This window comes from Trematomus bernacchii, unplaced genomic scaffold, assembly GCF_902827165.1.
Source record: "Trematomus bernacchii unplaced genomic scaffold, fTreBer1.1, whole genome shotgun sequence".
In the NCBI taxonomy this organism is placed as follows: Eukaryota; Metazoa; Chordata; class Actinopteri; order Perciformes; family Nototheniidae; genus Trematomus; species Trematomus bernacchii.
This window is the reverse complement of record NW_022987571.1, coordinates 2,305,316-2,422,615: the sequence shown is the minus strand read 5'-3', so window position 1 is coordinate 2,422,615 and position 117,300 is coordinate 2,305,316. Positions and strand designations below refer to the sequence as shown.

At 42.1% G+C, this 117,300-nt stretch overlaps 4 protein-coding genes across 5 annotated transcripts in view; 2 read left to right on the top strand and 2 right to left on the bottom strand.

The window, feature by feature from the left end:
- Positions 1-17,691: 17,691 nt before the first annotated feature.
- On the bottom strand, positions 17,692-20,088 carry LOC117479209 (sclerostin domain-containing protein 1-like). The gene is made up of 2 exons (XM_034126220.1): positions 19,889-20,088; positions 17,692-18,134 (listed from the first exon to the last, which is right to left on the bottom strand). The coding sequence occupies exons 1-2, from the start codon at positions 20,064-20,066 to the stop codon at positions 17,692-17,694; spliced, it is 621 nt and encodes a 206-aa protein (XP_033982111.1). The 5' UTR covers positions 20,067-20,088.
- Positions 20,089-57,793: 37,705 nt separating this feature from the next.
- Positions 57,794-65,213, top strand: ssr2 (signal sequence receptor, beta). Its single transcript, XM_034126211.1, has 6 exons — positions 57,794-57,873; positions 58,513-58,673; positions 60,970-61,068; positions 62,132-62,240; positions 62,850-62,927; positions 64,717-65,213. The coding sequence occupies exons 2-6, from the start codon at positions 58,513-58,515 to the stop codon at positions 64,825-64,827; spliced, it is 558 nt and encodes a 185-aa protein (XP_033982102.1). The 5' UTR covers positions 57,794-57,873; the 3' UTR covers positions 64,828-65,213.
- An 8,099-nt stretch (positions 65,214-73,312) lies between these two features.
- On the top strand, positions 73,313-104,129 carry si:dkey-240h12.4 (death-associated protein kinase 2). Of its 2 annotated transcripts, none has more exons than XM_034126209.1 (12): positions 73,313-73,558; positions 80,158-80,304; positions 81,031-81,252; positions 91,097-91,235; positions 91,329-91,458; positions 91,881-91,929; positions 93,311-93,337; positions 94,340-94,492; positions 95,354-95,399; positions 95,737-95,826; positions 99,046-99,132; positions 103,462-104,129. In XM_034126209.1, the coding sequence occupies exons 2-12, from the start codon at positions 80,243-80,245 to the stop codon at positions 103,540-103,542; spliced, it is 1,086 nt and encodes a 361-aa protein (XP_033982100.1). In that variant the 5' UTR covers positions 73,313-73,558; positions 80,158-80,242; the 3' UTR covers positions 103,543-104,129. The 2 variants fall into 2 exon arrangements, with proteins under 2 accessions (XP_033982100.1, XP_033982101.1); XM_034126210.1 differs by having other exon boundaries at positions 73,365-73,604.
- A 6,760-nt stretch (positions 104,130-110,889) lies between these two features.
- Positions 110,890-117,300, bottom strand: part of tpm3 (tropomyosin 3) — a 13,386-nt gene continuing 6,975 nt past the window's right edge. Inside the window, exons 3-10 of the mRNA XM_034126264.1 lie at positions 117,160-117,293; positions 114,900-115,017; positions 113,995-114,065; positions 112,872-112,947; positions 112,724-112,786; positions 112,446-112,515; positions 111,572-111,650; positions 110,890-111,123 (exon numbers count right to left, since the gene is read on the bottom strand). Of these exons, the coding sequence (XP_033982155.1) occupies positions 111,120-111,123; positions 111,572-111,650; positions 112,446-112,515; positions 112,724-112,786; positions 112,872-112,947; positions 113,995-114,065; positions 114,900-115,017; positions 117,160-117,293 (615 nt within the window). The 3' untranslated portion in view covers positions 110,890-111,119. The remainder of the gene's footprint in view (positions 111,124-111,571; positions 111,651-112,445; positions 112,516-112,723; positions 112,787-112,871; positions 112,948-113,994; positions 114,066-114,899; positions 115,018-117,159; positions 117,294-117,300) is intronic.

Sequence of the window (117,300 nt, the reverse complement as noted above, 5' to 3'; positions counted from 1 at the left end):
CAGGAGTCTAGCACCAGGAGTCTAGTACTAGGAGTCTAGCACCAGGAGTCTAGCACCAGGAGTCTAGCACCAGGAGTCTAGCACCAGGAGTCTAGTACTAGGAGTCTAGCACCAGGAGTCTAGCACCAGGAGTCTAGCACCAGGAGTCTAGTACTAGGAGTCTAGCACCAGGAGTCTAGCACCAGGAGTCTAGCACCAGGAGTCTAGTACTAGGAGTCTAGCACCAGGAGTCTAGCACCAGGAGTCTAGTACTAGGAGTCTAGCACCAGGAGTCTAGCACTAGGAGTCTAGCACCAGGAGTCTAGTACTAGGAGTCTAGCACCAGGAGTCTAGCACCAGGAGTCTAGCACCAGGAGTCTAGTACTAGGAGTCTAGCACCAGGAGTCTAGCACCAGGAGTCTAGCACCAGGAGTCTAGTACTAGGAGTCTAGCACCAGGAGTCTAGCACCAGGAGTCTAGCACCAGGAGTCTAGCACCAGGAGTCTAGCACTAGGAGTCTAGCACCAGGAGTCTAGCACCAGGAGTCTAGTACTAGGAGTCTAGCACCAGGAGTCTAGTACCAGGAGTCTAGTACCAGGAGTCTATTACTAGGAGTCTAGTACCAGGAGTCTAGCACCAGGAGTCTAGTACCAGGAGTCTAGTACCAGGAGTCTAGTACCAGGAGTCTAGCACCAGGAGTCTAGCACCAGGAGTCTAGTACCAGGAGTCTAGCACCAGGAGTCTAGCACCAGGAGTCTAGCACCAGGAGTCTAGTACCAGGAGTCTAGCACCAGGAGTCTAGTACCAGGAGTCTAGTACCAGGAGTCTAGCACCAGGAGTCTAGCACCAGGAGTCTAGCACCAGGAGTCTATTACTAGGAGTCTAGTACCAGGAGTCTAGCACCAGGAGTCTAGTACCAGGAGTCTAGTACCAGGAGTCTAGTACCAGGAGTCTAGCACCAGGAGTCTAGTACCAGGAGTCTAGTACCAGGAGTCTAGCACCAGGAGTCTAGCACCAGGAGTCTAGCACCAGGAGTCTAGTACCAGGAGTCTAGCACCAGGAGTCTAGTACCAGGAGTCTAGTACCAGGAGTCTAGCACCAGGAGTCTAGCACCAGGAGTCTAGCACCAGGAGTCTATTACTAGGAGTCTAGTACCAGGAGTCTAGCACCAGGAGTCTAGTACCAGGAGTCTAGTACCAGGAGTCTAGCACCAGGAGTCTAGTACCAGGAGTCTAGCACCAGGAGTCTAGTACCAGGAGTCTAGTACCAGGAGTCTAGCACCAGGAGTCTAGCACCAGGAGTCTATTACTAGGAGTCTAGTACCAGGAGCAGTGGGCAGCTATTGTACAGCGCCCTGGGAGCAATGGGTGAGTGAGGGGGAAGGGGGTTGTCCGGTGCCTTGCTCAAGGGCACCACGGCAGGGCCCAGGAGGTGAACTGGGACCTCTCCAAGTAGCAGTCCACACTCCATATTTAGGTCTGGTCGGGGACTTGAACCAGCGACCCTACTGTCCAAGCCCCTACTGACTGAGCCATACTACAGTTTAAAAAAGCAGAAATAAAACCTGAGCTGACAGAAAATGCTCCGTCTTAGTTTAATACACACAGTTAAGCTCACAGACACTATTTTATGAACATATAGGTTCACCTGCTGAATTAAAAACAGAAGAAATGAAGCAAAGAAAGTGAAAACCATAAAGCAGATTCAGGCAGTAGAAGTATTCCCACTTGAAGTATTATCCTACAGAACAGTACAGCTCTAAGAGCAGAGAGAACATCTGATCCTTTACAACAAACACTATGATCTTTTTAGGTTTTGCTAACACTGTAATCCTGATAGTTATCAACTATTTTTAGAAATGTAACTGTAATTTTAGTGCATCTTTTGTTATGTAACTGTGAGGGAATACAGTTACTTAAAAACAATCCTGATTACATAATCCCAATTAAGCCTGTTACTCCCCAAGCCTGTCTGTTGGATATGTAATTAGAAAACAGAAAAATATGAAATATCGCTGATATAAAACCGCTATGGTCCATGTCTCTTAGACAGTTTGTTTATTGGATTTAAAATAGCTTTTCTAAATAACTGGTAACTGTACATCCGGATTGTATTGGTCAGTAACAGTGGGGAAATGCTGCCCCCTATTTGAAGCAGGTGGCTTGGTAGTACACATTGCCCCTTTAAAGGGGAAAACACAGTGAACAATCAGAGTGTTAGGTTGTTTTGGAGTAACTCTGATTGTAATGGTCTGCAAAGGCTAAAATCCCTGTGTATCCTCCAGAGGGAGTTTCTCTCCCATTCACGCTATAAATGTCATGATTGTCATGTGAGTCATTCTACATATTAGTAGCATGTTAGTTACATTTAGCATAGGCTATTTCGGGCACATTTGGTGATTTTTGTATTACTTGTATATAACATTTTATCAAACGTATGACTATACATCTACTATTTCTGGATAAATAATTAAATGCATATTTCTGTTTATTCCAGCTTTACTCCTTCGCTGTATCATCACAATCGACAAGTCTACAGTAAAGCTGGAGCTTTAAATCAATTTCCTGTCTGTCGTTTGATTATTTGGGAGTTTGGCTGCCCGGGAAAACAAACATGGCCAATTTCTATAGGACTACTGGACTATTAGGAGGACAGTAAAAATGTCCCTTACTGGGATTTGGAGATGGCCCCTGATTAGAGATTTGTTTTAAACATTCATTAATTTCCCATAACCTTTAACTTTGATGTATTGACTAAACCGACAATCTAGATATTAATTTGATGACCGTTTGAAGACGTAATGACAAGATAAAAAAATGGCTCCTCGTCAGCTTTGTATTTTCACACGTGAAGAACATCCTTCGGCGATGCATTGGGTTTCTGTGGAGCCTTGCCTTCACTCTGACTGCATTGTTCCTCATTTCACACAGCTCTGCTCCCACGGGAGCACACTGACCTGTCACTATGTTCCTAGGCATTAGCATCAAGCATGGCTACTGTCACACTGATTGTTAATGGGGTCACAACTGTAGCCCCATCCTCCTGTTTTCACCCTATTATTCCCTCTTCCCTTATCTGGGTGTCACACTCACTCTGGACCGTAACCAAGCACAAAAGGTTGATCTCAAATTTCCGGTTCCTGAGATGTAAAAATTAGCAAATGCTCCGTCAGATCAAATAACGTCTTTGAAGCCCCCAAGGTTCTTTTTTTTCTCAGCTGCTACTCATCCATATCTCCACCTCGATGATGTGATGTGACAAACACAGCTTTTTTAGGGTAATGGGAGATCATTTTGAGAGCAAATGGGGGGAGAAGTGGCAACAAAGAGGAGACAAGGAAAGTTGGAGGAAAGTCATTGTCAGAGGGCCCTGGGAAAGGCTTGTAAGAGGACACCTTTGGTCCAGGGGCCAACTTTCGGCAGGATAAAGGTGGAGAGGAGGCTTTGTCTGGCTACTGTATGATTTGGATAATGGACATACGAATACATCATGATGATGAGCTCATGTACTCAGACTTGGCTGGATGAGGCTAAGTGAAGAACTCCAATATCAACAGAGAATTAAATGATCCAGAGAATTACATTGGAATTACTCACCCCTCAACTATGCTATCAGCAGAATCCACACTAAGGACATTGCATCCCATCAGAGTCAAAGTCTGTCTTTGTGAAACCATACAAGGTTGCTCTGAATCATGATACAGCCTGAAATGAGGATTTACTGTTTGTTATCAGTTTTGGAATACATGTCTTAATTCAGTACCTGATTCTGATTGGTCCATTTGGACATTGAACAGTCTGCTGTTTTTGATAGCAGACTGTTGCTGAGGACGCTCTGATCAATGTGGAGTCATATCAGTCCACAGAAAGAAGTCTGGTCAACTTAAGGTCAGCTGTGGCCAAAGAGAATCCATTTGTTTTCCTCTGTCTGAAAACATCAGGAATATTAGATTGTTACAAAACTATGGACTCAAGATCAGTGCTGCCGTCATTTTATGTTACGTTGCTGTCAGAGCATTGCCAGCTGTTATAACAGGAGAATGGACTCAACATGACTATATATGTTAAAACCAAAATGATCGATTCATTTGTAAGTAATAATGTGATTAGCAGGATGGAGTGCAGCGAGTTGGTCATTATAGTGAATTGAACCCTGACCAACCAACCAGTGGCCAATATTGCCATATAGTTAATAATGCTTTTTGGGGGTTTCCCTCTCCTGTAGTGTGTTCTATAGGTTTCTGTGCATGTAAATGGTCTGCAAAGACTGAAATCCCTGTGTTCCCTCCAGAGGGAGTTTCACTCCCACACACTCCCCCCCTGCCTGAAACGCCTCCATTGGCGACACATAGGTGATAGGCTAAGGGCGAGACGTCTCTAAGCGGTTGACCAATCACAACAGAGCTGGCCAGTTAACCAATCAGAGCAGACTGGGCTCTGGTTTCAGACAGAGGGTGAAAAGAGGTGCTGCAGCACAGGCAGTATGAACATTAAAGCATGGAGACATGTCCCAGTAGAGACACTACATACAATACGAGCATGAGCAGAATAGAGCCCCTTTAAGGATCCCTTCTGTCATAAACAAAAAAATGTGACTCAATTAAGAAATATGTATATGCATAATCAAAGATAAGGATTGTGATTTCATAGAATTCTGTGCTAACGCATGTAGGATGAGATCATCGAGAAAACAACAAGGCTATCAAATGCTCCTTGAGTATGCTTTGCTGTCACCTAATACCTGATGAGGAACAAACAGCACGGCTTTTTGTTCTCCTGTCAGCGGGGCTAGTGTGTGTTACAATAGGATAGCCTAGTGGGTAGGAAACTCTGTATCCTTAATGTCTACTTCAGTGGACCATCTTAGGAGCACCCGTTTGGAATTATTGTTAGGCCATTTAATAACCATTACCAATAGTTTCACTGTCACTCTAAAGCACATGGGTCAAACTCAAGGCCCGGGGGCCAAATCAGGCCCGTGGTGGATTTAATTTCGGCCCGCAGGATAATTTCTAATTACTATTAGATCTGACCCGCCGGTATATTGCACGCACACCTTCACTCAATCCTGAGGATTTCCTCAGCTCAGAGCCTGAGCCCAAACATTGATGAACTTGCACCCAAGATGAGATGCCAAGTATCTGAACTAGCATCACAGAGCAGCACACTGAGTTTACATGGATGTTTCCTTCTGCACTTTTTATCTCACGACAACAGGGCATGTTTGGTTTTCTCTTTGAGGGAAATCGTTTTTTTGAAGCTGTTGTTGGCCTGTGGGAAAATGTAATCATAAGAAATGACTCTGCAGATAGAGCCATAAGAAATGAATGCAACTGATTATTTAAAGCTCCCATGTCATGCTTTTCCGGTTATTACCCGTCCCCTTGTGTGTTATGAAGGTTTTTATGCATGTAAACGGTGTGCAGAGTCAAAACCCTCAAAGTACACCCTGTAGCGAGTAAAACTCTAACACAGAAAATACCTCCCCAAAACGCCTCGTTGGAGATACGTCACTGCCCATTTGAGTCTTCCATTTAGTTCCGGGTACCGCCTGATGTCATGCGGTACCCGGAACGAAATGGACCAATCCCGAAGAGCTATGGCCACACCAGCAGCGGCGTGTTCCTCCTCCAGAGGTTCGAAGAACCGGCATTTCACAGACGAAAGCTTCCAAAACATTGCCCAGTTTGAGGCCGGATATGCACAGCTTGTTTGGACCGTTTGGAGCAGGGGAAGATCTGGGTATACAACCTGTAAGTTTGCATTGTTATTTGTGTATTTATCAAACAAGACTGTTTAAATGTGTAAACTGTGTTGGACTGCTAAGCCATTGACACAGTGCTAACTGTGCTAACTAAGTTGCTAGAGTTTCCATATATCAACTCTAATATCAGCAGATGGCCTTGCATACATGTATCTCATAGCAGGAGAATGTCTGCATTCACACACAAAATACCTATTGACAGTATACTGCGGGTGATTTGCCGGTCAGTCGCGAAACGTAATTACATTATAGCTGGCGTAGCGATCTAACACACGGAGCTTGAGCTAGTTTTGGTCAGAAAAACATTTTTGTGATGCTACGTTGCTAGCGTTTAAATATATCAACTACAATGTCAGCAGATGGCCTTACATGTTTGTCATGGCAGGAGAATGTCTGCAGTCACACACACGGAATACTCATACAGTATACTCCGGTTTACCGTACATTGTGACCGTACATATACTGCATGTAGCTAACGAGGCTAGCTGTATGCTAGCGCAAAACAATGTATTCATGCAAGTTACATTGTATGGTAGCAGAATACCCGTATACGATTGCAATTATAAACACGTTATTGCTAGCCTAATATGAACCACTAGCTTTTGTTCATAGTAGTTTTATTACACTGCATTATAGTTGCCTTTCCTCCAAGCTAACGTTCATATCGTGTTAGCTACCAAGGTAAACAAAGCTAGGTTAGCATATTAGCAGGCAAGCTGTTCATTACACAACTACTACTAACGAATCTAAAACAACTAAGTTTCTCTAATATTTTGTGATTTGCATTTGATTTCGTCCAGCCAGATCCTGGCGGACAATCCATGACGGGGAAGGGATTCTACTGAGGGTGCTAAAAGGCACCGCACCGCACCGGCTGTGCGCAGGCAAGAGGAGGAGGAATGGATGATATACCGTGTATATATGTATATTTATGTTCATTTTGTACATTTCTAAAAATAAAGTTTAATGGAAATACTTAGTAGGCCTATCCTTTCTTCCCTGAATTCATATATAGCAAACCATGATTTGATTTCTCATCAAACAGTAGTAGTTTATAACGGGTAAAAATAACTTACTCTTTGTTATGAGAGTAGCTCGTAGGCCACAACGGAAAGACAAGGAGACATAGATAGATAGATAGATAGATCGTACTTTATTGATCCCAAATTGGGAAATTGTTTTTGTTACAGCAGCATAAAAGGCATAAAAGGCATAAAAGGCATATACATACATACATACATACACGAGTTTACAAAACCACGGCACATTTATTGTGGTAAATGCAAAGATAGGTGGTTGAGAGGATCGCAGAGTTAGTCTTCCTGCAGCCGCTTTGGAGAGAGACTGGGGCCGTAGTGTCCGGAGGTGTCCGTGATCGTGCTGATTACCCTCTTCAGCTCCACCCCATCGTAAGACAAAGGCCCTGGGGCCGTCACACTCTTCTATAACAACAGTTAAAAATATATATGTATATAAAATATACCGCTGTACCGACGCCATGATAAGACTGATGTTACGCTGAGAGCAGCCGGGAAAAGCACTGACATGGGCGCAGCCTCTCTGGTGGTTGACTAATCAGAACGAGTGGCCGAGCTGACCAATCGGAGCACACTAGGCTCACAGGGAGGGGGGGGCAAGAGCTCCAACGAGTCGTTTAGTGGAGAAAGTGAATACTGCTGAATACACATGCTTGACAGAGATGCTGTATGCGAAACCAATGTGAGTTTGGAAAATTGCACAGTATAAATCTATTTTAGTATACCTCAACAATGTAATTATGATCAGTGGAAATGGCCATGACATGGGCCCTTTAATGTTTAATGTTGTTTTTATAGGCAATCATTTAAGCTTTGTTAGTTCCAGGTTTAATATGTGCAATAAGTTCATTTCAATACGTTTTGCAATAAACATTGAACCAGTCCGGCCCTCGACTAGTACCCATTTTTCAATTTTGGCCCACTGTGCTCTAGAGGTTCAGAAGGAGCTGGGACGATTGGGAGGCAATAAGGTGACCGTGCTTTGTCATTAGAGCTGCATTCAACATCCCTCTTACACTAATTCATATTGGAAGAGATTGAATGCTCTGTGATCTCTCAACAAGAACCTGCATGCCTGTTAGGTGTCCTCAGTGTATGCCAATAACGTACAGGAGATCTAGTCAAGTATACTGGAGCACAGGGAACAAAGGCAAACTTAAAAGGGAAGTGAGGGAACAGGGTTAAATACAGCAGATTTGTGTTGAGGGCCGTTATCTTTGGAGTATCAGATGGTGTTAAAGGCGGCCAGATGAAGTTCCTAGGTTTCTTGTGGTGTTATACTATAGTCCCTAAGTGCTGCCGCTAACCCTCAGCTCCCTGGGTGGTGTGCTGACATGACAATTCACCTTTTGTGTGAATTGACATGTCAGCACCACAACAGGCTGAACCGCGGTGGTGACAAGAAGTCATGGGACGGTGTAGTCGTTTTTTATTTCTGGAGATTGTTTCAACTTTTATGAGATATATGTGGAGATTATCCTGCTGAACAAAACATGTCAGTATCATGAACGTGTTTTTGCTACAGATCTTTTTTCCCGCAACATACTGGAATCCATGGAAAATCCTATTGCTTTTAGTTAAGGGAGCCCTTGTGATGCTAACTTCTGGTTGGCCTACAAAAATACGTCATCGCTGCACCTCTCTATAGAGAGGCGAAGTCCCTCCCTTTCTGGGGGACCTCCATGGGACCTTATTTCGGAAAAAGTAGGTATTGAAGTCAATGGGGAGAGAAAGATTATCTTTCGATCCCGTTTGAATTGTGCCACGAATTACACATATGATGTTTGTCAATTTAAAAGATAATTTTAGAAGTCAAAAAAATAAAAATGTGTCGTAAAACTGTGAAGTAACACTTTTTTTTGTGTGAACCGCTCAATGACCTACATCTCCCGTCTCGCACCACACACCGTCACGTTGGCACATTTCACTTATTTCTTTCAGAATGAGGCGAAAAGTATTAAAAGAGGTGAAAATCACTACAAGTCTGGGCATGTTGAGAGCTGTACATACACACAAGGGGAGTTAGTCGGTTCGTAAGAGCCAGCATGCGGGACCGGGATTCTGGGATTTGTAGTCTTTCTAGTTGCGTATTTTTCATAGTCTTATATTTCAACAGTTTTAAGACAAACTGTGACTTTCTGGACGTGGAAATTATTTTTTAAGATTGACAAACATCATATGTGTAATTCGTGGCACAATTCAAACGGGATCGAGAGATAATCTTTCTCTCCTCATTGACTTCAATACATAATTTTTCCGGAATAAGGTCCCATGGGTCGGAAGTAGATGGGCGGGACTTCGCCTCTCTATTGCTTATCCAACACAGTCTCACTCCCAGTCCCTGCACGCAAAAACCGATGCTTGGCCCATGGCATCAATTTCTGACGCACAACGTCTTAATGCTTAATGCTTTCAACTGACTGCAATGTATTCCCATCGGCAGCGATATTTGACGCCCAGGGGCCAGGGCGAGCGCTCCAGTAGTCCATACATTTCAGTACTGAGCCGACAGCGGCACTTAAAGACACTGTGAGCTTATCACAATTCAAATGTATGGGTTCAAAAGCAGTGGCGAGCCGTGAGCTTTATACCTAGGCCCTCTGACCCCCACCCCTTCCCTCGAAAAAAAGAAAAAAAAAGAGTTATTACGTCACAGCGTATACTTCAGCGGAATATCAAAACAATGGCCCAGGGTGCAAAACGCATCAATGACAGCGACCCTCTAACACACAAAACAACACCTGTGAACCCAATTTGTGTTCTTAGACATTGAAAATGATATTGCATTGTGTTTATTACTTTCGTTGCAGTTGTATGTCTTAAGTGTAATTTGGCATGCTTTTATTTTGAAGGCGAGTTCACGCTGTTGACAGGAAGTTGTTGTTGCTATGGAAACAAGAAAAGTTTCACAGCGGGCGGAACTTGTCATCTAGTCCGCGATAATAAAACCCACCCATTTAGAGGGAAGATATGATTGGTCAATTGTACTATCATTTGACATTACTCTCTCGTTCAGTTACTATAGCGGGCCCTCTGTGAATCGCAGAGAGGGCCAGACGAGCTTCTTTCATGTAACCCTTCACATTCAAACAGAGACTGAACAGGCAGATTCGAAGGATTTATTTCTTTGGAAATGTTATTTTAAATACAATTAAATCAAGTTTTTTTTCCGGTAAAACTAATGAAAAATATAACAAAAATAATATTAAAAAAATATATATTTAAAAAAAATATATTTTTTTTTAATGTTTTTAAATATTATTTTTTGGAATATCTTAGGCCCTCACACACCCCATTCACACCAACGGTGTTTCGGGGCCGGTTCGGTGCTGGTGCTTGAAAAGCACCGGGTTTTCCTGTTCACACCGCAGCGGAGCAGCCTCTAAGCTCCGGAATCCGGTTCGTTTCGAGCACCAAAAAGTTGTCCGTGTAGAAGCAAGAACCGCATACGTCACGCTTACGTCGGAGGGGGGCGAGATTAACCTGAGATAACAGTTAAGGCGAGTACGGCAAATAAAAGTTGTAACCAGCAGTAGTGCTGAGCAAAGTGACTAGAACGCAACCACACACTTGTAAAAAAAAAACACGCTTTATAAAGTCAGGCAACACTAACCAGGCTTCGTGTGATTCTGTTTATTTGTACCTTACTTTGACCATCCGTTCGCCGTTATTGGTCATTGTGGAGAGCAGGCAGACGTTTTGTTTGTTATTATAGCAGCTATCGGATGGAATCAATACATGGGCTGCACAGGTTGTCATGTCCGACTATCACAAGTAGAATCATAATGAAAAATACGTCGGTAAAAAGTGCCTGTAGAACACGGCTTAGCAAGTAGTCAGTTTAGCTTCGGTTGCTATGCTAACATCACCCATGTTATACCAGAGAAACTTTCATAACAGCGTTGTGATGCCAAACAGCGTCAATTCAGACTGACACACATTCACTTAAGGGGAACTGGGGATATGTATCAGCTGCTTGTGTGACAGTCAGACAGTGAATACTTTAGAGCCGTGTGAGCTAACCCGGAGCTAACGGGAGAATACACTCGTGGAAGAGCAGCAGCACTGCAGCGGTCGGTAAATGCCACTGAAACACATTAATAAACAATGAACCACGGCACTCTGGAGAAAAGTATAAGGTTGGAGAAGTCGTTATTTAATTTAATCTGGCTTCGTATGATTAAAAGCAACGCAGTCCCCGGCCCGTTGTTGTTGTGAGGTGAGCTCCGTTGGGGAGAAAATCAGCGACGTAAACTGTGACGTCATGACGCAGCAGCGGCAGCACCAGTCGGTCTCTGAGCGGTGTGAAAAGAGCCGGAGCTAAACCGAAGTACCGGTTCCGAACCTGAAAAGCTCTAGAGGAGCTTGAACCGGAGTTGCGTTGGTGTGAAAGGGGTAACAGAGGGCCTAGAGGGCCCTGACGGCTCGCCACTGTTCAAAAGCACCCCCTAGTGGTCAGTTTACATAACCACAGTGATGAAAAGCTTTACAAGGCCAAACACCGTGAATATAACATAAAACATTTGCTTTACTCCATAATTATTAAGTGCGGTTGTAAATATTTCATAATGTCTACATGTATCAATGCATACAAACATAAAACACAAAAGAAAAGGATTTTAAGACAAACAATAACTCTGATATTTATACTAACAATCTTTGGTTGTCTTATATTAGCTAAGAGGTGGTTTGACGCACATATTGTGATGATCACCCATGCATGTACTGTCATTGATAGGCTCCGCCATGGAAAATAATAATTATAATAATAATAACTTTATGTATGCAGCACTTTTCAAAACAACATCACATAGTGCTTTACATGGATTCAGAACAGGCCGTTCAGGCAGCAACAAAGCATGCAGTCAAGGATCCCCAAACCCACCCAATACAACATAAAGCATTTCAACAATAGCAGCAGTAATACAATAAAAAGAAAGAAAGTAAAACAAATAGAACATGGATGTCGAGCAAAACAGTGTGGTGTCATCATTAGTTAAAAGCTTTATTAAAAAGGTGAGTTTTAAGAAGTGATTAAAAAGATGTCACTGATTCTGGCAGCCTCAGATTCCCGAGCTGTGGAGCTCTGACGGAGAACACCCGGTCACCGTTTGTTTGTAGCCTGGTTATGGGAACAGCGAGCTCATAAGGGCACAACCAGTCAGTGAGGTAATCAGGAGCCAGGCCCTTAAGAGCTTTAAAAGTCATCAGTACAATCTTAACATCTATACTAGAACAGACAGTGAAGTGAAATACACAGAATTACAACAGATCTTGCCACAAGGGAGTGTACAGTTGAAGACTATACCCTTGCCTCTATAACAACTGATTCACAATCAGGTAAAAAGGAATAAAGTAATTAAACTATATCCATATACACTGTTTTGTATTTGTGCAAAGTACAAAGAACACCAACGTGGTGGAGATTAATGAATTAATTTGACTTTCCTTTTCTTATGTCAGCCTTATTTCTGCTGCTTTAACAGCATTACAATTGAGAATAAGGCATGCGATTCTATATGTCTTTGTTCTTCCTCTGTTTTCTGAGCATTGTGGCTGTGAGGGAACCCTTCACTGGCTGAATGAGAAGCAGGTGTGTCGCAGCAGAGAGATTAAACTCCCTTTGATTGTTTGAGGCTATTGACTGCAGAACACACATGTAGACAAACATCCAGCAGCAGCACCTTTCACAGCCTCAGGCTACAGGACACTCAACAAAACGGACCTTTGTATGATTCTATGTTGGTCTTTATACTTAGTATGTTTGCAGAAGATGATTTCCTGCAGCTTTTGATGTGGCTCCCGCCCATACTTTGATCTATACAATACGAAAAAAGTATTCATACTGCAGGGAAAAATACTACATGTCTCCAAGACTCCCACTTGTGATGTTGCATCCATGACAAGAGTAGAATCACTGTGCTGTAATCCTCCATTCCGACACGTGTGAACTCTAGATCTTTGTTTGATGTATACAAAGAATGACAGTGCTCTTTTAATATACAGTTAGATGGGTTCTATCAGGGTTCACTATTGAAAGCTTATGTTTAGGGGGAAGTTTAAGGAGTGCATCAATAGACATGTAATTATAGCTTGAAGGGGGATATCACAAAGAGCGTGGTGAATGGGCTTTATACATCCATACAAGCCTACAGTACTGTTCTTTGCACGATATTTCTTAATTCTTTCAATGAGGAAATATCCACTTCTGATATAACTGATGGTATTGCAACATCTTAGATAACCCTAACACAGCTCTACCCCTAACCTTAACATCCACACCTAAACCACGACTATAGCTGCGAGCTGACATGCATGATGATGCAAAAAGTTCAGCTGGAGTTAAAGACATATTAAACAGAACACCACTGCTCATTCATCGTCTTTTTCATTGGTCTATCAAAGTCACAAGTGTAGCTGAATGATGGGCCTTCTCCTTGCAAAAGTCAAGGTCTTGTGATACAAATATATTTAGTGGCCAGGTTTGTGTGCTTCCCGATATGAGATAACGTTTACAAGCGATTACAAACTCAGAACAGCAAGAAACCTGCAGGTTAGTTTGCTCAAAAAACAAGCCATTCCATTCTAAGTACAAGTGCATTCTTTTCATTTCAGCTATATCTTTTACAGGGCGCGTATTCCATTCATTTTCAGGTTCGAACTTCATATTAGTATTTAGTGGGACATGTCTCCATGCTTTAATGTTCTCATACTGCCTGTGCTGCAGCACCTCTTTTCACCCTCTGTCTGAAACCAGAGCCCAGTCTGCTCTGATTGGTTAGCTGGCCGGCTCTGTTGTGATTGGTCAACTGCTAAGAGATGTCCCGCCCCTTAGCTTATCACGTACAATGTGTTGGAGCGCTAGCAAATAGAAGCGTTATTAAATAAAATACAAATACTATTATGAACCTGAACATTTGCATATTAGGCCCCTTTCTTTTCTATTCTCAATGCTCCCCCTAATAGAACAATAGTCATATTTGAGAGCTTTATGTTTTATCCATCACTTTGGTAAGAGCAGTAGTGAATTCCAATCATTTTGTTTAAGCATCTTTTAACAAAATACTGCAGATTGTGCAAAAGTTGCAGAATTCACCAAAAACAGACCCAGAAAGGCTTCTGATTAAAGTTGTGTTTCTGGACACGATGCATTGTTAGTAGCTCAGTCTGTAGGGACTTGTCTTTGGAATCGAAGGGTTGCTGGTTCAAGTCCCGATTGGGATGGTATAGCATGGTAGCCTCCTGTGAACTGCCTAGGTGTCATTGAGCAAGGCACCGAACCACCAGCTCTCCGGCGACGGAACACTGGCAGCCTTTTCGCTCTGACACCTCTTCACTGTCTATAGGTCCTGTTTGTGAGTGTTTGTCCCTATGTGTGTTATTCTAAAATAACACTGGAGTGAAGAACTGAATTTTCCCATCGGGATTAATAAAAGCTGATCTTAATCTTAAACATGACCTGTAAAATGACTGGTGATATTGTGGCGTTTTGGTGGTGTACAGTTTTTGGGGCCTGTGCTGCTGTGTTTATCTGCGAGAAGTACACACTATATAATGCATTTTAATCTCAATCAAATACTTTTACTAAAAAATGAAGCATTATAAAAATGTATTGATTAATATGACAGTGTTTGTGTCCCCAAGTTTGTAGTTGAACAGTGACAGTTCAACTGTTCTGATGTGCAATAACACTGTCGCACTATCAATATCAAACTTTGCGCAATATACTATATATACCTACTGCTGCTTCTTTTTACCATGGTGTACATATCTGCTATTTTATTTTTGTACTTTATGTGTAGGCAGTATAGATTCACACTTAAAGCATTAGCCTAAAGAACAGTACAGCTTACAGAGAAGAGACAACTTCTGATCCTTTACAACAAACACTGTATGCTCTGGTTAGGTTTTTACTAACATTCTAATTCTGTCAGTAATCCCCAATTTTCAGAAATGTAACACTAATCTGATTTTGTGTCACTGTAAGGGATTAGTTACTTTTTTTGTATCCTAGTTACGGAATCCCAGTAGCCTGAACAAAACAAAGTGTGATTATTAAGCTGCAAGAAACAATGTTTTTATGTTTCCATTTGATGAAAAGGAGAGTGAATACTTGACTTCATCAGGTGGATCATGTTGCTGTGTGTACATGTGTAACAACTGTTTGCTACAATAGCAATGACAAGTATCAGTGGGGTGAGTTTGAAAGTGTACACTAAAAATCTTAATTTTCTATGCGTCACAAATTAGTTCAAATGTCACTGTTTTAATCAGGATTTACGAAGTGCTTGAGCTGTATTTTAAACTAACTAATTACATCCCCCCCTGTTCCGGGATTTATATGCAATAATTATATTTGAAGTCAAGCAGAATGAAAGCTTTAAGGCAAGAGTATTTGGGTAAATGTATTTATTTTCACGTTAAGCAACACGTTTTTGCAACCAACTATACACATCCTGTTGTAAGAAGTGTCCCCCACCGTCTCGTCAACATTCCTCGACTCGGCATTGTTCTGTACCCACAGGATATTATGGACAAAGAGACATCACTTATTTTCCCGTGCAGGTAAGACAAGTCAAACATCCTGCTGTGGTCCAGTGCAGGTGATTCTATTCACTGCTGCCTCAGCCCACAGCTTTCAGAGGGGAAAAGATGAACGGATATATGAAACAATAAAGAGTGTTAACATGTCGCGGCAGCTGGAACAAGCCCCAGTAGCCTGGAGGGGAAGGTATCCCCTTCACAGTTACACAAAGTGTGGCGTCTGATGAAAAGAGCCTCATCACTCACTAATGCCTCTGTTGTTAGAGAGTTCCTGTTGGCTCTGAGCCTGTCTGGCATGCCGGCAGCAGTATGACACAAACACAGTGCTGTAAACAGTATTGTTGTTTTTATTATAAATGTAAAAAAAGAACTTTGACTGTTCTGGTACAAAAATAAATTGTATGCCACTCTGAAAAACCCATAAAATCTCCCCACATATTGTACATAACACTCACGCTAACTAAGCATCATTCTATTTAATACATCGAACTTCACATTTGAAACTTTTATAAACCATTGCAACATTATGTTTCACATGTCTTGCATCCTAAGTCTGTTGAGCTTTTATTATGTAATAGATAATAGTTTATATTATTTTTGACACAAAGGCTCTACAGGAAACACACATACCATAAGTGGCAGAATAAAGCGTTACACACCGGCACTCTGAGAGCAGTTCAAAATGCACATATCAAGCATAGATGAGAAGCTACTTACTGTTTAAAACTGACTATTAATAATACTCAGACCTGTTATGTTTATATAACTCATTTGGAACAGCATTTTGTTTCAAAGTAATCATAAAGCCACATGGATTACATTTTCTATAAAACATTATGAGGAAATGGTGTTGATTATTGTCAAACTGTTGATACTGAATGTAAAACTTCCATATAGACAATTTTATCTGAAGTACTCGAAATATGCATTTAAAGTGAGTATAAAAACCAACACCTGCCTGCCCCTCTGGTGAGGAACAGTTGTTTAGCTTTCCTTTCAAAAAACGTTTCCTGTTACAACAACCATTTTTTGTGTGCTACCATAACATCAAAGGGAAACCAATTGTAAAGTACAGGGTTTATATAATCCTAATATTAAATGTCAAATCTGGTTTCTGGCCATCTTAAATGTTCTTGAAATTCTAGTGGATTAATGGGATTTGAGATTGGCACAAAGTCAACTTTTCCTCCATTCTTCTCTGCAGTCAAATGAGCCCCGTTATGATTCCTGCCCCTGCCAGGGTCCCACTGGATGATTGTCAGTGTATTTGGGATCAGGTGAATCAGTGTTTTGCATTTTGCAGGTTTGTCTGGCTGCCTAACAGAGCACAGCTGCTCTGTGTCTGTAAGGCAAAGCTTCACTTGCACAGAGGCCTGCTCTAACCATTTAGTGAACAAATAATGTCTCAAGATGTGTTCGTGATTCACCACTGTCAGATTTAGACATGCAAATGATTCCAATATATGCCATTCATAGATAGCCTAGCTTAGCATAAAGAGGGGAAACATTAAGAAACAGGGAGCCTGGTTCTGTACTCATTGGGAGAAAAATTGTGTAAAACTCACTACTTTACACAATTTTTTACACAGTTTCATCTGTACACATACAGAAATGACATATATGTGCTGAGGCTATTGCTAATGAACAGTCAGCTGCAGGGACTGTGTGCAGCTTTCTGAGGTCTTTCATCACAGTGAAGCTGGACAGTTACATCATACAGAAGTGACGGCAGATGACAAAAGTGTTAACAGTTCCAGCTAAATAGTTCACCCTAAAGCCAAATACTGATTTTAACATTCATTTTTGTGTACAGAGTAAACCACAATACAAATCATTGAGCTTTCTAGGTGGTCGTACTTTGGACGGGGCCATGCCAGCGGTTTCCCCCTGCTTCCAGCATTTATGCTAAGCTAGGCTAACAGATCTCAAAATATTTGTCACAAAAATAGATTAAATATTTATTTAATGAAATACCCTATATTCTTGAAATTTCACTTTCCTGTAGACGCAGGATAGATACATATTTAATTGAAAGTGTTTTCAGACACTACTACTTCTGTTTTTCACAAATGACTACTTTATTTGTAGTAGAAGTGTGTAATAATGATTGAGAAAGTGTTGGATTGTTTCGTGTGTGGGTTAACGATGTGGCAGGATGGTCATTATTGTTTCACTTTCAGTCTTGTTTGTTAACTAAATGAGATGAGGTGTTGTGTTCAGGTGGCTAAAGTATGTTACTGTTTGTATGTGTGTGGACCTCAGGAAGAATATCTAATGCTCACGCTAATTGGGATCCTCATCATGAAGACATGGCTCATTCAGGATCAGCTCCGCACACCTTCTCTTCCTCCTCACACTTCCTGATGAACTAACTCTGTTCGTTTTCGGTCTGCCCCCCAGGTTCCTCCTCAGGCGGTCCAGCCTTCCTCTGAAGTTTCTTCTCCTTCCCTCTGTGGACGGACCTGTCCTTGTGTCCCGAGTCATTCTGCTCTCTGGAGTAGCGCTTGCACTTGCAGGAGGTTACCACGGTGATCTTGTAGGTCCGGGAGCTGCCGTCCTGGCACTGCAGCCGGATCCGCTGGGTTCTGGTCCGGTCGATGACGCAGCGCCACTCCTGGGCGTCGCGGCGGCTCCAGTGCCTCCCAGTGTAAACCCCAGCACCCCCGCCGATCCAGTTGGGCAGCAGGTGGGCTGGCAGACACTCCCCAGCACACACCAGCTCCTTGATGGGGTTGACGCTGGTACACTGGCCATCAGAGATGTACTTTGTGGACCTCAGCTCCCTGCAGCCCACCTGGCTCTGGTCCGGGCCTGACACATGAGAGCATAGGGAGATAAACGTGATTCACGGGCAGAGTACTCAGATCTTGTACTTGAGTAAAAGTAGAAGTACCAGAGTGTAGGAATACTCTTATTACGTTAAGTTCTGTTAAGTAAAAGTCCTGCATTCAAAATGTTACTCAAGTAAGTAAGTATTCTCATCAAAATATAGTTAAAGTAGCGACAGTAAAAGTAGTCATTATGCAGATTGGTCCATTTCAGAATAATATATATGATATGTTTTATAATGATTGATCATGAAAGTGTTCTCAAAGCTGGTAAAGGTGCAGCTAGTTTGAATGACTTTGTATACTGCAGGGTAGCTTGTGAATTTACTCCAGGTGGAACTAAAGTCTGATTTAACACTTGATTAGATTTCACATCATTCATCCACATCTGTAAAGTAACTAAAGGTATTAAATACATGTAGTGGAGGAAAAGTACACCATTTACCTCTGACTTGTAGTGGGGTTGAAGTAAATAGTAGCAAGAAATTGAAATACTCAAGTAAAGTACAAATGCCTCAAAATTGTACTTAAGTACAGTACTTGAGTAAATCTACTTAGTTACTTTACACCACTGTTCAGATGGAAGATAATGTCCCAGCCTGAGGGAAGTGGCTTTTGCTTTGATTGGTAACTGCTATTTTCCAACGGGAAAACCACCTTTTTGATTCTAAGTGAGTAGTGTGGACAGCAACTTGGACTGTTGGGATAACATGAAGTGAATAATGTTGTCCTACCTGAGGTATTACTGTTAAAAGTCCCATGAGAAGTTGCTACACCATTTTGTATGAACCATCCTAAAGTTTTTCTCTCTCCCGAATCAGGGATGCTGAACTTACTAGTCATGGCAATTTGAATATTTAGAAATTCAGGAAAGATTTATCTTTTGAAGGCTTAGATTTGACATTTCCAGTTATGCCTTTTAAAATTCCTCTAATGAAATGAGTGGAAATGGACGATTTTGAATGCTCTTTTTACAGACAAACATTGACACATTCTAGCAGAGCGAAATGTAGACTTTGCATGGAATCCATAATATTAATGTGAGCAGGGCAGCTCTTTAATATTCAGCGCCCGACCCATCTTCCACAACATTACAAAAAGATGACCAGTGGTGTAAAGTAACTACGTAGATTTACTCTAGTACTGTACTTTCATACTATTTTGAGGTACTTGTACTTTACTTGAGTATTGTCAGTTTTTTGCTACTTTTGACTTCTAACCCACTACAGTTCAGAGGTAAATGGTGTACTTTAACTCCACTACATGTATTTAATACCTTTAGTTACTTTACAGATGTGGATGAATGATGTGAAATATAATCAAGTGTTAAATCAGACTGTAGTTCCACCTGGAGTAAATTCACAAGCTACCCTGCAGTATACAAAGTCATTCAAACTAGCTGCACCTTTACCAGCTTTGAGAACACTTTCATGATCAATCATTATAAAACATATCATATATATTATTCTGAAATGGACCAATCTGCACAATCACTACTTTTACTGTCGCTACTTTAACTATATTTTGATGATAATTATTTTCTACTTTTACTTGAGGAACATTTTGAATGCAGGACTTTTACTGTAACAGAGTATTCCTACACTCTGGTACTTTTTTTTTTTTACTTAAGTACAGGAGCTTAGCACTTATTTCACCTCTGTAGATAACATAACATTATATATTAACATAATTAACAGTCTGTAAGCACACGCGCCATGCGTAACCGTTCGGACTCACCGTTACGCACAGAGTCAGCCAGCCCTCTCCCGCCGTTCCTCGCCTGGTTCAGGTCTCTCTCGGCCGGCTCGTCTTCGGGCTCGTGAGGTGGATGCGCGTGGACTGACTCTGTGGCGTCGTTGTGAAGAGCTGAGCCGCTCGTGCTCAGCAGCAGCAGGAGCGCGAGGAGTTGGAGCATGGCTAATCTGAGTGAGAGCTGCTGTCGGGGACAATATTCCACCTGATGACTGAGCCACCTGCTGCAGCCCAGCTTTATGTATCCTCCTGCAGCAGGGGGGGGGGGGGGGGGGGGGGGGGGCTTATCGTACCTTACCGACACAGTCACACCCATTACTGTACCTAACCTTACATTATATTGTATTTAGCCAGAGGTGGGAGAAGTACTTGTACATTGTACATTGTAGACATTGTACTTAAGTAAAAGTAGAAGTACCAGAGTGTAGGAATACTCTGTTACAGTAAAAGTCCTGCATTCAAAATGTTACTCAAGTAAAAGTAGAAAAGTATAATATCAAAATATAGTGAAAGTAGCGACAGTAAAAGTAGTCATTGTGCAGATTGGTCCATTTCAGAATAATATATATGATATGTTTTATAATGATTGATCATGAAAGTGTTCTCAAAGCTGGTAGCTTCTGAATTTACTCCAGGAAACAGTTTCTTCCCCTCTGTTACTTTTTAAATCTGCACAGGTCTCCACTTTGAATATAGTTTTTGCCATATTATATTTTATTTTACTTTACTGTACTCAGTTTCTTACATATTTATATTTTGGTGTAAATACTGTATTTACAGAGTATATTAGGTTAGTTGGAAGCAATAATATTAATTTAAATGAAAAATGTGAAATCTGTTGACTTTTTTTACTAATTTGTTTTTATTAATTCAAGTCAATGTTTCAGTTTTTTCAGTGTACTGAAGTCTGAGCCCATTCCTTCATTTTATTTGCCTTTTCACTGCCATGCAGGAAAATCCACACTGGACTTACAGGGGGAATTTGGGGACAAACTTGGTATAATTTGATCATTTTGTATCATTCTTGTTAATGTATTCAAGTTTGCGGATCAGTCGTGAGCTTTACCACATTAACGTTTACAGCCCTACTGAAAGTACATTAGCTTCAAAAAGGCCAAATCCTTTTCAGCAGGACAGCTGGTAGGCTAACACCAGCGTCTGGAAGCAGATTTGGGCATCCACTGGTAACCAAAACAGCCGCCTGTTCGTCTTCATCAGATGTTTTATCCTAGCTGTGTCAAGAATCCTAGAGGAAAGCACTAGATAAACACTGCAGTATAAATAGTTAACCCTAACACAGTTTGTAAAGGAAAACAGAAACAAAGTTTTAAACAAATCTTGCAGTCAAAAATGAGCCTCTTGACAGACTTTCAAAGTTTATTAAAAGTATTTGTTTTGGACATGCTAGTGATACATTACAGTCTTTATCATCGTATGATCTCTGAAGGATCTCTGTGTTCACATTTTCATTCAGTTAGTTGCTTTGTTGTGACAATATTTTGGACCATAATAGTTTGAGTACAAACCTAGTCAGAATTCTTTTTTTTTCTTTTTTTTTTATCAAATGTTTTTATTCACACACATTTAGAAAAATACAATGTACAATCACAACAAAAATTACAAAAAATACAGAAAAAACAAACAATAACAACAATCAGACAAGAGGACAAAACTAAGGGAAACAAATAAAAATAAACCCTCCCACCCCCAATCCCAGGACCTCTCAGGACCAATGACTGCAAACAACTATATCAGTTAAGATTGCTAGATCCGCTCCTTAAATGTTTCAGCTGTCGACACCCATAAACCGATATTGGACTCCTTAACTCCAATCACGCGTGCAGTGGACAGTTCCATGTAGACTACGTCAAGAAACGTTAGTAACCATCTTATAGCAACCAATTTCTTGGCAGCCGTAAGGCCAGCATCGAGAGGTCTTTTCTGGTACCCAGTAGCCGGCAGCTGAGATAAGTCATTCAAAAGAAAAACAGACACAAATACAGGTACAGTCAAAGAAAATATGTCGGACAACTTAGAGGAGACCCCGTTCCAAAAGCGAGCAACATGCGGGCATTCCCAGAGCATATGGAGAAATGTACCAGGAGCCCCAATGGAGCACAGGGTACACCGAGCATCTGCCAGAAGACCCATCATATGCAGCCGTCTGGGTGTCAGGTGAGTTCTATGCGCATAGTTCAGGTGGATTTGTTGGTGGTCGGGATTGCGAGACGCCTGACGAATGTTAGCCCAGACCGAATCCCAGTTCAAATCAGGTCTCAATTCTGGGACATCCTTCCTCCACAGTCTATGGGAAGGTTACCATAAGAGGACTCAAGTAGGTGAGTATAAAACATAGAGACAAAGCCCCTGGATGGTCTTCTATCAGTGATGAGTATGTGGAATGGATGCCGTGCTAATTGTTGATCCCACGGGACCCCATAAGCCTTAAGGGCTGTCCTAAGCTGTAAATAAAAAAAGAAAGAGGTGCCTGGAAGGTCATAACAGCCTTTAAGATCCTGAAAAGAGTAGAGACCACTGTCACTGTAAATATCTCCCAAGGTGTGAAGACCCTTCCTCCCCCATTGGGAATAATTAATAGGCCTCCGCCCTATGAGTAATTGGTTGTTATTAAATATTGGCGAATTGAGATGCCAGGGGCATTGAATAGCGCATACTTTCTGTGCATTTCGCCAAGTCTGAATTACATGAGTAATCAGAGGGCCGAACCTAAGCTGACATTGTTTGATAGATATGTTTGTGTAAATGATGTCCTGAAGTCTCCATGGGGAGACTAAATTCTCTTCTAAAGCACGCCATGAAACCACAGCTTTGGGGTCAAACCAATTAATCAAAGGTCTTAATGAAAAGGACCAGAAATACAATTTAAAATGTGGTACTGCCAGCCCCCTATCAAGCCTCCTCCGTTGAGTAGTGGACATTTTGAGTCTAGGCCGCTTGTTGTTCCAAATACATTTTGAAATTGCCGACTGTAGTTTCTGCCAATGACCATTGGGGGGCGATAAAGGAAGCATTGAACTGATAAAATGAACTCTCGGCAGTATATTCATTTTAATTATTGAAGCTCTGGGCTGGCTCGACCACCTATTGAGGTCCTGGAGAACCTTGTTGTACGTGTCTGTATAATTATTCTTTATAGTCTTGTTAAGGTTTGGGAATATTTCAACATCAAGATATTTGAAATGTTTTACCACAGGTATGTTTGCAGGGAGAATACCTGATTTGGCAGCGTCGTTGAGAGGCAAAAAGGCAGACTTGAGCCAATTAATCTTAAAACCTGATAGGTTGCCAAATTCCTCTATTACACTAAGCAGACGAGTTGCAGACGTTGAGGGGTTCCGCATACAAATCAGTACATCATCCATGTAAAGGGCAATGTGATGAAGCGAGCCTTGGATAGAAATGGGGATAATATCCTGTGATTGTCTAATAAATTGGGCCAGTGGCTCGAGCGAGAGGGCGAAGAGCCCTGGACTCAAGGGGCAGCCCTGTCTGGATGGCCTTGCTACAGAAAAAAGCGACAAGATAGTTTTGCCTGTTAAAATCATTGCTGAAGGGGCAGAATAAAGTACTTTGATCATATGGATGATCTTACCTAATCCCATAGACTCTAGAACAGCCCATACATTACATTACATTGCATTTAGCTGACGCTTTTATCCAAAGCGACTTACAATAAGTGCATTCGACCAAGAAGATACAAACTTGAAGAAAACAGAATCATATAAGTACATCAGGTTTCATAGAGCCAAAACATTTCAAGTGCTACCCAACTGGCTTTAGATAAGCCAGTCCTTTATTAGTATATAAGTGCTTTGTTAGTAAATGTTATTGCTCGAAGTGGAGTCGAAAGAGATGAGTTTTCAGTCTGCGTCGGAAGATGTGTAAGCTTTCTGCTGTCCTGATGTCAATGGGGAGCTCATTCCACCATTTTGGAGCCAGGATAGCAAACCCACGTGTTTTTGCTGATGGGAACTTGGGTCCCCCTTGCAGTGCAGGTGCAGCGAGCCGTTTGGCTGATGCAGAGCGGAGTGCACGTGCTGGGGTGTATGGTTTAACCATGTCCTGGATGTAGGAAGGGCCAGATCCATTCACAGCATGGTACGCAAGTACCAGTGTCTTGAAGTGGATTCTAGCAGTTACTGGAAGCCAGTGAAGGGAGCGGAGGAGCGGCGTGGTGTGGGAACATTTAGGAAGGTTGAAGACCAGACGAGCCGCTGCATTCTGGATGAGCTGCAGAGGTCGGATGGCACATGCAGGTAGACCAGCCAGGAGGGAGTTGCAGTAGTCTAGACGTGAGATGACGAGAGCCTGGACACTTGAAAGGATATGGCGTTCCACTAAACTTGAAGAATCTCGTTTAATTTGGCATATTACTCTCAATGAATATAAGAAAGCACTGCGTAAAGCGAGAGCAGCTTACTACTCTTCATTAATAGATGAGAATAAGAATAATGCAAGATTTCTTTTCAGCACTGTAGCCAGGCTGACAGAGAGCCACAGCTATATTGAGCCTTCTATTCCCATAGCACTCAGTAGTAATGATTTGATGTGCTTTTTTAATGATAAAATTGTTACTCTTAGAAACAAAATGAATGACCTCTTGCCTTTGACCAGTAGTGTTATCAACAGCTCCCGGAAACGTAAGTTCTAATATTACACTAGATAGGAAATTAGAATGCTTTTCAGCCATAAACCTTGAACAATTGAATTCAATGATTCTTTCTTCTAAACCATCAACGTGTATCTTAGACCCAATTCCAACTAAGCTGTTAAAGGAAGTTTTTCCATTAATTAACACTTCTTTATTAAATATTATGAATATGTCCTTATTATCAGGCTATGTTCCACAATCATTCAAAGTAGCAGTGATAAAACCGCTTCTTAAAAAGCACAACCTCGATCCAGAGGTTTCAGCCAACTATAGACCTATTTCTAATCTTCCGTTCTTCTCAAAAATCCTTGAGAAAGCAGTCGCAAAACAGTTATGTGATTACTTAAAAAACAATGATTTATTTGAAGATTTTCAGTCTGGCTTTAGAACACATCATAGCACAGAGACAGCTCTGGTTAAAGTCACAAATGACCATCTAATAGCCTCAGACAAAGGACTTGTATCTATTCTTGTCTTGCTCGATCTCAGTGCTGCATTTGATACTATCGACCATGACATCCTATTGCAAAGACTAGAGCACTTAGTTGGCATAAAGGGAACTGCTTTAGGCTGGTTTAGGTCCTATCTATCTGAACGCTCTCAATTTGTGTGTGTCAACAATGAATCTTCCATGCAAACCAAAGTGAGCCATGGAGTGCCACAGGGCTCAGTGCTTAGACCTATTTTGTTCACATTATATATGCTTCCGTTAGGCAATATTATAAGGAATCATTCTGTACATTTTCATTGTTATGCGGATGATACTCAACTATATTTATCAATCAAGCCTGATGAAATTAATCATCTAAATAAAATTCAAGATTGCCTCAAGGACTTAAAAACGTGGATGACTTTAAACTTTTTGATGTTAAACACGGCCAAAACTGAATTTATTGTACTCGGCCCAAAGACTCTACGAAACAAATTATCTAAAGATATACTAACTATGGATGGCATTAATTTGGCCTCCAGTGAGACTGTAAGGAATCTTGGTGTTATATTTGATCAGGATTTATCCTTTAACGCCCACATAAAATCAATTTCAAGGACCGCCTACTTCCATTTACGTAACATTGCAAAACTCAGGCATATCTTGCCTCAAAACGATGCAGAGAAACTAGTCCATGCAATTGTTACTTCAAGGCTGGATTATTGTAACTCTTTATTATCAGGGTGTACCAAGAAGTCAGTTAAGTCGCTTCAGCTGATTCAAAATGCTGCAGCACGTGTACTAACTAGAGTTCGGAAAAGGGACCACATTACTCCTGTTCTGGCTGCCTTACACTGGCTCCCTATAGAACACAGGATAGAATTTAAAATTCTTCTTCTCGCCTACAAAGCCCTTAATGGGCAGGCGCCATCTTACCTTAAAGAACTCATTATACCCTACTGTCCTACTAGGGCATTGCGTTCCAAGAATGCAGGGTTTTGGTTGTTCCTAGAGTCTCTAAAAGTACAATGGGAGCCAGAGCCTTTTCTTATCAAGCTCCACTTTTGTGGAATCAGCTTCCAGTTTGTGTTCGGGCGGCAGACACCCTATCTGTTTTTAAGAGTGCGCTTAAGACCTTCCTTTTTGATAAAGCTTATAGTTAGGGCTGATTAGATTCAGCCCCTAGTTTTGCTGCTATAGGCTTAGTTTGTCGGGGGACACCTTACTTCTTCCTTCTCTCTGTCTGTACCTGTGTACTCTCATGTTCCCAATAACCCAGCTTCCCCAAATTTCTTTTTGGTGTCTATCTACGCCGGGATCCTGAGTCGTGGCTGATCCTGTTGCTGTGGTCTTGAGTCCTGGATCGCGAGCCCTGGATCTTGAGTTGTGGCTGTGCCTGTTGCTGTGGTCCTGGATCATAAGTCCTGGATGGATATCCTCGTGAATTCATCTTCTTATTACAGACACATGCATTTCCAAACATTTGGACTACCTATGTTGTAAATGTATTATCTTTTCAATTTACACACGGCATCTATTGCACGTCTGTCCGTCCTGGGAGAGGGATCCCTCCTCTGTTGCTCTCCCTGAGGTTTCTCCCATTTTCCCCTTTAAACTGTGGGTTTTCTCTGGAAGTTTTTCCTTGTACGATGTGAGGGTCTAAGGACAGAGGGTGTCGTATTGTCATACTGATATTCTGTACAAACTGTGAAGTCCACTGAGACAAATGTAACACATGATATTGGGCTATATATATAAACATTGATTGATTGACCAGAAGCTGAGTCGCTTTCTGGGTCAGGAGGGGACGTATCCTCCTGATGTTGTAAAGCTTGTATCTGCAGCAGCGGGTTGTAGCAGCGATGTTTGCAGTGAAGGACAGTTTGTTATCTAGGGTCACACCCAGATTCCTTGCAGTCTGAGTCGGGAAAACAACAGAGGGGCCGATGTAGATTGTTAGGTCAAGAGTGGGACAATCTTTTCCAGGAAGAAAAAGCAGTTCAGTCTTGTCAAGGTTGAGCTTGAGGTGGTGAGCAGACATCCACTGAGAGATGTCTGCTAGACAAGCAGAGATGCCTGCGATGACCTGGGTTTCAGAACGGGGAAAAGACTAAATTAATTGGGTGTCGTCAGCGTAGCAGTGGTATGAAAAACCATGCGGGCTAATGACAGATCCGAGCGAGTTTGTGTACAGAGAGAAGAGGAGGGGACCAAGAACAGAGCCCTGAGGGACCCCTGTAGTTAATTGAAAAGGGTCGGACTCGGACCCTCTCCAAGTTACCCTGTAGGTACGGCCTTTGAGGTATGAGGTGAGGAGGGAAAGTGCAGAGCCTGAAACTCCAAGTTCTTGGAGAGTGCGAAGGAGGATCTGATGATTCACCGTGTCGAATGCAGCAGACAGGTCCAAAAGGATGATGACAGAGGAGAGGGAGGCTGCTTTAGCAGTGTGCAGTTCCTCAGAGACAGCAAGGAGGGCAGTTTCTGTGGAGTGACCTGCCTTGAAACCAGACTGGTGCGGATCAAGAAGGTTGTTCTGATGGAGATAACAGGAGAGTTGTTTAAAGACAGTGCGTTCAAGTGTTTTAGACAGGAACGGGAGGAGAGAGACAGGCCTGTAGTTAATAACATCAGACGGGTTGAGAGTGGGTTTCTTTAGGAGAGGGTTTACTCTTGCCTCCTTGAGACTGTTTGGAAAGTGACCAGAAGTTAGAGAAGTGTTGATGAGATGGGTGAGAAACTGTAGAATATCAGGAGCGATAGTCTGAAGGAGGTTTGAGGGGATAGGGTCCAGAGGACAAGTGGTAGGACGGGCAGAGGTAATGAGGGTAAGAACCTCACTTGGAGAGAGAGGGGAAAAAGAGGTTAGTGTGTGGGTGAAAGGTGGGTCTGGTGACCCAGTGGTGAGTAAAGATGGGTCTGGTGACCCAGTGGTGAGTAAAGGTGAGTCAGAAAAAGAAGAGCGAATATCATCAACCTTTTTTTCAAAGTAGTTAACAAAGTCGCTTGACAGAAGGGAGGAGGGGGAAGGGGCTTTGGGGGTTTCTAAGAGGGTGGAAAAGATAGAAAATAGTTTTTTGGGATTGGAATAGGAAGATTGGATCTTATCTTGAAAGAAAGTGCTTTTTGCCTGAGAGATTGAAGATGAGAAAGAGGAGAGGAGAGCCTGGTAGGTTAGGAGGTCGTCATGGTGTTTGGATTTCCACCATTTCCGCTCAGCTGCCCGAAGGATGGTTCTATTAGCACGCAGTGCGTCATTTAGCCAGGGAGCAGGAGGGGACTGACGAGGCTGCCGAGATGTGAGAGGACAGAGAGAGTCCAGAGAGGATGAAAGAGTCGAGAGGAGAGTTTCTGCAGCAGAGTTTGGAGGCAGGAGTTGGAACGAGTCAGAGGAAGGGAGGGCTGAGAGCACCGATGAGGTAAAGGTAGAGGGGGAGAGGGAACGAAGGTTACGGCGGACAGGTGCAGAATGAGAAGAGATTAGTTTGTTATGTTTGGAAAGGGGTAGAGAGAATGATATTAAAAGGGATCCGAGGTGTGAAGCGGGTTTACAGAGAGGTTAGAAGTAGTGCAGTCCCTTGAGAATATGAGATCAAGGACATTGCCAGCTTTATGAGTTGGTGGGGATGGAGACAGTGAGAAAGCAAAGGTGGATAAAAGAGATGTTAGTTCAGCTATCTTCCCTGTCTGGAGGTTGAAGTCTCCGAGAAGTACAGTGGGAGGGCCAGTTTCAGGGATGTGTGAGAGGAGATGATCTAATTCCTCCAAGAAGTCTCCCAAGGCGCCTGGTGGACGGTAGAGAACAACAATGGTTAATTGTATAGGATGGGTTACTGTGACGGCATGGAATTCAAAGGTGGAAGGAGTGAAGTTAGGTCGTTGGTAGAGGGAAAAGCTCCATTTGGGAGAGAGCAGGAGACCAGTGCCACCTCCTCTGCCAGTGGGTCTGGGTGTATGGGTGAAGGAATATGCTGTGGAGAGAGCTGCTGGGGTGGATGTGTTGGATGGAGTAATCCAGGTCTCAGTGAGAGCAAGGAAATCCAGAGACTGCAGGGAAGCGTAGCCAGAAATGAAGTCAGTCTTAGGAACAGCTGACTGGCAGTTCCACAGGCCACCTGTAACTAGATGTTGGATCTCAGTGGAGCATGTGGGATAGACGAGAGCAGGCCGGTTATAACGATTAGGAGATACACGGGGCCAGTAATAATTGCGAGGGGACACATGAACAGGAATGGAGTATACACATGTTTTAGCATGAGGGGCTAAAAAACACCAGCGATACTTAGCTCAGTCAAAGTAGGATTTTCCTCCTCTTTGCCTCCCTCGTGACTCCCGCAGGACTCTATTGTCTTTGTCAGTCTTCGTCTGTCTGACGCTGAAGCTGACGCTCAGGTATGACCATTCTAGCCTATCAAAAGCCTTCATAGCATCCAGAGATAATACAGCCGCTGGTGTTTTATCATCTTTGCTAGCGTCAATGATGTGCAGCAATCGCCTGAGATTGTCCGAGGCTAGGCGACCTTTTATGAAACCGGTTTGGTCACAATGAACTGTCATTCTCTCCGTTTCTCCTCTGGGAGTGAAGCATCCCAATCAGATGTATGACTGGTGAGGTCTCGTAGGAGAGCTCTTCCTTGTACAGAGACTGGAGCAGCCAGACCAAGGGGATCAAAGTCACTGTTCACTGTTGACAACACGCCACGCCGAGTGAATGGCTTGTCACCCGCTGACACGTTGAAGGTGAATGTGTCATTAGCTATCTCCCAGCATGATCCTAGACTCCGCTGTACAGCTGTGGTGTCACCGCTTAGGTCTAAATCCTTGATGTTTTGAGCATGATCCTCTGGTGGACAAGCCTTCATTACAACTGGGCTGTTGGAGACGATCTTGTGGAGGCGGAGGTTTGACTCCGCGAGAGATGCTTGGGTTCTCTGGAGAAGAATTATAGCCTTGCTTGCTAACAGCAACAATATCAAGCATGGTCGGGTAGTAAACAGAGCAATCCAAATGAACCGGAAGTGGAAAGTCGTCCAAACTGTAAACAATGCAAGAATTATTTGGGATCCGAAGGTAAAACCAAAGGGTATATTAGGTGGACACCTAAATATACGAAGCTTAAAATCTTGTCTAAAAATTGACCAGATAAGAATATGTTACTAAAGTCTAATTTAGATTACCTCGGTTTAACAGAAACTTGGTTTACGGACAACTCCCCATCTGCTGCCGTACAACTTCCGGGTTACAATAGCTACAGGAGGGACCGAATGCATACTAAAGGGGGCGGTGTTCTAATTTTCGTGAGAGACACCATCCGTTGCAATGAGATTTTATGGCAAGACCCAATGGAACTAGAATGTGTAGCCTAAATGTGATCCTGTCGCCTCAGATGTCCTTTACTTTAATAGTAATTTATCTACCACCTTCTTCAAATGTTAGCTTCTATGATCAATTCAAGAAGGTTTTATGTCAATATGATTTTAAGAAAGAGGTAATTGTAATGGGTGACTTAAATTTGAATTGGGAAGATAAGTCATCAAGGAAGAAGCTTAAGCAAATTACTGATAGTTTTAATTTGACTCAAATCGTTAAAGGCCCAACGCGAATAACAAACAGCACCAGTACTCAGATTGACCTAATTTTAACAAATAGACCTGAAAGGATTACAAAATCATACAATATGGTGTTATGACCGGCTCGAAGGCCACAACGGAAAGACAAGGAGACATACACGAGTTTACAAAACCACGGCACATTTATTGTGGTAAATGCAGAGATGGGTGGTCGAGGGGAGAGGATCGCCGAGTTCGTCCTTCTGCAGCCGCTTTGGAAAGAGACAGGGGCCATGTGACTCCGGGCAGCTGGGCTTAATAGCACCTTGGCTCCGGCCAGGTGTCCGCGATCGCGCTGATTAGCCTCTTCAGCTCCACCCCATCGTCAGACCTGCAACACACCTGCACACAGGCTCTGGGGCCGTCACAATGGTAACAGGGCTGTCAGACCACAATATGGTGCTGGTATCTAGAAAACTAACTGGCAAACAGTTCACTGCGTATGCAGGTAATAAAGAATCCTTTGGCATCCCAAAAAACAAGCAAGAAGACTTCAGATCAACTATACAAAACTTAGATTGGGAAGATCTAGTACTTGAAAATGATTTAGAAGTAACCAGTCAAAACTTTACAGGAAAACTGCAGGCCACAATCAATGAATTTTCAATCATGATAAAACATAAAAATAAGAAACAGACTCTCCCCTGGATGAACGGACATGTCAGAAATGTAATGAAGCAGCGGGACAGTGCCTTAAAAACTGCCATAAAATCAAAGATGTCCCATGATAGACATATATTTGCAGGGCTAAGAAACAAGGTAACAAGGGAACTGAGAAAAGCAAAAGCGGACTTCTTTATCACAATTATTGAAAATGCTCAGGGCAACTCAAAAGCTATATGGAGCCAAATAAAAAAATGAACTGGTCAAAACACTACGACAGCCAAGCCAATTGAATTGAGGGTTGAGGGCGCAACTCTGCAATGCCCAGCTGATGTGGCAACTACACTCAATTATTATTTTGTTGAGTCAGTGGCTACCATAGCCAGTAGCTTCATAGTTCAGGAAGTTAATGCACTCCCTACTGTCAACACTAGCGAGCCAGCAGCTGTTCTAAAGTCAGTGTCTGAGACAGAGGTTGCGGAAGTAATTGCCGATCTGAAATCCTCAAGGGCTAAGGATATCTACGGTATGGTCACATTCATGCTGAAAGACATTAACTCCTCAATTGTTAAGCCACTAACCCATATCATTAATATTGCAATCAATCAAGGGAGTTTTCCCAATCCATGGAAGCCTGCTGTTGTGGTCCCGTTATTCAAAGGTGGTGACCCTCCCATGACATCCAACTAGGCCCATCAGTATCTTGCCCATAGTATCCAAGGTATTTGAAAAATTGATTGCCAAACAAATCATCAATCATCTCAACAACAGCTCCTTCCCACTGCATCCAATGCAATTTGGATTCAGCGCTAATCACTCAACAGAAACAGCTACATGTTTCTTCGTGGAGAAAGTTAAGGCATCAATGGACAGGGGTGGGGGCCGTGTTCCTTGATTTACGGAAAGCTTTTGACACTGTTAATCACAACATCTTATTGCAAAAAATACTCAACTTACATTTTTCTATAGAATTCACCAACCTCTTTAATTCATATCTTTCATCCCGCTCCCAATGTGTTCAAATTGAGAACCATAAGTCTAGTGCGCTATGTCTGTCAACTGGAGTACCGCAGGGCTCTGTATTGGGCCCAATCCTGTTTAGCATGTACATCAATGATCTGCCTTCTGTGTGTGGACAATGTGATGTATTAATGTATGCTGATGATACAGTTGTTTTTACTCATGGCAAAACCGCAGAAGAGGCTCCTTCCAAGGTCACTGATGTGTTGGAGAATATTACATCCTGGCTTAACAACAATTGTTTGCAACCAAATATCTCAAAGACAGTGTGTATGTTCTTCTCCAAGGGCCACAGCATTATAACAGAACAAGATGTTTTCCTTTCTGGAAGGAGACTACAGGTTGTCTCGGAGTACAACTACTTAGGAGTACATATTGACACAAACCTCAATTTCAAAACCCATATCAAAAAGGTCTGCAATAAAGTAAAGTTCAATCTGTCAAATGACAGATACATTAGAAACTTCCTATCATCTGCAGCAGCTAAGCTATACCTTCACTCAATGGTCCTCTCCCACATCAACTACTGTCTGATAAGCTGGTCTAATGCACACTCTACAGCTCTAAAACCACTGGAATCACTGTATAAACAAGCACTCAAAACACTAGACAAAAACGCATTCCGGTATCATCATTGTCACATTGTTAAAAAGTATAATCTGTTCAGCTGGGAAAATCTCATAGTTTACAAAAACATCTGCTTAGTTTATAAGATCACTCGTGGGTTGGCTCCTCCTCCTCTGGCTGGCTTCATCAGCCTAAAGTCCACCTCAACCAGGGGGTTACTAGAGGTGCGGCTTGGGGAGACTGCACCATCCCATTTAGGAAAAGTGCATTCAGCCAGGCTGTCTTTTCATTCCACGCATCCCATCAATGGAATTCAATACCACAACCAATAAGAGAATCCTCATCCTACTACACATTCAAGCACAGTATTAAAAAGTGGCTCATTATTAATCAACAGTGTCAGCACTGATGTGTGGGTGTAGGTGTTAGTATGAGTGCGTATTGTGAATGTTTTATTTATTATCATGACTTGCTCTTATCTGTATTCAGTGATGTCATCTATTGTAAATATGTACAATGGTATAACAATGTCGTGGTATTTTCATTATTGCTTTTAGGATGCCTATCACCATCTGGCAAAGGGACTATCGGTGAAAACTAGCCTTTTGGCTAATTCGAGACTTTTACATGTTTTTAATATGTTGATTAATGTACACTGTCCCTTGTTTTAAATAAATCAAGTCAATTCAACTTTGTTTCAGTTGGCAGGGACACAAGCCCGTCGTCAACGTAGAAGTGTCTTTCTACAAACTGTTGTGTGTCAGTACCATGTTCGTGTTCGCCTTCTTTGGCGGCAAGCCTAAGCCCGTAGATGGCGATGGAAGGCGAGGCACTGTTGCCAAAAACATGAACTTTCATCCGGTACTCGATGATGTCCTTCGTTGGATCATTGTTCCTGAACCGTAAGAACTTCAAAAAGTTGCGGTGGTCTTGTCTGACGAGAAAGCGGTAGAACATTTTTTGGATATCAGCCATTATTGCCACTGGCTCCTTTCGAAATCGGATCAGGGCTCCCAATAGGCTATTATTGAGGTCAGGGCCGGTCAACAGGACATTGTTGATGGAGACACCATCTTCCTGTGCGCTGGAATCAAACACCACCCTTATTTGGTTGGGTTTTTGAGGGTGGTAGGTGACAAAGGTTGGCAAGTACCAACACTCCTCATTTTCCATGAGTGGGGGTGCTGGCTCTGCGTGGTCATCCTCAAAAACCTTTCCCATGAAGGCAATGAACTGTTCTTACATCACAGGTTTCTTGTTGAGGGTTTGAATTAGTGAGTTAAGACGATTGAGCGCTTGCCTGCGGTTGTTTGGGAGCCGTCTATGTGGCACCTTGAACGGTAGTGGAGCAACCCAGTTGTTATTCTCATCCCTGTACACCTCTGAGTCCATGATCTTTAGAAAGGCAGCATCCTGGATGGATAAGGCGAGCTTGTTGTCGTTTTCGGTTGTCTCGAACACTTCGTTGACCCATGTTATGCTCCGTTACTTTATCCATGTTGGCTTTGTGTGTGCTGATGAGGCTATCTCGTTGCTCCCCGCCGTAGCACACTCTCTCTTTCAGGTCTATGAAGCTGTCGCAGGGTGTCAAGTAGGAAGGTCCTCCATCCTCCAACATTTGAGTCTTGTAGGTGTTGATGCTTGGTTTCTGGGCATTACCGAGGCACACTTCCCCAACCACAACCCAGCCCAAATCCAGCCGCTGAGCGAAGGGAACACTGTGAGGTCTGTTAACCTGCTCTCTCACTTTATGCACTCTTATAATGTCTCTCCCTAACAAGAGGAGAATTTGGGCGTCCGGATCCAACTCCGGGATGTGACCTGCCACGGCTTTCAGATGGGGGTTGAAGAGAGCTGCTTTAGGGGTTGGTATCTCTGACTTATTGGTTGGAATTTGATTGCACTCAATCAGTGGTGGTAAGGTGAGGGTAAGTCCTCCGTACACTGGCTCAATCTGGAAACCTTCGGCTTTTCTGCCAGAGATTTGTCGATGACTCCAGCGCATGTTCTTAGTGAGTATGGAGTTGAGTGACTCTTGACATTAAATAGCTCAAAGAATTTTGACCTTGCTAAAGCGCGGTTGCTCTGGTCATCTAGCATGGCATAAGTGTTTATTGCTTTGTCTCGTTGCCCTTGGGGAAACACACGGACCAGACATATTTTAGAGCAGGACATAGCAGGCTGCCCTTCTCCACAAATATCTGTGCACTTTGAGGTGACAGTAGGTGCAGGGTCACGCATAAGCTCTTTTCCCTCCTCGCTTTGCTCTGGTGGAGCTATAGATGCCTGAGGTGCTGGACCTGGATGCATGGCCGCGATATGCCGATCACTTTCACACTCAGTGCATTTCCAAGCAACTTTACAATCTCTAGCCATGTGGGATGTCAATGCACAACACCTGTAGAAAATCCTGTTTTCACGGAGTAAACTTTTCCTTTCATCTAGTGTTTTTGCTCTGAATCCACAGTACTTCCTTAATGGATGGGGTTTGTGATGGATAGGACAGCTCTTTGCTGGATCCTCATCTTGTTTTGGAGTGTTGTTTTTGTCACGTTCAACGTCGATGGAGATGTCTGTCTTGTGTCTTGTCTGGTTGATAAACTGGTTTATCTTTTGCAGGAGGGCTGCTATTGCTGTAGAGCAGACGTGTCAAACTCAAGGCCCGCGGGCCAAATGTGGCCCGCCACGTCATTTGATGTGGCCCGCGAGAGCTCGCAAAGAATATAAACAGTTTATTATACGGTTACATGCCGTTTAAGCACGTTGCCCATAAACTGCATGTCCCAAAATGCATTTCGTTTTGTGACGTGCGCACTGAAGCGACTTCCTATCAGCAGCGGCACTCTGAGGCGGTGAGTGACCAGTGTGTGACTGTGAGTGACACAGAGTTGAAGGAACATCATTTACAGCGGCACAGAGACACCAAACACGGAGCAAAGTCTGCTTCAGCAACCGAGACAAGCAACTCCAGTCCCAGAACAAACAGACAGAATGACCCGCTCTTTAAGAATCAGTCGGTGTTGCTGCGGCTCAGAGACACACATGGATTTATTATGTTTTAGAAAAACTCGCGTTACGGTTATTTCCGGTTTCTGGTTGATTAAAATATATGAGGTCTTGGCTTGCAGAGTATGAACGTCTTTTTGCTATATTCAGACGATAAATACTTATAAATACTTGTGTAAAGTTTGTAAAGGAAGGAGGAAAACTTCCGCGATCCCTGTCCCCTCTCACTCTGTTCCTCCTCAACACGCCGCTGCCCCCCCCCCCCACTCACTGCTTACTGAAATAGTGAGTGACAGGTGATAGTAACACAGCAGGATCTGGGACAGGGGGTTCTCAAAGTCTTGGCTTTCAGACTATTAAAATATTATTGCTGAATTCAAATGAAATATAGCCTACTTAAATAATGCTTGATATACAAAAGAAAAATACTTTATTATTCACAAAAAATAGATTTCACAAACATTGTATCTCTTTTTGATAAGATATGATGAGGCTAACTAAATTTCATAAATTCATGGGATTTATGTAACAGTAAGAGAGTGAAATGTTAGTCTGAGCCCACATACAGTATTTTTGTGTCTACGTGCACAATACCTTAATGCACAACCATGTGCTTTCAGACGTAGTTATTGCCAAAACCAATAATACTCCAATGCAGAGGCAATATTGTTATACAGTATAAAACATTATTTTGATATTTATATATGTATATTTATATAGTGTTAAAATTACAACCGGCCCTTTGAGGGCAACCATAATGCTGATGTGGCCCGCGATGAAATTGAGTTTGACACCCCTGCTGTAGAGAGTGAAGCTTGGGTCGTTCCTGGTGCGTGCTTTGTGGCAGATAACGTCAACAAAGAAGGAATACGGGGGAAAGAGGCAGTGATGTTCCTCCTTGAACTTGGAGCCTTTGGAAATCCATTTCTCCTGTAGTGCATATGGAAGTTTCTCTACAATGGGACCAATCCCGCGAGCAGTGTCCAGGAAGGCCAACCCAGGCAGATATCCATCCTCCTTTGCTGACTGAAACTCCATGAGAAGGTCTCCAAGCTCTCTGAGTTTTATATAGTCTTTGCTGGAGATCTTAGGAAACATGTCCAATTTCTTGAAAAGAGCATTTAATTAATTACTTCTGGTGCAGCATAACACTCCATGAATCTATCCCATGCTTTCCTCAGTGCCGCCTCAGGATTGTTAACATGCACTTGACGGATTCTCTTGACGTGGTGGGACGATTCTTTCCCTAGCCATTTTGTCAGAAGATCTAATTCCACACTGGCTGAAAGGTCGAGGCCTCTGATAGCGTTGAGGAAGGAACACTGCCATGCCCTAAAGCTCACAGGTTGGTCATCGAACTGGTTGAGCCCTGTGGTCACCAGCTCCCGACGTGCTAAGTACTTTACAAAGTCTGTTACATCAGGGGTTTACACTGGGGCAGCTGACTTAGTGTAATATTGAGGAAAATAGGGTTGAGCTGAAGGCTTCATATTTTGCATATGTGGCTTTGTATATGGAGGGTCTTCATTCTGATGGCAGAATTCTGAAAATGGTTTGGAGGGTGTAGGGTCGAAAGGCATGGAATGCTCAGATTTGACGGCCTGCTGGGCAGAAGGTTTGGTTTGAAACCCCTCATATACGGTCCCCCATGTAACTAGGCTGTCATCACATTGTACGGGGAAATATTCAGGGACTTCGTGAGATGAGGTCATATGTAGCTCATTCTGTTGTTGTACGTATGCACCTGTGCGGTCTTCCATCTCTCTTTTGAAGGAGATTTGACTGCTTTTGCTGCGAGGTGGTTTATGCTGCTCTTCCGCTGCTTCCAATACGTCTGCACTGGCAGCAGCTGCCTCTTTCTGAAGAGCCAAAGATTCCAATTGAACCTCCCATGCCTTCACGGTTGATGATTGGCTCAATGAAAACAGCTCTCTTAGTTCTTTCTGAAATTTTTGTCAGTGAGTTATGTCTTTCCAGTCCTGACCCCTTAGGGTCTGCTGGCAATTGCTCCCGGGCAATGCTGGAATTTGACATACCCCAAATAAGTGCTAGCATCCATACTAGCATGGTCATCATGGCGAACCTATGGTCAGCCATCCCTTTCTCAAGGTATCGGGGCTTTCTTGCAATGGGACGTGTGTACCCAAGTGGTTCTCTCCTTCACTTTTACCGCAGTCGGTGTAGCAAGCAAAACCTGAAATGGGCCTCTCCAGCGTGGAGAATGCCAGTGACGTCTCCTCAAGTCCTTCACCAGAATCCAGTCAGCTGGATGGTAAGGGTGATTTATCTTTCCGTCTTCCAAGGGTGTAGGAAGAGCTGCTTTGACCTGAATGGAGATAGAACTCAACATCTGGGTTAGCTTCCTACAGTAGACCACTATGGCCTCATCCACAAGTATCTGATCAGTACTCCTACCTCTGTACAGATCTTGACCCATAGGCATAGTTCTACCTGTCAAAACCTCATGTGGAGATAAACCTATGGTAGAGTGGTACCTTCCCTTCATATACATTAACACCAGGGGAAGACAGGAAACCCAATCCATTTGTGTCTCAGCAATCATCTTTGTCAGTTTATTCTTTAACACCCCATTAGCTCGTTCAACAGCAAATTCTCTGGATGATAAGCACAATGGCGTTTTAAATCAATGCCTGTCTTTTCTGCCAAAAATGATATTGTGTTGTTTACAAAATGAGGGCCATTGTCTGATGACAATTTTGTAGGGATTCCCCACCTGGGAATGAAATCCTGTAGTAAATGTTTAGCAGTTGATATTGCATCTGCATGTTTACAAGGAAAAGCTTCCACCCACTTAGAGATTATCTACTACAACTAGACAATACCTATATCCTCTAGCTGGAGATAACTCAATGAAATCCATCATTAGATGTTGAAAAGGGACATTTAGCACTGGAAATGCAGCTTGTGTTATGTGTTGTGACTTACCCACATTGTTTTGAGCACACACCAGACATCTCCTGCAAAGGTTTTCAACTGTAGTGCTGAAACCAATTGAGTCCCAACTCTGTGCAATGAATGTAGTCTTGGAGACATGATCTAAACCAGGGGTATTCAACTAAAATTCAACGAGGTCCAGTTAGAGAAAATGTCCCCATGCAAAGGTCCGGAACATCAAAATGTCTAACTTGCTTTATGAATTAGTGTGATATATATTGAAGTAGCCTGTAGCTTTATCAACGTCTGCATGTAATCAACAACTGACTGCCAATCAAATAAAGAAAGTACAATTCAAAAACAACAATATTTATTGTCAATTAACATTGAACTATACAGATATACAGTAAATACTGTGGATATGTATGTGTAATGTTCCTCTCGGGCTGGGGGGGTGACGTTGACATAAACCGAGCAAAACCACACACACAGTGCATAACAACGGACTTCAGTGCACGCTATTACGGGCACTATATAGAGCACGCACAAAAGCGCGATCACACACACACACACACACTACTAAGATGTCAAATATTATTTTACCAACAATGTGGAATTTACATTCATTGAAGTAGGCTATCAAGGCATTGCTAATTCCTGGCTACATATTACACAGATTCTGCGTAATAATGCCCTGCCCCTGCATCCTTTATTTCAATCTTTTTAGCAGATTTAGCGTTTTTAGTGAGAAAGAATTCCGAGATACGCGTTTGCGCCATATCAGTTACTTGTCACTTGTGTTGTGTGTCACGTTAAAAGTGGCCGACTAAAAACTAACAAAAAACATCCACATCTTTTTAATTTTTCTTCCCTGAAGCTAAATAATTGATTATTTAGTTTAAAACTATAATTTGAATAATAATATATAATATAAAATATATTTCAGGCAGGGACGGACTGGCCATTGGGAATACCGGGAGTTTTCCCGGTGGGCCGTTACCGAAGTGGGCCGGTCGGACAATTCACCGCTCTCTCCTCTCCGCTTCTCTCCCTGTACCGCTCTTCTCTTCACTCACTTTCCTCTACGCTTCTCTCTGCCGCTCTCTCGTCTCTCTCTTCTTCTGTGTTTCTCTCCCTGTATCGCTCACTCGTCTCTTTCTCGGCGGCGGTTAAAATAGAATCGCCTCGTCAAAATGTAAATCCCCTATTAATGTATTGATTATAGGTCCGGGTCCGTATAGGTCGGCGTCTGGGTCCGGATCCGGACCGCGGTCCGCCTGTTACTGAACTATGATCTAAACCATGAGAGAGCTTGGCCATGAGACCCAGGGTCTGCATAACAGTTAAAGCCGTCACTGTTGCCCCCTGTCGCAGTCTGCAAACTGCCTGTAGCAAGGATGCCTGTCTGCTCTCTGACAGGGTGGCGCGTAGCCTGCCTGCATCGAGCACCACTCCCAGATAACAACATGCCTGTTGTTGAGGCATGGGGGTGCTCTTCTTCCAATTGATCGCAAATCCTAACTCGGTTAGATGTAGGATAAATTGAGCCGTATAACACATTGCCCGTTCCCTGGAGCTGGCCATAACTATGAGGTCGTCCAGGTAAAAGAATACTCTCATGCCCCGGCTGCGCAGCGGCTGGAGTGCTACCTCCACGCACTTGCTGAACGTGCGCGGGGACAGGGAGTAGCCGAACGGCAGACTGTTGTACTCGTAGGCCACCCCTGGAAGGCAAAACGTAAATACTTTCTGTGTTTCGGAGCAATTCCGACATGAAAGTAGGCGTCCTTCAGGTCGATGGTTGTAAACCAATCGCCTGTCTGCACCAGTTCCAATAACCGTTTGACAGTCAACATCTGGAACGCTTTGCGTACAATGTGGAGATTCAGACCACGGAGATCCAGAATGGGCCTGAATTCGCCTGTTTTCTTGGGCACCAGGAAATACAGAGAATAATGCCCCTTCTCCTCTGTCTTGTGTGCGCACAACAGATACCACCTGTTTTCGCACCAAGGTCTGAACCTCTGCTGAGAGAAAGCCTATCTCCCTTCGGGATGATAGCTTCGCCCCTCTTATGCCTGTAAACGGGGGAGGGGTGCTGGAAAACTGGAGTGAGTAACCCTGTTTCAGCATCCTGTCCATCCACTCCGTTAACATGCATCTGCGTTTCCACTCCCCGTAACACTGTGTCAGGGGATGTGCCATCAATTGTGGGGCCCCAGCAATAAAGCTGTGATGTTCCCTGGTGACCCGTCCCGCCGCAAAATCTCCCGTGAAGGTAGATTGAGTAGAGATGGGTGAGTCCTGATTCATCCGGATCATTAACCCGGATCCTAGTAATGAGCTGGTCGTGACGAGTCTCCCCTCTCGATTAACCCGAGTCCTTTGAGTCCTACACCTGGTGACGTACAAATTAAAACTATAAATTGCGTCACTCGCTCGTGAAATGCAACAACTTTTCGGTTTCACCGGTAGGATTTCTCTCTCTTGGTGATGCTGACTCATATGACTCAAAGGACTTGTATGATCCGGATTTCTTCAATGACTGACTCAGAAGACTCAGAGTCCGTAAAAGGATCCGGATTTGCCATCTCTACTACTGAGGTCTTTGAACGCATCATGGCGCACTCCCACCCGGTACCCCTCCGCTGCGGTGGCACCGGAGTGCGGACCGGAGGAGGAGCCCGACGGATTCTGTCGGCCTGTCCCTGCGGGGGTCGGCACCGACCCAGCACCCCGGGACGGACCGCGGAGGCAGAGGGCGCATTCGGGACTCTCACCCGACGCTTCTCTCTCCGTCTTACCACCGCCGGACGCACTCCCCCTTGCGGAGGGGCCTGAGGGTGAGCCAGCGGCAACATGCGGCTGAGCTGAGCCTTCGATCTCCACTTCCAGGCGGTTGAAGCGCTGAGTGACCGAGGCTATCGATCCAAAAAGCCCTCCCGTGGCAGCGGGGGCCCCAAGGAGATCATCCCGGTCTTTCTTAGCCATGGCGGTCAAACCTAACCACACGTGACACCACGGTGGTCGGGGCCATCACCCGACCGGCTGTGGTAGCCATACCGTGGATCAGATTATTCATCTGGCCCACGCAGCGGTCCGAATAATCACTCCCGTCCTCAGACGGGGGGGCGGAAGCGTCCTGCTGATGGGGAATCAGCGACACTCCTAACACACCCAGATTATTGGCCGCCGCCGCCATCTGCGCCCCGAGCTTGAATATCTTATCGAGATACTCAAGCATCTCTCGGTCACGCGGCAGCGGGGGCAGGGGCCTTCTCCCCTCTGCCCACCCAGCTGCCTGCGGAAGCAGATGCGCCACAAGGCTATCCTCCAGCGGGGGCACACTCCGTGTCTGAGTGGCCCTCCACCTTGAGGATTCCTGCCCAAGTAGCCACCGTAGCCTTCGTTTTCAGTGGCTGCCGCCACGTGGCTTCCACACACCACCAGAAGCTCAGCACTAACTTTTATATATTCTGCCTTGGTTTCCAAAAACTTTAATTGGAGAAAGTTCTGACACATACAATCATTGATTTGTTCAATGCACTTAATCAGTGTTTGAATTGGAGCATAGTCTCCTGGTGATATGGTTATGTAAATGTCGCTGTCATCAGCATAGCTAGGGTAATTTATTTTGTTGTTTTTCATTATCTGAGCCAGTGGTAGCATGTAGATGTTAAAGAGAGAAGAGAAGAGGCCCCAAGATGGAGCCTTGAGGTACCCCACATGTCATATTTGTCCACTCAGATGTGTATTTACCTATAGAAACAATGTTTTTTCTGTCCTTTAAATAGGATTCAAACCAATTTAGAACTGTTGCCGAAAGTCCCACCCAGTTTTCCAGTCGGTCTAGTAATATGTTGTGGTCAACAGTATCAAACGCAGCACTGAGATCTAATAATACTAACACTGAAGTTCTGCCACTGTCTGTGTTTAAGTGGATGTCATTGAAGACCTTAACAAGAGCAGTCTCAGTGCTGTGGTTTGGACGAAAGCCTGACTGGAACACATCAAAACAGTTATTTAAATGCAAGAAATTACTCAACTGTTGAAAAACAACTTTTTCAATGATTTTACCTAGAAATGGGAGGTTTGATATGGGCCTGTAATTGTTCATGACTGAAGCATCTAGATTATTCTTTTTTAAGAGCGGTTTAATGACTGCAGTTTTCAGGGCCTGTGGAAGAACACCAGAGTGAAGAGACTTGTTAAGTCAACTCTCTTAAGTCTGCGTACAAATGACACGACTTTACACATTGGAAATGTGTGCAATAGACACGCTGAAGTCCGATTTTGCGTGCATATGATACGCTAACCATTCCCATTGAGTTCTGAGGCCGAGTTTTGCGTGCATATGATACGCCACGTTTTGTCCGGTCGGGTCTTGGTAGACCAGAAGTTGTGTGGTTCATAAAAACATGTTCTTACTCAATACCAAGCCACGATTAGTGTTTTTATTTTAAATCGTATAATGTCAGATTTTTATTGCCATCTGTGAGGAAAATAAATGGGGCTCAGAGCCTCAGAATACTGAAATCTGTATTTTTTATTATCTTTTTTTCCTTCTAATTTGTTATTCTTTTCTAAATAACACACTGTTATTTACTCAACAATAACACACAATTATCCTTGTTTTTATTTATTAATTTAATTCTATAATCTTGGGCTTTTTAGCCGTTCCTCAGGAACTGAATTTCAAAATAAAGTCACCGGAAACAGACGTAAGCCTATAAGGGACATTTCTAGCATCATTGCGATACACACAACACACCCACTGAACTGATTACCCAAGATCCTCAGCTTGAAGCTCGGTGATTGGAAGTTTTAGCCGCAATGCACGGCTAAAACCATAATGTTGTTATGCCATACCATAACAACATTATGGTGTTAATGCGATATGAAATCCGAAAAACATTTCAGAGTTTAGGATGACCGAAGACACTACACTACCCATAATCCTCAGCTATCGTTTGGGACTACAGTCCCGTTGCTTGACAAACCCGTGATTAATCTTCAAGCTCTGGGATTGGATGTTGGAGTAGAAGTGCGCCAAGGTTACGCCGAGCGTCAAACAGCTCTTTGAAATCGAACGAAACCACGGCAGACTATCCAAAACTGGACTCGAATAAAATATATAATTAATAAATGGGTGAAAATTGCTTGTGTCCATAATGGGCAGCATTAATATATACCCACATGACAGCCCATTGTTACTTTGTAATTCTACTCCACTACAATTCAGAGGTTAACCTGGTATTTTTACTCCACTACATTTATTTTAGTTACTTTGCAGATTCTGATTAATGATGTGAAATATAAACAACCCTTAAAGCAGACTTTAGTTACACCTGAGTAAAATTCAGGGAAGGTGATTGTCAAGTGCCAACAATCAGGCGAGATATTTGATAGTTGGTGCTTGAGAAGACTAAACATTTATCTGCAGATCCCTATAAAGTATATTCATTACTCGTTATTCTCTACTAATAGTTCATCAAAGACTGTATATAATGGCTATTTTGCATATCCCTTTCAAGATTTCAAGATTTTCAAAGGTTTATTGACATATCATATACACAACTACGTTGTAGTTATGCAATGATGACAAACTTGGGTCGCAGGTTCCTCAACAGTGCATTACAAGACATCTATCAATATGTGTGTATACCTCCACCATTAAACTGTCATATTCTGCACATTTCTTATACTATCTACATGCATAAGAGTATAATTAATATGTATAATATCAGTTCAAATAAGTGCTTCAACATAGTTACTGTAACATTGCAGGAAAGCAATATATTAGACGTTAAGTACTTTGTCAGGCTTAATATTTATCTGTAGATACCCCCAAAGCTTTTTTCTTATTTAAAAGAAGACCTTAACCTAAAGTATTATTTAATGTTTAAATAAAGGTTAATTCGTTTGTCTGTTTTGCACATCCTCCTATTAATATCTTTGTACATCCGGCACTAAACTGTTTTATTGTAGAGATCACTTACAGTATCTTCTTGATTTTTTATATTCTATATTTCTATCATTGACCTTCTACTTTCCCCCTATTTTGCATGTATATTTTTTTCATCAAATATAACATTATTCAACAAAAATAATTCAATAACGTGCTTTAACCACTAGGCGGTGCACACAAGGTACACACAGCATACTAATAATAACTTTGTATTATTAGTGTAGGACACTTATGTATGTCAACCCGGTATCACGGCAAGACGTGAACATGTGACGATCTACCATGCTGGGAGACGTGAATATGTCACGGTTTCGTCCCTTCAAACGTGACAGTTACACGGTATTGTTAACATGGCTTAACCAGTGGAGAAATACCCGGAAGTGCCAAGCAAATGGTCTACCGCGCCTATTGGTCGGTTTTTATTGTCAAAATGAGATGTTTTTAATTTATTTTTTAATCGTCACACTTGATTTCGCCGATTTTCTTGTTGCCCCAGCTGGTCGACACCTCTTTTAGCAGAAACAAAGGCTACATTAATCTATTAAATCGATCTTAATCCATGTGTGTGGATCATAGACTGGTGTGGATGTGGAATTAACGGACGTGACGTTGTGCGATTGCGTTGCCAGGCAACGCAATTTACAAACTCTTCAACTACAACCCTAATTATATTTTAAAACATTTTAGAAGGCCTCACGAAATACTTTAATGTAAATTAAAATGTAAATGTGAAGGGATGTGTGTAATGTGGTGATTGACATTATTCACCCACGGATCTATGGGTTGGGGGTATTGTTCCGCACGGACATTTTAGTTAACCGGACTTACTGTTGATGTGAAATCCGAAAAAAAATACGTTATACACCATAACGGTGCACAGCTGATATAAAAGGACTTGTCGTTTTTAAAGATATTACTGATTTTCTTTGAATAAAAGAATGTAAATACTGAGTTGAAAGAATAGTCAGGGGATTTGGGTGATGGGAGACACATCTATGGATTCAGAATTTCAATAGCTTACTGTTAAATGACGGATATACCTTTCTGTCTGTGATGTTTTACAAATCAGATATTATAAGTAAAACATGTGAAATAATATAGCAATATCCTGTACAATTATGTGAAAACATGTGATTGACATTATTCACCCACGGATCTATGGGTTGGGGGTATTGTTCCGCACGGACATTTTAGTTAACCGGACTTACTGTTGATGTGAAATCCGAAAAAAAGAAATTTAATTAAATAATACTTTATTCCGAGTTTGCTTGCTTTTCTGTTTGGAGGTCATCACATAACGGCATTGTAATACACGGTTCGGCTGCATTAAATATTACATATCTGCCGTAGTTCTGTATTTATAGAGCCCTGATGAGAAGACTTCTGGACAAACAGGAAGCACTGCCGCCAAAACTGAAAACGTGACGTGGATCATAAATATATCAGCAATTAAACAACATCTTACATTTCTTTTCACACAATACGTCTCCTTGCAGTATCAATACTAATTCGGCTGACTTTTATATTTGATCCAATTGGTAGATAGGCTGTATTTACACCATAACGGTGCACAGCTGATAGAAAGGCACATCTAGTGGTTAAAGCACGTTATTGAATTGTATTATTTTATTATTTTTCACAAAAATGAAACCATCAATAGCAGAAACAGAATTAACTGTCATTAGTAAACCACCCCAAAAAAAAGATCATAAGTGGTTTTGTTTTACATATATTTTAAGGATAATAATAGCAATGTAACACTGTCTATGACACTTACGGGCCGTCTCCACGGCAGCGTTAAAAAAATCTTGGAGGTGGGCGTATCTGAGGCTTGGGGATTTTTTTGCGATCAACCAATCACATGAATCTCCCGCCCGCGACATATGAAGCCAAAAAGCCCGAAGTAAACTGGATATAAACTCCCCAAAACAGGCGAAAACATACCACTGTCTCTGCCACCTCCCTCCATGCCTGGCTCCTCCGGTTTATATCCCGGTAGGTCTGGTCATAAAGCACCGGGTGATTGATTCGCTACCGCTAATTTCTCCTCCATGTTTTGGAATATGAGGAAATGACCTGCGGTCTGTCTCTCCCAGCATACACGCCGTTTGATTGGCTAGAGCTTGAACTGTCAGATTTGCGTACACGGGATTTGATTGGCTGACGCTTCCTCCTCAGCTTCAAAAGTTGAACATTGTTCAACTTTGGATCTTGAAAATCCTGAGAATCTCCGCTCGCCTGCCCACAATGCATTTCGGCGAAAGCGAAAAAAAGTGACGTCACCCCATTCAAAGTGAATGGGCAGAAGCGTTTCAAGATTTTTTAACGCTGCCGTGGAGATGGCCCGTTACGGAACGTCTACACAGCAGCGTTAAAAAAATCTTGAAACGCTTCTGCCCATTCACTTTGAATGGGGTGACGTCACTTTCCCTCACTTGCATTCCCGAAATGCATTGTGGGCAGGCGAGCGGAGATTTTCAGGATTCAAAGTTGAACAATGTTCAACTTTTGAGGCTGAGGTGGAAGCGTCAGCCAATCAAATCCCGTGTACGCAAATCTGACAGTTCAAGCTCTAGCCAATCAAACGGCGTGTATGCTGGGAGAGACACCGCAGGTCATTTCCTCATATTCCAAAAAATGGAGGAGAAATTAGCGGTAGCGAATCAATCACCCGGTGCTTTATGACCAGACCTACCGGGATATAAACCGGAGGAGCCAGGCATGGAGGGAGGTGGCAGAGACAGTGGTAGGTTTTCGCCTGTTTTGGGGAGTTTATATCCAGTTTACTTCGGGCTTTTTTGCTTCGTATGTCGCGGGCGGGAGATTCATGTGATTGGTTGCTCGCAAAAAATCCTCAAGCTTCAGATACGCCCACCTCCAAGATTTTTTTAACGCTGCTGTGTAGACGTACCGTTACTGTATAACACTGATTTGAAAAACATACAGAAAAAACGAATTCACTGCCCTTAATAAAGTATTTAAATATACATTTCAGGTGTGCTGTTTTGTTTAGATCATTGACATCTGGAGCTCTTTTAATGTCCTTTTTGATTATTGTTACACCAGGTCTTGTCAAAACCTTTATTCCATATTCAATATCCATTACTAAACAAAACAGCAATTCTACTCCACTACAATTCAGAGGTTAACCTGGTATTTTTACTCCACTACATTTATTTTAGTTACTTTGCAGATTCTGATTAATGATGTGAAATATAAACAACCCTTAAATCAGGCTTTAGTTACACCTGAGTCAAATTCAGGGAAAGGTGATTGTCAAGTGCCAACAATCATGAGAGATATTTGATAGTTGCTGCTTGAGAAGACTAAACATTTATCTGCAGATCCCTATAAAGTATATTCATTACTCATTATTCTCAACTAATAGTTAATTAAAGACTGTATATAATGGCTATTTTGCATATCCCTTTCAAGATTTCAAGATTTTCAAAGGTTCATTGACATATCATATACACAACTAATTCAATAACGTGCTTTAACCACTAGGCGGTGCACACAAGGTACACACAGCCATAATAACTTTGTATTATTAGTGTAGGACACTTGTCCACTTGTATAACATCTGAAGATGTGTAGTTTTATTCATGTTTTCACATAATTGTACAGGATATTGCTATATTATTTCACATGTTTTACTTATAATATCTGATTTGTAAAACATCACAGACAGAAAAGGTATATCCGTCATTTAACAGTAAGCTATATTCTGAATCCATAGATGTGTCTCCCATCACCCAAATCCCCTGACTATTCTCTCAACTCAGTATTTACATTCTTATATTCAAAGAAAATCAGTAATATCTTTAAAAACGACAAGTCCTTTTATATCAGCTGTGCACCGTTATGGTGTATAACGTATTTTTTTTTGGATTTCACATCAACAGTAAGTCCGGTTAACTAAAATGTCCGTGCGGAACAATACCCCCAACCCATAGATCCGTGGGTGAATAATGTCAATCACCACATTACACACACCCCTTCACATTTACATTTTAATTTACATTAAAGTATTTCGTGAGGCCTTCTAAAATGTTTTAAAATATAATTAGGGTTGTAGTTGAAGAGTTTGTAAATTGCGTTGCCTGGCAACGCAATCGCACAACGTCTGACTGCGGGGCCCTGCACATGCCCCTTTCACACGGTTCGGAGCTAGAGCCTGATAAGCACCGTTTTTTCCTGTTCACGCCGCAGCGGAGACGGCTCTTTTGCCCGAAAACCGGTGCTTACCAGGCTCGAATTTTTTTTCGGTCGAGGCAAGAACCGCATACGTCACGCTTACGTCGGAGGGGGGCGTGATTAACCTGAGCTAACAGTTTATGGCGAGTACGGCAAATAAAAGTTGTAACAAGCAGTAGCGCTGAGCAAAGTGACTAGAACGTGACCACACACTTAACAAAAACACACTTTATAAAGTCAGGCAACACTAACCAGGCTTCGTGTGATTCTGTTTATTTGTACCTTACTTTGACCATCCGTTCGCTGTTATTGATCATTGTGGAGAGCAGGCAGACGTTTTGTTTGTTATTATAGCAGCTATCGGATGGAATCAATACATGGGCTGCACAGGTTGTCATGTCTAACTATCACAAGTAGAATCATAATGAAAAATACGCCGGTAAAATGTGCCCGTAGAAAACGGTTTATGCCACAATAGGATAGCAACAAGTAGTCAGTTTAGCTTCGGTTGCTATGCTAACATCACCCATTTTATACCAGAGAAACTTTCATAACAGCGTTGTGATGCCAAACAGTGTGAATTCATACTGAAACACATTCACTTATGGGGAAATAGGGATATGTATCAGCTGCTTGTGTGACAGTCAGACAGTGAATACTTTACAGCGGCCGCTGCTGTGAGTTAATGGGAGAATAAACTCCGGTTGACGAGCAGCACTGCAGTGGTCGGTAAATGCCGCTGAAACACCTGCTAAGCCCTGAGCCTGTTTTTCAGGTCTTAGGCTCGAAAATGACATTCCCGGAACAAATGACCATATCTTCACTTCTAAAAGGGTTAAATTAATAATCTTTTTTCTCAAAGCAAGGTTACATCTGTGAGTTGGATGTAGAAGTGTCAGAATCAATATAGATGTTTCTGTGTCAGAGTAAATTCAGATGGAACATTGTAAAAAAAGGTAAATTCTTACCTCCGCCTAAAAAAAAAACATTACTTATAGTGAAAACCACCCTTGAATGATGGGATGATAGACTAAAAGCTTTAGGAATCCAAACTACAACATATAATAAGTACCCTGTATCAAGATTAATGCAAAACAAGTGACATTTGACCTCTTTAGAGAGATTTAGAAAAAGAAAAATAATATGAAATCTCAGTTTTTTACATAAAAATGCAATGATGGATTATCAGTAATCCTTTCAAAGTGACACAGACACATTGGATTAACCTATGGATTAACCTATGGATTAACCTTCAGCAGCGTTTTCTCAACACGACTATTGATCAGAATAACAGCTAATTTGAGACGATCTCCCGTGAATGTTCCGTAATGCTACGTGTTGTGACGTCTGTGTTTGCTTCCCCTGTCACGAGTTCTGATCGCTCAGTGATGATACTTATACCTATAGAATCTGTGGAATCTCAGCTTTAATCTGATATCTTGTTTGTGCAGTTACGATGAGTAATAAGGGTATTTTTACCTTGAGTTCTGTGCTAAGTGTGTTAGCATTTTTTCGCTCAGGGCTCATTTAGACGCTTCTTGTGAGACTTGTGTTTTGTTTCGGTAAAAAATGTTCATATTGTCAGTTAGCTGAGTTTCTTCCCGTTAAATGGGTATGACACATTAATAGGTTTTTAAATATTAAGAAGCCCTGAGACACAGTTTCGTGAAAAAACACCCCACAGCCCCTGTACAGGGGGCTCTAGGGCTTAACAGGATAAACAATGAACCACGGCACTCTGGAGAAAAGTATAAGGTTGGAGAAGTCGTTATTTAATTTAATCTGGCTTCGTATGATTAAAAGTAACACGATCATCGACCCGACGCAGTCTCCCATTGTTGTTGTTGTGTGTGACTGACCCGAGCTTGCGCCTCGTCGTTCTGATAGCTCCGCCCCTTCGCTCCAACCCCCCTCCCTCCCCCCACATCTACAGGTGAAAATTACTTTAGCGACACATTCATCGCAAGAAGTGTAGCAAAAGTCAAGGCCGCAGATTCGTCGATTTATACTGCCACAGAGCAGATTCGTGGAGTTGTAATCACCAAGTTGCAGTTGTAATGGAAAATATTTTTTAAAAATATTTTTTTTTCTGCAAGTGAACATTTCATCACTAAGTTAATTTTTTTTCTACAAGCTACAAAACTTTTTTTTCTTTCTGTGACTTCAAATTTGGTTCACAGATACGTGGATATGTTATACAAGTGTAAATGTATGCACACAAGCTCAGATTTTTTTTCTGCAAGTGCTCACATCAGGTTTTACAAGCTCTCGCATTTTGCACCATATCTACCTTTATATTACTGTCCCATGTTATGCCGGCTTTTCTTGGCTTATTTTGAAGGTGAGTGGTGATGAACAAATTACTAAACGGCCAGTGCCTCGAGTTTACAGCTAATTAGCTAAAAGACAATAACAAATATAGTTAACTAGGTAGGCTACTAGCTAATGGATAAGTTAGCTCAAGGTTTAGCTAAGGCAATTTATCATGGGCATACAGGCTAATGTACTGTACTTAAGGGGAGACACTTAAAGTGAATACAGTCAAATGTGTCATCACAATCGCCACATTGATATGCAAATTAGGTGTTAACTAGTCCTTAACTTTGGGGGTATCTGATAAATATTAAGCCTGACAAAGTACTTAACGTTTAATATATTGCGTGGTTTGTTTTGGGACTTGACAATCAACTTTCCTGCAATGTTAACTATGTTGAAGCACTTATTTTAACAGATATTATACATATTTATTATACTCTTATATGTATGTAGATAGAATAAGAAATGTGCAGAATATGACAGTTTAATGGTGGAGGTACACACATATTGATAGATGTCTTGTTGAGGAACCTATGACCCAAGTTTGTCATCATTGCATAACTACACCGTAGTTGTGTATATGATATGTCAATAAACCTTTGAAAATCTTGAAATCTTGAAAGGGATGTGGAAAATAGCCATTATATACAGTTTTTGATGAACGATTAGAGAATAACGAGTAATGAATATGCTTTATAGGGATCTGCAGGTACATTTTTTGTCTTCTCAAGCACCAACTATCAAATATCTCGCCTGATTGTTTGCACTTGACCATCACCTTCACTGAATTTTACTCAGGTGTAACTAAAGTGTGATTTAAGGGTTATTTATATTTCACATCATTAATCCAAATCTGTAAAGTAACTAAAATAAATGTAGTACAAATACCAGGTTAACCTTAAAGAAAGCCCTCAGGATTATAAAAGACCCCCATCACCCCAGCCACAAACTGTTCTGTCTGCTGCCGTCTGGCAGGCGGTACCGCAGCATCCGGACTAAAACCACCAGACTCAGGGACAGTTTCATCCCACAGGCCAGAAGACTATTAAACACCTGAACTTAGAAACAACATCCATAACATTCATCTGGCTGCTACTTAGAAATTATTTGTCAAATATATCATATTCCAATCACTTGTATATAGAGTCTTATTGCACTATTTCACTTTTTACCATTTTACTATTTTTCTTTTTGTATTTACTTGCACTATTTTTTCTGTGTATCTGTTTTATTGTGTTGCACTGTTGGAGGAGCCTGTGACCTAAGGGGGGGGGGGGGGGGGGGGTAGGACACGTTTGATGCCTTATTTGGTTAGTGTGCCGGGATTCATTCCATTTCAAAGTGCTGTTTGACGCTCCGTGTAAACTTCGCGCACTGCCACTCCAACATCCAATCACAGAGCTTGAGGACTAATCACGGGGTTTGTGAAGCAAAGCACATGGTGTAGTCCCAAACGATAGATGAGGATTCTGGGTAGTGTAGTGTCTTCTGCCATCCTAAACTCCGAAAAAATATTTGTTTCTCCGAATCGAAGTGGAAAAATACAAAAGCATTGTACACAATTTAAACCAATCAATGTTGTGTAATTAACAAGGATAATCTGGTGTTTTTGAGTTGATGAGTAGTGCAGATATCACTGTAAAATCAATCGACAGTGAAGATAATACTTACTTCCGGGTGTAAAATCCTCCGTTATCCAATGGGAATGGACCATAATGGTGCATTTCCACCGCAGGCCTCGCTCAACTTAGTACGGTTTTGTTAGGCCTTGTTAGGCCCGGCTCACTTTAATGCTGCGCTTCCATTACAGTTTAGGAACTGGGGTAGTATCTATAGTAACGCAGTGTAGGCGGAGCCGTGACGTCATCTTCAATGAGCATCCCAGAAAAACAACATCAGCCGTTAGCTGTTAGCACTCAGAGCTCACAGCTCCTCATATCTGTTCAGAAACTAGACAAAAGTTAAACAAGTACAAACCACAGACTGTCTGTGTCATGGCGAGTACAGTCGCTGGTTTATTTATGTCTGTATAGGCCGTTGTTGTGAGTGTGGACGGTCGGAGCATATATTGCGATAGCTTAGCCGATCTCCATTTAGACAACACACATTTTAAAAGGTGTTTCGCCTGCCGTCTGTCTGCAGACTTGTCAAAGCATTAATTCATGGTTTTTACTAACTATCAGTATGTTGTTACTTCGGCATCAGTGGCGGCGCCAGGGTATGGCTGGGGTAGGCTACAGCCATACCAAGAAATGGCTTAGCCCTACCTTAGTCACACCATGAAAAATTATGTTAAAGTAAGCAAATTAAATTAAATAATAAGCACGAGAACACGGCTTCCTCCCGGGGTCATATTTCTCCCGCATTTCCCGACAAAATCAGATTTAGTCACGACTGTTTCCACTCGGACTTGAATACAGCTGTACCATTGTTTGGTTTCCATGGTAGCGCGTCTCTTTAGTAGCACGTGCAACTGAGAGTCTGAGAGGTCAGATCAAAATGCCTCCGAATGCAATTTGAATAGACCTACAGCCAATCAGAGCAACGAAACGTTGGGTCTGCGTCATGCATTACTGATCATACGTCACGTTCACAGTGAAAAGTCCCTAAACTCGCGCCGAGTAAATTGCACAGACAGCAGAACCTTTATATTTCGGATGGATACATTTGTTCTTAAACGCCCTCGCATTGAGGTACACGTCGAACAGGTGCCAGAGTCACACGACCCACCTGAAGAGGATGCCAGCCAGCGGGGACCCGATGGGATTGGAGAGGCCAGAGGTGGCGAAGATGAGGAAAATATGGAGCAGGAGGCCGCTAACGTTAGCAACATCAGCCAAGGACCTGAGGCTGTTAGCGACATTAGCCAAGGACCCGGAGATGGACCAAAACGTCCCATTCGAAAAAACTATCCGTCAAGACAGATTGGAAGCCAGCAACGGTCTTTTAATGGGGCCTGGTTTGACACATACAGCTGGGTCGAATATTCAGTTGAAACTGACTCAGTGTTTTGCTTTGCCTGTCGTCATTTTTTGGGTGCTGGGAAGCGATTCCATTCCGAGCCTGCCTTTACCAATGGATTTAAAAACTGGAAAAATGCAACAGGAGCTTTCAAAAAACACAACGGGAGTGCAGCACACAGGTGTGCCATGGAGGCATGGGCTGAATTTAAACAGACAACGAAAGATGGCTCAAGACTGGGAAACATGATTGATGCAGGTCATTTAAAACTTGTGAAAGAAAACCGTGAGTACATGAAGGCCGTGGTGATGTCCTTACGTTATACTGCATGTCAAGGCATTGCACAGCGAGGTCACCGGGAGCAGGAGGGTGAGGAGAACTCGGTTAATAGGGGAAACTTCCGAGAGCTGCTACAATTAATTGGTGAATTTGACGTGACTGTAGCAAAGAAACTGAACGACAATCCTCAAAATGCTAAATACACACATCAAGACAACCAAAACGAGATTTTCCAGATAATGGCAGATATGGTGCGAAGTGAAATAAGTGCAGAAATTAGGGAAGCTGAATGTTTCGCCCTAATGGTTGACGAAACCAAAGATGTCAGGAAAAGCGAGCAACTGTCCATCGTTGTACGTTATGTTAAAGGAGAACAAGTGCGTGAAGAATTCCTGCACTTCAGACGCACAGAGGGCCTGGACGCCGACTCGCTCCTCAGTACCATCAAACAGACGCTCAGCCAATGCAACATCGACCCACACATGTGTGTTGGACAGTGTTACGATGGGGCTGCTGTCATGTCGGGATGCAAGAACGGAGTACAGCAGAAGTTTAAAAAGGAGGTGCCAAATGCTGTGTATATCCACTGCCATGCACACAGATTAAACCTCGTGTTGGTTGATGTGGTCCGCAACGTTGAAGCAGCAGCCTACTTTTTTGAAACTATACAAATGCTGTACAACTTCTTCGCCAACTCAGTCGCCCATGATATTTTCCTCAAGAAACAGAGAGAAATGGAGCCAACTTCACAACCAGTTGAACTTAAGAACCTATCGGAAACACGCTGGTCATGTCAATATACAGCGCTGGTGGCTATCCGCAAATCACTGCCTGCAGTAAAGGCAACATTTACAGAGATCATGTCTCAGCCCAATGCGCGGAGGAAAACGGAGGCCAGAGCGGTGAGTGGACTAATTGATGAGCAGTTTGTCTTGCTTCTTACGCTTTTCGAGGATCTTTTCCGTGTCACAAAATTCATGTCTGACCAGCTCCAATCTCCCAGCCTTGAGCTGTCCTCCGCAATGGACTTGGCTGATTCGGTCATAGCGACACTGACAGACAGACGCGCAGAGGAGTCATGGAGGGAAATTCGGGACAGAGCAAGCGACCTGTGCACCAAAGCCAATGTAAATCACAATGAGACACCCGAAAGGAGACAGGCACAGCCTCCTCGACATCTACAGGAGTTTGTTGTGGAAGCCCAAATTGAACGCACACCAGTTACATCCCTAGATGCGCTGCGCACAGAGTGTTTCTACCCAGTAATCGACAGACTTGTGGTTGAAATGAGAAGACGTTTCTCAACCGAGGCCGGTGGTGTCCTATCCGGAGTCTCGGCACTCAGCCCTAAACATGCATCCTTCTAGACAATAAATGTCTGCAACCCATGGCCAAGTTCTATGGAGTGACGGAAGAGAACCTGACCCCAGAGCTACACCAGGTTAAGCGCCTACTGGAAAGAAAGAAACAACAGGGACATGATGAACTGAAGGACACAGCGGAATTCCTGGCTTTAATGCGACCCTACAAGGATGCCTTTACGGATTTACACAGACTCATATGCATATCCCTGACTCTGCCTGTGACCTCTGCTGGCTGCGAACGCAGCTTCTCCTGTCTCCGTCGCATCAAGAATTATCTAAGAAACAGCAGTGGTGATACACGGAACAGCAACCTGGGCCTGCTGGCTATCAATAAGCAGAGGAGTAAGGCACTGGATGTCCAGCGTGTCATTGACATTTTCGCTTCCAACCACAACAACAGGCGGATCGTGCTGCTTTGAGAACGTCAATAGTGAGTTTTGCATATATTTTGTAATAATGGATCATTTGAAAAAGTGTTTTGTATGACAATAGAGACACAGGCCACCTGTTGTGTGGTCTGTCTGTCTGTCTGTCTGTCTTTCTCTCCCTCTCACTCTCCCTCTCTCTCTCCCTCTCCGTGTCAATTCTATATGCCAATTTTTCTTGTTTCTGCCGCTGTGTAGCATGTTGTAACAACGTGGAATTAGCAGAATAGGCTATTGTATTGTTTAACTCACACCTGTTGCTCTCGATGTAATTTAGCTGATAAAAGGAGACTAATAAAAGCTAATAAAAGTCTCACGCGTGGCGTTTCACTGTCAAGGGGTGCGATATAGCGTGTATGTAATTACATTACAAATACTGACTTGAGCCCCACCACTGTATGGGTTAGCCCTACCATAGATTATCCAACAAAAATACTCTGGCGCCGCCACTGTTCGGCATCATTTTGAAACGTGTATTACAATTAAATCACGGTCAAATATGTTCATCTTGTTGTAGTTGTAGCCCCCTTGCCAGCGATTCTCTCTCTAGCAAACTCAGCCCGACTCAGCCCTGTTTGTTGGCCCCGATAGAACCACGATTTTGTCGGCCCAGAAAAAAGGTGAAAAAGTAGCCCCGGGCCGGAACTAGGCATAGTGGAAACGCAACCAAAAACGGGCCCGGCACGACACGGCACGCTTAAACCGCGTTTTTTGAAGCATGATTTTTTTTTAATAGTCTAATAAATATAAAAAAATTGCCAGTGTTATCAGTTGCAAGTGTGTATATGTTGTAATAATGACGACTTGATTTGAAGCCTGTGTTTGTGAGTGAGAGTGAGAGAGTGAGAGAAAGAGAGAGAGAGCGTGCACGCCAGGAATAATGCCGAATAGGCCTAATCAGAATCATTTCAACAAATATCTGCACCGGGGCCAATCACAACCTTGTTACGCCACTGCCCAGAACTATACAGTACATTTCTATCATAACACGTTGGGGTACTCAACATTTCCGGATTCACAGTGCTGGCTGTCACTACCCGATCGGTCCACCTGCCCGATCTGTACTGCGCATGTGCGAGATGGTCCACCATATTGGACAACTACATATGGCAACTCTACTAGGACACTTGACACAGTGGCTTTTGGCAAAGCAGAAAAAGAACCGAGAGAGATTATTGTTATTACAACGTGACTTCACTATTATTTAACAACTCTTTTTATTGGGTTGTTTTATTTGGGGTTAAATACATTGTCAGAATAAGTGAGAAATGGATTTAACTTCTGTTAGACAGCTATCATACTGAATAAATATTTACTGTGAATGTATGCAAAAATGTATGGCATATAGCTGTCTAACAGAAGTTAAATCCATGTCTCACTTATTCTGACAATGTACCCAAATAAAAGAACCCAATAAAAAGAGTTGTTAAATAATAGTGAAGTCACGTTGTAATAACAATAATTCAGTGACACTGGCAACTAGAAATAAATTGCAAGAACGTGTCTTGCTATACCGCCCCCAGGCAGCAGGGGGCGCTGCCGCCTCCCGCCCTCCGTAACTTCCCTGTCAGTACACGTCATGCAAACAGCAGCTTTGAGCTTCTGAGCATGCGCGTGTCCAACTCCTTCAATATCCGCGACTCGCACAGCAGCAGAACACGGTAAGAGTCTGCTCCTCTATTTCTGTTAACTCTTCAAACTGCTCTCATTTTATAACTTGATATTTTATAATGACATACACCAACATTACTGCCTCAGTTTGTGTAGTGTAAACGCAGACCCTGGGCTTTGTTGTCCAGTTTAACTGGAGCTAACGATAGATAGCGTTGTGACTCGTATTGTACACGTATGCGTCAGGAACGGTCATCCCTCAGCACTGACTTCTAAATGTATTACTTTTACTTCAAATATGAATGAAGGCTCTTTTCCAACACTAGTATTGTGATTATTTTCTACAGATCAAGTTTGATCAAAATAGCTGCTCTCTTCAAAGCTAGCATGTTTCTTTTTATTATGCTGTTTAACTGATAACTGGGCTATTTCAAATTGAGCCTTCCTTACCATCTTTACATAGTTTAATGCACGTTGTAATTGTATTCTCTTTTTTTATTTAAATATCCCGGGGTTTCTTAATTTTTTTTCATTTGTTGTCCCCCTGAAACAGATGTGTAATTTGTGACACCAGCATTTTAAATCAAGTTTGATCGACTGATATGTTGACCCCAAACATCCCAACCTTGTAGCACTCTCTGCATTATTTGTCAGATTGTAATTGTTGATGTCTTCTTTTCTTTTCGAAGATGATGAAGACGCTTCACGTGCTTGTGGTCCTGGCTCTGCTGGCCCTGGGCTCCGGAGAGGAGGGGGCCCGTCTGCTGGCCTCTAAATCTCTGCTCAACCGCTACGCTGTGGAGGGCCGAGACCTCACTCTGCAGTACAACATCTACAATGTGGGCTCCAGGTCAGCACTGCCATATATACACCTCTCTATAACCCCTTATGCAGGACACCCTCATTCAAGATTCAAGGCTTTATTGTCATGTGCACAGTAGCTACAGTGTAGAAATGGCAATGAAAAACTTAAGTCCCTGGCTCCTCCAACAGTGCAAAATGAATATATATATTTATAGGACATAAAACAAATAAAACGGATAAATAGTGCAAGAGAATGTTTTGAGATGTGCAAGCCAGTCCACGCTCCATATGTTAGTCCCCGAACAGACCTAAATATGGAGTGGAATGGTACTTAAAGAGGTCCCAGTTCACCTCCTTGGCCCTGCCGTGGTGCCCTTGAGCAAGGCACCAGACATTTAAATAGTCCAAATACAAAGAGTCAACGGTATAGACTGTAAGTCCTTACTGTGACATGCTGCAGCTATTGATGAACCGTTTGTTATGAACTATTTCCCAGACATAGCTCCCCATAAAAACTAGAAAGGGTTCCTTCCACATCTCCTACAAATCCTGCCCCCTGTGAAGCACAAGAGCAGAGGATGTTAGTGCTCGAGTGGCAGAGTACATCAGAGGGACACACTAGGCTCATCTCAATTGAATATTTCACCTCCTCCTTTCCCTCACTCGCGTCCCTTCCTTGCGTCTTAGCCCCGCCTCCGTGAGACGCGAGGAAGAGACGCGAGGACAGAGGAGTCCTCAGGTATTAATTGGGATGTCCTCGTTCACTCCAGCGTCACCATAAACAACGCCCTTTACTTCTGGTGGCGCAGTGCATCACCTGTCACTGGACTTCACATCAATCCCTTCAAACCTGGGATTTAGTTTTTCATTGAAATGATTTCGTCCATCTCTTCCATTCATCTCTTTATTATAGTTTTCTATGTATTATTTTCGGTCCTGTATTTGTTTTTCCAGGTATAACATTTCATTTAAGTTATAATTATAATCATAACAATAATAATAATTGATGGATTCATTTCATTATGGTATTTGAGCTTGTTTCAGATCAACTTTTGTATTGTATGTTGTTATTTAATTTGTCCTACAGAAGAGACACAAATCACTAACATATGTATTAGTTATGCTACCCGTATGTATATCCTAAATGTTTGACGTGCTGTGGGTCTACCACACATGCATCAAAAACCACAAGTAAAAACTGTACGTTATTATTATATAATCAAAACATTATTATAGAATTTGTAAGTATATTTCACACACTTTAATGTTTTTATAGAGTATGATCTCCTCATTCGTTTAAGAGATTTAATATATTTGACTCTTAATGAAGCACTTTAAACATTGAATGACTCTGATCCTCCTTTAATGGTCAGATCAGCTGCAGTGAGCAGAGGCTGTGCAGCTGGGGGCGGAGCTCTGAGTCAGATCAGCTGCAGTGAGCAGAGGCTGTGCAGCTGGGGGCGGAGCTCTGAGTCAGATCAGCTGCAGTGAGCAGAGGCTGTGCAGCTGGGGGCGGAGCTCTGAGTCAGATCAGCTGCAGTGAGCAGAGGCTGTGCAGCTGGGGGCGGAGCTCTGAGTCAGATCAGCTGCAGTGAGCAGAGGCTGTGCAGCTGGGGGCGGAGCTCTGAGTCAGATCAGCTGCAGTGAGCAGAGGCTGTGCAGCTGGGGGCGGAGCTTTGAGTCAGATCAGCTGCAGTGAGCAGAGGCTGTGCAGCTGGGGGCGGAGCTCTGAGTCAGATCAGCTGCAGTGAGCAGAGGCTGTGCAGCTGGGGGCGGAGCTCTGAGTCAGATCAGCTGCAGTGAGCAGAGGCTGTGCAGCTGGGGGCGGAGCTCTGAGTCAGATCAGCTGCAGTGAGCAGAGGCTGTGCAGCTGGGGGCGGAGCTTTGAGTCAGATCAGCTGCAGTGAGCAGAGGCTGTGCAGCTGGGGGCGGAGCTCTGAGTCAGATCAGCTGCAGTGAGCAGAGGCTGTGCAGCTGGGGGCGGAGCTTTGAGTCAGATCAGCTGCAGTGAGCAGAGGCTGTGCAGCTGGGGGCGGAGCTCTGAGTCAGATCAGCTGCAGTGAGCAGAGGCTGTGAAGGTGGTGAAGTAGTGAAAACACTTCCGCGCAGTCTGCTCTCATGTATCCTCCCTTTCCTCTCCTCTGGAAGCCTCCTCCCTCACCCCTCCTCGACTCCTCCGTGTGCATTTCAGCAATTGGGACGTCCTTCAACATGGCGTGTCTTGATTGATTTCCGGGTCAAGTCCCGGAGGAGGGGGAGAGAGGAGTCGAGGAGGGACATTGAGATGAACCTACTGTTGTTGTGTTGTCCTCTAATGTAATGTCCTCTCTCTGTCTCCACAGTGCTGCTCTGGAGGTGGAGCTGTCAGATGATTCTTTCCCCCCTGAAGACTTTGGAATCGTTTCAGGAATGCTGAATGTGAAATGGGACAGGATTGCACCGTATCCTTAAATCAAGTTATTAACCGCGCTCTCCCCTTACAGATGTTGGTGCTGTAGGATGAAGTCAGTAATGGTAGTAGGAACTAACTGACTGACACTGATTCCTCTGGCTGCCATTTTTAGCATTACAAACCTTTACTTTCACAAAAGGCATCTTAAAGTCAGCAGGGAAATGAGTCTGACATCACAGACAAGCCAGCAGCACACATGTGAATAAGAACACACACTTGTTTAGCACATGATCCAATCACTAAATCTGTCATTGTCACTAAGAAGACAATTGGGTTGTGAGGTTTTACTGAATTGTTTTCAAATATTAGATTAGATTCAACTTTATTGTCAGTGCACAGAGTACAAGTACTAAGAAATCGAAATGCAGTTTGCATCTTAACAGAAGTGCAAAACAAGCAGTAAAGAACAGAGTTATTCAGAGTATAATGTTAATATGTACATCTGACAGTGTGTACACCGTGAACAGTAAGGCAGTATTAACATTACAGACATCACACTGGAAAGTTGATTTGAATTCAATGTTTTATGTAAACAGATTTCACATAATCGTAGTTGAACCTAATATTTTTAGTTTAAGCTTGATATTATTGCTTTCAACTAACCTAATACAGTTATGTGAAATCTGTTGACAATACATTTAATTGATGTCAACGTTTTAGTTTTTCAGTGCAGTATATACACTATAGATCAGGTATAAGGAGGCGTGTGGCGCAGTGGATTTGTGCTCTGCTCTTCGAATCAGAGGATAGCAAGTTTGAGTCCCACTGCAGTCAGCATGTCGTTGTGTCCCTGGGCAAGACACCCCAAATTGCTCCTGTGGGGATTGCCCACAGTACTGAGTATGTAAGTCGCTTTGGATAAAAGCGTCTAACATGTAATGTTTAAATAAACAATTATAATACAGCCACAATACAAAATAAATAGGAATATATTATAGACCGTTATTGGCATTTTTAAATAATATGATATGACGTAAGGGAAAAAGTGTGTGTGTGTGGGTGTGGGGGGGTGTGTAAGTTCAAGTTGTTGGATTTAACTGTTGACCTTCCAGAGCGAGCAATGTCTCTCACACCGTGGTGCTGCGCCCCCTGAAGGCCGGGTACTTCAACTTCACCTCGGCCTCCGTCAGCTACCTGGCCCAGGAGGGAGGACAAGTGCTGGTAACAGCTGTTTATCATCTCAGTGGATTCATGCAGTGACTGTGTGCAGGCATGACCAGACGGTGTTAGAGGGGCTGGACACATTTGTTTTTGCAGTTTTTGTTACTTTTACATAAATCTATTCCTGGAATAACTACTTTTTACATATCTACAGGAGAAAGGACATGTACCACAAAGCTATAGTATAAAATGTTCTAGATAAGTTAGACTGTTCTATTAAAAAGACAATATATTACAGCAACAGAAACGTATATACAATAAAGGCATTCAGATTAGGCCTCAGAAATAACGGGCAATAAGGAGATGCTGATTTTTTACGGCTAAGATGTGTGTGCCAACAAATTAGTTTAACATCATTCACATATGTCATAATTAGGCAAACAATTGTTAAAGCAACACATGCACTTTAGATAATGTGTATTAGACACAGGTTTTTGTTGTTTTTTTTGCTTTATGTTCGACAATATGATTGAGTTAAATAAAGTACATTCTCAAAAGGGCACTTCTCTTGCAAAAAGGCTGATGCTCAAACCCCCTCTGAGGTCTATCTGTGCACGTGCCTGACTGTGTGTGTAGTGAATGAACCTCACGTGTGTGTGTTCCCCTCAGGTGGGCTACACCAGTGCCCCTGGACAGGGAGGCATCCTGGCTCAGAGGGAGTTCGACCGACGCTTCTCCCCCCACTATGTGAGTGTTGCTCTCTCTGCTTCCTCCTCACTGAGTGCTCTGACCTCTGGTGATGTCATCGAAACCTCTGCAGTGCTTCCTGTTCAGTAGTGGACATAACACAGGAGAACTCAAACCAGTCTGTTCAATGTAATTATGAAACAGGGCTGTAGTTATTGGATCCCTGCATGAAAGTTAATGTATAATAATTGTTAACAAAACATGTCTCTGTAAACACACCATTAAGCGAAAAGGAGCAGGGAGAAGAAAACAAATCTTATATTACCTGCCCCTTTCTAAAAAAAGAAATAGATGGTCTGTCCTTCATATTTCTTTTTTCACAGCCAAACATAACAGTATCTTAGGATACTAAGAGAAACACAAAAAAGACTTATTTCCCACTTGACGGTTAACGGAAAGAAACAAAACAACAACCACAAACATATGATGGATGTGTTGTTCAATGATCTGAAATCCATTCCTACTCGGCTAAAAGGCTGTTCTGATGGTCCCACGTAGCGAGCAAAGAAGCATGGCTCTTGTCATGAGAGCATGTTACAAAATAAAGTTAATCAACATCTTTATTATTAAAAAGTGGCACAATAAACATGTTTTACTACCATGCTGTGATCAATTATATTGTAGATATAAACTGGCCTGCCTGTTTTTAGCTTACTCTAATGCAGTCTCATAAAACAGGGCTGTTTCTTACTGTCTTGTCATTGTATACTGAATACACGTCACACTACTAGAACATGTACTAGAGGATATGAATACTAGTGAAATTCCTCGACTCTTGATACCAATACAATACTACTGTAAAAACCAAACCATAATTCAATGTGCTTCAACATACACTTAATTGTTGGCAAACTCGTTTTTGTTAAATAGGTAAACGGGTCATAATTCCCCCAGTATTATCTTTTTTATATTGGTGTGAAAACATTACTTTTTCTACTTTTTTTTTCTCACTAAAAGTACATTTAACAAGAACACATCATGATAAGCTTCTAGAATTTGGATTTCAAGTCAATAGACTTCATAATGCAACTCTAGGAGCCTCCAATCACCAGCTGCTGACGACTCTCTCTGAATAGGCCCCTCCTCCTTGTAACTAACAATGTAGCATCATCAGGGCTGCGTCAATAGTGACTTTACTGTTTCCCAAAAATATGTTTTTATTCTCCCAGGATGGCGTTGGGGTTGAGTCCTGAGGTAGAAAACTGAGTGCCATCACATTTTGGCATCGACTTGTTTCCAAAATATCAATTCCTCATATATCCCTAATACTGAGCGGTGTTTTTAGGTTAACTTAACCCTCGGGTATATCAACACAAAATCACCTTTTGTGTGTGTGTGTGTGTGTGTGTGTGTGTGTGTGTGTGTGTGTGTGTGTGTGTGTGTGTGTGTGTGTGTGTGTGTGTGTGTGTGTGTGTGTGTGTGTGTGTGTGTGTGTGTGTGTGTGTGTGTGGTGTGTGTGTGTGTGTGTGTGTGTGTGTGTGTGTGTGTGTGTGTGTGTGTGTGTGTGTGTGTGTGTGTGTGTGTGTGTGTGTGTGTGTGTGTGTGTGTGTGTGTGTGTGTGTGTGTGTGCTATATGTAAATTATGTAAAGGACAATACAAAAAGAAAGAGGTTAACAACTCGATAGTATATCAATTAAAGTAGCTGTTGGTAAAAGTGTTCATGGTTATGGAGAGCGAGAAACTAAAACTATGGAGTTGCAAAAAGAGTTTTAACAAAAGGTAGATCATTAGAAGAGTACTTCTGACTCTGTTGGCTGTGGTTTGACCCCTCTCATGTTTCCCCTCCAGCTGGACTGGGCTGCGTTCGGCGTGATGACTCTGCCCTCCATCGGCATCCCTCTGCTGCTCTGGTACTCCAGCAAGAGGAAGTACGACTCACCGAAGGCCAAGAAGAACTGAGAAGACATGAGGGGGGGTGGGAGTCAAAGGCGTTAATGGGCACAGGATCTCTGAATAGCTTAACCCATATTGGGGTTGAAAAGTACAGTGACTAAGAAACGTAATTGTGATTTGATAAAGCAAGCGGCGTCAATAAGAGAACTTTGAACAGGAAGTAGAACATGGTGAACAGTTTGTGGTTTCCAAACCATGACCGTGTACAGAGCGCTCTCTGTTCTAACCTTCACCTAATGGCTGTTCCTTCAGATCTGCAAACTGCTTCATGTAACAGAACAATTACAAGTAACACCATTTTGTATGTGTAGCTGAATTCAGATTTTGAAGTTTATCGCCAGTTATTTAACTTCAAGAGAAATGTAATAAAAACGGGCTGTTTTTTTTTCTAACGCTGAGTCTGATTTATTTTGGGGGTTTTACATTCCTACCTTTCAGTTTTTGTAACAACTTATTCTATGGAACCATGATAAAGAAATAACAATAATGTCATCCTGTGCTTTGGAACACAGCATGCAGTCAGGACATGTGAATAAAAGGCATTGAACACATCTCGCAGCAGCAGGGAGAAGGCAACTTTAAAGAAGAACTGAGATGAGAAACAGCTTGGTTTCTCTATAAGCTGTTTGTGTCGTGACTACATTATATTTGGCTGACGCTTTTATCCAAAGAGACTTACAATAAGTGCAAAAACCATAGAGATTCAAACTCCGAACAACAAGGAAAGTGCAGATATATTCACTTATATTAAGTCATACTATAGTAAGTGCTGGTGAATGATTGACCAGGCCTAAGCTAACTCTTTAAAGTGCCTTTTTTTTAATAATACAGTTCTTTCTTATCAAGTTCTGAAGTCTCTAGAAGTGGCTCCACATTCACAAACTACTTAGGACATAAAAGTTGGTTAGTTATAAAAAGCAAAATAATTAAATATTCTTTAATAATATTCAACTCTTAAAAAAGACATTCTACATAACAATTACTTTTACTTTTGATGCTTTAAGTCATCAAGCTGATAATATTCCAAGTAGTATTTAAGATTATTCACAAATTGTCCATTGTGCAGAATATGTACTGTTTTAGTATTTTCAGTATTTTGATGCTAATACTTTTGTACTTTTACTTAAGTATTTTTTTTAAATCAGGACTACTTGTATTGGGGTATTTTGAGACCATAATATGTTATACTTTTACAAAGGATCTGTCAACTGTTTCCACCTCTGGTTGTGACTGACCCTCTTCATGTAGCTCATCTACCTGCTTAGAAAAGCCTCAGGCACTTCAGCTGCCATGCATTAGTCAAGATATCACTCTTGATGAGAAAAGAAGAAATACATGAATTGAATGCTCCTCACTTCCCATGATGCTGTTCTTCTACAGATGACCTTAAACTCCCAAAGACCCCACCTGCCCTGTTGTAAAGTGTTTATTTGCAGCCATGTTGCTTGTATAAAAGCTGTGCTGTGGACCATCTAAAGCAAAACATATATTTTTTAATCAATATTCTAACATAAATAGTTTTGTCACAGCAACATTTTGACAGAAAATGTTTGTAAAAATAGAAGTACAAATTAAATGAAAATAAACATAACAAATACAAACAATATATACATATTCTTCTAATATACATTTATTCTGAAGAGTATCCACACACTATAACATACTGTATACAGAATACATTAGAATACTCAATTTTATATATTGGTATACAAATCTACTAAAGGGACATAAACATGGTGTACTATATATATAAAAACATTGGCACACTAGCTTTTAATTAAAAGTAAAATATAACCTGAGAGTGAGTGTATGTAGGCTACAAGATGTAAATACAGTATGTGGAAAATAATTCAGAGATGAAAGTCAGAATTCTGAAAAAAGATTATTTATTGTTTTCTGAAGTTTTTTCTTAAAGGTAGGGTAGGTAAGTTTGAGAAGCCGGCTCGAGATATACTTTTTGTTATATTCCATGGAATGCTCTTAACATCCCGATAGCAATGAATATCTTAAGTGCTTTGACAAAAAATCCATAAAAAAACGTCATCTGTAAAAAGTACGCCCAATCATTTTAGCCGGCCCGGCTAAAATAACTGGATGGCCTACCTGCCTGTCAGCCTTCCATCTGTGCACAAACTTATCTCGTGCCCTCATTGGTCATGTTCGCGTTCGTGTGTGTTGGAGGAGGGGCTCTGTAAGGAAGTGGCAGATTTTCTCCGGTTGTGTATTTTCAAATTCTAGCGATCTCGAGCCGGTTTCTCAAACTTACCTACCCTACCTTTAAATTCTAAGAACCGATTTTTTTTTACTTTTCACTTCTCAAAAACAAATTCTCTTCCGTTAATAATGGAATTATAAAAAAGGAAAACTGGAGTATTTACGGTGAACGGACATGACGGCCCAATCCCAAACCACGCCCTACACCCTACCCTACCCCGGCCTACACACTACCCTTCCGTTTGCGCGTTCGCGCGGAGGGTCCGAGTGCTGTTCCAAACCAACGAGTGTGGAGCGGTGTGGAGGGGGAGTGGGCTATCAAGCCCTCAAACAGCGATGTTGCGGTCGAATAGTCCAAAAATCAGCTCCTAAGTTCTAACCCTATCGTCTATTCCTTGACCTCTGAGTGAAACGTCACGGGGTTAAGGGATAGTGGATAGGAGAATTCAAAAGGATTTAGGAGAATCGACTGCACTTTCACTATCCGACGTGTTCATGATGCGCCAGCGGAGGTCATAAATGTGCGTCTGCTGCTGTGGGGAAACTATGGAAACTACAGTTTTCTATACAGCGGACTACAACATGGATGTTTAATAAGAACAAGGGACTACTGTAAACTCATCTAGAGACTCTGCACCGTGCTCTGATGCTGTTGTTTTATGCTTTATGAACGGGGACAACAGAGAAACATATTCTTCATGACCAAAGTTGGAATTGAAATAAAAAAGGAAAGTGAAACTTATGCTCGTCACCCTCTCCCTCCGGTCCACATTAATACAAATGATCCCAATACGTATGATTGTATGAAAAGATCTTAAAATCAATACAAATGTATTTATTATAAACGTTAGTCCTTAACATCTATCACTGTGTATATCACCATTCAAACATATTTTAAAAGTTGAACAAACCCCACACAGCTCAGTAAAGACTGTGAAATGTTGACTTTATTTGATCATTTCAGTAAAAACTAACGTTCATATTTCTCTTTTTGATTATAATACTGATGAATGTTCAAAACAAAGCACTTTGGCAAGTTACCACATACGTTTTAAAATGCTTAATAAGCACCGTAACTTTCATGATATCATTGCTCGTTCATAATCGGTTGTTTCCGTGAACGGCCGACTGTTGTGTGACGGCAAATGCCGCGGCCGCAAGGCATTGTGGGGCAGCATTTTCTCCTCTCCTTTCGGTTAGGGATGTCACTACCATGGATGTATAATAAGAACTGGATACAGCGTGGGAGGCGGGGCCTCATTCATTCCTATGAGAGTTGCTCATTCGCGCATGATGATAAAATGGCCCAACTTTTGAGAGAGCGAAACGTCACAGATTACCCGGCATGCCTGAGAAGTACCCGTATGTGCGCTCATAGCGCATGCGCAACTTTAACCATGCCCCCCAAAATGCTCGTTCACATCAAGCACGTCAATTTGCGTACACGTAACAGCACCGCACGTTCATGACAGCATGGTAATGTTTGTTATGATAGATTTGATATTAACGAGGCTGCAGTTAGCAGCTAGCGGGTAGCTAGTAATTATGCTAATTTACACATCAATCGTTATGTACTTTTATATTACGCTGTAACAGGATCTAGTGATATCCAAGCAACAGAGCTTCATTTAGCATGAAATAATTATTGCACTGTATATATATATATATATATATATATATATATATATATATATATATATATATATACACACACATACACACACAGTGCAATAAGCTTCTTAGTGCAATAAGAAGCTACAGGGACGTTAATCTACGTCGGTAATATTAACTTTATTTAATACAACATTTACGGTACAAGATTTAATCATACAGCCCATGTAGTATAATATTTTACAAATGATGAATTACAGCAAACATGTGCAATATATCCATTATTACAGCTCCGTGGGCTGGCAGTAAGGCGATATGGGTCCGTTCTTATTGTGCATCCATGGGTAAAGATAAACTCATGTAGTGCTGAACACGTAACATGAACGTGCCGGGCGGCGCGGTCCCGTGGGTTAGATGCGCGTTCATAATGCAGAGGGAAATAACTCTCAGAATAACGTTATTAGCACATTTTACAACTTGAGGAACGAATGTTTTTAATAAGGGCTATACAAGTGTTCATACTGGGTAGTTTATTTAGTTTAAAAAAAATTATCCAACGATTTACAGACCACTCTTTCCCCATGTAAGTCAATGGGAAAAAGTGTTTCCGGGCCTGGCAACCAAAAGGAAGTGTAGTACCGCCGTTTGGCCAGCACGAATATTTTCATCAGAGTCCGGCGCACTTCCTGGGGGCTTGGTCACTACCCGATCCGTCCACCTGCCCGATCTGCACTGCGCATGTGCGAGGTGGTCCGCCACTACATACGGCAACTCTACTAGGACACTTGACACAGTGGCTTTTGGCAAAGCAGAAAAAGAACCGAGAGAGATGAGTTATTGTTATTACAACGTGACTTCACTATTATTTAACAACTCTTTGTATTGGGTTCTTTTATGTGGGTTTAAATACATTGTCAGAATAAGTGAGACATGGATTTAACTTCTGTTAGACAGCTATATGCCATACATTTTTGCATACATTCACAGTAAATATTTATTCAGTATGATAGCTGTCTAACAGAAGTTAAATCCATTTCTCATTTATTCTGACAATGTATTTAACCCCAAATAAAAGAACCCAATAAAAAGAGTTGTTAAATAATAGTGAAGTCACGTTGTAATAACAATAATCTCTCTCGGTTCTTTTTCTGCTTTGCCAAAAGCCACTGTGTCAAGTGTCCTAGTAGAGTTGCCGTATGTAGTTGTCCAATATGGCGGACCATCTCGCACATGCGCAGTACAGATCGGGCAGGGGGACAGATCGGGTAGTGACAAGGGAGGTCCAGTGGTTCCTAAGCTGAAGGAGGGCCCAATCCCAAACCACGCCCTCCACCCTACCCCTACACACTACTAGAGATGGCAAATCCGGATCATTTTACGGACTCAGGGTCTTCTGAGTCAGTCATTGAAGAGATCCGGATCATACGAGTCATTTGAGTCATATGAGTCAGCATGACCAAGACCGTAGAAATCCTATTGGTGAAACCGAAAAGTTGTTGCATTTCACGAGCATATTATTATTCCATATATTTTGAATATATATATATATTTGTATATATATATATATATATAATATCTGCATGTATATTTTCTATTTCGACATGTATATTTTATATTTTATTTTTATTTCTATTCTTGTATATTTTGTAGTTTTGTTTTATTGTAAAATGCCTTTTATGCTGCTGTAACAACAACAATTTCCCAATTTGGGATCAATAAAGTACTATCTATCTATCTATCTATTAAACTGACGTTATATTAACCTCCGCTACACAGTGTATTTTGCTTTAATAAAAAATGTTGATCACAAAAAAAAGGGTTATTTTGCGATTTGGCAAATCTGAGTCTGCTGTGGACTCGTGCATGAGGACGAGTCTGCTGGATCTCTGGATCTGCTGCTATATACGGCTCCGAGTCCGCACGAGTCTGCTCTGCTGTGTGTTGCACACACAGTGAGTCAGGATTTGCGAATCCGAATCTGCTGTGGACTCGTGCATGACGACGAGTCTGCTGGATCTCTGGATCTGCTGCTATATGGTTACGGCTCCGAGTCCGCACGAGTCTGATCCGCTGTGTGTTGCAGCGAGTCAGGATTTGCGAATCTGCGAATCTGCGAATCCGAGTCTGCTGTGTGGACTCGTGCATGACGACGAGTCTGCTGGATCTCTGGATCTGCTGCTATACGGTTACGGCTCCGAGTCCGCACGAGTCTGATCCGCTGTGTGTTGCAGCTAGAGATGGGCGAGTCCTGATTCATCCGGATCATTAACCCGGATCCTAGAAATGAGCTGGTCGTGACGAGTCTCCCCTCTCCATTAACCCGAGTCCTTGAGTCCCACACTTGGTGTGACGTACAAATTAAAACTATAAATTGCGTCACTCGCTACTCTCTTTATAACATGTAAAATCACATTACAACGTACCCCAAGTCCATCTACCTACCCTTTAGCAAGTAGGATAGCTGCCAGAAGTGATCGTTTGGCTCAGGGGAGGGGACGCGGATCAGTGAAACTTCCTGCAGACTCGTGGGGACTCAGAGGAGCCGACGGCTCCAACAGCAGACTCGCAGATTCGCAGATTCGCAAATCCTGACTCGCTGCAACACACAGCGGATCAGACTCGTGCGGACTCGGAGCCGTAACCGTATAGCAGCAGATCCAGAGATCCAGCAGACTCGTCGTCATGCACGAGTCCACAGCAGATTCGGATTCGCAAATCCTGACTCACTGTGTGTGCAACACACAGCAGAGCAGACTCGTGCGGACTCGGAGCCGTATATAGCAGCAGATCCAGAGATCCAGCAGACTCGTCGTCATGCACGAGTCCACAGCAGATTCGGATTCGCAAATCCTGACTCACTGTGTGTGCAACACACAGCAGAGCAGACTCGTGCGGACTCGGAGCCGTATATAGCAGCAGATCCGGAGATCCAGCAGACTCGTGCGGACTCAGAGCCGTATATAGCAGCAGATCCAGAGATCCAGCAGACTCGTGCGGACTCAGAGCCGTATATAGCAGCAGATCCAGAGATCCAGCAGACTCGTGCGGACTCGGAGCCGTATATAGCAGCAGATCCAGAGATCCAGCAGACTCGTGCGGACTCAGAGCCGTATATAGCAGCAGATCCGGAGATCCAGCAGACTCGTCCTCATGCACGAGTCAACAGCAGACTCAGATTTGCCAAATCGCAAAATAACCCTTTTTTTTTGTGATCAACATTTTTTATTAAAGCAAAATACACTGTGTAGCGGAGGTTAATTATAACGTCAGTTTAATAGATAGATAGATAGATAGTACTTTATTGATCCCAAATTGGGAAATTGTTGTTGTTACAGCAGCATAAAAGGCATTTTACAATAAAACAAAACTACAAAATATACAAGAATAGAAATAAAAATAAAATATAAAATATACATGTCGAAATAGAAAATATACATGCAGATATTATATATATATATATATACAAATATATATATATATTCAAAATATATGGAATAATAATATGCTCGTGAAATGCAACAACTTTTCGGTTTCACCAATAGGGTTTCTACGGTCTTGGTCATGCTGACTCATATGACTCAAATGACTCGTATGATCCGGATCTCTTCAATGACTGACTCAGAAGACCCTGAGTCCGTAAAATGATCCGGATTTGCCATCTCTAGTTGCAGCGAGTCAGGATTTGCGAATCTGCGAATCTGCGAGTCTGCTGTTGGAGCCGTCGGCTCCTCTGAGTCCCCACGAGTCTGCAGGAAGTTTCACTGATCCGCGTCCCCTCCCCTGAGCCAAACGATCACTTCTGGCAGCTATCCTGTGACTGTATACTTGCTAAAGGGTAGGTAGATGGACTTGGGGTACGTTGTAATGTGATTTTACATGTTATAAAGAGAGTAGCGAGTGACGCAATTTATAGTTTTAATTTGTACGTCACACCAAGTGTGGGACTCAAGGACTCGGGTTAATGGAGAGGGGAGACTCGTCATGACCAGCTCATTTCTAGGATCCGGGTTAATGATCCGGATGAATCAGGACTCGCCCATCTCTACACACTACCCCTCCGTTTGCGCGTTCGCGCGGAGGGTCCGCCACATTAAGTGCTGTTCCAAACCAACGAGTGTGGAGAGGTGTGGAGGGGGAGTGGGCTATCAAGCCCTCAAACAGCGAGTCTGCATCGGTGCTGACTTGAGACTGGTCTCTACCTGACCGGAGTCACGCTGTGTGTGTCCGTCAGGAAACACGCTGTTTACAAGTAGTTCCAGCAAACATCCACTGATAAATTGCGATGTTAACAACCTCATGATAACCTCATATTTTTTAAACTTAGGATCATACCTGTGTTTAGTCTAGAAAAAGGTAAATGTGTGCATTTTATTATAAAGTTGTGTATATTTACAGACTGTTGCAAAAACTAAGAAGCTTATAAACATCAGGTTTAAAACTAAAAGAGCTTTACAAAAAAGTAACACAATGAAAGATGTTTGGAGTTTTATTTGAGTTCTTAATTTACATTTTTTGTCTAAGAGATGCTGATTTGAAACCGTTGTTACATACAGTTACGGCATTTCCTGTTTCTGCCGGAGAGAGAGGAGGCCGTCCCAAAGCTTGCCGCTGTATTTACTCCCTCCATCTGACAGGAGGGAGCCTCGTTGAGCTGCTGGTGTCACTCCACGGAGTTCACTCCGTCACGGAGGGGGAGTGTGTAGTGGTAGGGTGTAGGGCGTGGTTTGGGATTGGGCCGACATCAACTTGTGGATGCTGCAGTTTGCTTCCGCATTCCCCAACCGTCAGAGCTCCAGCCTCAGTGCCGGGTGCAGAGCAGCGCGAGCCCCGTCGGTGAGGAGCTCCAGCGGCAGAGAGGAGACACAGGTGGCGGGAGAGGAGCGTTCATGGAGCCGCAGCCGAGCATCACTGGGTGCGTACGCCCTGTTTCAGAGGCCTGCTGCTACATTTATTAATCAGTGAGCGAAGAATATGTTTTTTTTTTTTTCTGTGTGTAAAATACCGGAACATAGCAGCTGACCCCGAGCTGCATGTGTCGCTATGGCAGGAGAAAGTTTGCTTTATTTTACTGTGCGTGTTATTTTCCTACGTGTCACAACAGGTTGGGTTAGAAATGCTGCAGGGGAATGAGAGGGTCTGAGCAGATACGCACATTCAAACATTGACATTACATCACTAAAACTAAGGCATATTTCACACGCCTGCTCTATGACATGAGAGTATGTAACGTTAAGAATGCCAACACACAGAAAAGTAAAACATGTTTTGTCTAGGTGGTTTCATTTCCTTCCTAATTTCTTGTTTTCTTGAAAAACCCTTACCTTTTATAGATATTAGATTACAAATGACCCAGTGGGCTGGGCTTAAATGGGGTATTTATTATTTACAATACTTCTGTCGCATTCAGTTGACATTAATGTTTGGGTAAATGTTTTACCTAAATCCTAAAACGTACTGTATACATCCTTGCTCCTGACATATCGCTACCGGCTCCACACAGTGGAGTAGTTTCCATAAATTGGAATGGCAGATAGACTTTTTTAGAAGAAGTTGTAGGCTACTGTTTTAGCAGAATCTGTAAAGCAGCTGTATGTTGTCCAGACTCGTGCTTATATATCCTTATGAAATGGCTCTGGTTGTTTTAGCTGAGTACTTTCTATTGCTGGACTTTAAATCAATATTTTTGATAGATACTACATATCGTCACGTTTGATATCTTAACATGGCGTAGCAAGTGTTCCTTGGTTTTGGAGGTTGCAATACAATAAAGTGATTTCATGTTCTAATTGTATTATTTGTATGTACATTTTTGATGAAAGAACCAGTAGTTAACCCTTGAATATTGTCGCATGCATTGGGTAGTAGTATCTCAGTCAGTAGGAACTTGGCTTAGGAACCAAAGGGTCGCTGGTTCAAGTCCTGGATCTGACCAAGTATGGAGTGTAGACAGGTACATAGAGAGGTATGAGTTTACCTCCTTGGCACAGCTAAGGTGCCCTTGAGCAAGGCACTGGACTCCCACACTACTCCCCAAGTGGTCTGGATGCAATATCTGCCCACTGCTCCTAATGGGTTAAATGCAGAGGCTAAACTTCACTTTGGGTAGGTCTGATGGTTGAACGTGGATTTTAATCGGATCTTAAAATATAAATATCGATATTTTTCATCAGTTATTACTCCATATCGCCCTGGCGGACAATGCTGTGTGCATGGATGTCTAAAGAGTACTGGATCCAGCGTTGGAAGCGCATTCATTCTTGTGAAAGTTGCTCAGTGGCACATGAAGCCAGACTGGCCGGCCTCCCAAGAGCCAAAGTAGCCGTATCTGGGCCGTAGACCATAATTATAATAAATAATCCGCTGATTTACAGACGTCTCTTTCCCAATGTAAGTCAATGGGAAAAACTATTTTTGGGCCATATGACGTAAAGGACTGACAGGAAGTTGTAATCCTACCATTTGGCCACTACAACAATTTGCTACAAGGTCCGGCTCACTTCCTGGGGGCTTGGCTGTTTGGCATCTTGTCTTTAACCTGTGTGACAAAAGGTCATATCTTAAATATTCCAAAAAATAACAATTTATCTACTTTACTTTACAGAAATGAATGAATCTAAAGGCTTCAAGTCAATAATGCGTCAGAACCCTCCGGTGAAGCTTAAGTGACCATAACTGGGGACCCGACGATGATATTTGTAACACGGTTATATGTAATATAAAGTATTTTGATATAGAACTACAGTCTACATGTAAACATCGCCTGTCTGATTATATCTCTGTGAATTATATAACAAAGGCTGCATTTCTTGTATGTTCATGAACAGCACGCAGTTGAACAGTGGGGGAAGTTGGTTGCACACCGCTGATGTCATCCCTGCTGAGCTGTGTGATAACATAATTCAGTGATGTGTCATCGGGAAGGGAGTGGAATTGGCGGGAACTGTTAGGATAAAACAACTTTTTACATGGTGATGGAAACGGTTTGCAACAATTCTATTATTAAAATATTGGATAGAAAACTTTGGATTTGGGGGGCAGGACAGAGATAAAGGAAAGAGCCCCCATCTTTATTTTAATCTGGCGTTTATTTAGGGTGTTATGTTGCAACCGACATTAAAGCTCCTCAGGTTCACTGACCAACAGTGTTGGGTGTAACGCGTTACAAAAGTAACGGAGTTACAGTAATGTATTACTTTTTGCTGTAATGAAGTAATGTAACGCATTACTAATGGCATTTGGGTAATATACTACCCGTTACAATCCTCAGTAACGCAGTTACAACTCATTTTAACCCGAAATGAAATGGTGTTTTGTTTTTTAAGAATTCACTAATATCGCGAGACATTCCGACACCAGAGAAAAATTGTGCCGGTAGATTAATAGAGAACCGCAGTGACGTGTCCTAAAACCCGGAAGTAAACTCCTTCCGGTTCCTTCGTCAAAAACGCAATGCAATTTCTCCATAGGATTTGGGAAAATAGCTTGAAATAAGGTCTGTGGTTGACACACATTTAAGAGACGGATCACCTTTTGTTCAGCCGGATAATATCCACATGTCTACCCTACTTTTATAATTTTCGAATCATAAACCTAGTCGCCAGAAGCAAAATGCTAACGTTATGCTATAAACGAACTACAGCAGGGTCGCTGCATCAACGTCACGCCAACTTCAGATCCATATTCAAACATACAGATTCTAAATGGTACAAGTTGAAGCGTTTGTTTGAACAGTTTGCAGGAGGCAGGTACTTGCTTTCAAGCAGAACAGGGCAAACAAACTTAGCGGGAGTGTTTTACGTGTTCGGCGTAATGACGTAAAATGGCCTGGACAACTTCTGTAGTCCTATTCAGCCACTTGGTAACAACCATCATTTTTCAGACACGTAAACTCTTCAAAAATCACCAGCGGGGTAACTGCTGATGTATTTAATGTTGTAGAACAAAACGTGATCTGTCTCTTCAATTTGTGTCAAACACAGACCTTATTTACAGCTATTTTCCAAAATCCTATGGAGAAATTGCATTGCTTTTTGTCGAAGGAACCGGACGTGGTAAAAATGCTAACTTACTTCCGGGTTTTAGGACGCGTCACTGCGGGGTTGCGGTCGGATAATCCAAAAATCAGCTCCTATCGTCTAACCCTATCGTCTATTCCTTGACCTCGGAGTGAAACGTGAAAACGTGAAACGTCAGTGGATAGGAGAATTCAAAAGGATTTAGGAGAAGAGACTGCGGTACTTTAGAGAATCGACTGCACTTTCACTATCCAACGTGTTTATGATGCGCCAGCGGAGGTCATAAATGTGCGTCTGCTGCTGTGGGGAAACTATGGAAACTACAGTTTTCTATACAGCGGACTACAACATGGATGTTTAATAAGAACAAGGGACTACTGTAAACTCATCTAGAGACTCTGCACCGTGCTCTGATGCTGTTGTTTTATGCTTTATGAACGGGGACAACAGAGAAACATATTCTTCATGACCAAAGTTGGAATTGAAATAAAAAAGGAAAGTGAAACTTATGCTCGTCACCCTCTCCCTCCGGTCCACATTAATACAAATGATCCCAATACGTATGATTGTATGAACTATGAAAAGATCTTAAAATCAATACAAATGTATTTATTATAAACGTTAGTCCTTAACATCTATCACTGTGTATATCACCATTCAAACATCTTTTCAAAGTTGAACAAACCCCACACAGCTCAGTAAAGACTCTGAAATGTTGACTTTATTTGATCATTTCAGTAAAAACTAACGTTCATATTTCTCTTTTTGATTATAATACTGATGAACGTTCAAAACAAAGCACTTTGGCAACTTACCACATACGTTTTAAAAAGCTTAATAAGCACCGTAACTTTCATGATATCATTTCTCGGTCATAATCGGTTGTTTCCGTGAACGGCCGACTGTTGTGTGACGGCAAATGCTGCGGCTGCAAGGCATTGTGGGGCAGCATTTTCTCCTCTCCTTTCGGTTAGGGAGGTCCAGTGGTTCCTAAGCTAAAGGAGGTTATAAAGGAAGTTTGAAACCTCCTTTCCTTTCATTTAGAGAATTTGAATGGCACTTATCATGGCTGCCACTGAGGGACTTCCGGGTCATTTCACTCCGTTAGGAAGGTTCCTAAGCTAAATGGACTATTCTACCGCAAGCCCGGTTCTCTGTAAGCCTGGTGTTTACGTAATCAGTCAGGCTGATCTTGTTGAGCCTGAAGGGTGTTCTTTTCCCCATAATGACCAAGTCGCTGCACATTATCCCGCTTATTACACGGCCAGATACTAAACAAACTAAGGAATCGACTCCCAATATGAATTGAAATGATTTTATTTACTTAAAATGATCGTATTTCTTCCGCTAAGAAAAAAAACAACTCCGTTCCACGGCGCACCAACGGCTGGAACTGCGACAACAACAACTTTATGGCAGCACTGTCCAACTCTGTTCACAGTTTCTGATCCACTAACAAGTCCTTAAACTCTGCAGAGCCCATACCGTGTTCCTGTTTGTGTTCACTTCTGTTCATTTATCTGACGTCCAGTCTTTTACCCTCTTTTACTTTCTCTTTCTTGATCCTCCTTAGCAACGGAATTGACCAATCAGAATCGAGTATTCAACTAAGCCTTGTAATACAAGTTGTTAGTAGCCTTAAGGGCCTACACAGTTGCTGCACTAAACTACATTTTAGCATTTAAAATACCTAGCCATTATTTTGCGGTTATTTTGGTGAAAGTAACTCAAAAGTAATATAAAAGTAGTGTAGAGACAGTAATATCGTAATATAACTTATTACTTAAAAAAGACAGTAATATGTAATGTATTACATTTTGGAAGTAACTTGCCCAACACTGCTGACCAACAGTAGAACCTGAAATGAGGAAGTGCTACACCCACATGTAATCAGATGTCACAGAAACCTTTACACAGAAAGGCCTTTATAGACTGATATATTGGTGAAGAACGTACTGAAGAAAATATGAAAACACCCAAATATTAAAGAGAGAGAATGAATTCATGCAGCAAAAGCAACATGTTGGAATGATCCATGATCAGAGAAAACATGGCTGACAGAGTTACACGTCATCATCTGTTACCTTAGGCAACTTTAGTTTCATATGTAGTCATAAACTAGTTTATCTCTATCAGGGGTGTCCAAACCTTTTTCACCGAGGGCCACATACAGAAAAATATACGAAGGGCTGGGCCACTCCCTAGAGGTATATTGCCTCATAAGTTCAGTTATAAGTTATTCAAATCAATCACCTGTGGGTAAATGATGTTGGCAGCTCATCCCTTAACACAGAAGCCTCAGATTGATAATAATAAGGAGAAATAGGAAGGATGTATTTCAAGCTTGTTATGTAAATAAGTCATTGGGCTTTTTTCTTATCAACTAAGATATGTTAGAAAATGTTTCCAACTTTAATTGACTGAAAAGTGGTCTTATTAACACATGAATACTACTGTGTAATATATTTTTACATTTATATTTAAGAAGTACAATATAAGACAAGCACAAGTTTCATTTGTGGCCCATGTTCCATTATACTTTTTTAATTTGCTGAGGGCCGATTCAAAATGGTCCTCGGGCCGCATTTGGCCCCCGGGCTCTAGTTTGGACACCCCTGCTCTACATCCTTCACTGCTGAGGAAACTCGATCTATACCCATCTATCAATCAACATCTGTGACATGTTTCATAAGAGAAGGACACCAATTATTGGAAATACCAGTGATCTAATTTAAGATGTCAAAGAATCTCCTCTGTACAGAGTGTGTACACCAAAGAAAGAATGCTGAATGTAGATCTTTTGTTGTTGTTGGGGGGGTGTTTTTAGACTGTTATGTCCCCCTACCTTACCTCTGTATCTGTTGGTCTTTTTCCTATATCCTCATGCTGAAATGGACTGTGAACATTTTAAACCTGTAAATGATAAAGAACAGTTTTTCATGAAGGACACGCTCCCGGATCTTTGTCAACGTTTCACTCCTGATGAGTTCCTACCTAAATTGTCTCCACAGTGCACTCTTACTGAACATACCGCCAGCACCTTAGTTGCACTGAATATTACATTTATTAGAATTCAACTTTATAACAGTGTGTTTTATAGTCTAGTTTGTTGATGTAGTATATTATAACTTTTAAGTATTTTTTTAAAACTTTACTTAAAGAGGACATATTATTCTCATTTTCAGATTCAATTTAGTATTTAATGTCTACTGGAACATGTCTCCATGTTTTAATGTTCAGAAAGGTATTCATGTTTCTCTCATACTGCCTGTGGAGGTGTTTCAGGCTGGGGGAAGACTTCCTCTGAAGGGAACCCAGAGCCTTTGCAGACCATTTACATGCACACAAACCTATATAACACACTACAGGATACAGAATAGGGCCTCTTTCAAAAACGTGTTCTTGAAATTGCAGATACCCTGCAGCATTTATATGATGTGTGCTTATATGTCCTTCTTGACATGTTGCTGTTACTAATACTTAGTTCCAACTTTAGAGTTTGGAGGACCATGACTTGAAGTTGGCTGTTAAATAAGCAGCAGCGGAGTGACAAAGGAGCAGGGGAAGTGAAGCAGAGCAACATGGCCGTCTTCAAGCCTGAAAATGTGGAAGACTTCTATGAGATCGGCGAAGTTCTGGGAAGGTACGGATATATCAAGCTGTTTAAAAAGTATTTTACAGATGTGTTTCCAATGTTCTCCAACATATTGGATTTAAAATGCCTTTCATTCACATCCCAAACAAACAAATAGCTGACCTCTTTGCATGGTTATACATTTAAAAAAACTAAATTCATCCTTTTAACAGCGACTTTCCAGATAAATCATTTTGACCTTCTCTTTGATTATTATCAAAAACATCAAATAACAATAACTTAGTTATTTAACTAGGTTGCACATTATTTTGCATCATCTTGTTCAAATGAAGTGTTTACATATATACAATGCATATTTGTGGATATGTTAAATATATACATATCCATTTTGAAGTGCAAGTCCAAAGGTACTTTAGGGTGCAGGTCATGGGTTTTATACGTTTTTATGAGGGGGCCAAGCCTTTATTGTACCGCCTAATGGCTGAAGGAACAAGGAGTGTTGGAGGCGCTTGGTGCTGTGCCGAGGAGGGATGAGTCTCTGGCTGAACGTACTCCTCGTCTTCACCAGCTCTGCATGGTGGGAGGGGTTGTCCAGGATAGAGATCTAGTTTGTTCAAATATGTGGATGGACATGCAGCTGTTGATTTATGGGAATTTCTGATGAAACGATGCATGTCCAGTCTCAAAGATAGTGCTGGGTCTGTCAGAGTTTGTGCAGAGGTTAATCTTCTGAAGCTTGGTGTTTACCCTGCACTGTGTCTTTACCCCTTCCAGTGGGCATTTTGCTCAGGTTCGAAAGGTCCATGAGCGGGCCACCGGGACTTACTGGGCAGGTAAATTCTTGAAGATCCGCAAGAACGCGTGCAGCCGCCTGGGCCTGGACCGGAGCCGGCTGGAGGAGGAGGTGGACATCCTGCACGCTATCCAACACCCCAACATCATCACGCTCAAAGATGTGTTTGAGAGCCGAGCTGAGGTGGTGCTCGTTCTGGAGCTGTGAGTACACGTGTGTGTGTTTCTGTTTGACGCCAACCTTATGTTATGTTTGGCACATGCTTTTGGTAAGTCAGGCCTAAGGAACAGAACTTAGTTACAGCGGCACGGAGACACAAAACAGAATATCTCCCACTCTGTCAAGATCCATCGGGTATCGCCACGGCAAATTCCAAAATACACATGGATTTTAGTTTCAAAAACGTACTTTATGGTAACTTCAGGTAAAGCCCTGACTTTCAGCTAATGAACGTCTTCTCGCTATATTCAGACGATATTAAAACGTGTAAAGCAGGAGGAAAACTTCAGCGATCACCGTCTCCTCTCCCTCTGCTCCTCCTCATCTCCCCCCCCCCCCCCCCCCCCCCCTGAAATCATGAGTGACAGGCTGATAGGAACATATCAGGGTCTGAGACAAGGTGTTTCCAAAGTCTTGGCTCATAACATTAAAATATTACCGCTGAATTCAGATAATAATAATAATAATAAATTGTATTTATAAAGCACCTTTCATTGCTTAAAGCAATCCCAAGGTGCTACAGGAGGCATAAGAAACAAACAACAGAAACAAAAGTTTAATCAAAGGCTTTTTTTAAAAGAAAGGTTTTTAGGCCTTTCTTAAAGGCGTCAGTGGTCTGTGGAGTCCTCAGGTGGTCTGTGGAGTCCTCAGGTGGTCTCTGGAGTCCTCAGGTGGTCTGTGGAGTCCTCAGGTGGTCTGTGGAGTCCTCAGGTGGTCTGTGGAGTCCTCAGGTGGTCTGTGGAGTCCTCAGGTGGTCTGGGAGTCCTCGGGTGGTCTGTGGAGTCCTCGGGTGGTCTGTGGAGTCCTCGGGTGGTCTGGGAGTCCTCAGGTGGTCTGTGGAGTCCTCAGGTGGTCTGGGAGTCCTCAGGTGGTCTGTGGAGTCCTCAGGTGGTCTGGGAGTCCTCAGGTGGTCTAGGAGTCCTCAGGTGGTCTGTGGAGTCCTCAGGTGGTCTGGGAGTCCTCGGGTGGTCTGTGGAGTCCTCGGGTGGTCTGTGGAGTCCTCGGGTGGTCTGAAGGAGTCCTCAGGTGGTCTGTGGAGTCCTCAGGTGGTCTGGGAGTCCTCAGGTGGTCTGTGGAGTCCTCAGGTGGTCTGGGAGTCCTCATGTGGTCTGTGGAGTCCTCAGGTGGTCTGTGGAGTCCTCAGGTGGTCTGTGGAGTCCTCAGGTGGTCTGTGGAGTCCTCAGGTGGTCTGGGAGTCCTCAGGTGGTCTCTGGAGTCCTCAGGTGGTCTGTGGAGTCCTCAGGTGGTCTGGGAGTCCTCAGGTGGTCTCTGGAGTCCTCAGGTGGTCTGGGAGGGAATTCCACAGGTGAGGAGCAGCTGCACAGAAAGCCCGATCCCCCATTGTGCGGAGTTTGGTCCTGGGGGGGCGAAGCAGATGGTTTGTTGTGGAGCGGAGGTTGCGTGTGGAGGTTTGTGATGTGAGTAGTTCTTTGAGGTATGGAAGAGCGTTCCCGTGGATGCATTGATGGGTCAGTAGTGAGATCTTGTATTCGATCCTGAAGGAGACAGGAAGCCAGTGGAGGGAATGAAGAATGGGTGTGATGTGATTGTACTTTCTCACCCTCATCAGGATCCTAGCGGCACTGTTCTGTACATATTGGAGCTTCTGAAGGCTCCCGCTAGGAGTCCTGATGAGGAGAGCGTTGCAGTAGTCGAGCCTTGAGGAGACGAAGGCATGGACCAGTTGTTCAGCATCTGACAGGGAGGGTGTGGGACGGAGTTTTGCAATGTTCCTGAGGTGGTAGAAGGAGGTTTTGCACAGGTGTTTGATGTGGGTGTCAAAGGTCAGATGTTGGTCCAATCTTACACCCAGGTTGGTAACTGATAGGGATCGGGGGGCTATGGGGACTCAGTTAATGGGGCTCATTTTTATATTGCTTCAGTTTATAATCGTAACGGATCGAAAAGTTCAGATTAATTTTTCAATACATGATGGGCTTCCACAAACAACAACCAACATAATTATTACATTCAAATGAAGTACATTATTTGGATAATAACACGGGAGAAACGAGCGGAAGCGCTCTCTTTTCCTCTCTCCCTCTCCCTCTCTCTCCTGACAGCCCGTCAGTATCAGGTCAGTATCCGTCTCATGCAGCTCACTGATCCAGTAATAGTTTAGCTTGTTCCAGAGGTAGATCAAATAGCTAAGTGTGTTAGGTCTAACTCTTATGGCGCATTTCCACTACAGCGCGGAGCTCGCTTTAAGCGTGCCGTGTCGTGCCGTGCCCGTTTTTGGTTGCGCTTCCACTAGGCCTAGTTACGGCCCGGCCCGGCCCGGGGCCACTTTTTCACCTCTTTTCTGGCCCGACAAAATTGTGGTTCTATCGGGGCCAACAAACGCTAAACTAGAGAGAGCATCGCTGGCAAGGAGGCTACAACTACAACAAGATGGACATATTTGACCGTGATTTAATTGTAATATACGTTTCAAAATGATGCCGAAGTAACAACATACTGATACCGGTTAGTAAAAACCATGAATTAATGCTTTGACAAGTCTGCAGACAGACGGCAGGCGAAACACCTTTTAAAATGCATGTTTTTCTAGATGGAGATTGGCTAAGCTAACGCAGTATATGCTCCGACCGTCCACACTCACAACAACGGCCTATACAGACATAAATAAAGCAGCGACTGTATTCACCATGACAGGCAGTCTGTGGTTTGTACTTGTTTAACTTTTGTCTAGTTTCTGAACATATATGAGGAGCTGTGAGCTCTGAGTGCTAACAGCTAACGGCTGTGTTGTGTTTCTGGAGTTCTCATTGAAGATGACGTCACGGCTCCGCCTACACTGCGTTACTATAGTAACTACCCCAGTTCCTAAACTGTAATGGAAGCGCAGCATGAAGTGAGTCGGCCCTGTTAAGGCCCAACGCGGCCAAGCCGTACCGAGCCGTACCGAGCGTGGCCGAGGCCGACCGTGTAGTGGAAATGCGCCATTAGTGTGTGTTCTGCTCCGCTCACTGGTCCGTCACAGCGGGCGGAGCTGCAGGATTTCTGCTTCACACACGTTGCATATCACTATTTTATTGTCTTTTTCGGACACCTTAAAATACTGCCATTTGAATACTGCCGGGGAAGCCATTTTGGCGAGCTTGTTTTGCCGCGCACTGAGAAAAGTGTAATGTATTTTACGTCATGTGATCGGCTCTCCTGATCGGCCTTTATAGAGAGCACCGATCGATCGGCCGAGAGTGAATATCGGCCGATAACGATCGGCGGCCGATCGATCGGAGCATCCCTAGTAACTGATGTGGGGAGGGGTATGTTTTGGCCAGAAAAGGTGATGTGGGTTATTGGGGATGACTGGACCTGGTTTGGTGTGCCAACTAAAATAGCCTCTGTTTTGGAGCTATTTAGCTGCAGGAAGTTTTGTTGCGTTCAAGTCTTTATCTCCTCAATGCAGGTGTTAAAGGATGTTGATGGGAACGGTGATGATGATGGTGACAGTGAGGATGCATGTGGGATAGGGTCTGTCTTTATATATAGCTGCGTGTCATCAGCGTAGCAATGGAATGATATTCCATGCTGGCTGATGACACGGCCAAGGGGCAGAGTGTACAGGGTGAGACAGGAGACATACTCTGTTCTTCCAGACAGGTAGGACTGGAACCAGCTCAGGGCGGAGTCAGAGAGTCCGATGGTGTATTGGAGGCGCTGAAGGAGGATGTTATGGTCGCCAGTGTCGAATGCTGCAGTCAGATCCAGGAGGATGAGGAGAGATGGGGAACCAGTGTCAGCCGCCATCAGCAGGTCGTTTGTGACCCTGACCAGAGCTGTTTCAGTGCTGTGGGCGGAACGGAAACCGGACTGGAATTTTTCCAGAGGCCGTTTAGTTGGAGATGGTCCTGAAGCTGGGCGGCAACTACTTTTTCCAGCACCTTGGCTAGAAATGGGAGGTTGGAGATGGGCCTGTAGTTAGCGAGGATATCTGGGTCTAGGGTGTTTTTTTTGAGAAGGGGTCTGATGACGGCAGTTTTAAGAGCAGATGGAACATGACCAGCCTTGAGGGAGCTGTTGATGACGTCGGTGATCATGGGACTTATAGCAGAGATGTTGGATTTGGAAGGGCTGTGGGTAGAGGGTCTAGTGTGCAGCTGGAGATGATAAATACTTGCATAGTGCTTGATTTAAGAACTTTATTATTCACTTAAAAAAAGGTTGATATGTAATGAGATATGTTGAGGGTTACTTAAATTCATTGGAGTTATGTAACAATAACACAGAAAAATGTGTGTATGTAACATACAGCAGGGGCTTTCAAAGTGTGGGAAGGAGAGCCTTCCCTCAGAGAACATAAGAACAGCCGCGCCCCCACTCCCAATTATTATTGCTATTATTATTATAATTACTGTTGTTGTTGCTATAATGCAGGGGCATTCAATTGCATTTCAAAGAGGTCCAGTACGAGAACATGTCATGAAATGCTCTGTTTTCTCTGTCTACCTTTCTCTTTTTTGAGCACGCTATTTGAAATGATTCCGACTGTTTCTCTCGTCTTGTCTCGTCTCTGTGTGAGTTTGAATCTATCGTGCTGACTCACTGACTGCACCCATTTGATTGGCTGAGTAGCGTCACCTCCTTAAAACATTAAGCAACAACTTTTAAACATTTTATCTTTTAAAATGTTTTTTTAAACATTTTTAACATTTTCAACATGGTGGATAAATCCTTTTATGCTCCCGGCAACACACTGAACGTCAACTTTGCCTCCTTATTACACTCACCCCTACTTTAGTGAGAACAATGAGTCTGCGTCTTTGATGCACACAGGCGGATGATGCAATGTAGACAGGAATAAACGCAGATCCTCCTCTGGCTGCAGACGTGACCCGTACTTGCTTTTGATCAAAGTAAGTATTATTACAATTAAAATAAAGGGCGGTGTCGGCCGTCAGCCAACCGAGCTGGCTGTCAACGGCCCGCTGACGACCGGCCGTTCTGTGATTCTCCAGAACACACAGATGGCCAGTCCGCCTGCATGACCGGTCCATAAAAATCCTAGCTTCAAATAATCGTGGTCATACTTCCTCCGTTTTCTGCCAGACGCTGTCTCCTCTCTCACTTTAGGTAACTTCACTAAAAATCGATCCATGTAGCTGCTCGCATAAAGTTAGCTAGCTAGATTTCACGGTTTCTCGTTATTTTTTTCTCACGCTGCGCCTCCCCTGAAGCTCTCTGGCGCCCCCCCGGGGAGGCGCGCCTCACACTTTGAAAACCGCTGACATACAGTATTTATGTGATGCACAACCATGTGTTTTTGTTACCCCATTTTAATAAAACGCATGGTGATAATTTTTTTAAGAAATGTAACTATTGTTGTAAATGTTAAAGATCTACTTGCAATTATTTTTCATAGACTTCTGCTTTCAGAGGTAGCTATTTATTTATATATTACTAAAAACAATAATAATCCAATGCGGAGGCGAATATGTAATATAACACATTTTATATATATATACAGGGTGCGTACGGGTGCTGGAAATCCTTGAAAATGCTTGAAATTGTACGAGGTGTTTTCAAGGTTTGAAAAGTGCTTGAATTTTGGGAATGGTGCTTGAATTTGGGATAAAGTGCTTGAAATTGTAAATGCTTTACTTCGCTTTTTAGATTAAAAGAAAATAAAGAAGTCGGAGCGCGCTTAATTGCTTCGCTTTTACATAAAACAGCTCCGCTCCGGCCTTCCCGCGCTATGCGCGTGACCGGCAAGTGTTTTTGTTATGTGTGTGACCTGGGCATTCTGATGAGAGTGATAGATGACAGTATGCCAGGAGGTTGCCGTTTCAACGAGCGTTGGCTAGCAGAAGACAAATACAAGCCATGGCTGAGACGAGGGTCAAGCGAAGCCCAAGAGTAGCCTCCTGCAAAGTGTGCAACAATAACGATGCGAGAGTCTGCGCTGACGAGCCACACACCACACGAAAGGTACGCCAGAGTAGAGCATTTTAGATTAGGCTATCGTTGCATGTAAAATACATGACACTTTTCTCTGTGCGCGGCAAAACAAGCTCGCCAAAATGGCTTCACTAGTCTGGCAGTATTTTAAGTGTCCGAAAATGACAGTAAAATAGCGGTATGCAACGTGTGTGTGAAGCAGAAATCCTGCAGCTCCACCCGCTGTGACGGACCGGTGAGCGGAGCAGAACACACATTAAGAGTTAGACCTAACACACTTAGCAATCTTATCTACCTCTGGAACAAGCTAAACTAGTTATAAATATATTTATTCTCCACTGTTGGGTCGCTCATTACTGGATCAGTGAGCTGCAGGAGATACTGACGGACTGTCAGGAGAGAGAGAGAGGGGGAGAGAGGAAAAGAGAGCGATATCGGTATCGGCCGATACTGATTCCGGCGATCGGCCCCAAAATTGGCGATCGGAGCATCCCTAATAATTGTATATGATATGTTTTATAATTATTGATCATGAAAGTGTTATCAAAGCTGGTAAAGGAGCAGCTAGTTTGAATGACTTTGTATACTGCAGGGTAGCTTGTGAATTTACTCCAGGTGGAACTAAAGTCTGATTTAACACTTGATTATATTTCACATCATTCATCCACATCTGTAAAGTAACTAAAGGTATTAAATACATGTAGTGGAGGAAAAGTACACCATTTACCTCTGACTTGTGTTTACTGCCAACCTAAAAGTACCTCAAAAATAGTAATCAATAATATATTGAAAAGTTATTTGGCTGATTGTTTTATATTGGCTCAGCCAGGTTATATGGGATGCCCAGTCTACGTACAGCTGGGTCACTCATTTTGAAATATTAAACTTAGTTTTCTTTTCTAACATTTTAAATGTTTCATCCTCATGTAGAATGCTATTATGAAACACACATTTGGTTGTTTATAGCATAAAGAACATCTGATTTAATGTGAGGTAGGGAAATAATCATTTGAGTATAAGTATGTGTATATAAATATGTAATTTACAACAGCTGTAAGATGCTTGAAAAGCTTGAAAATGCACCTTGAAAATGCTTGAAAAGTGCTTGAATTTGACTTTGGAAAAGGTGTAAGAACCCTGTATATAATATTTTTATATATGGATATTTACAAACGGTTCTTTGATGGCAACCATAATGCTAATGCGACGAAATTGAGTTTGACAGCCCTGATCTAAGTTGAGCTAAGAAGTTCCCCCCCCCTGCCTGCAATGCCTGTGTTTACTACCGGAACATAATGACATCACTATGTAACAGTCCTGCTTCTATTGGTTAGCATTTTAACAACAACACATTTTAGGCTAAGGGGCGGGACATCTCTTAGCGGTTGACCAATCACAACAGAGCCGGCCAGCTAACCAATCAGAGCAGAATACTAATATGAAGCTGAACATGAGCAGGATAATTCCTCTTTAAATGTGACATATCTGCCATAGTATTGAAGGTGATGATAAAAACATAACTCTCAAGAATAATAAAGATCAACTCTATCTAAAATAGACTTCAGTTTTATGTTCCACGACATATATCATTCATTCACCTGACCACCTTCATCAATCAGAACTCTTGTTCATCCTTCTTTCCCTCCATGGTTAATCATCCTCTTCAGTCGTGCCACATTCATTATTTTTCCAAGCTGCTTTAGGTCACTCATGTTGTTACTAAGCAACCAAAACCTGCATGCTGCAATGACTATGATGATGAAGTTGGAGTCATTTTGCAGAAAGCCTCACTGTCTAATCTGAACAAAGTCAGAACAAAGAGAGACAGATTTTCAGCACCGTAAATCCTCACAGTCGCTGAAACAGTGGGATAAAGGCAAAGCTGTAGACACAGAGGAGATCCTGTGAGCCACGCAGCACACGGGTTCAGTTTAGCAGGAGAGTCTCAGGGATGATCTGATTATGTGCAGCAAGATAGACATTTATAGATATAGATACAATATCCACTGTCTATTCAAATAAATGAAGAAATCTATAAATAGTCTATAAATATATCTAGCTACTTTCCAGCACTAGGTCAGCCAAATGAAGAACTGCTACCTCCACCTGTTGTGTTAGGAGGAGTTCTCTAATTCAGGAGAGGAGAATGATCATCTGTATTTAAATATCAGGACAAAAGTTACTGAGTGCAGCTTTAAAGCTAAATACATGTTTATAATGAATGAAAAAACATCACTCTCAGGCAATTAGCTTAAATACATCTCAAAAGCTAACAATCCAAACCCCTCACAGCCAATCACGTCTTTTCTGACAGAAAGGCGCTCCAAAAACGCTCCCTGTGCTTTTTTAAATATTAAATAATTATAATAATAAAGTTTATTTGGAGGCACCTTTCAAGACACCCAAGGACCACTTACAATGCATAAAAGAAGTACTCTTTCTTACTTCCGGAACATAGTGACATCACTGCGTAACACTCAAGACACAAGACCTTTTTGAACATTAAAGTATGGAGACATGCCACAGTAGAGGCACAACATACAAATATGAGCAGAATAATTCCTCTTTAAATGTTACAGATCTGCAATAGTAATGCAAGTGAGGATGAAAATATAACTCTCAAGAATAATAAAGATCAACTCTAAAATCTAAAATTGTATGAAAAATAGACTTTGATTTAAAAAGCATGGGTATGGTTTTGAGGTGGATTTGAATGTGGTGATGATGTCAGACTGTCTGGTGTGTGTGGGGTGGGGTGGGGGGGGGGGGGACTTCTGGGTGCAGTGCAGCTGAAAGACTACCACTAGTGGAGGGAGCAGGGGGGGGGGTAATCCTGAAGGAGTGCAGTGAGATAGGGGGGGCAGGCTGTGGAGGGCTTTGGAGGTGAGCAGGACGTTTTTGTAGTCAACAGGTATGAACCGGATGGGGGGGGGGGGTTCAGTATCATTTGGTGCTTGTTGGGGATTTAGTGGGGATGCCAGAGGACAGCGTCGCAGAAGTCAACCCAGGAAGTGACGGATGCATCACCAAGATCTCTGTGCTGGATGGGCGGAGTTTGTATCTATGACAACAATATCTATGACAACAATATCTAGACAACGTATCACCGCTGTTGTTAGACAGATAATAAAATCCAATGATGCAATTCTAGTGTATACGGGATACTTTATATTTGTTTTATTACCTTGAGCACCAATTGGAAGCTGCTTCTCTCAGACTTTGTATGAATGAGCTTCACCGATCAGTCCGGCTGATCTGCTCAGACAAAAAAGCTCTTTGGTCTTTGTTGTTGCTCAGAATAATATGAACCAAGGCCTCAGCCTTTTAATCACTCTACTCCTTCAGACAACGTTCGGGCATGCGACCTCGGCTGCCACTTTCTCTCTTTATTCATTATTTTTCTAGAACTAGATAAATACTTGGGATGTGGGAGAGATCTTCAGAATTATGCCGGAGCTGTGTCACTTCGTGGCTGCAGAAAATGTCTCTGTCAATTCTCCGGCCGTAACTTCCAATAAACCTTCAGTGTCTGCCATCAAGTCGAGCTCTCCTGTGTTCTCATTGTGTTTCGAGTCTTTGCTCCAGAGGTTTCCTTTACAGTTATGATGGCTTCCATCTGAAAGACACGGCCAAAAACAAGCTTGTCCTCCAATTTCTATTGTGGCCTCACCAGCACTTTTCTGGAAAGTGTAATATTTTCAACTCAAAGCTCTCAAAGCTAAAAAAAAGCAGTGTGCTCAGAAAAAGAACGCGCTCTGTGCTCATTGGAATCAACTGAAAGAAACGATGTTCAGAGAAATTCGCTATATGGACGATCTCTACTGTTGTCTTTCCCTGTATGATGTTCTGCTGCTTTGTCCCTGTCCTGTTCAGGGTTTGGTCAAAATAAGAGAAACACCTGACTGTAAGACACTCCTCTGTTTTCAGTGTTACTGGAGGGGAGCTGTTTGACTTCATTGCTGAAAAGGAGAACCTGCTGGAGAGTGAGGCTATCGAGTTCATGGAGCAGATCCTGAAGGGGCTGGGGTTCATGCACAGCAAGAACATCGTACACTTTGACCTCAAGGTACCAGCTAACTGAAGCTAACTGAAGCTAACCACTGCCTGCTGCTGATGATGTTTCAAACACAGCTGTGATATCATTTCTCTCTCCATCCAGCCAGAAAACATCATGCTGTCAGACAGAGTGGCCCCGCACCCCAACATCAAACTCATCGACTTCGGCCTCGCACACCGCTTCCATCAGGGGGAGGAGTACAGGAGCTCCAGCGGCACCCCGCAGTACATTGGTGAGGAGGAAGAGTTATTTTTTAGATCTGGTAGATTCCTCCAATACCGTGTACAGATATTAAATCATTCATTAATATCACCTAAGATGTACTATCTCAAAATATTGTTTTCTTTGTACATGCACTTCATGATTTTGTGATCTTATTTTGACCATTTATTGTATTTTTCCGTATTTTTTTGTTGGAAGAAATATTATCTTATTACAAGATATGCCACTTTTAAGGTTGAATTTCCACTTTTGTTCAGTGGCTCATCTTTGATTCAGCTACTGCTCATGGGATCTCTCCATCTCTATCTCTGTCTCTCTTTTTTTGCTTGCTTGCTATGCCAGTTTAATTCAGTTGAATATGCTTTGTTAGCATGAATGTAACGGCCACAGTTTTTACAAAAGCATCACTGGCTCTGTCTCTCTCTGTCTCAGCCCCTGAGGTGATCACCAGTGACCCTCTGAGCACAGCAGCAGATATGTGGTGAGCACATTTCCACATCTCCAACAGAGACTGGCACATTTCATTGTTGTACACCCACACACTGTGATTCCAAAAAGTGTTGGACTATTCAGTATCTCTCTATTTGCTGTCTATAGAGGGAGAGCATATTCTTCTGTTAGACATGTCGGGCCTGTCCTGAGGCCTTCTCTACTCATTTAATAGCCTGCAAAAAACACAATATACCATGATTGGTAATTGTTTTTTATTTACAAGGTTTGTGTCAGTAACTTAGTTGAAACTAAATTCTATGACGTCAAGTGTAAGGACAACCTTTGCTGCCACACTATCACATATGGTATTATCGTAGACTCTTCTTCAGTAGGGGGGCCACAGGGGGGTCCAAGCTCAGTGTTACAGGGCTACTCGCCCCTGTTGCCCTCCCCCCCCCCCCCCCCACACCGACAGCGGCCTCGAACATTTACATTCGGAGAAATGTGCTGCACAAACGATTGCAAATATAAAAACACAAGTGTGCCAAAACACATGCAAATGGAGAAACACCCCCACCAACTTGAGGAAACAAACGCAGCTATAACTAAAAGCTGCATAAACCAAACACTGCAAAAACAAAACGCTGCAAGAAGCTGAAAACACAACAAAAACCAGAGCACTCTTTGACGTTCAGGATTATAAAGCTGAACAACTGTCTCTGTTGCAGAGTTAGTCTGTCTCATAACTGAAAGTGTTTGTCAGTATATCTGAAATGACTAGGTTAGCTACGTTAGCTAGCTAGCTTACAGCAGATCTGCAGTAAAATCAGAAGGAGTCATGTGATCACATTGTTAAAATAAGACCATCAAATATTTTAGGTACGTTTCCAACAACAGAGACAGTTGTTCAGCTTTATAATCCTGAACTTCACCAAGCGCTCCGTCCCAGCTGTGTGCGTCACTTTTTAGTGTCCCCTGGTCTCCCAGCTGTGTGCGTCCCTTTTTAGTGTCCTCTGGTCTCCGTTGTGTTTTGAACGTCTTGCAGCGTTTGGTTTATGCAGCTTTTAGTAAATGCTGCACGTTCCCTCACGTTGGTGGACACGTTCCCTCACGTTGGTGGACACGTTTCCTCACGTTGGTGGACACGTTTCCTCACGTTGGTGGACACGTTTCCTCACGTTGGTGGACACATTTCCCCATTTGCATGTGTTTTGGTATATTTGTGTTTTTGTATTTGCATCATTTCTGAAACTGCACTGCATTTCTCCTAATGGAAATGTTTTTGCCCTGTCAGCCTCCGTACACTGTCCAACATCTCAGTGTCAGCAGTCTGTCCGTGACGTTTTGAGAAGGCAGCATTTGTGTTCTGTTTGTCACACACTAATGAAACGTGTATGACTGTGTGCGTCTTGTGTTTCTTTCTGCTGCAGGAGCATCGGAGTTATTACCTTCATACTGTAAGTTGTTAGTGTTGCTGTGTTGGGGGGGCATGTCAGTTCTTGTAGACATTACACATGTTATTGTAATTTTCTAATGATCTGACAGCTCACATACTGGATAAGCATCTGCTGACTCATTGATACTCTGAATTCAGCCACAGTGTGTGTTGATCGTTAACCATCATGTGTATTACACAAGGTTGGGAGGGTAACTTCAAAAATGTATTCCATTTACTAGTACAGGTAATTACTAGTTACCTGTTAAAAAAACATTACTTTACTTCTGAATTACCTCAATATCAAATGCAAAGCAAATAAAAACAAGAGAAACTAAATATCAATAAGATGTTTTTACTTAAGTGTATTATGTAAGACAACAGAACAATGTGACCTTAGGAAAGAAGAAACCATGATATTTAGGATCAGAAATGATCTTATTGATAGGAAGACCTTCCTTTCACTCAGCAGATTCAGACAGCAGCCTATACACCAACAATGAAACACATGAGCCATCCTACAGTTTACAAAAGCAGAAATAAAACCTGAGCTGACAGAAAATGCTCCGTCTTAGTTTAATACACACAGTTAAGCTCACACACACTATTTTATGAACATATAGGTTCACCTGCTGAATTAAAAACAGAAGAAATGAAGCAAAGAAAGTGAAAACCATAAAGCAGATTCAGGCAGTAGAAGTATTCCCACTTGAAGTATTATCCTACAGAACAGTACAGCTCTAAGAGCAGAGAGAACATCTGATCCTTTACAACAAACACTATGATCTTTTTAGGACACTGTAATCCTGCTAGTTATCAACTACACTAATCTTATTACGTCTTTTTTTATGTAACTGTAAAGGAATACAGTTACTTTTATTGTATCCTGATTATGTAATCCTGTTACTCCCCAAGCCTGATTATACCCTTCCACTTTGATCTGTTATCTGGAGTGGAATCACAGAGACATATACCTTGCAGATATATATTGCCGTCTCACTCCTGCTGTGCTCTCTGTCCTCAGATTGAGTGGTCTGTCACCCTTCCAAGGGGACACTGATGATGAAACGCTGAGGAACATCATCGTCATGAACTACGAGTTCGCTGCTCAGCACTTCAGCATGACCAGCTCCATGGCCAAAGACTTCATCCAGAAGCTGCTGGTGAAAGATCCCAGGTATGTGGTATAGGTACACGATCTGTCATGGGGGGTTTATGTTGCACTCTTAGACACAAAAGAGACTTGTGTGCATTAGTTTAAAATATATTCCAGAAACACACGTACATCACTGCAATGTGGCTGCATACTGAAGGCTATGTCTAATGAGTGATGCATCGGCAAAAACATTTGTTTACATTCAGGAGAGGAGAATGATCATCTGTATTTAAATATCAGGACAAAAGTTACTGAGTGCAGCTTTAAAGCTAAATACATGTTTATCCTTATGAAAAATGAGATGCGGACATCACAGGCAGTTACCCCTTTGAGCCACAGGATGTCCACATAACATCTTTATCTGGCAGGGCGCTGGGCAGAGCCCCCTCGAAGAGCTTCATCCCAAACGCTTTGATAGTGTTTCTACTATATCTTGAGCGAGGAGGACAATCCACGAATGGAGATAAAAGTCCAACACTCACCGGCAGCATCATTTAACGTTCGGTGATCTGCTCCAACAAATGACCTTTGTTACATTACATTCCATTACATGTCACTTGTTAGAAGACGCTTTTAACCCAAAGCGACTTACATACTCAATACTGTGGACAATCACCACAGGAGCAATTTGGGGTGGTGTTCACAAACAACAGTATGAACTTTATGACGGTAGCAAAAACCACACTCTTTCACACACTAATTTAACCTGTAAAACTATGATTACAAATGCATATTAATATCATATATGCATTATGCTTGTGTTTTCTGCTTGTTCTGTTAGCTCGCACATGTAATTATAAATAAAGTGTATTTCTTGTTAGTTAACTAGTTAATTGCACCCCCCCAGTTGGTGAACCACGTCTGTGTCTCTGTGTGTTGCAGTGAGAGGATGACGGCAGAGGAGTGTCTGCTGCACCCATGGATTAAGGTGACTACGAGTCATGACTACACGTGTGTGTGTGTGTGTGTGTGTGTGTGTGTGTGTGTGGTGTGTGTGTGGTGGTGTGTGTGGTGTGTGTGTGTGTGTGTGTGTGTGTGTGTTGTGTGTGTGTGTGTGTGTGTGTGTGTGTGGTGTGTGTGTGTGTGTGTGGTGTGTGTGTGTGTGTGTGTGTGTGTGTGTGTGTGTTGTGTGTGTGTGTTGTGTGTGTGTGTGTGTGTGTGTGGGTGTGGTGTGTGTGTGTGTGTGTGTGTGTGTGTGTGTGTGTGTGTGTGTGTGTGTGTGTGTGTGTGTGTGTGTTACTCAATACAACTGCTCTCTGTTGCAGCCCATCACACGCACACAGGTGGCCAACAGGAATCGATCCTCAATCAATATGAAGAGCTTCAAGAAGTTCAATGCCAGAAGGAAATGGAAGGTGAGTGTGGACATTTTGCCGAACCAGCATGCGCTGTAAGTGTAGTATAATATATTATTATAAGATAAGATGCACCTTATATATATATAAACAGGGATATTAAAAGATAGGGTTGGTAGTTTGAGAAACCAGCTCGAGATCGCTAGAATTTGAAAAAACACAACCGGAGAAAATCTGCCACTTCCTTATAGAGCCCCTCCTCCAACCACACACGAACGCGCACATGACCAATGAGGGGCACGAGAAAGTTTGTGCACAGATGGAAGGCTGACAGGCAGGTAGGCCATCCAGTTATTTTAGCCGGGCCGGCTCAAATGATTGGTCGTACTTTTTACAGTACTACGGCTTCCACAGATGCCGGTTTCTCAAACTTACCTACCCTACCTTTAAGGATACAAACAAGAAAAAAATATAATGAGAATAACATGTATTAATAGTATGAATAGAAAAAAGAAAAGTAAACTCTGATCAGGTGAATGTACTTATGAACAGATGTGAACAAGGTTAAATATACATTTAAATGTGCATGTACCAGTGTGGCTGAAAGTGGTTTGTGCATACAGTGCAACTATTATTAATGTTCAGTGCAGGTTATTTGTATGGGCAACAGGGTTACATGATTGGGCACCCTGATGGCTAAAGGGACAAAAAGCCATAAAATCCACTGACTGATTTTACAAACTTGTCATCATCTGGAAATCAATTCAGAAAAAAAACCTAGGCGATTATGCTCTGGGGCCTCATTTATAACGCCTTGCGTAGGATTGACGTGGGAAGGTTGCTTACGTAGTACAAAGCACAAAAATAGGTACAGAAATTGTCCGACATTTTCCGATTCACAAAACATTGCGTACCGGCGAGGGAAGTGCGTACGGCACTCCCTACGCCTGTTTCCCTTTATAAATATTTCCCATATTTGCCTATAAATAGTCAAAGAAACGCCCATTCATTCATTCATTCTGACTGACTGCATGAAGAAGATCGCAGGAAATGAGGACAGAACAGCTAAAAAAGACATCTCTCACACCGTGTCAGATTTTGGTTATTTTGGGGAGGTTGAGATAAATCATATTGTTTGGTGGATGCAGTTTGAACCAGAGTAGCAGCATGGAGGTCGGATCGTCACCAAAATCAATAAATAAGTGGTCCGAAAAAAGTTAATGACAAAAAAAATACACATAAGGCAGTGTGTTTGTACCGGGGACAGGAGACACCCCCTTGATGAGAAACTGTAAGAAATGATGGGGGAATCCCTCCGGAGTGGAGTCATGACGACTGGATCTGAATTATTTTTGTTGTATTTGGTGGTTTGTGTTCCAGCTGTCGATCAGCAACTATATATCCATAATCCACCAGTTAAAGGAAATACAATGTGTTGTGTTATATTAGCTGAACAATTGACCACATATGGTGTTCTTAGTTTCCATACCTCCTGTGTTTTACGAGCGACTTATCAAGTCTTGGCAAACGGCATAAAACACGATTAAACGTGATAGTATATAAAACCATGCTCGTATCTACAACCTATAGAAAAGCAAAACGGCGTCAGTTTAGACGTAATTCTGTCCTCCTGCTTACCGCATCATTTATGAGAAAACATTTCATAACATTAACACAACATATTCGAGGTGGTTTAAATAACATATCCGTATTTATTTATTTCTCCAAGTTATGTTTTTGTGTGCACTGAGGAGTCTCAAACAGGCGTTTGTTAAATCATTTTAAGATTGGCTTTAATCAATGTTTGAAAATGAATTCTTCATATATGATAAATGAGAGGTAACATTTTATTTATGGTATTATTTCCACATATTTCTCTCCATTCTTCCTTCTGCCAACGGTGTCGCAGTTTCTCGTCTCTCCCGTGTGTGTGCTTAGTGCGTACGCATGGGTTAGAGTTTGCGTGGAGGACCGCACATTTTCCAGTCAAGTTAGTTTTTTATAAATCGCAAACATTGCGTAGAAACTGGCGTACGCCATTTTTTGAGCGTATATCCCTTTATAAATGAGGCCCCCGAACTGCTACTTGGCAGTTCAAGCTAAACATGGAGGAGCGTACAACAAATAACAAATTCATGTTTCACAGGCACAGAAGCAAAGTCACTGCTCACCAAAACTGTGAGCAATATTAATGGATGTTAGAGAGAGAACTGAATGCAGAGTTAGAGGAGGGTTGCTCAGTGGCTCATGAAGACCAATATCCTGACTATGGAGAACATAAATACCCGGAACATCCTCATCCAGTGGGTCCATAAAGTGTGCTAACCTGTTTTCCTTTAGCCCCGCCTCCAATTCCCCCTGTCAAGCATGGGCAGTTCTAGGTTGGTGTGGGGGCAAAAGGGGTGAGTACCTGTAACACTGCACTTGGACCCCCCTGTGGCCCCCTACTGAAGAAGTGTCTATGATAATGCCATACGTGATAGTGTGGCAAAGGCTGTCCTTACACCTGTCGTCATAGAATTTAGTTTTTAATAATGTAATTTATTACAATTTCAACTAAGTTGCTGACATACATTTTGTAAATAAAAAACAATTACCAATCATGGTATATTATGTTCTTTGCAGGCTATGACTTTAATCTGAACTAACAAGGTTAAAATCTTGAGCAGTGTCTTTTGTCCTGCATTTAGTCACGGCAGCGTATCGGCTCAGTCAGATGAATGGAGAGAGATAACTCTAAATTCAGCTTTCAGCCCATTTTGAATGTTTTTATTCAAGTATTAGTACTGGCAAATTGATAGCAAAAATGATCCACGGATTAACAGAGGACTCTTTCCCAATATAAGCGAATGGGAAAAATCTTTCTCGGCACAATGACGTCATGGACTGACCTGGAAGTGAAGTACCACCGTCTGGACTTTATGAAAATGTGCTTCAACATCCGGACCACTTCCTGAAGGCTTGGCAATATTAGGTGCATTTGGAACAGCATGGAAACCTTCATTTACTATTTAAAACCTCTGAAACAACACCAGGACTCAGCTGTTCTCCCACCAGTGAGATAGTCTCAAAGAGTCACTGGTGATGACACTTGGAGATGATCTGTAGAACAGCAGACTGGCACATATCCAAACCCTATGTTTAATTTACAAGTTTGGAGATTTAAGGACGGTGTTTTCTGTTGGATAAATGACTTAAATGATTGGATAAAGACTTGTGTTTGCTGGTACCGTTATCTGAACACTGTAAAACGTTGTCTCCCCCCCCCCCCCCCTCCAGATGTCCTACAACATGGTGTGGATGTGTAACCGGCTGGTCCGGTTGAATCTGCTGTGTAAGGGACGCTCAGAGGCAGATCCTCTGGAGGTGAGAGCTCTTTATTTCACATACTGCCTGTATACAGACACAGAACACCTCTACCTTACAGGTTATTCTGTAAATGTGGCTAATACACTGACAACAGATCATAGAGTTGACCACAGGCCCCTTCAGCATGCTTTAAGGAGTTGTGAAGAAAGGCAGGAGTGTCAGATCCTCCTCTGGTCCCTGATGCCCCTTTCACACCAACGCGGTTCCAGGGCCGGTGTAGGTACCATATCTGCTCGGCCTACCAGATCAGCTCGGGGTCCGTTACGCTTACCAATGACGTCGCGCATTGGCTGTACGGCAACCCAAGAGGACATTTTACACGGCCAAATTCTGCAAAGAATATTAAAAAAATAACAATCGACAATAATCTGAACGAGGGAGGTGATTTATTATCATTACAACGTAATTTCCCGATCATTTAAATATGAATATGGTGAAATACATTCTTAGAATAAGTGAGAAATGGATTTAACTTCTGTTTGACAATAACTGTGAATTTCTTTCCTTTTATTTAAAATTAGAAATCAAATGTGATCATACACCAACGCAGTTTTTAAAGATATACATTTTTCAACACAGAATCATTTACCAAATTACACCATATCCAATCATTTTACGAGTCAGAAAATGCTATCTGTTCATTGCAGTTATTGTTTATTGAATTAGATTACCATGAGCTCAACATAATTATTTAGAGTACAAGTCCACAGCCAAGAAAATGTTATTTGCATGTCATTTTATTTATGGAATTCTAACACTGGAGTTTGTTATTATTTACTATAAACTTGATCATTCTATTTCAGTTTGTGGGCTACAGCCAGTTTATGGTACTGTAGCAGCACGTTAACAGCTTCATCCTCTGAACGTGTGTACTGTCTGTTCAAAAATCTGCAGGAACCCAGAACACAGACAAAAAACATAACCCCCTTCACATCTCAACTATTGTAAATGTTACGGGTCCCCCATATGACCACAGTAGCAGTGATGAAACCTGTATTAAGCAGGTGAAACAGGAGCATGAGGACACGGTGTGCTATGTTTCCTTGTAGATCGCTTCTCTGGTTGTTTTATTGCACAACAAAATCATGTAAACATATTAACTTTATATTTTATGCATTTCAGTTCTTCATTAACATTCCTTAATTAACACTTCACTTTCCTGACACAGTTCCACCAACATACATTCACTGTCGATTGTTATTTTTTAATATTCTTTGCGGAATTTGGCCGTGTAAAATGTCCTCTTGGGTTGCCGTACAGCCAATGCCTGACGTCATTGGTAAGCGTAACGGACCCCGAGCTGATCTGGTAGGCCGAGCAGATATGGTACCTACACCGGTTCGGAGCTTGAGCCTGATCGTTTTTTCCTGTTCACACCGCAGCGGAGCCGGCTCTTTTCCCCGAAATCCGGTTCTTACCAAGCTCCAAAAAAAATGTGGTCTAGAAGCAAGAACCACATACGTCACGCTTACGTCGGAGTCGGGGGCAGGGGCGGGATCAACCTGAGCAACAGTTTATGGCGAGTACGGCAAATAAAAGTTGTAACCAGCAGTAGCGCTGAGCAAAGTGACTAGAAGGCAACCACACACTTGTAAAAAAAACACACTTTATAAAGTCAGGCAACACTAACCAGGCTTCGTGTGATTCTGTTTATTTGTACCTTACTTTGACCATCCGTTCGCTGTCATTGATCATTGTGGAGAGCAGGCAGACGTTTTGTTTTGTATTATAGCAGCTATCGGATGGAATCCGATATATTCGGTAGTAATCAGCAGCGAATATTCGGCCCGCGCGGGGGGGATGCGTAGTACTCAGCAGCGAACCGCTTCAACATGTGTATTTCGGTTTATTCACGGCATTCATTTTGTTATTCTACAATCTACAGTATTGTTGTTTTATAGTTATTTGTTAATGTATACAACCCAATTTGTGTTCTTTGAAATTGAAAAGGATATTGCATTGTGTTTGTTACTTTCGTTGCAGTTGTATATGTCTTAAGTGTAATTTGGCTTGGCTTCCAATTTGTATGGACATGCTTTTATTTTGAAGGAGAGTTAGCGCTGTTGACAGGAAGTTGTTGTTGCTATGGAAACAACGTGACGGAGATTAACGGAGAAAAAGTCATATCGACGAAAGACGAAACGGAGACGAAAACGAACCGAAGTCGTTTTCAAAAAACTGTCCGTCCACACGAAAACGCTCAAAAACGCTGGAGACGCTGTAGTACATATGCCTGTAAGTGGCGCTGTACTTCTGCCACAAAATACACCAAACGCAGCGAATAAGACCGATGACGATTATTATCATTATTATTATTATTATATTATATTATTATTGTTGCTGATGGTTGTGGTAGAGGAGCTGTAGATTTTGCACTAAAATCTGTAGCATGGTCAGTAGCGTCTGGGGCACGAACGCAACCCTGTGATCCGCCATTGTTGTTGTTGTTGTTGGCGAAACGCATCAGCAATGACGCAGGAGAGGCGGTGCTATGGCGTCATCGTTTTCAGGGAATGATCGTATAGGGCGTACACACGGAGCCGCAAGCGTTTTGTTTCCAGACCTACCCACTCTGGGAGCCGTTATGAAAGTGTATCGGATTCGGGCTCCGAATCTGGGGCTCCGTTTCGGCCTCGTGTGGACGAACCGTCTATACCAGGGGTAGCCAACACGGTGCCCGTGGGTACTTAGTCGCCCGCAGGGGCAACATGAGTTTTTTTTTTTTTTTACATGATTTTTTTTTACCGCAAGCCGTCATCGCCATGGAGGAGCACACAGTCTCAGAGAGAGAGAGAGAGAGAGAGAGATAGAGAGAGAGAGAGAGAGAGAGAGAGAGAGAGAGAGAGAGAGAGAGAGAGAGAGAGAGAGAGAGAGGAGAGAGAGAAGAGAGAGGATATATAGATATAGATAGCGAGCTCTAGAGATAGAGATGAGATAGAGAGCGCTATGATAATAGAGCTATATGCTATCTCTAGCGTCCGAGAGCTCTCTCTATCGTGCTCTCTCGTCGCTCTCGCTTCTCTCTAGCGATCTCTTCTCTCATCTCTCATCTCGCTCTCGCCTCTCTCTGGCTCTTCTCTTCATCTCCTCTCTCTCTCTCGCTCTTCCTCTCGCTCTCTTCTTTCTCTCTCTATCTCTCTCATCTTCTCTCGCTCTCGTCTTCTCTCTCTTCTCTCGCTTACCCTCTCTCTTCTCTCTCTCTCTCTCTCTCTCTCTCTCTCTCTCTCTCTCTCTCTCTCTTCTCTTTTCTCTTCTCTTCTCTCATCATCTCTCCGTCTTACTCTCGACTCTCATTCGCTCTCTCTCTCTTCTTCTCATCTGTCTCTCTCTCGCTCTCTCTATCTCTCCTCTTCTCTGCATCGTCGAGAGAGAGACTATTTAATATAGATAAAGTAAGAAATCATTCCAATGTGTATAGGACAGTAAAAAAACTAATAACAGTTTAAAAGGGGAGTGATTAGTAAAATATGCATGAATAGAAAGAAAGAATGCTAACTAGGTAACATAAGGTAAGAATAAACCAGTTTAAATGATTTGTTATTGGTTGTGATCATATTCTAAAGATGTTTGGATTATTGAAAAGTATACAGCTCCCTTTCATCTGAGTGTTGAGAGCTGTTTCCATCAATTCATGTTGTGCTCAAAGTGCTCCAGATTGATGCTTTTCACTTCAACATTTAAAAACATGATTTGTAATCTGTTGTAGAAAAACGATGTGATTTTGGATATTTGTGGAGTTAGGTGGTCCGCGAGTGATTTTTGTATTGGCTAAGTGGTCCTTGGTATGAAAAAGTTTGAGAATCACTGCCCTAGAGGAGGTGAGGTCCACCCCCAAATAAAGCAGGTTAAAATAATTAAATTGAATACATGTTCTTTTAGTAAACACTGCAAACGGGTCCCACAGACCCAAACAGCACACAAAGGTTAAAGGTCAGCATATAATAATGTTAAAATGTGCTAAATATATACACTGCAAAAAACAAAAAAAAGAGGAGTAAAAGTAGCCCCCGACTTGTTTTATTTTTTGAAAGTAGCTCTCACCCTAAAAAAGGTTGGTGACCCCTGGTCTATACGATAGAGAACGTTAGTGGATACAACTGATATCGTCTCCGTGTGGACGGGGCCTTAAAGAGGCCCAATTACGCATTTTGGGGTTTTCCCTCTGTAGTGTGTTCTATAGGTTTTTCTGCAAAGTCTAAAATCCCTGTGTTCCCTACAGATGGAGCTTCTCTCCCACCAAGAGCCAGCCCTCACTATAAGCTTTATCAGAGAGGAAAACACAGTGTGCCTTATTTTAAATCCAGCTGTTGTGTTTCTGTCCTCCAGAGACAATGTGAAAGCGACGTAGAGGACGGCGAGAGCAAGCCGGCCTCCCTGCTGCGCCGCAGACTCAGCAGCAGCTCATAGAGCGGGGGGAGGATCCCTGAGGGGGGTTGGACGTCTTACAAGCACAGCCTCATCTTACAAGCATGTGTATGTGGAAGAGCTCCAGGGGACAGACCAGCTGAGCATTAGGCCTTTGATGATGCTGCTTGTGATTGGGTGGTTACTGATTTAGGGAATCTCTTCAATATCACAATGTGCACAAACAAGCTTTGAGTAGATCTTCTACAAAACATGTTTACCTATATTTGTATGTCCAAGTCTTCCGTGACTTTTATGTGAATGTTTTTTTCTCGTCAGCCAAATGCAAAGTTAACGTTTACTCTTGTTGAAATGTTGTCCTGTGATGACTTAATCATGAAAAGTGATGGAAATACCAAGGCGATGTATTTTTTCTACACAGATACATATAAATACAGAATATATAAGCTGTATAATTCAGACTTATTTGTGAAATATTAATATATAGCCCATTCTTATCATATATTCCCTTATGTGTCATAGGTTGTATGCATGCCCCGTGTTGCTATAGATATGAAAGTAGGCCTGCGCCCAGGTAATGTGTTATTTCCCCAAGAGCATGAATAAAGAGTATTATATTCTATTTCATACTGATGTGTTGAAGCAACACATTCATTTGAATGTACTTGATCAGATCTGCACATCATCACGGCTCACGTTGTATCACGTTAAGCCAGATACAGAAAGATATCCAGGTTATGGTCTGGTTGCCAGCTCATGTTGAGTTCCCCAAAGTTTTATGTTAGAAATGTATAGTAGGGTCCCCAGCACATAGAAACTGCCGGGTGCTAACTTGCATATGTTGGGCAATTTGGACCATTAGCATAACTTGTGTTAATTAGCATTAATAACCATTATAGCCAATAGTTAAAAAAATAGCTTGGCCGATTTGGACAATTTTTGAGTGGTTTTGGGGGTTATTGAGGATGTGTAGTCCAATTCTGATATTTTCAGGATAATAAATTGCAGTTTTAACCAGAAAGTGGCAGTATTTGTACGATTTGGAAGATTTAGGGGACTGTGGATCGTTTGGACAGTCGAGATAATACTTTTTAATTTTTCAATCAAAATCAGCCCACGAATACTGCCACTTTCTGGTTTAAACCGCCATTGTTCATCCTGAAAATGTCAGAAATGGGCACAGCCCCACCTAGTGTCAGCAGAAAGTATTACAAATAATGATTACAAAAAATGCAAAAAAACATTTTTTTAAATATAAAATATATTTTAAGATCATGTTTAATCATCTGATTCGTCTGTACATTGCTGTTTTAGTCTGTGTTCTTCTAATTAGTGTGTCTACAGTCACAGTGTGTGCCTATTGAGCTGTTTAGAGCCATGTGGGAGAAAACCTGATCATGCCCCTTCCTCTCACTGTGAAGTGAACGGTGACTGTAAAAACTACACTGCACATGCTCAGAGTATTTTCCTATTTAATGTGTGTGGCAAAAAAATAATGACCATAGGGGCCATGAGCTGCCATCCGCACCATACGTCATCTCCCATCATTCAGAGCTGATTGGCTGTAAGTACGTGTGCCGCGAAAAGTGTGGTGTGTGAAGAGGAGACGAGAGAGCTGCAGTGACGCGTCCTAAAACCAGGAAGTAAGCTGTGCATGGCTTCCCTCGACAAAAAAGCAATGAGATTTCTCCATAGGATTTTAGAAAATAGCTGGAAATAAGATCTGTGGGAAACGTACCTGTTAGATAAATGCACGTTTTGTTCAGCCGGATAATATCCACATGTCTACCCTACTTTTATAATTTTTGAATCATAAATCTATCGATTAGATTTATGATAGACTTTTGAAACAACAAGAAGATAAGGAGGACTTTTACAAAAAAGTTATAGACATTTTTGTCCAGAAGGATAGGCAAATGGACTTCATCTTCAAGTCAAGGTAAGACCGCAATTTTATTGAAAATGGGATCTTACTAAGAGAGAACAATTCAATATTTAAATGATAAAATTACATTTTTTGGGTATCCTTTTGTTGAACTGTCTGTTTAAAATTAATCAAAGCATCAGACAAAAAAAGCTTTTGAAAATAATATTATATTTTGGTTTAGGTCAAAATATAATATTTGTAAACCTGAAGAGTCAGTGCCAGTGCCTCACCAGCCATGAACCTCACTGCACATCACTGCAGAAGCTTATATATAGACATCTAAGTTTTTTGTGCCCCACCACTTTTGTACATATAAAAACGCCACTGTAAATGAAAGAAGCTCCTTTGGCCGTCTCTGCGAGTTACCGTGAAGACGGGAGAGCTTGGTGGTCCTGCTGTAAATTCACAGAGGGCCAGCTATAGTAACTCAATGAGAGAGTAATGTCAAATGACAGTACAATTGACCAATCATATCTTCCCTCTAAATGGGTGGTCTTTATTTTCGCTGACTTTATGACAAGTTCCGCCCGCTGTGAAGTTTATGCATGTGTGTTATAGTGGTGCAGTGACCCTACTTTTATAATCTTCGAATCATAAATCTAATCGATAGATTTATGATTAGCATAAGTTCGTTCATGATGGCTCATGTCAGTGATAGTGATGACATCGTTGCGAAATTATTAACCGAGTCATTTTCAAGATTGAGTTACAATGATAAACTGGAGTGGCAAAGGATCAGCTGCATGACCCCGTGCTTCATCCAAAAGGACAGGAGGATGGACTTTGTGTTTAAGTGATTTGATCATCAAAGGTAGGCCTAAGTCATTTTCAATGTGGGCCGCCGTGCCGACTTCATTCATTTGTAATTGTTACTTGGATGTGGGTGCCCTGTCATGATAGGTGTTTATATAAATGGTGTTGTTTTGTGTGGTAGAGGGTCGCTGTCATTGATGCGTGTTGCACCCCGGGCCGTTGTTTTGATATTCCGCTGAAGTATACGCTGTGACCATAGACTTAAAGGCTGTGACGTAATAACTCTTATTTTTTTCCTTTTTTTTTTTAGGGAAGGGGGGGGGGCGAGGGGTGTCAGAGGGCCTAGGTATAAAAGTCACGGCTCGCCACTGCTTAAGACATATGAACAACTGCAACGAAAGTAACAAACACAATGCAATATCCTTTTCAATTTCAAAGAACACAAATCGGGTTATTTACAGGTGTTGTTTTGTGTGGTAGAGGGTCGCTTTCATTGATGCGTTTGGCACCCCGGGCCGTTGTTTTGATATTCCGCTGAAGTATACGTTGTGACGTAATAACTTTTTTTTTTTTTTCTTTTTTTTTTTTCGAGGGAAGGGGGGGGGTCAGAGGGCCTAGGTATAAAAGTCACGGCTCGCCACTGCTCAACATTTCCGGATTCACTACAGTATATGACTCTGAGTTGGCACCAGACTAATAACTACCACCTCAGGTTTGTTGACTCTCAGCTTGTTTGCAACCTGTCACCAGCAGCATCTCCCACAATCCTTCACTGTTCTGATCACAGTCTTGAGCATTTCCTGGTGAGGCGGCTCATTAGAGTCACATCCCATCACCCGAGTGCTCATATTTTCAGCCCCAGTGTATTGTCAGTGATGAAACCCTGTTCCCAGGTCTCAATAATGACTTTGGTGAGTTCATGGAGGTGATGGCCAGAGCGGAAAAACCCTAACAGTCATAAAATGTTTGTTTTTTTAAAGGGTAACTTGTGTAATATACTGTTTGTCCCAGAATTTAAGTCTATAACATTAAAACACATTATCAACAGAATGTGAAGAGTTTTACGTCAAAAATGTCTATGTATTATGTAGCAGAGACTTCTGCTGAAACTAGCATGCTAACTGACTGACAGTGCTGTCTTGGTAGACAAAGATGGAGGCCATTATCTTTCTGCCACAACACATTAGACTCAAAAGCTTCACTCAGAGTCAAAGTTCACATGATGAGAACGCTGGATGGCAGCAGGCTGATATATTGGATGATGTAGTAGGGTATATTGGATTTCATAAACTGCAGTTGTGTTTATGACTCTGTCTATTTCCTGAAAATGCCCAAGTATACAGGATTTTGCATAATATTTAGCATTTATCCATGATGAAACAGTCTATCAATGAATCACTAGCCAAACAGTTTCACTAATGTGTGTGTTAGAAATAAAGAGGTTTAGACACTGTTTAGAGTTTGCCAGTATTTTTTAGAGGAAGATATAGCTTTTGGGGGTTTTGATCAATGCATGAGGTATAAACAAGGAAAACATGATTACCATCATTTTGTTATGCTTAAAGATCCCCTATTATTCTCTTTTTCAACAATAGATTATAGGTCTCAGATACAAAACATGTTACCTTGGTTGGTTATTGGCTAATGGTTGCACAACCAAAAAAGCATTGTGACATCACAAAGTGACCAAAATCTGATCAGCTCATTTTCAGACAGGTTTTTATAAAGATGGATCAGGATAAAAAGAGAGGGGGTCTTTGTCTCTGAAACTCTCAGAGTCTCTTTACACAGAGGGGAAAAAGTGGATTTTGCATAATAGGTGACCTTTAACCTGTTAAGCCCGAGAGTGCCCGGTACCGGGGCACTGCCGCAACATCTTGCAGGAAACAGTGTCTGAGGGCATGTTCATTTAATAAACTATGAATGTTTTATATCCATGTAACGGGAAGAAACTCATCTAACTGATCATTTTTATTTATTTTTCAAAAGAAAACCCACAATGCTAACACTGAGCCTCTGAATTAGCAACGAGCGAAAAATGCTAACACCTTACTGCACCGAAAATCACTCACAAAACCTTATTATTTATCTCTTCTCTACATCCATGACATCGTTTCACATCGTGAGGTGACACAGAATCGATGGGTACCCACATTATCACTGAATTATACGAATTTGCGACGTTATAAGCAAAAACGGACATCAAAACAGGTGACGCTAGGTAGCTAAAAATGCTAACATTTTTACCTTGGCTCTGTAGTCTCTCCAAAGTGGTCTTCAATGGCATTAAAACGATAAAAACGCTGCTGAAGTTAATCCATAGGTTAATCCAATGTGTCTGTGTCCCTTTGAAATGATTTCTGATAATCCATGAGCAAACAGACGGATAATCCATGCTTTTAGGTTTCTAGATGTCAGAGCTAGAGTGTAGCTTCACTCTAATGCAACATTACATGCGCAAAGCCCCCACCTTTTTCTTTCACAATGAGTGTGTGTGGGGGACTCCCCCTTCGATTATATTGGCTCTAACGGTCAGAAAGAGGTGTCAACCATCAAAATTGAGCAAGGGGGGCCAGAGATATGGAAAATCCACCCAAATGACCCCAGAAGTGGTTTCTTTTTGCTAAATCTCTCTAAAAAGGTCAAATGTCACTTGTTTTGCATCAATCTTGATACAGGGTACTTATTATATGTTGTACTTTGGATTCCTAAAGCTTTTAGTCTACCTTACCATCATCCAAGGGTAGTTTTCACTATAAGTAATGGGTTTTTTGTAGGCGGAGGTAAGAATTTACCTTTTTTTACAATGTTCCATCTGAATTTACTCTGACACAGAAACATCTATATTGATTCTGACACTTCTACATCCAACTCACAGATGTAACCTTGCTTTGAGAAAAAAGATTATTAATTTAACCCTTTTAGAAGTGAAGTTATAGTCATTTGTTCTGGGCATGTCATTTTCGAGCCTGAAACCTGAAAAACAGGCTCAGGGCTTAACTGGTTAACAGGTTAAATGTTTATTTTTATGAAAAAATCAATGTTTGTTTGATAAAAGAAACGTTATCATCCCAGCTGAATGATTAATTCCAGATGTTCTAGGTACTTTTATGTGTCAACAGAACCTTATGCAGTTTTACTATCGTGAAATGATAAAAAAAAACTGTGAGGTAAATGTAACTCTGCCTGTTCGATCATTTGGTTTAAATGTGATTGTGTCAACAGGATTAGAATTACATTGAGGGTCGAGTGGAGATTATGTAATGAACACAATAAAGTGACGGACGGGTGACATATTTCTGGAGGCCGACCCGGAAGCATCGCAATGGGTCTCTCAACATTGGATTTTGGTATATTGCAGAAAATGATCTCTGTGGCAAACACACGTGCATGATATTTACATGTTTTGTTCAGCATGACAATCTCAACATTAACACCACTTTATGATTTTAGAAGCGTAAATGCAATCACTAGAACCGCTAAGCTAAAGGCAGCTAATGTTTGGTGCATGATGACGTCTCATTTAGACACTTGTTCTGTTTTCTTTACACAAAGAATGTTAACACTTTCACCAGTGGGGTATTTACTGTAGAAAAAAAAGTTAAAATCTCTTCAGCTTGTGTTAACCACAGACCTTATTTCAGACTTCTAACCAAAAACACATAAAATCGATGATTTTGAGATGAGGGAACCGGAAATGATAGAATGCTTACTCATTCAGGGTTTGGAGATTCCAACATTCTATAAATGATTAGAATAAGAATAATAGAACACATTTGGGAAATGTACATTACATAATGATTTGATACATGGTAGGCCTGTCATGGAAATCATTACAAAACGTTCATAATCTCTGGCAGTGTGATTCATCTCAGACAAGTGTATGACTCACCCCCTGATAGAACAGTGTGATGGGAATTATCCAGAAATAAAAGTTCTGAGTGTAAACCAAGAAGCTCTGATTGTTATTATTATTATTGGGGGAGTTAGTTTGATTTGGAAATAAATATGACTTTATTCAGTTGAAGGACAATTGGAGCTCCTAGAAAATGATTAGATGTTTTATGATTCATGCGTCTTTACCAGTCACAGGTAAGCACAACAGGCTCTCCCAAAGGCCAACTAAAATATTTAAAACAAGATTATAAAAATGTGAATATTATACATTGTTATTTATTGTTAATTCTCATAGTTGTTGCCTTCATTCCAATGAGATAGAAACATAATACATGTCTAACTAACTAACTAACTAACTGTTTATTAAAACTAAGGCCTATAAATCCTACTTTCTGAAGGGTCATGACTATAGCTTCTGTTTGAAGGCCTTCAGAGAGCTGTGGATAACCCTATGATCATTCTGGAGGCTGTATTTAGTTCCCAATATTAGTCAATGGGAACTAGTTTTGGTCCCAATGATGGTATCAGTTCCATCTGTTCCCCATCAGCCCTGCAACCATCTGACCTTCTGTTCACCTGCACCCCCCCATTCTGCTTGTGTTGGCTCCTGTTTAGTCTTAGTCGGATTCTTGTTCTTCAAACATCAGGAGGTTCCGTTCTGCTTTGTCTTGACCGATCCTTTAAATAAAGGTAGTTTCTGGTAGAAGATTCTGTCTCCAGCATGTGGGTCCACACACACACACACTCTCACGCATGTTTCATCAGCAGCAACTTGTGGCTCAGTGAATAATAAAAGCAGCCGTAGACACAGCAGTAACTCGAGCTTTCTCCCCTCTCTTGTTTTACTCTGGTACAGAACAGAGGTGATACAGAAGTACGATGAAGAGTGAATTCAGACGGACAACATTCCTTAAGAGAAAACAAACAATGAACAATGGCTACCAGGAATGAGGAAAGAGAGATGACATGTAATAAAAGGAACGGGGTTTGGGTGCAGAGTCTTGAAACCACGACAGGACAGGATGGTGGAGCTTCTGGACGTTTAGCTGAAGACACAAGAAACAAGAGACAGTGATGAAGTGTGTGTGTCCGCATTAGTGATGGAAGCAACACAAGAAGGCAGTAGAAGGCTATTACAGGTCTGTTGTAGAGGAATAGAGTCATGGCTTGTTTCACAAAGACAACAAATGGTGACATCACTGATAAATGACTGCCAGAGCAAATTCCTGAGAACTGCAAAGCAATTTTGTATTGCCAACAGGGGGTGGTGTTGAAGGAGGTTTGCACCAAGTCTGTCCCTGTGCTCTGTAAGACTGTGACTGTCTAAGGACTAAAGGAAATACTGTGAATTAAAAACAAGGTAGACCTTTACTGTACTGTAAGGTCTTATTTACTAGATCCTCTTCATTCCCCAGCCTTTGTACATGTTGACCTCCCCCTAAAGCATGCAGGCTAAGTCAGATTCCCACTGGAATGACACACATCAGTACTTACATGGAGGTCATGTCATTGAGTGCGTGGTCCAGTTCCTCACTGATGGCTTTGTACTTGAGTTTCTGTGCATACAGCTCATCTGAAAGGTGTGTTGCAAAGGAAAAGGGACACAAATAAGAGAGGAAATTATTGGAATTGTGGAATATGAATATGAAATATAAATACATGTAAAGTCATGGATGGACATTTTATGGAAAATTCTCAATTAGCAAAAACTTCCAACGAGCGAATGTAAAAATGTCAAAAGTAAGCCTAACTAATCTAGAAAAGCTGTAACTGTTATTGGTCGTGGTAGGAATTCAAAATATTTGAATTGGAATTGGAAACAGAATTGGACACAAGTGGAAAAATGCTCATGATTTTCTTTGTAAACTGGAGGTGATGTATAATAGAAGAAGGCAATGATGGAAAAAGTGTCCATCCAATGTAACATATCATTTTCTATACTGTAGGTTTTAGCAATTGTTCCAAAAATGTAGCCATTTTTGTTGTAAACACTGAATGAAATCCACAATTTGAATTGCAAACCTAAGCTGACAAATGCAATCACCTTGCAATCATTGCCCTACTCATGTATATGAACTTGTGCATAAAACAACAAAAACAATTAATTTCTTTAAAAAATCTTGTGATAACACCTCAATAATACAACTCAGCTTCTTCTCTTGTCCTCTGTAGGACTTTGAGTCGCTGTCATCATACTTCCTGTTATGGTTAAGCTAGTAGGCTATTGCTCAAAGCAGACGACTGCTATCACCACATCTCAAATCATGTGTCCAAATTCAGTGTTGTTATGTATAGTAGTTTCCTTTTTTTTCTTAAGTCTATTTAAAGGATGCAGTTAGTACTGGTTCAATAAGTAATGAATGTATACCTTCCAGATCATCAATAGTCTTCTCCAGCTTGGCCACAGATCTCTCTGCAAACTCAGCCCTGGTCTCAGCCTGAGGAGACAAAGCATGATCAGCGTCAAATCAGAATACATGTGTGGTCAACGATTAACTGAATATGCATTGGTATGTCAACCTTTTTTCTTTTTTTTCTTCACATTTTACTAAACAATTCTAGATTGTACAATGGATTTTAATGAAGGAAATGCCATTTAAATAGAGGGTTTACAATATCTTCTAGTCATCACTCATTCTTCCTCACCTCTTTCAGCTTGTCAGTCAGGATCTTGATCTCTTCCTCATACTTGTCCTCCTTTTGAGAGTACTGTAATGAGAAAGAAGATTAGTCAGGTTGTGATTTATGTTAATGACCTGATCGCAGATGTCACAATCCTCCTCTCTGTCACTACCTTCTCAGCCTGGGCCTCCAGAGACTTCAGGTTGTTGGTGACGTTCTTCAGTTCCTCCTCCAGCTCAGCACATTTACTTGTTTAGGGTTAAGGGAAGGAAGGAGAAAAAAAGGGACATCAGATTAGTTTGGACAAAAGTAGTGGGCTGGCCATTTCACCCCTAGGCCTTCAGTAGTGTCCTACCTTAATAAATCCACCTCTCAATACCAATATTATGACGTTACGGCTATAGAAACCATTAATATAATACAGAAACGCAGTATAACAGGGCGCTGCATCACAGACAGGTATCTAATGTAGCGGGAATGAATGCCATTACACAGGCCCGCACCTCCCTACACGCAGACTGCGCAGACCTTGCGGAGGGGGCTTCCTCTCATGCGGCGCAATTCGTCTTATGTGCAAATGCGGCGCAACTATGCGCGCCAGTTTCCCCGCTGCGAGGCTCCGGCGCTAACAGTACAGGAGCGTGCACCAAGGAGCGGAGCGTGCACCAAGGAGCGTGCACCAAGGAGTGTGCACCAAGGAGCGTGCACCAAGGAGGAGGAAAGATTGCATTTTAGATTGAAAGAATGTGCTTTTAGCTGCAGAAATAGAAAAAGAGAAAGAGGAGAGAAGAGATTGATCCCACCGTTTCCTTTCAGCTTCCCTTAGGATGGTTCTGTGAGTCAGTGAGCCAGGGGGGACTGGCATATCTGCCGTGAGGTGAGAGGACAGAAAGAGTGTAGGAGTAGGCTGTGGAGAGAGCAGCCAGGGGATTTTCTGATGTGATCCAAGTCTCAGAGAGCAGGGAGGTCAAAGGATGCTGGGAGGCAAAGACGGAGGGGAACTGAGTCCTCCAGGAATCTGACTGGCAGTTCCAGAGGCCCTTTGTGAGAAGGTTTTGGAAAGTGTGTAAGAAGTATCTGCTGCGGTACCACCAGCCCACAGAGCGGCTTCTATCCTTCAGATGATCAATTTCTGATCACATTTCACGAAAGCAAATACATGATTTAGTGACTTAGAGAGCACAGCTGCATTTCGTTGTCGAACCCTGATTTGTGAAATGATAATAAATGACCCTTGAACTTGAACCCAAAGACATGTACAGACTCAAATAAATCGTCATTATATAAATACTCACGCCTCCGCAAGCTCCGCCCTCTCCTCTGTGCGCTCCAGCTCTGCTTCTACAATCACCAGCTTACGAGCCACCTGGACAAAAGCATTACATATGTTTATGCTATGAGGCTTCATACTTAACAGAGTCGTAAATAACATCAATCTTTGACAATCCCCAGTGAAAGTTTAGTATGTGGACTTGTCAGTTTGAGCTATCTTATTGTGACTTAATATTCAGGGGGGGAAGAGACGGGATGTTTCTGTAGGCCAACATGACTTCGCGTCACCATGCACCTCAAAGCTAAAGGTGGCTAATGTTCGGCGTGATGACGTTTAGTCGTCTCATTTAGACACCTGTGAGCAACCGCTGTTTTAAGAGTAACAGAAGCTTCAGACGTTCACCAGTGAGGTATTTACTGACGAGTTTTAATCTCTTCAGCTTGTGTTAACCACAGAGTTCATACCTCTAACCAAAGACACGTTCAGAAGAAACCTGCAGTGTTAAAATGCTAACTTATTTCCAGGTTTTTGGCTGTATGGCTAAATAATTGTAAATACTGTCAGCAAAATATACAGTTTGAATAATGTGCACTTTATTATGTTGTTTATTCTGTACACATAATTTTGCACATCTACCTGACCATCCTTCCTCTGTTGCTCTTTCTGAGGTTTGTGAAATATTTTCCTTTTGGGGGGGAAGTCTTCCTTAGAACAGAGGTGGTTGTACACTGTATAGTCTGTAAAGCCCCCTGAAGGCAAATGTGTTAATGGTAATATTGGGCTATATAAATCAAATACGATGACTGATACTGTAAAGAAAATCCTTTCAGATGATGACTTTTTAGGTTGCTGAAGAAGCGTCACCATTGGAGTGTCTCAGCCCCCACCTCGTGCAGTAACCCTAACCCTAACCCCCAGAACACTCACCTCCTCATACTTGCGGTCGGCCTCCTCTGCGATGTGTTTGGCCTCCTTCAGCTGGATCTCCTGAAGCTCCATCTTCTCTTCATCCTTTTGGGCCCTGTTCTCAATCACCTTCATGCCTCTGCACACACAAAACATTAGTTATTTCTTGCAGCGTACAAACTTCTCAAAATTGAAAAAGCTTTCTTAAACAATGTGCATATGAATTGCTTCCTATGTAGCAGAAGAACATTCATTGATATATGAATGCTATCAGCAGACTGTCAATATTATGTAAGCTTTAATGCTATGCGAGACAGTATTAATATTAGCACCTGATTTAGTTGTAGGCCTAGTCTTAGTCTGTTGAGGAACATGTTACTCAGTGTGTGTCAAGTGTTAGTATTTATTTCAAAACAACAAAGAACACATTCTTTGATAGATTGATGAATTAGTTCATTTACATTTGGTGGAAGTCTGCTGTAACATTATGATCCCTTGCTCAACCAATCTATGCATGCCACATGACCTGACCAGCTGCACCGTATGTGCTGGACCATCCGTCAACAGGTCATTAAAAGCAGTCTTCACAGACTGTGGTGGATTCTTAATCAGTCTCGTAGTTCTCTTTTTATAGGAGCATATATCTTTGTTTGGGTATCCCTATTCCTATACAAATCGAAATATAATAAACATATTTATCCTATGACATAGATAAATGTTTCTATTGTCACGTTTGATCCTTCTAGGATGGAAAGGGACATTTCAATGGTAAGCATGTGTGGACTTTCTTCGATGAGGAGTTTGCCCCTTTGCTTCAGGTTTTCAGAACAGAAGCTTCACACCCTAATATCTTAGTACTGGTCTGATGGTGGACTAAGAACTCATATTTGACTTAGACATACTCTGTTACAAATACAACTCTTGCATTCATTGTTTCCTTAAGTTAAAGTACAAGAGTATTAGCATCAACATATACTTAAAGTACCAACACTAGAAATACTAATTATGCAGAATGATTACTATAGTATATCACTGTATTATAATGACTTATGCATTTATGTGATCATTTCAACTTTGTTGTTGCTGTTGGTAAAGGTGGAGCTAACTTGAATGACTCCAAATCCATGATGGTACATCATATCACATAAGTTGAATTAAATGTCGTATAAATATTATGAACCTGCCAAGTAAGCTGTAACAGAAATGTATTGGAGTAAAAATGCCAATATTTGCTTCCAAATTGTAGTGGAGTAGAAGTTTAAATTAGCACAAAATGGAAATACTCAAGTAAAGTACAAGTACCCAAAATCTGTACTTCAGAACAGTACTTGGGCAGATAAACGTAGGTACTGTCCACCTCACGCTGCTGCATTGATGCTGGGTGTGTTTCAGAATGCTGTTCAGTTACATTTGAAGAACTTTCCTAACATGGCCAATTGTGAAACATGATAATAATGCTGGCCTTCCCTGAGGTTCCTGTATCCCTCTGACTAAAGCATGATTAGCCTTACGGCTTAACCATGTTACCCATGTAAAATAATACTGCAATGTATGTACATAAGACTTGCACATAGACATGTACGGTTATGTATTATTCATATTAATAATACATATCTGAATATGTGTAAGCTCAGCTACTCTGTGTTGTCCCATATTATTGTTGTTGTGTTTATTCAAACTCAGAGGTGGAAGAAGTACTCAGATTTTGTACTTGAGTAAAAGTAGAAGTACTCAGGTCTTGTACTTGAGTAAAAGTAAAAGTACCAGAGTGTAGGAATACTCTGTTACAGTAAAAGTCCTGCGTTCAAAATGTTACTCAAGTAAAAGTAGAAAAGTATTATCATCAAAATATAGTTCAAGTAGCGACAGTAAAAGTAGTCATTGTGCAGATTGGTCCATTTCAGAATAATATATATGATATGTTTTATAATGATTGATCATGAAAGTGTTCTCAAAGCTGGTAAAGGTGCAGCTAGTTTGAATGACTTTGTATACTGCAGGGTAGCTTGTGGATTTACTCCAGGTGGAACTAAAGTCTGATTTAACACTTGATTATATTTCACATCATTCATCCAGCATCAAATGTAACTACTCAAGTAAAGTACAAGTATCTCAAAACTGTACTCAAGTACAGTACTTGAGTAAATCTACTTAGTAACTTTACACCACTGTTCATACTGTTAAACGATGTGCTATCCTATGTTTAACTCTTATTTACGTTGCTGCTGTGACTCCTGAAGGGGCTGGATATATTTGTATCTTAAATCACAGCATGTTTCACCTCTCGCTCTCGTCTGCAGCCTTCTCCGCCTCCTCCAGCTTCTGCAGAGCGGTGGCCAGCCTCTCCTGAGCTCGGTCCAGCTCCTCCTCCACCAGCTGGATGCGTCTGTTCAGGGAGGCCACCTCTGCTTCAGCCTGAGCA

Coding starts and splice junctions, on each gene's coding strand:
- si:dkey-240h12.4 (XM_034126209.1), top strand. CDS start 80,243: ATGGCCGTCTTCAAGCCTGAAAATGTGGAAGACTTCTATGAGATCGGC. Junction 81,253..91,096: donor GTGGTGCTCGTTCTGGAGCT/GTGAGTACACGT, acceptor CTCTGTTTTCAG/TGTTACTGGAGGGGAGCTGT. Junction 94,493..95,353: donor CTGCTGGTGAAAGATCCCAG/GTATGTGGTATA, acceptor TGTGTGTTGCAG/TGAGAGGATGACGGCAGAGG.
- ssr2 (XM_034126211.1), top strand. CDS start 58,513: ATGATGAAGACGCTTCACGTGCTTGTGGTCCTGGCTCTGCTGGCCCTG. Junction 61,069..62,131: donor AAATGGGACAGGATTGCACC/GTATCCTTAAAT, acceptor TTGACCTTCCAG/AGCGAGCAATGTCTCTCACA. Junction 62,928..64,716: donor GACGCTTCTCCCCCCACTAT/GTGAGTGTTGCT, acceptor TTTCCCCTCCAG/CTGGACTGGGCTGCGTTCGG.
- LOC117479209 (XM_034126220.1), bottom strand. CDS start 20,066: ATGCTCCAACTCCTCGCGCTCCTGCTGCTGCTGAGCACGAGCGGCTCA. Junction 18,135..19,888: donor GGCTGACTCTGTGCGTAACG/GTGAGTCCGAAC, acceptor CTCATGTGTCAG/GCCCGGACCAGAGCCAGGTG.